The 123,012-nt window shown below is 43.2% G+C and overlaps 1 protein-coding gene and 1 long non-coding RNA gene across 21 annotated transcripts; one reads left to right on the top strand and one right to left on the bottom strand.

Moving 5' to 3' along the window:
* Positions 1–18,400: 18,400 nt before the first annotated feature.
* Positions 18,401–79,816, bottom strand: LOC308476841. The gene is made up of 4 exons (XR_013986126.1): positions 79,682–79,816; positions 78,997–79,095; positions 53,254–53,370; positions 18,401–18,471 (listed from the first exon to the last, which is right to left on the bottom strand). It is a non-coding gene; the product is annotated as an uncharacterized lncRNA (long non-coding RNA).
* LOC308476837 (uncharacterized protein) lies at positions 79,362–115,384 on the top strand (the record flags this gene model as incomplete). 20 transcript variants are annotated; one of them, XR_013986116.1, is made up of 7 exons in its annotated part: positions 79,916–80,052; positions 81,369–81,422; positions 81,711–82,072; positions 94,629–94,729; positions 99,805–100,009; positions 101,864–103,392; positions 105,551–105,595. XR_013986116.1 is itself a non-coding variant. In XM_081004801.1 (7 exons), 4 exons carry the CDS (start codon positions 79,962–79,964, stop codon positions 94,695–94,697), a joined length of 312 nt encoding a protein of 103 aa, XP_080860927.1. In that variant the 3' UTR covers positions 94,698–94,729; positions 99,805–100,009; positions 101,864–103,392; positions 105,551–105,595. The 20 variants fall into 20 exon arrangements, 7 of the variants coding, with proteins under 7 accessions (XP_080860926.1, XP_080860927.1, XP_080860929.1 ...); XM_081004801.1 differs by lacking the exon at positions 81,711–82,072 and adding an exon at positions 89,204–89,268 and having other exon boundaries at positions 79,962–80,085; XR_013986118.1 differs by having other exon boundaries at positions 79,982–80,085.
* Between the last annotated feature and the right edge of the window lie 7,628 nt (positions 115,385–123,012).

A 123,012-nucleotide genomic window follows, 5' to 3' on the forward strand; every position in this document is an offset into this window, starting at 1 on the left:
TGATGAGAATGTTGGTTGAGTTTCAATCTAGGCACGTTCAGATAAAACTGCCAGGCCCTTCATTAGGAGCAGAAGAACACACAACACAACCTCTACTTCAAGTGAAACTGGAGCAACCTTGGCAAGATTCAGGTATGTTTAATGTGTGGTGTGGGCACTCCAAGCAGATGCCCATGCAGCAATCACTTCTTAATGTTACAGATCAGGCGGGGCTCACTTATCACAGGGAGAGTGTTTTCAGATGACAGCACCAAAGAACTCAAGGGAAAATTGCAGTTTGCTTATAATCCCTGTTCAATTGACTGAATCTCTGGTAAATTGTGGTGACTGGAGTGACTATAACCTCAGTCCCAGCCTGAAATCTCTGTGATCATCTAAGCTTCTGAAAAAATGGAAGATAAACAGTAGATCCCACATACAACACATAAGCACATAGAGCTTATACATTAGTTCTGTACAGACTGGATTAACATGTTAGAAGCAGGATCCTTTTGTCTAAGCCTGCCACACCCTCAGAACATAGTATTTGTTCACAGCTTTGGTGAAATGAACAAGGTTCCAGTCAACTTATCTAAGAGACAAAGGATGAAATCACTGAACAAATTGTTCTTTACAAAATAGTTGCTCAACCCCTTGAATCAGCACCCACGTTCTATGCATTCTATACAGAATCATAGAGTCATGGGATTTTAGATTTGGAAGATACCCCAAGCGTCATCTAGTCCAGTCAGCAGTTACCTGTGAGAATTCTTTGCATGTGATAATATGCTGAAAACAGATGACTCATTGGCATTTCTAAAGCAAACAAGCCCCAGTCTTGAATACTGTCTGCCAGAGACTCATAGCATAGGAACAACCCATGGATCACTGTGTTTACATAAACAGCAGGAGAGCAGAACTTTTGCAAAAGCAGCAGTCCTCAATTCCAAAGAATTAAACAAACTCCAAGGGGTTAGCTGTAAGAAAAATACAGTGGAAAATTTATCTTGAGACAGTTACCAGATGTGCCACACTCCAAAGGCGTTCTAGACCATTTATTAATTAGTTCTTCTGCTGCAAAGTTATTTTAGGAGTAGTTTATTTGGTGGGGAGACTGCATCAAAAGGAGACACTGGCCATGCTGAATCTACACATTAAAGAAGGGTTTCAGTTTAAAGCTTTGTAAATTTAAACAGGGAAAACAGGTAGAGAAAAACGGGACTTTCACATCACCATCTGGGACTCATGATTCCATTTCTGTTGCATGTTCATGACCCCGTTCTTACTGAGGTGCAAAACCTATGTCCAGGGGCATTAGCACCCCTGACTGCATGTGGAATTAATTAACTCAGGGCTCTTGCAGACTGTTGGGTTTTAGGGGCAGGATTTGTGTGTGTGTTCTGCAACTTGTCATTGACACATTAATAGTGCATTAACGTTGGACTTATACTGGACTATCCACATATAGTTCTGCCTTATTAGTTGTTCCGCAATGCTTCTCTAATGCTACCGCATTTTTGACACCTGGAGGGGCATTCCTGTATTATAGTGCAACAAAAGGGAAATAAAAAATAAAGCAGAACATTTTTGGTATAGAAGTTACAGGATTTCATAAGGATGTTGCAGGACATGCACTGATTTGAAGCACAGCAATACGATCACTGCAAAACTGTTACAGGTCAAACAGTATTGAAAGCATATCATACATGTATCATAACTACTATCATATTAGTGAGGGGGTTAAATTCCCTTCAAATCAGATTATTCTCTCTGAGTGCATGGGGGAAAGTTTTTAAAATTACTTACATTTTGCTACACTGAAACAAAAATATGAGCATTTCCATCTTTTAAACACAGTGACCGCTCCCCACATTAAATGGGGTGCGCCCTTTGTGTGGTCGCACGCAGCCCCCTGGACCCTATGCGGCACCATTAGCACAGGCTTGGCTTCACCTTCCCCAGGTGGGATACCTGGAGGTCTCTGCCTACCTCAGCCAGTTGCCCAATCCCGCCTGGGGAGGCACTGCCCAGGTGATCAGGCCAGGTAGGGGGAGGGACCACCCTGCCCACACAATAGGGGGAGGATCTTACCTGGGAATCATCAGATGGCTCCAGAGCTTCTCCCACCCTACCCTCCCTCAGTTAAGACTTCTTTTGCAGGTTAGCCTTTTCTCCACAGGTATACGGGTGCTGCTACATCAAGGTCGCTGTTGAAGGGCCGGAAAGGAATTCTTCTGCATTGGCAGGTTTGCCTTTTCCATAGCAAAAGGTCACAATTTTGGCGGTATCAGGCCTTGGGCGGAATCCTTTAGTCTATCTTCCCTAAATGGGGGTGGGCGTGTAGTGGTGACCTACGCCCCCCTTCTCTTTGTGGCGGCGATCCCAGGGTTCACCATTAAAGGGGTTGTTTTGAGGGAAGGCTTTGGCCATACACCTAGAGGTTGTCATTGCTCTCCCCTGCGATGGTGGCGTAATGGGGGCAGGCTCGCTCTTCTTGAACATATGTTCTCCAGAGCCAGCCCATCCCCCCCCCACACTCTGGATAACCCTGATGTTCCCCAGATCCCCGATGGGGGACCGGGAGGGATAAATGCCCAGTGCCTGAGCCAAGGTCTACCCACATCTGAAACATAATAAAGTTGTGGCCAATTTTTAATCCCATAGCACATTGTGTCGAGTCGTTATTCCACACGGTTTTGGGGCACTCCGCCTGTCCATGCAATACGCTCTTATAACTGCATGATTTTTTGGGGGGGGGGAACACATATTTTATTAGTGACAATAGTGTGAAATTGATGTTAATAGTGGTGTACACACAATAAATTTGTTTTGGAAATAATTCTGATACTAATGTAATTTTCTGATGGTTTGCTTACTCTCTGGCCTTTATTTTTCCGCTGGGCTCCACAAGCTACATAACATCATATAGCATCCCTGACAGTAAGTGTGGCAACCATCCTTATGGTTGTAAGCCTATGGGCAAATCCTGTTTTATTTTTAATTTGTTGTACATTGCCTTTTTCATAATCAGGATACCTGATAAATTAATTAATTAAATCCCCATTGCTAGGAAAGGCTTAATGATGTCAAATAATCATAATGGAGGGTCAAGTGGCATACCATCTAACATTTCTCCAATGAAAATAGGAGCATCCTAAGAAAAAGTGGGACATTCTAGGATCAAATCAGAAACCAGGACGGCTTCTGTAAATCTGGGGCTGTCCCTGGAAAATAGGGACACTTGAAGCGTCTGAAGTAGTAGTCAATTGCCAGGGCAGAAATCTTGTGATCAATAGGTATAGTCCTGCAGAATCTGGCCTAAAGGGTCATGGGGATAGGCAGCAAACATCTCAGTTGAGGTTCACTCTTTTTCAGACCTGCTTTGAGGTTCACTCTTTTTCAGACCTTGATAACCAGCCAATACAATACTGGACCAGTCAGACCAGTGCAATAGCAGAAAGCTGGCAACCCTAACCTCAGCTTCCTGAAAGCCAAATATGCAATACATGTGTCTTGACAAAGACTAGGTTGCACAGGGCTGTGCACAGGTGCTGACTCCCTGGGACCCTGGGTGCCCGAGCACCCACAAAAGTCTTCATGAAGGGGCCAGGCACCCACAAATTTCAGCACCAGGGCCATGCATGCTGCATAGCACCCATGGCCCCAGGCATCCAGAGTCTCAAGGCCAAGCTGGCACTCCTAGGGCTATGGTGATAACGTGCATTGTGTGTACTATTCCTAGAAAGCGATGTGGAATATACATTATTGGAAAGAAGAATGGCGGCTGCACTTTCACAAAAAAACACCCAGCATGGTTTGCTTGTCACTTTGCTTGTCACTAACTACAACCTCTCTTTTCTCTCCATTTCCTTCTGTATTTGACCAGGGAGTTTTTATTCATGACAAACAGGCATGGCTGTGGCGGCTGCAGGGGACAGGGTATCTTGTTACAAACCCTGCCTAGCTCTTTTGGTGGCTCAGAGCCAGGCAAACTGACAAATCACACTTCCTCTCAACACAGTCTCTGCCCTGAAATAGTCAGACCACTCCAGTTCAGAGCCCCCCACCTCCAAGAATCCCAAGCATCCCTCTACAATGCATCCCTATGGAGCACAAGCCAAAGCCAAGAGCTAAGCTGGTGTCCAGGCCTTTAATCTTAACAGGCAGGTTAGGAGCCCCAGTGTCTGTCATGTTGTGCCTTATGTCAGAGCCAACTGAGGCCTCTTAAGAGAACATGAAAGGAAATTAATCATCATCATCATCATCATCACCATGCAAACAAAGGTGGGTGCAGGCAATCTTGTTTCCCAACAGGGAATAATTTTTGCAGGCGGTCGTTTTCAAAATTATGCTTACTTGAACAATAATTAAAACATGATCTAAGGAAGGAATCCTGGCTGTATGGATTATACACCAATGTGGGTCCTCGGAATTATATTTAGCACAGCTGAGATGTTTACTGAATACAAAAGCACAAAAATGCACTGCTAGATCAGGCCATGTTCATCTCTTCCTTCATTTCATTTCATTCTGTTATGTAAAGCCTCTAAGGGTGTTTCTGCTCTGCTGCTGCTATAATGATGCTTTATAGCCCCCCCCCCCTTTTCAGGCAGACATCTGATTACATAAAATTATTAAAAACAGTAAGCACCAGTACACATTATACAGTAAGACAGAAAAGCAACTGTCTGCCTTAAAGAAACTCTTTCTGCTGCTCCTCATCTCAGAGCAAGGTTTTATCACAGAAAGGCAAAGTATAATATTGCGAGTAGCAGCAATTAACCAAATCTAAGCTTGAGCGATATTTAGAGTTGTATAATTCTGTATATTTTCTGTATACAGATGTCCCATTCAGTTAGTGGGCTTTTTAGCTGTCAGTTCTCATGAATTTGCACAATCTATTTGAAAGTTATCTAAGCCAGTGGTCATCACTACATCCTGTAATAGTGTGCTTTTCTATATTTGTACTAATTCAATTTTAACCAAGTAAACAACAGAAGAAAATGTTGGTGATGATGACAACAGAAAAACCCACCCTCTTGAATTCCATAAAGTCCATTGCTCTGTGTAAGAAGTGCTTCCTTTTGTCAGTCCTGAACACATCCAGTCGGTTTCGCTGGCTGATACCAAGATCTAATATTGTGAAGGGGCAATGTCGCTAAATCCACTTTGTCCACCCTGTTCATAAATTTATAGACCTCCATTATATCCCCCCTTACTCATTTTTTTTCCTTAAGTAAAAAGGCATTAAAAATAGGACTAAAATAGTATTAGCCTTTTCTCACACATAAGTTGCTGATACACCGATGTTCAGCCTAATTTGGGTGCTATGCAATTAACAAATTTGTTCCTTGTTTTAGGCTGGTGAAAAGCAGTGGATACATTCATGAGCACAGTTAAGAATAGCATTTGTGGCTCTGCATTTTCAGACCATACAAATCATAGTTACTGAAGGATGACATGCGAAGGCTGCTTACCAAACAAGGTTCTGCTTCATTAGAATGAACATGGAAGAACAGCCACAGTACTTATTGTTGTGTTCATTCCACACACACACACACACACACACACACACACACACACACATATATTCTGTATACGGTACAGATGGGTGGAGGTTGTGATGCTTGCCTAACATGCCCCAGTTGTCCCAATTTGTCAGGTACTTTTCCTGTTTTCTGGTCCCTGTCCTTAATGAGTTACTGTTGGAATGGTCTTGGGTTCATACATCTAAACCACAGAATAAGGGCTAACAAATAACCACAATCTGCAGAGCAACTTGATGGTTTACAGCAGTCTCAAAACCTTTCTTTGCTCTAACAGACCCACATGCTCTTAGGGCAATGGTAGCCAACATGGCTTCCTCCACTGTTGGACTACAATTCCTATCATCCCTGTCCTTTGGCTATGCTAGCTGGGGTTGATGGGAGCTGGAATCCAACAATATCTGCATTCCTTATCCCTGTTGGCTATGCATCTTAGATCATGTCCAAAAACCGTTCTCTAAGGAAGCGTTTAGTATCCCGAATAAGGAAATATCTCTTAAGTCAGTGTTTCCCAAACTTGGGTCTCCAACTGTTTTTGGACTACAACTCCCATCATCCCTAGCTAGCAAGACCAGTGGTCAGGGATGATGGGAACTGTAATTCAAAAACAGCTGTAGACCCAAGTCTAGGAAACACTGTTCTAAGTTATAAACTCTCACTCTTTTGCCTCTGTGGTGGTGGTGGTTGTTTTTAACCTGTTGGTTGTTAGCTTTGCCATTTTTTTAGGCTGAGGTACAGTTCGAACTAGCAGCTTCCTGACCACTATAGTACACCACCAACGTCTGTAGTGTTTATGTACTAATGCAATCCTCCTGGAAGAGTAGCCTGATTATATGTGAGGAAGGAGTTGAACTTCATTCATTTTTGGCAACCCTAATGTAGAGAAAACAATACTCCTGGCTTCTGTGTGGAATTTTCGAAGGGCTTAGCCCCTTCTCTTCCCTCAGCTATGGAGAAACATTCTGGGAAATATAAAGGGCAATGCAAAGACAAGTGCTGACCTCTGAGGTATTCCACTCTACCTCAGATCAATATGTTATAAACATTAGCAAAGGCTAGGCCAAGATACCTCTTTACTTTTTTTTTAAAAGAGAGAGTTTATTTTGGGGGCTTTCCCCCCATTTCCGGATATCCAAAAGTCCGTAGAGTTGACTAGAGTGTAAAAGCCACTCATATCTTGGCTTCCCAGGATGCTATGCAGTAGCACTGTATAATAAATTTCAACATACAAAGATTTAAACAGAACACTGAGAACAAAATAATGATTTTTGCTTATGCAACGAAGGAGTAAATAAAATTCCTTTACATTCCTGCCAGGTGGGGCAAGTCCAGTGCTTTTTTTCTGGGGGTATGCAGAGGTACGCATACCCCTAAACATTTTTGGGCCTCATAGAGTATTACAATATGAGTTGGGAAATGAGAGTACCGCTAAACATTTTTTTTTTAAAAAAGGAAAAAAGCGCTGGGCAAATCTATACCATAACTGAACTGGTTTCATAGTAATTCTTTCTCTGCTGGGTACACTGAAACCTGTAGCTCTGTATCACTCCAAAAGTCAGCTCCCAGGATTATCTGGGAGAAACCATGACAGTTAAACTGATATAAAATCAATATAAGATTATAGTATGGGTCCCAGAGAGTGCAAGAATGAGAGTAAGAGAAGGCCCTAGCCTCTTCTTTTTAAAAACTACACTTACTAAGAGCTTGTAAACTGATTACTTCACCTGCCATGAACATACTTATTGAGCAATCCCAGTGCTCCTCCTAGTAGAGAAGATATATGAGGTGCATTAGGGGGAGCAATAATCTCACAACAGGGACTTTAGCAGAACTTGAGCTTGCGAACATCATTCAGCATAGCTGCTCCAACTGCCAGGCATTGGCATGCAATGTTGTTCATGGTTATATTGGACCCATTCAAAGACTTGCTTCTATGGTGATGTGTCCCATGAACTGTTTGCTCAAAATTAGAAAATAAACCAAGCTTAAACGAGGGTGTCTTCCAACACTGCATTTTGTAACCAAGTGCAGTAACCCAATCACAGAATAGGTATGCACTTTTGAAGGGTGGTAAAAATAGCTAATTTATTTTTTTAAGTACGTGGAATGGGAGGCCAAGTCCTTTCATGGACACCTCTTCCATTATTTTTAAAGGGAATGAGAAGGGAGGGAATGAGGGAATGAGGGAATGAGAAGATACGTGTTCCTTTTATCATGCAGCACACTAGGCATCTATTTTGTACCCAGGATTTAACTACATGTATAAAATGTAGTCTGAGCAGCCACTCTATGAAACAGGGCCATAAGGGGGAAAGAGGGGGAAATATGAGACTCTTGACTGTTTCATTCCACACAGAGGTACATACACTGCAATATTATATGTGGAAGATTATGCTGTACATCTGACAGGGACACCCTATGCATTCATAGGAAGGAGTCGGCCTTATACAAAGTCACACTATTGGTCCATTTAGCTCAGTATTGTCTACACTGACTGGCAGGGGCTCTCTAGAGTTTCCGCCAGGATTTGCTTCCAACTCTACCTGGAGATGGAACCTGGAAGCTTTGTATGCAAAGAAAGTGCTCTAACCACTGAGCTATAGTCTCTCTTAAATAACAAGGTCAGAGATAGCTCAGTTAAGACCGGACTACAGGCAGCGACCATTTTGCACCAGGGTTCTGTTCCCAGCCCCTGTATGCATTGGCAGAGCATCTCATTACACCCCGCCCCCATTCTGCTTTCTTCCGGGTCCAAAAGGACCTGCACATCAACAATCACACATCAGCTGGACACACCTAAAACCGTCACTGCCAACAGAGAGCCTCTGGAGAAAAGTAGCATATTTAATATCATATCTTACCCTCATCTCCCTCCAGATGGCATTCGTATTCTCATATTGTAAATAGGAATTTGAGTCAGAAAGGGTGAACTCTCCTAGTGAGTTCATGGCAAGGCATAATTTGAACCAGGAACTCCCTAGTTCACACACAGTTCATCATTGCACCACACCTGTTCCATTTTCTGCTTACCAACAAATATAATTGGTTGCAATAAGCCCTTAAAGTATGCAATATTCATGCTGCCCTGCTCCACAGCAAGTAGCTGAACTCTCCATAAGCTGCCAAGTTTGAAGGCTGCCACCCTACTTTTAAAATCCACATAACCCCACCACGATGCCAGACCTTCAAAGGACCTGCTGAAATGTGCCTATTTTCATCTGTCAGTGTTCAGAGGGCACAAGTGTCTTCACAAAGCAAGATCTGGATGTTATAGCCCTATTTTCTTTCTATATATTCTGAGGCAATGAAAAAAAAAATGTTTGGAGGAAATAAGGAAGTCATTAGCGCAATCGATTTCCAAGAACGCCTCTAAAATGGGCCTGAAGATGTTCCCCAGCAGAACCCTTTTTCAGCTGACAGATGGTAGAATCATTTCATCAGGCCGTTCCAACACTCAGCTCATATGACAGGCAGCAGGGTGCGGTCAGGTTGCTGCACTTTGAATGGTGATTATGCAATGCTGCTTTGCATCTTACCATGAGAAGACACGTGAGCCATCTATGAGCAGTTACCCCCATGCTACAAGTGTAGAGCTTCCACAGCTATCCAGTGTTGCTGCCTGAATCCTCTCACATAACTAACCACACCATGTCCACGCCACACCTGGTTACAGTTTGATAACTGCTGTTTATTGCAACAATAATCCACAGCCTCAGCCTTTTTCACTTGTTCCCTTCCCACATCTATGTTTTATAAAATGTTGGCCAGTTGTCCCCCTTCAGATGTTAAGATTATGTGTGTTCCAGGGGTCAGAACTTTCCTTTAGTTACATGTATATCTTGGGTCTAGCACCCAAGAGTCTTGAACCTGACAGCAATGCAGCTTTTAGGTGCTACTATAATCCACAGAAACAATAAAGTGCTACTTGGAAAGATGGAAAACTCATTTTGCTTTCGCCTTGAACCCACTTGGGGGTTCAAATGTTCGACTGAAGCTCTGACAGAGACGGAAAGGAGTGATGAAGAGACAAAGAAAAAATAACTAGTAGAAAAGTGGGCTGTAAATGGAGGCTGACTGCAGGCAGAATGAAAAGAAGAAAGCCAACACAAAGGAACAGTGGAAACGAGAGGTGTCAAAATCCCAAATCCTATAGTAAACAGTGAGAGGCTGGCAGCGCAAGCCTTCTTCTGGCAAAATAATCAAAATTATTTCAGTGGTTTCTTAGTTACAATGTGATATAGCGGATACACACAGATACACTTAGCCTTTCCAGTGCAGGATTCATGGCCCAGCCATGAAGCTCAATGAATGGGTGAGAGCAAGTCACTTTTTAAAATTAGTATCCTTGGACAGAAAAGTAGAGCCTGTGAAAAAGGTTGTCTGTTTGCAATGCCCACATATGCAATGCCTCTCTTTATTGTCAAATGCCAAATCAAAATACACATGGACAAAACAGTTGTCTGTGAAATATGTATTTTTCCACACACCTAGCTTCAGATAGTTCCTGCTAGATCCTGAAGGATGGCTGTTAGTAGAGATTTCATTTCAACTATTTCCTGCCCCCTCAGAATAGCCTATCTCTTTATTTTTATTTTTGACATAGAACCCATTATGGATAGTTTGAAAACTCTTTCTTTCTAGCTTATCCACCCCACTTTAGTTTGAATACCAACTAGCTGAATACTTTTAAGTGTTCCAGGTGGGTTTCCCCCCATGGCTTTGGGAAGCTGTTTAGGACAGTTTATCTATCTGGCATCAGATTTCACTGGAACCATAGAGCCAAGTTACATGTTATATCAACCCATTGTTTGGAGTTGTGTGGTTTATTTATTTTTAGAAAAGCATTAAACAGCAATCATGGGAAGGGTGGGGAGCTGATGAGGATGTGGACGGTGGTGAGGGATGGAAGTACTGATGAAAATTCCCCCCTAAAGTTGATTTTTATGTCAGGAGAGAAGCTTCTATTGGTATCCCTCCTTATGCAAACAGCAACTTTGGTAGGGGAAATTGTTTTTGTTGCAACTGCAGAACTGACACACCCCAGTCCCAACCTGAGGAGTGCCCTCCATAACTTCCTATTTGAAGTTTAAAAAATAAATACACACCAAACTACAGATTAAATTTATAGCTTTTCCTGTAGCCATATCCTCCAACATGCCACAGAGGGCGATCAGGATATGTGTCTTTTGGGATCCTGCTCCCACAGGTGTCACCTGGCTCCTGGGAGAGTACGGCCCCTCAAAACGGGTACCTTTGGGGGCTGCATTCCTGTGGGAGCCAAAACAGGACATCTCGGGATCCAGTCAGAAGCTGGAATGACTTCTGTAATTCTGGGGTGTCCCGCTCAAAGCGGGACAGTAGACAATTATGCCTACAGCTGGAAAACAGGTTTCTTCTAGATATGGAGTGGAACAATACCTCCATGGCCAACTTTGTGCTGGCTGTTTCTTAATCCCTTACACTTCATTCTAAAACTTCTAAGGATTCTTCCTTCAAAGGTGACTTATGAGACCCAAGCCTATAACAACATATGTTGATATTCTAATGCTTAATTAATGGGATGCTTTTGCAGATGTGTGTTCAGTTCCTTCTTTCTTTAAAATGTTTTTCAGGGGTTAAAAGTTGGGGGATTTTTTCTCAAATGAAAATGCAATCATGAATTTTAGACAACTGCATAAGCAATTGAAATCCAAAAATAGTTCAGCTCCTTAGCCGATAAAGTGGGTTCTAGGCTGCCCATGAAAGCTTATGCTCCCATAATGTGTTAGCCTTTAAGGAGTCATGGAATTATCTCATTTAACCAGAAACTTATTGTATTAAGAGTACCTTGAAAATATTATTTTGGGAATGGGGTCAGTATGTCACACAACATGCAGCAACTCTTGCTCTAAAAACTGGGTGAAGTACAGGCTTTGACAAAGTTCACAATAACATTTATCAGATCCAAAGATGCTAGGCAGCAACAGCCAAGACCACAGCAGCTAACAATCACGGACACAGCTCGGAGACTTCCTGTACAGTCTTAGGGTGATCTTTAAACCTTTGGTGACCCTAGAGAAAAACTCAACTCAAAGCGGGTGCCACACCTATCCCAAAGCATGACAGATTAGTAGCGTCGGTTTCCTGAGTCTAAGGAAACATAGATTTCCTTATCGTGTCTATAAATAACATTAAAACACTGTGTTTTTACTTCTGTCTATATTGTTCTTATCTTTAGTGCTAAGATAACCAACACACACACACACTTATGTATCCTCTTTACAGCTTTGCTTTACTCAGTCGTCTGTTAAACTAAAAGTACAAATTTTACAGTTTGGACCATTTACAATTTCCCTGCTGCTTTCAAAAAGTCTGCAGATGAACTTGTGTTCTCTTTTCCTTTCTGCACACTAGGCAGAACTCGGAAATCGGGGAAGAATCTGTGGGAAATATGGTGCAATGTCACTTATGGTAAACATTTATTTTCAAGAAGGAACATGAGGTCTCCTTGTTTATAGGCACCATAAGGGGCTGGCTTTAGAAGAGAACCTTGAAAACATCATGCTGACTCTCCTAAAGTTTGAGAAAGCTTCACGTCTGCCCACAAGGACCACAATGTCTAGGATCAAGAATCCATCTAGGCCATAAGCATATCAGGCATTGGGGGGCGGGATGTCAAGAGTGTAGTGGTTTCCAAGGTCTTTTCCTGGTTTAATATTCACAGTGAGAAAGCACACTTGCATTGTTCAAAGTCTTTTTTTTTTTTAAAATAATATTTATTAAGATTTTCAAAAAAAATACAGAAAGCAAGAATTAAAATACGTTCATAGCCTTATTTTCATATATCCACTTTCTGGGACTCCCCCCTTCCCCCACCCCTACCATATTCCTTTTTCATATTGTTGGCTCCACAAGCTCTCAGTTCTGATTAAAAACTTAATTTGTTTAAACCATTATTCGAATTTAAAATTTCTACACTCCACATCAATACCCTTAATAAAACACAAAAAATTTCTTTCCCAGGGCCCACCCCATTTTCATTCCACAATTTCCCTTTTTTTTTAATAATAAAGACACCCCACATAATAGAAGTATCAGAAATAAGAAATAAAGAGTATAATAGATGAGACAAAGCCAGTTCAAAAAAAAAGAAGTTAACAAGCCTTTGGATTTTAGTTCTCCCCCCCTGTCCCCGGTTTAATTTCCCCCTGACCACCAAACCATGTTATCCGCCTGGAATTCTTACAATCCATAAATCACCTATTTCCCCCAACTCCTTGCTGGTTTTTTTTTTTTTTTTCCTTTCATAATTATTTTTAGAACACTTAACTTCAGATCTTTAATAAAGCTCCCCCCATTGTTCTTTCCAAATTGTAGTCCAGTTTCCTCTTGTTCCGCTGCTGAAACGTTCTAATTCAGAAGCTTAGTAAGTCTGCAGGGATTATTGTTATTCAGGAACAAAAACTTGCGTTCAGTCCCTTCCTTTCTTCAATAGAAAATTCTATTGTCTCCTTTAGCTGAACACCCTGTAGACAAAATATTATTTCCGTTTTGCAGCTTTCCCAGAAGATAACCAGTCCTGTAAAATTCCAATGGTGTTTTTCCACTTACGACCATCTTTGTAATGTCCCGAAACTCCTCTAGGGGGATTGTTGTAACTTTGTCTTCTCTAGTCCAAAAGTCCGATTGTTATCCATGTTTTCGCCATTTTGTATCCAAGTTTTAACAAGTTGTAGCAAATTGTAACAAATTTAGCCAGCAAAGTTCTCATAATAAAATCCTCTCTGCTTTCCGACTTTGACAGCTACTTTGACAGCTGTCAAAATCTCCGACTCTTTTCACCAGGCTCTCTCTTCAATCACCCCGGTTCCCAGGGGGGGGGGATTACGTTTCTTCTCCCTCAATTCGTCCTCCAGCACAGTTCTTATGATTCCCCATCGTGGAATTCTTAGTTTTTATCAGCAATACAAATCTTTTTGGACCTTGGTTTCCCCGTCCTTGTCTTGAAAGGTTTACAATAGGGGGGGGGACTGACTTCCTTTTTGGATCCCCCCCCGCTCGTATCCAATTCAAAAAGAAATTCTTTTTTTCCTCCTTTTAAACCCAGTTTCCAAATTACTCACGGGTTGTTGTCTAAAAGTCCGAATTTTCAATGGAAGAAGTCAGCGCTCTCCGCCGGATGGCATGCGGCTGCGCTCGGCAGGGATAGCAGAGGACTCAAAGCACCACGCTTCTCCCCGGCACCCGATCCGTAGCCTTTAAAAAGGCTCCTTCACGAGTCGGGAGGGCGCTAGCGGTGCCAGCCGAGTCTCCATGTCCACGACCCTCGTGGCCGTGGTTTTTAAGGGTCCCCGCATCGCCGGTGCGGTAGGACCCAGCCCCTGCCGAGCAGGCTCCCTCCGGAGCTCGGAGGGAGTCCGCCATTCGGCGATGGCGCCAACCCGGAAGTCCTGCATTGTTCAAAGTCAACCGGAGCCCCGCCTGCCAGACCACTACTCCAATTCCGCATTCCCCCCATTGAATTCAGTAGAGTGACTGAAATGGATGAGAGTGGGAATTTTGCAGATGGCATCCATATCCTTGGAATCTTTGGTAATGATACAACAGGTGCCTAGAGGCAAAAAAGGAAGTCACAGATTCATGTATGCATGTTACCCAATTATTCCTTGGTTATGTAGTCACTCATCCATTCATTCGAAACAAGGCTACCTCTCCAGAGGAGAGTAGGAACAACACAGAATGATTGCTCAAATATTGGGAGGGGGGCATGTCACAGAGAGCAAAGTTTTCTTGAAACGCCCCCCCCCCCCCATCTTCGCTCAACACTAAGTGGAAGCATATGATTCAGCTACCCAGTAAAATAAAGACCTATTTCTCATTGAGAAATGTGGCATAAATAGCTACTCTTAAGTTGAGAGGTGTCCCAAGTGTATTTCAGCAGCTGACTAGATCCCTTCTTTTGATAATGGCCAGTGCAAAAGAAGACAATGACAGACATTGAGGGATATAATTTTACAAGATGCTTCAGTTTGCTTGTGGACCTCGAGGCATTATGAAAGTCATGCTTTCTCTGACCTGCTGGTATGCAGACAGACAGCACTACATCACTCTTGCTGTCTGCTCTTGCTCACACTGTTTATGTTTTAAAGCGTTTGTTTCATACACATCTTCCAGAGCAATTACGCAATCAGACATCTCAACCTCCGTGTGTGGTGTTTGCAGTTTTAAAGTCCACACACCACATGTGTGTTCTCTCAGGTGTATCAATTGTATTGGTGAGATATTGCAGCACTTTAAGAAAATTGTCAAGAATGTAGAATGGGGTGGGGGGGACTCTTAGGGCATATGGAGGTGCCAGTGCAGCTGCAACAGGAGTGCTATTTGGTTAGGGAAAGGAAGAGTTGCAGGAATCTCAACGAGGTTCCATTATTTTGTTACTTTTAAGCAGGCACTAAGTATTTATTTGTTCTGTCCAGCCTTTCTTGATGTTTGTTTTACACTACTGGTGTTTGCCTGGTTTTTAGTTTTGAATATATATTTTAAAAATTTTACTGTATTGCTTTTATCTCTTTTTGGAAGCCGCTGCGAGGGGACATTGTTCTAAAAGGCAGGTTTTAAAGGAATATTTGGGGAAATAAACTAATTTGCCTCAACATAATATTGTACAAGATTAAGTTAGGACTGTCACTATACTGATGGACCAATCCGGATCTGAATGTAAGTAAATAAATACATAAATAAATGCTTATATGCATCCATATAAAGCATAAGTGGATAACTTTTTTTGGCTCAATTTCCATTTTTGCTGTGGTTCTGGATTGTGTGGAGGGGTTTAAATTGCCCAGCTCAGTGTTGCAATGTTACCTGTCTGCCCCAACCCAGTCCACCACTGGTGCTGCTGAACAAGGCACCCTTCCTGTCCAATGTCATGTTTCAATCAAAAGCAGATCAAAGTATTCTGGGAACAAGAAACAGCACTCCTAACTGCTCTGTTTCCCAAAGGTGCACTCAGGAAACATCAGAGCAGAGGAGAGTGCTGTTCCCTGTTTTTGGAGTGCTCTGATCTATTTTCAATGGCAGCAGCTAAAGGACGGAAGAGACACTTCATTCAGTGGTTTTGCCACTATATGATACTAGTAGGATTTTTGTCCACAGAACAGACAAGCTGGATTGGAACTATGAGTCATCAATTCCCCACCCCTGCTATACTCAGTCTTGTACATGTACTTGTACACACACACACACACACACACACACACACACACTTATTTGCTGACTCATTGTTACATAGGCATGTGTAAAATTAACTTAACAAATGTTGCTCGTATCATTGAAACTCTTCTGGCTTCCCTTCAAATTCCTCAGATGTTTCACTTGAGAAAGCACCGTCAAAACTGCTTTGAATTTTGCTTTAGGCAAAATTTTGATGACAACTGTACTCTGACAACTGCAGAAATTCACTAGTATAATTCCACTACTTTCCACATTTACCACATGTGTGAGATTATCAACAGTTCTGCATGGCCATTCATAATTCCCACCAGCCCAGTGAATTCCATGGTGCTTACTTCTGAGTAAACATGTGTAGGATTGCACTATTAGAAATTAGAAAAATGCATGATGTTACATTTTGAATAGGACTGCAGTGTTCATAGCTTTTCTACAGCTGTGTCCAGTGGTATAAATTAGAAAAAACACATTAATACCAAATATGTTGGCTTTAACAGCCACATTTTATATTGCTGGCATAGATCACCTTGCAGCCCTGACATCATCATCATTATTATCAAAAGCAGGAGTAGCTAAAGGATGTCATTCTAAATCATTGCCTTAACATACTGAATCCTTCTAAAATTGTGCTTACATTCCAAAGGTATACATTACTTTGATTCAAGGCAGTCTCAATGTCCTGAGCTAGCAGTCTCACTCATTAAAATATGTTTTATTAAAACATTTCATGAGCAAGTCTCTACAGAGGAGACTTGCTCTCCCCCGCCTGATTTCCTTGAAAAATGAAGATTTTCAAATGTTCATTCCCATCAAAGGGCTTTTGGGATGTCAATATGAACATTCAAAACCACTGCTACAGCCAATCCCCTTCACTGCTACTTCTCCTCCTTTCCCAAGGAAAAGCCTTGGCTTAGAGAAGATGGATGGATAGTTGACAGCAGAGGGACTGACATGTGGAACACTTTTTCCAGTTGGAGATCATAGGGGTTGATTTTAAGCGTAACAATTTCTGGGAGAAAATGAACCCACACACATCATTTGTAGCTAATAAGAGGCAATATACAGTCAAACTCCATGATGCCCAGTAGGAAAAGACATCCCATGTGTCATTTGCTGATGAGGAGAGACTCTCCTGTGTAGATGCAACCATTCCACAACCTGCTACTCTCCTCCCTTTCCCCAAAGGAATGTTGTTGTTTTTCATTGGAAAAGGGAGAATGGCAGGGAGTGCTAGAGGTGGTGTATGGGTCCAATGCAAACCCCGATCAAGATGGCCAATCTAAAATGCCATTCAAGCACAGGTTGGTTTGCCTTTTCAAGCACTTCTATATTTGACATATGTCTAGATATTTCTACCAGTGTGTTTTGTTTTTATTATTTAAGTAATTATTTTAAAAAATAATACCTGGAACCACTCCAGCATTTTGAACAAACATGGTTTGTAGGAAATGTTTATATAAAATAGGGATGAACGGAACTACCTAGATGAACACTCAGTTTTGCATACATTCAATCAATCTTAAATTCATTCCGTCCCATTTTCCGTGAAGTTTTTTTTTAACCATATGAAAACTTTACAACAAAATTGCGCACATTTTTGTATGTGCTTTCCTCATAAATATGCATTTTGTGCAATTTTTATGGATTCCCCTCAAAAATGCGCATGTTTGAACTGAAAGTGCGTCACAAAATCCAGAGAAATACACAACTCAATTGCTAACTAAGGTCCAATCCCTATAGAAATCCAGAACTGTGAATTAAGCCAGTTTGCTTTAAAATGTGGACCAAATAAATTTCCCCTCTATCCCTTAAATAATATAATTAAACACATGTTGCTTGTTGACCTTAGAATTCAAAGTTTGTAAGTCCTCAGACCCTCTAAACATTCAGATGCCTTGGCCTACTACCCAGTTTTTCTTTGTCATCAGAGTAGCTAAATCAATGCAATTAGAATGGCTGTGACATATTTGCCTTCCCAAGAGATTATGACATTATGGTACATCAGTGTGTGGCATTAACAGAGGTAGGTTTTGAAGAGAGGAGAACACTGTCGGGGGCATAGGAAGAGAGGTGTGGGAGGTGCAGTCTGCCCCGGTGTCATCCTTGAGGGGGGTGACAAAATGGCACACCGCCGGGGGGGGGGGGCACTTACTGCAGGGCCTGGCCTGCAGTGAGCCTGAGCCACGCATCTCTCCTGGGACTAATGTGGTGGCTCGGGGCCCCACACTGCCCAAAACGGCAGCATGGGACTTGCGTCCACCAGGCAGACTCTGTGGGCAGCTCACTGCGGCACCTCCGTGTGCGGATCGCGGCGCTCCCATGCGGCCCTGAGTGCCAGAGCAGCTAGCTATGCCCCTGAACACTGCAAGCAAGAACACTACCAGAATGTTGGTTTTAATTGTTAGTTGAGGAACAGGGGATAAATATTTGAAAAAAAATAAAGTAATCAAAGATCAAAGGAGACAAATAAAAAATAATCAGAGAACAAACAAATATTCCAAAACAATGCTGGTTTTCACACAACCTTCAATGAATTCAAGGGCTTGCGTTTTGCATTTGATCAAAGTTGCCCTCTCCTTGCATACCCATAAAGACTCAAATGATACTCCATATCTACTGCATATAAAAGCCGTCATAACCACCACCACCACAATATGGAGTTCCTACCTGCTGGACAGTTGCATCGCTGGTGGATGTCTCTAGCTTCCCGATGTCTTGGCATGTTGAATTGTAATCTCTATAAAATGAAGGCAGGAGGGGAAAGCTACATTAATAATAATGAAACCCAAGAATTGTGCATGTTAGAAAACAGCTTTTGAAAGGAATTCAGCCCAGAAGTGTAGCGAGGAAAAGACATCTGGTCTCGGATCAAAGACAGACAATTGCCTTCAAATTTAATCTCAACATCCGCTTGACTGAAAGCAGGCAGAGCAAATTTGACAGAATTTCTAAATGTGATTCCTTGCTGAGGGGCTGGATTGCTGCAGAAAGGGGCAATTACCCACGCAGGGAAAATTCCATGTGGCAGACACAACAATTTAGGTTTGGGAGCACTCTTCTAAATACAGTAGCCACCATGGGAATGTCAGGCAAAAACGTTCTCCATGTAATAAGACAACCCAATCCTATGTGATCACTAATGTTTACACGTATTCAACTACCACATCACTTCCCTTAAGCCCTACCCCTGTCTTACCCTCAGTCACCATAAATGCAGATTGCAGTTGAGGTGGGGTGAGTACCTACCTGCAAATATTATAGTCTTTAATAGAGAAGACTAATTTCTGACAGCTGCATCTACTACACATACACCAACCCTCAGTAATAAATCTGCTCCATCAAGTGTTGCTAGTTCTCCTCTACATTATTTATTTATTTTGACAATTTATATACCGCTTAATTACAACAATCTCTTAGCAGATAAAGTTATACAGTGCCAACCAGTATAGACAATACGGAGCTAGACAGACCATGGATCCGACTCAGTATAAGGCAGCTTCCTAGAACATTTAGAAAACTGCATCAGATTCATGTGCCACGGCCAATGCAATGGCACACTATTGCAACTAAGTAAGCTTTGCTTCAAATCCACCATGTATCATGTTCACCTTTTCTTAGCCATGTACCTGATAAGAGGAACCAACACTGTCAGAAATAGGAACCTATCTTTAGCCTCCTTGATCTGTTTTTAAGACTCAGTATATGGTGACCTGAATTTCCTAAGTACTGTACTGAGATGCTCAGCAACACACACAAACTTAACCACTTCAGACTCAGAAGGAACGGCTGTGTTATCAGATCATTTATTAATCTGGCTACAGTCCAATGCAGAGTTACTCGGGAGAAAGTCTCGTTGAATTCAATAGGGCTTACTTCCAAGTATGTTTAGGATCAGGCCATAAACCTGCAATCCCTAGCATATTTCTGCTAGAAATTAGGTCTCACTGAATTCAGTGGGACTTACTTCTAAGGGAAAATGTTTAGGGCTTCAAATAGATTTGAAGCCAAAATTCAGAAAGTTTACATACAATTTTTTTTATATAAAAAAACCCAGCTTTGTTTTATTTATTTATTTTATTAAATTTCAATTTATAATATAGATATGCCATTCCTTCTCCCTCAACCTTCACAAGTCTGTATTTTCAGATAGTTGTACCTTACATATTATCAGGGTCACATTAGGGCTATAAGAAACAATATTCAAATTTAGGCTTGAAGGGTGAGTTGTCCAACCCAGGGGCTTGAACTCAATTAATTTAATGGGTCTGATCTGCAGGCTGGTACTGCTTTATTAACTTGGCATGGGAAAACAACTAGGCTACTAGTATTTATACTGGGCTGGTCAATCCAGAGATGTTATACTTCCAACCAGAGGGTCTGAAGCTGCACACACCTAGTCCCTTCAGTGCCTTAAGACTCTGATGGCTGAGCATAAACAATAACTTGCTAGGCTAGGTCTCAGCCTGTGAGGTTTTCTAGTTGAAACCATGGAGTTCCCAATAAATACTATGTAACTGTGTGTCTTCCCTTTAACAAAAACTTTGGATGCATATGAACCTCTGTTCTGGAAATGTTCCACTCTTCATCCTTGATGTTTACCTCAAAACCAGTGAGAGATTCTAATTCTGTATCTTGGATCTTCTCAACTGAGCGTATTAAGTTTCAGCTAGGGCCATAAATAGGACATCCATATCCTTTAGTTTGATATGTAACCTGGTCTTTGAAGACCTAATTGCCTCCTTTTATACATCCAAGTGTTAATTTAAGGATCTTACCACAGGCGTTTGCCATCTCAGTAAGATTGCTCCATTAGGAACTTGTAGGGTACCATATGTCATTCCTTCTGGCAAGTTCAGGGATGAGGCCATGTGACATGATTTGCATGGTCAGAAGGTCTCTGTGACAACTCGTCCTCTAACAAGTGAAAGCTAATGCTTCAGGCTTAGAACACAGCTCTTTGATGTACTGTTTATAGCACCAGAATATGGCAAATGCAAAGAGAATGGCAGTCAAAATGGGGAGGGCAGTCGGGATACGAAAAAAGTGGCATTGTTTTCCCTTTTTGGCTGTGGCCAAGTATTGTTGCAACTCAAAGGTGGCAGAAGAAATGAGAAGGTTATTTCGGCTCTCAAGAAAGAAATGCAGCATTTTCTGGTTCTTTTTGTTATCAGAAAAGACTGTTACTTCCCATACTATTCCAATAACTTGGGAAATATGCACCTTCTGACCTAGGGCACTACCAGATGGTTGTCATTTTGGGGTAGGATACAATCACATACTGGTAAATTCAGCTTGTGCAATTAAAGTTGATTTGGTGCTCTTGCACAACAAACCAGCTTCTACTCAAAACCAGACTTTTTGCAATAAGGCGAGTGACAGGAAAAGGCACTGGGAAGTGTAGGATAATGACTGCTTGATACAACATTGTGTAATCTCCCTGCAGCTACTGTACATCAGAATGAATGCTCAATAAATAACTGACCTTGCCTCTCTGCCCCACAAATTTTGTGCAAATAAGTAGAGACAAATGTTCAATATACTAGCTGTTCAGAAGTGACCCTAGACTGCTAAAGACAATTGAAGAATGGTGGTCATAGGGCTAGAACTGTCTTAGGAAGCTTAATATATTGGAATGTAAATTGGAAGACAAGGAAAGACCATTTCTGTACTCGCACGGAGAAAAGCTACAAACCCCTATCTTCAAAAAAATTGTGGGTTTCCACCAAGGAAAATGATGTGATAATCAAAACAACTTATTTAGTATGTAAGTTTTCAGATTGCCCTTCAAGCAAAATGGAAATGACAAAAGCTATCCTTTGAAAGCTAGTTTTAGGTAGCCTGTGTGTAGCACTTTATAGAATATAAAAGGCAGGTGCACATCATGGAGAGCTTACAATCAAAGTTTGACACAGGGGAAACAGCAGAGGGCTGGGAGGGAAGTGGAGGCAGGAGCGATATGTGAATGTTTCACATACCTTTGTTATAGGCTTAGTTGCAGTAGGGCATGAGAATTGGGGGCCTGACCCCCCAAAGACCTCACAGAAAAGGTAGGTCTTAAGGAGGAATTTAAAGGAAGTAAGGTGGTATCACACAGGTATTCTGGTAAGCAGCTCTAAGTATATAGTGCAGAAAGGGATAAAGAGTGGTGTCTTTTGAGGGAGCAGAGGGAAGGGCATGGTTGGGAATGTACAGGGATATCAGAGCAGAGATGAGACCATTACAGACTACTGGATCACCAAAGAACTAAAATAATCTCTTGAGACCACTATCTTCTGTATTCTTCAAGATGATCGATTTTAAATCCAAAGCACAAATGTACTGGTATATTGTGGGTTTCTTTCAGCATAAAGTTAGGTCTCTATTCATAACTGAAGACAATGTTCTATTGCCCCTCCCACTATGCAGCTCCTAAAACTTCTCCAACAACTCTAAAAACAACAAATGGATTATTGGATGACTTATACATGCCCAGGTTGCCTTTGTCCAACAAGCACAGATGCAAAGTGATAATAAAGTCAACTTTTAGAAGTCAGAGCCACTAGTGTGACCTGCTATGGGAGAAAGTTGCTTTTTCTCTTTGAAAGCTTTGCCTATGCCTAAAATGCCACTGTTTTGTTTTTTGTCCCATAAATGCTGAAGAATTTCGCCTTGCAGCCAGGGTACTCTCTGTACCATCTACATCATTCTCAGTCTACAAACACATTTGTCAGGGAAACACAGTTGGCAGAAAACCTCATGCCATTGCTTGCTGCTCACTGTCACTGGTAGTACTTAAGGAACAGAACCTGCGGGAGAGGGAGCATTTAAGGGCACTTGCCCTGGGCCTCCACATATAGAGAGAGGAAGACACATCAATGCTGACAAACAGCAACCGAGAAGGGTGGTTGCCTCAAATTAACATTCAGCTGCTGAATGCTAAGCTTCTGGGTGTTCAAAAGTTCTTGCTAGTGCAATCTTTCTGAACAAATCAGGATCTGATCATTTTTGCCAGGGTATCTGTCAATAGTGCGTCAACAGGCAGGAAAAAACTATAGCATGTCCCAACTGATAATTGCATCTGGATATACCCATGCTCAAAGTATGCATCCCATTCACAAGTCCTTCATCCCCCCCCCCCTCTTCTGAGTGTTAGACAATATGCATGGATCATATTTTAATTGGCTTTCAGTGTCTTAGGTTCATACGTGGCTGGAGGTCCTTCCGCAGCTAAGAATATTAAAATCAAATTTACACAGTGATCCAAGTAATGCTTTACAAAGAAACCAGTCCGTCAAAACCTCTATACATTGATCATATTTTGAGAAAAGCATACTATTATGTGATGCTTTGAAATGCATCACCCTTTCTTCAGAGTATCTAGGGGCATATGCAGGGCTCCATTGGGGTACTTGTCAGGCCCAGCTGTTTAGTATCAGACACAGAAAGAACCTCTTTATACATCTTGACTTCAGGCCATCTTTAGCCTTTAGTTAAGTGTTATTGAGTTGTCTTGAATTTAGTCAAATATGCAGCCTGATCCTATCTGTGTTTTACACATGCGGAAGTTCCACTGAGTACAGTGAGGTTTGTTACCAATAAAGGAAATGGAATTGCAGCATTAGGCCACACTCTGGAGTGTACTTACCAGGAAACAACTCCCATGAAACCCAATTGATCTTACGTCCAACAAACCAGCTCCCAGTGATGGCCCTTCCTCCCCAAAATGTCATCACCTACAGAATCATCTAACCTTGCTGGGAGTAGAGAAGAAGCAGTTACCACATCCTCTAAACAAACGGTTGTCTTTGTCATGTTCTTATAACCTCTCCCTGTGCCCCCAATGCTTATTGTTGTCATAATCATATGCAAACCACTTTGTGAGGTCCACCTGAAAATAAATACCACGATCTAAGACATGTGGAACAGCCAGATGCAAAAGAAGACAGGGTTCCTGCACCTTTGATGGTTGTATAGAAGACAGAGTTACAAGCTACACCTGTTCAAATCCTCTCTTTTCCTAACTTCTTAAAGGTGGAGCAACCCTGTTGTTCTTCTGCACCTGACCTCCTTGGCTGTGATCAATGTAATTAGGATCGGTCATTAAAAAACAAGAAAAGGGATAGAAGAACCTTCCTGGATCAGAGCAAATTTCCATTTAGTACTGCATTCTTTTCCCACAGTGGTTAACCCAGAGGTTTTCAGGATGCCCATAGCAGGATATGAAGGAAACAAACAATATTGTTTTTGTTTGTTATTGAAGTACAGTGGTACCTCGGGTTACATACGCTTCAGGTTACATATGCTTCAGGTTACAGACTCCACTAACCCAGAAATAGTGCTTCAGGTTAAGAACTTTGCTTCAGGATGAGAACAGAAATCGTGCCCCGGCGGTGCGGTGGCAGCAGGAGGCCCCATTAGCTAAAGTGGTGCTTCAGGTTAAGAGCAGTTTCAGGTTAAGAACAGACCTCCGGAATGAATTAAGTACGTAACCAGAGGTACCACTGTATGCAGTTTTGTGTTTTTATATTGTAAACCACCTTGTGTTCTTCGAATGAATGGCAGTATAGAAATTTTAATAATAAATTTTTATTTAAACCCCGCCCTCCCCAGTTCAGAAAACCGGGCTCACGGCAGCTAACAACAAATTTAAAACACTTAATTGATGCTACAAAAAACAGCATAAAATACGGTATAAAACGTGAATAACAATAAAATCAAAAATCAATTTAGGGGGGAAATCCATCCAATAAACATTAGATGATCATCAGGGCTAGCTGGCTAAATTAGTCCTATTTGGGCCAGCGAGGAGACCAGGGAAGAATTAGCTGTGGGATCCCAGAGTGGGTAATCTTCATAAAAAGGGGAGAAGGAGGGAAGGAAGGGGAATAAAAGATCAGGCTAAGTTCAAATTGAAAGCTAGGTGGAATAGTTCTGTCTTACAGGCCCTGCGGAAGGAAGTTAAATCCTGCAGGGCCCTGGTCTCATTGGACAGAGCATTCCACCAGGTCGGAGCCATCACTGAGAAGGCCCTGGCCCTGGTGGAGGAGAATCTAACTTCCTTAGGGCCCGGGACCTCTAAACTATGATTATTCATGGACCTTAAGGTCCTCTGCGGGGCATACCAGGAGAGGCGGTTCCAGAAATACGAGGGCCCTAAGCCACATAATAATATCCCTTCCCAGCTTATGCCCCCACCAGTGGTGTACTGCCTCTGAATAATGATGTTTCACTTAGTTTTTCTGGCTAATAGCCACAGAAAGGCCTCTCCTCCATTAATTTGTCTATTCTCATTTTGAAAGCAGTTAAGTTGATGGCCATTGCCACATAATGTGCAGTGCCAACAGGAAATGCCATTAGTTAATTAGGCTTCATGTGAAAAAATACTTTCTATTGTCTGTCTTGACTCTATTGGGTGACCCTAGTTCTAGAGTTACAGGAGCCCATTCTCTCCACCTACTTTTACTATGGCATTCATCATTGAATAAGGATGCATCAAAGTCCCATATAGACACAATGTATGAAGCACAGAAATCCATTCACATTGCTTGAAAAGGACAACGTCCTTTGCATTTACTGCTATGGGGCAGAACTCAGCCGAAGATAAGGATGGATCAGCCGCCAGATTTAATGACTGTTAAGCAAATGCTTTACTTTTCTGCTGAGATCAAGGAAGCCCAAGTGTGCTTAACTTTCTAAAATGCCCCGTGCTTGCAAAATAAGGAGGAAAGAAACCAAGTTAAAGCTGAGCTGCTTCATTAATTCAGCGCATTTGCTTCCCTCCGCCTCCCTTAAAAACCACACTGTGCTTTATTCTGTGTTGTTGTTGAATGATGTGAACCTTGCAGCTGTAAAACTCATTAGGAGCCACTGTAACTTGTTCATGAGAATGTGACGGTAGAAGTACTGACAACGTGAAAAAGAGTAGGGACTTAATGCTCTGCTTGGGGGGTGAGTCATTCTATACTGTTTTCTTTCCTGGTTCCATTCTGCTATCCATCTCTCTTGACATCCTATATGATAGTCTCCTATCCTTGCTTTCTCCATTCCTTTCCCTGTCGCTTACCAGAATTGCCTGTATTTCTTTTCCACTTTATCTTGCCTCAGCAACTCCCTCATGCCTCTCTCCTCCATACTTGCTTGTCAATCTTTCCTTTGGCACTCACAGAGAACAAAGTAGAAAGAGCCCATTACCGTGTATCATTCTCTTCTCACCTGCTCTGGTTAACTCCAGCAAAGCAAGTGCAACTGCATCTTGATCAATCTAATAGAATACACTTTTTCAATGAATCTAGTGTTTCTCAAACTTGGGTCCCCAGCTGTTGTTGGTCTACAACTCCCATCATCCCTAACTAGCAAGACCAGTCAGTTGCCAGGGATGGTGGGAGTTGTAGTCCAACAAAAGGTTTTCCCAGTCATGTGCCATGGAACCATGTTGTTCCTTGTGAGATTATCATGGGTCTTTCACTAATGGTAGACAAAGGAAGCTTAACCACCATTTTCCTCTGCAATTCACAACAAAAATTGTTGTTTCTTCAGCTTGTAAACCACCTTGTATATTGTAATATAGAAATTTTATGCTTTCTTTCTTAGTCTATGCTGTGCTTGTCTTGTATTTCTGTTTTAATAGCTTTTAGAATATCTGCTGATGTGTTTTAATGTGCTGTACGTCGTCCTGTGACCTTATGGTGAAATATGGTATGTAAATTCCTAAAGAAATGGACAGATAAACCAATAGAAATTTTAAAAACAAAACAAAATGCTGGTCTAGGGAAGATAATTTCTATGATTCGGTCAGGAGGAAGTGTGTGTCTATGGTTGTTGAGCATAGTAATATATTTGCAGTACTGCCTAGAATGTCACTTTTTTTACCACACGCACCACGAGCCCCACCATTTATATAACAAACTTTGTGTTTGGGTTTCAAACATTAGTTATTCAGTGTATGTTAGCGAAATGAAATGCCAATCATTGTGATGGATGAAGAGCCGGGGAAAGTTGGAAAGGGGGACATTCCAAGCCCTAGCTGGAGATGCCAAGGTTTGAACCTGGGAACTGCTCTACCTGCCACTTAGCTGCAGCCCTTACCAATGGCACAGCTTTGTCAAAACAATTGCGCAAACCAGCAATTAATGGTTGTAAAAGCAAGAAGTCCCCATATTTTTAGATCAAAAACTCTCATTGTGCTGTTTTTCCCAGTCCCTCCTATCAGAAGACTTGATTGTTCTGCACATGCAGCAGAAAAAGTGGTAGCAGAATCTTCCAGAGGCACTGTACTACTTCAGATAACAAAACAAACAAACAAACAAACAAACAAAATAGGACAACAGTTCTAGCTCAGCTCAACCCTTGTGGCACCAATTTCCTACTTACAGAGATTTTAAAATACATATACAAGCGTTTTCAAAAGTGGTGTCCTTCCCACATATAGTATGAAACACAGCTCTGCCTAAGATTGGTCTCCACATTGTTTGTGGGCAGAAAAACGGAGGGAACCATTTCATCAATTTTCTCCAAGAGCAGGAAAAAATCTCCAACGTTTTCTCAGCGATGGGCCTTACCTTTAAAGGGACCTCTGACCATTCAGTCCAGTCACAGAAAACTCTGGGGTTGTGGTGCTCATCTGGCTTTATTGGCCAAGGGAGCCGGCGTACAGCTTCCAGGTCATATGGCCAGCATGACTAAGCCGCTTCTGGCGAACCAGAGCAGTGCATGGAAACGCCGTTTACTTCCCACTGGAGCAGTACCTATATATCTACTTGCACTTTGACATGCTTTTGAACTGCTAGGTTGGCAGGAGCAGGGACCGAGCAATGGGAGCTCACCCCGGCACGGGGATTCGAACCGCTGACTTTCTGATCGGCAAGCCCTAGGCTCTGTGGTTTAACCCACAGCGCCGCCCACATCCTTTAGCAGCTTCTTTTCTTCTCCCCCTCAGCCTCCCACAAAGGGTTTGTTTGCTCATCTTTTTTTTTTATTATTTTATTTGATATCCCGCCTTTCACTCCCTTTAAGGAGACTCAAAGCGGCTAACATTCTCCTTTCCCTTCCTCCCCCACAATAAACACTCTGTGAGGTGAGTGGGGCTGAGAGACTTCAAACAAGTGTGACTGGCCCAAGGTCACCCAGCAGCTGCATGTGGAGGAGCGGAGACGCGAACCCGGTTCCCCAGATTACGAGACTACCGCTCTTAACCACTACACCACACTGGCTCTCTGCTGCAAAGGACAGCAACAGCAACTATGTAGGCATCATTTTGCATCCTCTTTGATGCGCTGAACATTGTGCCATTCCAGGGCATACAGCGGAAGGGGGGGATAGAAGGACGGCAGAATATTTAAATAAAATGCTGCAAAGTGGCCTTCATTTTATAGCTAGGTGGAGAAAGAAAAATCTCAAGGGTCCCCACCCCCCTGGCAAAAAAAAAAGTATTCTGAGAAATTTTGGCTCAGCCCTTAATCCAAAGTGGTACAGTCCATCCCATCCCCGCAGAACTCTACAACCTTATCCTGCTGCACATGTAGGCCAGGTTTCAGGCACAATCTGATAGCGAATTATCTCCTTATGCTGGAGTGCAGCCAGTCTTCCACAGACAGGACTCCTGCCTCTGTGTGTCTCTATGCTTCTCTCATGTATCCCCCTTCAAAATCTACCATCTGTTTGTTCTTCCTAAGGACATGAAATTAATTAAGGAAGAACATAGCTGTTTTTAGAGAACAGGAAATAACAATAATTAGTTGAGAGGCAATATTTCATTGTTTAAGTTACTCTCATCCCACAAGCAAGCATCAACATATTATTTGGGGCTTGCATGTAATTGTTGTTGTTTAGGCGTTTAGTCGTGTCCGACGCTTCGTGACCCCATGGACCAGAGCACGCCAGGCACTCCTGTCTTCCACTGCCTCCCACAGTTTGGTCAAACTCATGCTGGTAGCTGCGAGAACACTATCCAACCATCTCATCCTCTGTCGTCCCCTTCTCCTTGTGCCCTCCATCTTTCCTAACATCAGGGTCTTTTCCAGGGAGTCTTCTCTTCTCATGAGGTGGCCAAAGTATTGGAGCCTCAGCTTCAGGATCTGTCCTTCCAGTGAGCACTCAGGGCTGATTTCCTTAAGAATGGATAGGTTTGATCTTCTTGCAGTCCATGGGACTCTCAAGAGTCTCCTCCAGCACCATAATTCAAAAGCATCAATTTGCATGTAATAGATTGTACAAAACATGGCAACAGTGCTATTTTTCTAGAAAAGAGGTGCTGGAACTCACTGTGAATGCCTCCCCTGTTCTCTTATAATGGCAATGGCGCTCACCTGAGAACTTAGTTCCGGCTTGGCGGGGGGGGGGGGGGAGCTCTGCATGGCAAGGATAAAGAAGCTAGTTTCCAGTCAAGGCATTGGATTGAGATTCTGGAGAGTTGTCTTCCATCCCTGGCTACTCTGAAACTTGGAATATGCTCTGTGACTCATCTGCACCACCTGTGAACTGGGAGAAATGCTTATGGAATGGCTGTGAGTCTAAAATGCATCCGTATCCATGAGGTGTTTAATATTAAACATGGAAAGCATAGGGGAACAGCTGCAGATCAGTGGCAGAGTGCATTCAGGAGGCCCTAGATTCAAAGCCTGGCATCTTCAGTTAACATGATCTCAGGCAGCAGGACTTGGAAAGAACTCGGGATAAGGTCCAAAGGAGCCACTGCTGGTTGGGAGTGTAGAATGCTGCTTCAAACACACATGTAATTAATGATGTAAAAGAGATGCAACATGGCCATTGGCCACACCTGGCAGAAAGAGTGAAGGGGCCACAGAGATTGGCACACTGGAGCAGAGCAGTGGGAATTCTCATGTGACCGGACTGGAGTAGTCTGCATCCGAGCTTCAAGATCTTATTTCTCTCTGTGTGTGGTCTTGCCAACTCCTCGTAACAGCACTTGTTTATGCAGTTGCCCCCCACCCCGCCAAGAGTCAGTAAACAGATCCTCTCTAATTTCATTGTTATTCTCCTCCCCCTCCACCTATGAGATTCTTAGCAGAGTTAGTTTTACTTCTTAGCACTGCCTTGCCAGTATATTGCTTTTTGCCATCGTGTTCCCACCCCACCCCCGCTGCAAAGCAACATCTGTAAAAAAGAAGAAGAAAGCAACCTGGGTTGAAATGGAGAGCAGCTTATTCTGAAAGCCTTCCAACAAGCAATGAGGAATCAAGATGCCCCTTAACCTTTCCCTGATCCTCTTTCCCTTCTACCTGATTATAGACTCTGCATGTTTAGCTACTTTAGTGAGCTTCAATGCTTGCTCCCCCATGTGCAGCTTCCGATTGGTTTCAGCTTTGCCGTATCAGTCCACAAGCTTCCAGTTACCAGATGTAAGTCTGCAATCCCATGTATACTTATATGGAAGAAAGCTTTATTGAATCCAGGGGTGCATACTTTGAAGTAAAGATGCATAGGATCTGGCTGTCACTTCGGGACTGCATTCCTGTGCACACTTCCTCGGGCAAAAGTCCCAGTGAACTCACGCTCCCACCTATAGACTCAAGCTGCATAGATTAAACAGGTGATGTTAATTCTATGCTAGTTATTTATCTGGTCTGCTTGTCAACCTACCTACTCATCTATTTCTGCTGGGGAGAAGAATAAGAGGGAGGAAAGCTGACATAATTTAAAGCTGCCAAGGAAGGCTCGGAGAACTCGTGGGCTGTCAAACAGAAGTGAAATCCCAAGCCCCAGAGAAAGGATCAGAGACATTTCACAGTGCTTGGCAACAGCAGAGACTCTGGTGTATCATTTGCCAAAACAACTCCACAAGAAGCTTGGATTTTGCAGGAAGAAGACTAGGACAGAGGGTTTTAAACATATTTGTGAAAATGAAAGAGCACCGACCTCAGCAAGCAGTTGGTCAACTCTTCCCAAAATAGCTGTCTCCATTTGGTCTGCGGAGAGGCAGGCAGGCAGCGGAGCGGATCTGTCTGCCTCCAAATCTGAAACCCTGGATTGCAGGTCCGACGTCCTGAAGTACAGCAGGAGGCTGAGCACCAAAGAAAGTAAAGATACTCCAGGCAGCCCAGAGCTCAGCAGAAGAGGTATCTTACAGCATCTTTCCCCATCTCCTGTCCTGGGATGTGTGAGGCAGCCGCTCTCCAAGGCACCAGGAGCAGCCCCCTTCCAGCCCTTCTCCTCCACCACCATTCCTTCCCTGGCCTGAGAGGCAATAAATAAATAAATATAGTATAAATAAAGCTGCAATCTTCCTCTCAGAAGTACAATCCAGAACGCATGAAAAGAGCACCGTCCAAGGGAATCCCAAATGCCACTGAAGGAAGAAAAAAAAAGGACAGCTAACAAAACCAAACAAAAATGTATAGGGATCAAAAGGAGGTGAAGGGAAAAGAATTTTCCCTTTCCGAGGGAAAAAATCAAACTCCAGAAAAGTTTTGGAGTTTTTTGGGGAGGGGAGGGGAAAGAATCTGATCAGGGCTGTTGTTGTTGTTGTTTGTCTTTCAGCCTCGTTTGTTGTCTCTGTTTTTCCTCCCTCCCTCTTTGTTTGATAAGTTTTCAGTTCCTTAGCAGAGCAGGCAACAGATTGTGCATGGAGGTCCCCATTAGAGAGAGGTAATTCTCAAATGATTGGGAGTTGTACTGTGGCTGTTCCTGACTTCTCTGTAATATGACACACATACACACACTCACTCTCTTCTCTCCTCTCCTCTCTGTCTCAGATATGCTGGCTGCACGGCTTCCCAAAGCAACCTCCTCTGCTCTCCCTTTCTCTGCCGATGATTTATTTATTTATGCAAAACTGCTGGGTGGGATTGGATTTGAGGCTCCCACCTCCTCCAAAGCCCCACAGGTCCCTCAAGTGCCTTTCATCAGCTTCTCTTTGAAGTGGCACTCACTGCAGTCATTTATAGCTGCAGGAAAGTGACTATAAAGCAGAGGGGCAGGACTTGTGTTACCCACCCACCCATCTCACATGAGGGCGATTATGTCTGTGGGTTTGTTTTGATTTTCATTGCATCTGTGGAAGTCAAGCAGCATCCTCCTGGTCTGCTCTTTCCAGACAGGTCTGCTGTTTTCGGACCAATTTCGGATCTAAAGAACTTTGGATAGTTCAGTCACCCAAGTGCTTTCAGTCAGTTGATTTGTCCTGAATCTTTTTTTGCGGCTGCTTTCTTTGTGTTGTGGCTTCATTGCTGATATGTCTGGATCCCTTTGGCTCAGATATTTCACACGTGTGAAGCATGTTCCTCATGTCAGCAAGGAAACCAAACTGCAATTCTGGAGAACAATGTGTGTGTGGGATGTAACTTCAGTCTAATGGTTCAAACCTTCTCAGTTAGGTTTGCCAGAGTACAGATATGTAAACCCTCATTTAAAAATAGTAAGTTCATAGGACGGATTAACAGTTATGCAAAGTAGGCTATGGACCTTATACTATGATGAAACTACAGGGGAATTTCATAGTGAGCTGAAGATGCTAAAAAGTGATAACGTCAGAAAGGGACAGTAGTTACAGTATGTAGGTTTGACTAAAATTTCAGACACCTTTCCAGAATGAAGAATAGAATGGCCATGATTTCTGTTCAGTTGCAGGTCTTAGGTGCAGCTTCTGTGGATGAGCATTGGCTCTCTTGGCTACTAGCTATGATGGCTATGTTCTACCTCTCTTGCCAGAGGCAGGGCATTTCTGTATAGCAGCTGCTGGGAATCACAACTGGGAGAGTTCTGATGCACTAGGATTCTGCTTGCAGGCTTCCCATAAGCTCCTGGTTGGTCACTGTGAGAACAGGGTGCTAGACTGGACTGTTCTTATGTTCTGAAATGCTGGTAGAGATGAATTAGGTTTGGTCTCTGGCACAGGGATAGTATAGGGCTCCTGCATCCTTTAATCTAGCCTGTTAAAGCCCAGGACCTAGAGTTTAGATTAAATGAAGGAAATAGTACGGATCCAATGGCTTCATTTGCCTCCGAAAAATAAATAATAGGAGGAGGAGGAGGAGGAGGAGGAGGAGGAAGAAGAAGAAGAAGAAGAATGGGCGTTGTTGTAATCTCTGTATGCCCCCAGGACACAATAATTGGTGTAAGCTTTGTATGAGCCAATGAATTGTAGATTCTGTAACACTGAGATTCAGAAATCTTAGTTCAACAGTAAGAACCCCTTAAATTTCTCTCTGACAGTAGCTGGTAAGGGAATGGAAACAGACTTCTTTGGTTGGATACAATTGCCTTAGAACTTACTTTGCAGGTCCTGAAATTGCACACCTCCTCCCAGCCATTCTCCAGAACTTCAATGCTACAGGAATTAATTTGGCAGTTCATGAGTCTACCCAGAAGCAGTTCCAACATAATGGTCAAACTCCATGAGAACGCTCTGTAATTATTCCTATGAAGCAGTAATATTTGGAAAATGCTGAATTGAAATTGAAAATCCATGTGGCTCTGCCAGGAGTTTGGCCAACAGGCAGGAACTCAGTGAGCTCTGGTCTACAGGCAAGTAGCCAGGTTGAGTCAATAGAGTATTATAACTTTAGTCAGCTACAACCTAAGGCAAGTTATGGAGCCATAAAGACAAAATCATAGGTTTTTATCTGGGAGGCAGTTCCATAAGGTGAAGTAAGGTGAGCTGGGTGGGAAAGAAAAACCGTGTATGTTGAAGGAGGAAGGTCTTGGCTTGCTGGTTGCAGGTTACCATGGAAACATTGAGAAATGGAAATAATCTACTCCAGAAGAACTGCTAGCTCATCCAAAGGCATAGCCAGGAGCCAATAGTAGATTGGAACAACCCAAAAGAAAGGACGGATTGGTGAATGCTAACTCTTCCTAAGTTTCCTAGCATTGTTACGGTGTGATTAGAGAAGACAGGGCCTTCTTAGTGATGGCACCAAGACTTTAGGACTCTTTCCCTGAAGAAATATGGCTGTTCCCCTCACTGTAGACATTTAGAGGCCTGCTAAAGACTGCTAAAGACTCCTGTATTCACCTGGTCCTTCAGGAATTAAAAGTCCCAATTTTTGCCTGGAATTTTTTGTAATGGTATTTTAATTATGTTGTACACTGCCCTGGGCTATTGATTGGGAGAAAGGGTTGTATAGAGATCAGATAAATAAACCAAGCATAGTTTAGTGCGACATACAAACATGGCCGCTTAACAAAAGGTAACAGTGTGGTAAAGCTAGCTCCAGGTTTGAGGAGGCCCTTGGCAAAGTACCCTCTGAGTAGCACCCTCCAACAGCAACAGGCTTGCCAAGTGAGCTACCAGGTAGTGAGGGCAAATGACAGCAGTACTCTGATTAGGGCCAGGTACCTGGATCTCTTGCAGTCCATGGGACTCTTGAGAGTCCCATGGACTGCAAGAAGATCAAACCTATCCATTCTTAAGGAAATCAGCCCTGAGTGCTCACTGGAAGGACAGATCCTGAAGCTGAGGCTCCAATACTTTGGCCACCTCATGAGAAGAGAAGACTCCCTGGAAAAGACCCTGATGTTGGGAAAGATGGAGGGCACAAGGAGAAGGGGACGACAGAGGACGAGATGGTTGGACAGTGTTCTCAAAGCTACCAGCATGAGTTTGACCAAACTGCGGGAGGCAGTGGAAGACAGGAGTGCCTGGCGTGCTCTGGTCCATGGGGTCACGAAGAGTCGGACACGACTAAACGACTAAACAACAGCACCTGGATCTAGGAACCAGACACCATTTTAATTCCCAAAATGCCCACTACGCTTGGGGCATTGGGTAAAATTAAAATGGCAGCAGGCTCTTAGCTGCTCTGAGTCCATCTTCGGCTAGGGAGGGCGGGATATAAATAAAATTTTATTATTATTTATTATTATTATTATTACCATGTCATGATTTATGAGAATAAATTTGCGTAAATAGAGTCCAGGGCAATAGGGCAGGTGTTAGCAGTGGACCCTGTGGAGTGTCCAGGATACTGGATTGGCAGAACAATGCAATGGTTTTATCCCAGTTAACTGACAGATCAGGCCAGACAAGCGTCCCAAATGAACTGATTGTGCACCCTAGAGCATGGTGCAAGATGTGTTGCCGACATGCAAGGATTTATTTGCTGATGATGTGAAAAAGGTTCCCTAAAGGTAGACAGTTTGAAATAACCATTTGAAGTCAATAACCCATATTCTGAAAGACGACGACTCCACAGATCCTTAATGGATGTGTGTCGCCTTTGTGAATGTCCCAGTAGGCACCACGGTTTGGGGTCAGTCTACCTCATATAGACACACTGAAAGAAAGCAGCCCGAGGCTACTGTGAAGCGTGCTTACTAAAACACATGCTGAAAATTGGCCTCTCAAATGGAGCTCCCTTCTGACTCTTTGCCTGTCATTTACACAGTTTAAATGAACATTTTGCGTGCAGTCTGTGCTGGAAATTGCTGGCAAAGGAAACTCATATTTGTCTCCAGCCTGAGCTCAGTTTCAGAGTGTTTTGAAGAAATGGACCTTTTGGGACCCAGTTGAAGAGAGCGAGAGAGATCTGTTACCCTTCCGTCAAATAAACCTTTGAAGGACCCAAGAGCACACAGTGTTTATTCTTTGAACAGCCATATCCCTTTCGCAAGCCACTTGTTTTCTAAAATGAGATTTTAGTGTCTGCTTGACAGGAAATCCTTTCTTAATTTCTTCTAATGGGTTCCTTGTCATTTAACAGCTCAAATGAATGTTGTGCCTTTGGTATGCTTTGCAAACATGCTCCTATTAACAGATATCTTCTTTCAACAGCTTTTCATATATATATCTGAGTCTTTCTAACACATGATGAGGTGCAAGGAATAAGTGCATTAATTTTTGAAGAACGTTGTGTAGATTTCTTCTGATCTTTGCGGTGCTTTGATTTTTTTTTTAAGGTTCTATGGATCCAGCTCAGTTAACATTGTTATGCAGTATATTAATCTTCGTTTGTTTATTCAATTACACCCCATTTTTTAATCCTGATCAGCTCCTGATGTAGCTTTAGAAAAATATACAAATGCAATCCATGAAAAGGCACACTAGATTGGGGTGCCTGGCAGTGTTCTATGGCAATCTATTCTGGTCCCTAACAATTTGTTTTCTTGTCCAGGTTCCATACTGAGGTTCTTCCTCCAAGATGGAAAACGAAGAAGGAAGTGCAGATGGACAAAAGGGCTAGCTAATTATAAAGATATCAGCTCACAGAAAGCTCCTGTCTGATGACATCAATATGTCCTCCGAATAGTAAATTAGTATTGCTCTCTCTTAAAAAGGATAGCAATTGCAGTAGAGATGGCAATTGCAATAAGGAACTGTGGATGGGCACAATCCTGTAATTCCCAAAGTGTATCATGAGAAAAACTGCTACAGTGTTGCAAGAAATAAATGAAATAAGAAATTAAAGGTTCTTGTGAGTTCATAGTATTCATCTATAGAGGGGGCTGTCCTCTGCATGAGTTGCAGCTTTGAACTTGCTTAGAACAATGATTCAAGCAATAACATGGGGTGGACACAGGATGACGGTTAAGAGTAGTTACTTTTCCACTTTGAAATCCTATCACATTGGGTATAACAAAAGTTTGGAAACACTGGTGAACAATGGGATTAGAACAGCAAAGAGGCAAGCTGGTAGGTCAAGTGGATGGGTTGAGCAACCTAGATCCAAACGTAGTACACTCTAGATGGTTTAGACTAAAACTCCCATCATCCCTGACTGTGGGCCAAGATGTCTGAGGCTGATGGGAGTTGGAGAGCACCAGATTGGGTTATATGGTTAAAGTTCAAACAAGGTCTGCCAGAATCTCTGCTGAGTGGCTCAGACCATGAACTAAGCAGGACAAGAAGTTACACAGATGAATTCTGAATTTATTTGCTGTACAGTGGTACCTCGTTTTGAGTCCGTCCCATTTCATTTCGTCCAACATCCGCGGCAAACCCAGACATACCAGAACAGGTTACTTCTGGGTTTGTCGCTCGCGCACACACAAAAGTGCTAAATCATGCTTCGCGCATGCACAGAGCAGCGCTTTGTTGAGCGTCCCTTTCATTGAGCGTCCGGGGCTCCACAACGGATCCCGGGCGCAAAAGGAGGTACGACTGTATATGGTACAACTTCTGTTGGTGCAAATCATGGGGATCAGTAACTGAAATTCCCTAAGATGGGTTGAGAAGAATCTCTGTGTACTTCACTTGCATAGAAGCCAACTCCTAGGGGCCGAGGTCCCTTGTCCCCACCCCAATAAAATATTTCATGGGGCTGCCCCACCCAAGTGATGGGCATTGCCATTCAAAAGGGGTGTGTGTCTTGTGATCAATTATGCAGGGTGGAGTTTACCTGCCCATCCCCAATATTTTATTCAGGTTGGTACCCCTGTTCACTTGTAATTTCCTCTAGACCACATGAGGAATTTCCTCTAGACCACATGGACTGCCTCTTGTGGATGTGAGGGAGAATAAATGTACCCTGCTGTGATCTCCTTAGGGTGTTAGCGTGTTTTTTCCTCACAGGGAGGGAAGTGCTCCAAGCTCCTGATCATTCTAACATCTATTCTTCTTTCAACAATTTTTTTCCAGTACCTATGGACTTATGTGAAGGCATTATGATAGTGACCGTTTTGCTTTCAGTCTCCCTCCCAATTCCAAATGCTGTATTTAATTTTGGGTTGCTATTTTTGTATTACTGCTGCTCTTTTCTTTGATAGAATCCACCCTGGTTTTCTTTCCTGATTTGCCAGCCAACTTAGATCCTATCTGTGTATAAATGGAGTTATGGTTTCCCTCTCCGGTGTGTATTACTTTTAGACTGACCTACATAGAATCTCACCTGCCATTTTGTTATTCATTCACCAAGTCTGGACTCTAGAGATATCCTTTTGGATTTTTATACACACAGTCTGCTTGGGTTTTCGCTAATCTGAATAATTTGTTATCATCTGGACACTCACCCCTGACTCTAGATAATTTATAAATAAGAAAGACAGGATCACTCCCAATACATGTCCTTGAGAGACCCCACTGGTTATTTCCCTTCATTGTGAAAACTTCCTATTTTATTCCCACAGCATCCTGTTTTTGATCCAGCTATCAATCTATAAGATGCCTCGCTCTCTGATTGCTAGGTTTATTTCGGAGTCTTTGGTGGCTCCCCAGTGGTGATTTACCAATAGTCTGTTGCCACACTCAAAGAATTCCAAAAAGCTTAACAAGACAGGACTCCCCTTCGTAGAAACCATTCAGAAGCCCCAGAAAGGCTTATTCCTCTATATGCTTGAATTTTAGCGTTAAAAACACTTTCCATCAATTTATCTGTTATGCATATTAAGCTACTGGGCTTGTAATTTCCAGACACTCCTTGAATTCCTTTTAAAAACAGGTGTTACCTTGACCACTCCTTCCAATCCTCCACTTATGAGGTCAATTTTAGGGATAGCATGCATATTTTTGTTAGATGATCATCAGCTGCATGTGTGTCTTGGTGTGCTGCATCAGCTTGGCAGGAGGAAGGGAGGTCAAGTGAGGCGCAGGCCCACCATGCTGGCTGTATGCCATGTGAACCCAAATACACGTTTATATTTAATTTGGATATTAGCTCTAGAACTTCATCTCTTTATACCTCAGTCTGTGTTCCTCAGGTACCATCCCCAGAAAAGGCTATTCTGATGTGAGTTACCTTTACAGAATCCTCTGTAGTGACAGTTCAAATAATTAATCTCACTTCTTTGCGAACTCCCAATCCTTCTTCACTAATGACGATAGGTCTATGAGATGTCTAATTCCTGTCACTAGAGGGAACAGATGCTGGTTTTTGAACTGATCAGATTGTTGTACATTAAGACTTCAATCCTAACCATGCCTCCTCAGAGGTAAGTCCTGATGAATTCAGTGGGGCATACTCCTAGGTAAATGGTGTTAGGATTGTAAACTCAAGGATACCCTAAAATATGGAACTGGGGATTTGAAAGTGAATGTCTGAAGTACCGTATTGGCCCAAATATAAGCCACACCCGAATATAAGCCGCACCTTTAAAATTGGAGGGGTGGGGGAGAAAAACCACCCAAATATAAGCCGCTCCCTTCCTCACTGCTCCTGGCTACATACTGGGGGGGGGGCGTGCTGCGTTGCCGGCGGCTTTCCCCTTTTCTCGCTCTCTCCCTTCCCGGTGGGCACCGCTTTGCTGCACTGCTGGTGCTGGTGCTGTTTGCCTCAAGCTCCTGGCTATATACCATAAGGTCACGAATAGAAGCAGCACTTTAACTTTTCACGGTCAAAATTTGGGGGGAAAGTAAGGCTTATATTCAGGCCAATATGGTAATACAGTGTTCAAGGTCTGCCCTTCTTGTCTACAACAATTCATTCTATAGTTGTGTTCAAACAATACCTTTAAAGCACATTCAAAGCACATTCTAAACACATTATTTCATTCAATAATTCTGGGCACCGTAGTTTACCCCTCACAGATTTAAATTCCCAGCAACCTTTAACAAACTACAGTACCCAGAATTCTTTGAGGGAAATAATAAGTGTTAAAAGTATAGTGTGTACACAGCATAAATTATTCAATTTCAGATTCTCCTGACAAGTCTGTAGTGTATACACATAACCATTACTGCATGCCAAAACTGTCACAGTAAGTTTTATTTTGGTAACTGATTCTATACTTATAGGGTGTTCAGCATGTACTAAGGATTATACCATGCATTTGTTTCAGCTTACAGCCTGCCCTGTCTTGGAAGGCTAACCACACACAGACATCTATTTTCAGTACTATATAGACAATTACCAATTGTGCCAAAATATGCTAATCGTTTCCTAAACCAGACCACTACTTAAGTATATATGAAAACATTTATGCCACCCTTCAACCTCTTTGGGATTTCTGTGCAGTATGCAACAAAAATTTATATCATAATGCAAAGTAACGTTTACAAAACAGCAGCTAAGACCCTTTAAAGGAGACTGAGATTTGCAACATATTAAAATGTCTGGGTAAATAAAAGTATTTTAAATATTCCATCATAGCCATGGCCATGGCTTAAGTAAGCCAGTTGCTGGCATTCTTCCTCCCCACCCACTACCCCAATCTACCAGTGTGAGGGCTACATCTGAACCAAACTTTATCCTTAATGTTTACAAGGGAAAACGGCTACCATATGTGTAACCTTCATACCTCAGAACTAACCAGAGAGAGATCTCCATAATTCACTATTGATTTGTGATACAGGTATTGCAGCCAAGATGCCTGAATGAGTTTATAACTGCTTTTTCCTGCCTTCCAGCTACCTCCATCCTCTCTTCCCTCAGTTCATTTGCTGGCCATGTCATGCTGTTTCTCTAGGCGCAGGTTGCTGCATGTCAGTGTAGTTTAGGTCAAATGAGAAGCTTTGGCTGCAGATGTGCAGGGCGGGTAATTTCTTTATCCACAAGGCATTAAGGAGTCTTATAATCCTGTGCCAATATAAACGGACTAATTTAGCTGCAGACCTCTTCCAACTGGTATACTTTGAATTATCAGGGCTGCCCTGTTTAATAAAGTGCCTCCAGGGACATTCTCCACCCCCCAGGGAACCTTGGAATCACTTTCTGAGTCTTTGATATACGCGGAAAGATCCATGGTGTGGACCTTCCTAAAAATGTGAAGTACAACGCAGGAGTGTTTGTTCCTGACCCTGAAATGGGACTAGGAATGGCTGTGTCTGAAAGCTGGGAAAAGATAAATAGATGGCTACAACGCTAGCATATGGTTTTCACTAGTCCAAAATTTCTAATTTCTAATAGAGAAATTCATCAGTATGGAGGGCTGATCATTATGCTCTAAATCATTTATACCCCGCCCATCCAGCTGGGTTTCCCAGGTGGCCTTCCAAAGGTTGATGTATTCCAACTCCCACCAACCCCAGGTTAACCAGTTGTGCTCTAAATATTGGTTTTCCAAAATGAGAAAGGTGTCAATGCATAAAATATTTGCCGCGCTCCTGGTTTATCTGGAGCTATAAAATATCATAGGTTCTAAACTACCAATGGTTTGGCAAATGGTAATCACATATGGTTTCCATCTGCCGATAATAAGACCAAGACTATTTGCAGCATGGGGCAAAGTGGGTAAGGAGGGTAGTGACACACAACAGATATGTAAATGTTAATGCATGTATTTATGGAGAAATAGCCTATTAATAATCTAAATTTTAAAAATCACTTCTGGGTAAGATGGATTGGTCCATTCTAGTCTGTCAATTTTTAAGTTGAGAACAACATTCAGATAAGTGTAAAATCCAAAGAGTTGTTTTCTTCTAGTCCACACATTAGTCTGTGGAGATCCCAATCAGTCAACAGAATCCACAAGCATCCCTTTTCTAGGTAACATGCCAACATGCCTTTCTCTCTATATATAGCAAGGAGAAAGAAGGGAAGAAAGATACCACTGGGTCTTTATCATCTGACTGGTCTATGGTCCAGGCTATAAATCTCCAAGAATAAACAATGGTTTGCAATCACCCATCACAACAAGGAAGGGGAGGAGAGTGTGCCTACAAACAGCTCATTCCAAATCTTACATGAGAACAAGATATCTGTGCGCAGCCAAAGAGCAATGAACAGATTGCTCTTGTAGCCCTTGTAGCCAGTATGAATCTTTAATAGCTAGTAGGTGTAGTTAGCAGTGCTGGACTGGCTATGATTTCCAGTCAGTCCTGAAGTAAATCAGGTGATAGCATTAGGTAATTTTTTTACAATCTCTCAGGGCTGTCGAAAGGATGAAAATATATAAACCCATTCATGTTTACAGCTCTAAGCATCTTGAGCAAGGGAATGATACAAATGGGATAAATAATCTCTTCTGCCTGTTCCCTAGATCCCCAGCATTTCAATTTCTATCCCAACAAACTTCACCACCATGCTTTCTTATGGGCCTCTCTGGTAGCAGCTGTAGTGCTGCTGAGTGAATGTGTACATGGCCTTTAGATGACTAATCTATGTTTCTCTTAACAAACATCACTGTACTGCCAACAACAATCTGCTTTGCTAACCATATGGAGCCATGGTTTTGTCACAAAATACCATGTTTAAGTGCAAATAATATCCCTTTTTTTCCTTGTAGTTTGTAGGGAAATGAGAGGTCTTGGCTCGTTTAGGTGATCCATTGCTGTCAATAACTAGCAGGCCAACATCTCAAGCTATTGTAAATATATTAATGCAAGACTTTCTTTGTATTCACTAGACTCAAGAAAGAACATCTGGAAACAGATGTTCTGTGAAGCAGCATAAAAGGCAGCGGAAGAACAGTAATAGCTCACAGTGCAGTGGTAAGGCAAGGAGCAACAATAATGGAGTTTGTCAGTGATTAGTCACTGCTGATCACAAGGGACAAGCACAACAGGAAGTAGTCATAAACCACTGTTTGCAAAGTTAATGTTCAATAGAGGAAAGACCTGAAGCTGCTGATAGTAGTATATCATCAGCAGTAAGAGTCTCAGGTCATGCAAATCAATCTGGGAGTGAGCAACTATTAGGCTGAGAACCCAGGCCAGAGACAACAACTCTATAGGACCAGCCTCCCTGGGGAGAGCATTCCACAAACATGGAGCCACCACAGAAATTGTACTTTATCATGTTGCCACCCTCTGGGCCTCTAATGAATGAGGCACATGAAGAAGAGCCTCAGATGATAACCACAGGGTCTGGGCCAGTTCATATGGGGAGAGGCAGTCCTTGAGGTTTTTCAGTCCTGAGCCATTTGAGACTTCATAGGTCAAAACCCTCAGGGACGCGGGTGGCGCTGTGGTTTAAACCACTGCACCCCTTGAACTTGCTGACAGGAAGGTCGGCGGTTTGAGGTGCCGCGATGGGGTGAGCTCCTGTTGTTCAGTCCCAGCTCCTGCCAACCTAGCAGTTTGAAAGCATGCAGTGCAAGTAGATAAATAGGTATCGCTCCGGCGGGAAGGTAAATGATGTTTCCGTGTGCTTCTCTGGCTTCGCCAGAAGCGGCTTAGTCATGCTGGCCACATGACCCAGAAAAACTGTCTGCAGAAGCAGACAAACGCCGGCTTCCTCAGCCTGCAAAGCGAGATGAGAACCGTAACCCCAGAACTGTTAGCGACTGGACTTAACTGTCAGGGGTACCTTTACCTTTTTAAGGTCAAAACCAGCACTTTGAATTGGGCCCAGAAACTTATTGGCAGCCAGCGCAGTCGAGCCAGGATCAATGTAATATGCTCAAACCACATTCCCCCAGTGAGCAACCTGGCCACCGAATTCTGTACCACTTGGAGTTTCCAAACCGTCTTCACAGTCATCCCCATGTATAATACATCACAGTAATCTAACCTAGAGGTTACCAGAATATAGACAGAAGTTAGGCTATTCCTGTGCAGATAGTGGTGCAGCTGGGCCACCAGCCAAAGCTGGTGGAAGGCACTTCACACCACCAAGGCCACCTGAGTCTCAAGCAACAGCCAAGGTTCCAGGAGTCACCCCAAGCTACATACCCCCACTCTGCAGGCATAAGCAGAACTCCTTTTGATGGTGACTATTTGTCTACTGCCATTCCCCCTCGCCACTTAAATGCCCCTCCAAGTGATGCTACATCATGCTGTGCCATTGCTCATAAGGGCACTATGGGGAGAAAATGGCAGTTCTCACTGGTGGCTACCATTCTTCCACAAAAGCCACCTCTCACAAACATAAGTTTCATTTTCTCACTTTTCAGTCAAAGATGAGGATGCCAACCTTAGATTGTAAAAATATTGTTCTTCACAAGTGGCTGGTCAGCTACAGAACCAGGGTTTATCCTGAATGGTAATGAGCAGAGCTGTGCGTAAGGTAGAGTTCATTTGCTTTTCATTCATTACAGGTTACCTGCCAGAACACAGAAAAAACTAAATGGATAAAAATAAATGGATGGTTGAGAACTCTAGTCAAAGTGGGACCATTGCTCCAAACAAAGCCAAATTCTGGTTCATTATAGACAAGATGATTCCAAACCCATTTTCTTCACTGTTCTGCATCAAAGGAAAAGTGCAATGTTTCACAGGAACCGAACTTGCATTTTCCCCCCCTGGTGGTGTCTGGGTTTGATTTCATCCAGAACGTACCCCTCTGCAATCAGAGGTCACAGAGATGGTCATCTTCTCCAGCTGGAGCGGCACAATGATCTCACTTCCTGATCATCCTGGGTGGTGAGACTTTTTAACAGGCAAAATTGCAAAAATGAAAAAAAATATTTCTCCAGTGAGAAAATGCCGAAGAACATCAAAGTACTGACAAGCTGTTCAGAAAATGTATCAAAACACACTTCTAAACACCAGTACTGTATACAGGATATTAGTATGTGTTTTTGTGTGTATCAATTCATTTTTCATGATGGAAAGTAGAAGCCATGTTAAACAACATTTAAATATTAGATAACTTATAATAAAGACTTTAATTTATCAGAAATAGGGAGGGGCCATTACTTCTTTATCCCAAAATCTCAGGTGCATAACCTAGATGGAGGTTATCTGCAAACTCCATCTTGGAATCATCTACAAGCTGACTTCATGCCTAATTTCTGCACTTTGCCCCACTTCTCAACTCCCTCACTCCCTGCTTATTGTAGCATCTTGCCTGATGAAGACTTCTGGAGAGCTCAAAAGCTTGCCATGCTTTTGTGACTTTTTATTTTTAATAAATATTTATTAGGGTTTACAATACAAATAGATATAATAAACAAAATAACATATGTTGTAACATAATTTCACATCTTCTTTGGACTCCCTCACATCTCCCGCTCCCACTTTCATCGTAATAAATTTTTGTCAGCAATTTATCCTCTTGTTTGCATTTATATCCCATCTATTTTATTTATAGTCTAATAATTCTCGAAAAAGTTTATGTTTTCTCATTCTCACTTATCATCCTAAATCATCTAATTTAGTGGTGCTCAATTATTTATGATCTAGCATCCTGCTTAACATTCAGTCAAATTACAATATTTTTGTAGATAAATCTTGAATTTCTTCCAATCCTCCTCCATCCTCTCTTCTCCCAGGTCTCGGATTCTGCCGGTCATCTCAGCCAATTCCATATAGTCCATCAGTTGCATCTGCCATTCTTCCAGTGTGGGTAGATCTTGAGTTTTCCAGTGCTTTGCAAGAAGTATCCTTGCTGCTGTTGTTGCATACATAAAAAATGTCCGGTCCTTCTTTACCACCCCTTGGCCGACAATGCCCAAAAGAAAGGCCTCTGGTTTCTTAGTGAAGGTATACTTAAATACCTTTTTCAGTTCATTATAGATCATTTCCCAGAACGCCTTCACTTTAGGGCAGGTCCACCAGAGGTGGAAGAATGTTCCTTCACTCTCTTTACATTTCCAGCACTTATTATCAGACAGGTGGTATATTTTTGCAAGTTTGACTGGGGTCATATACCATCTATATATCATTTTCATTACATTTTCTTTCAAAGCATTGCATGCAGTAAAGTTCAACCCAGTACTCCACAACCTTTCCCAGTCCTCAAACATGATATAATACCCAATGTCCTGCGCCCACCTTATCATAGCCGATTTAACCATTTCATCTTGTGTATTCCATTTTAACAGCAAGTTATACATTCTTGAAAGTACCTTAATCTTTGGTTCTAACAGTTCTGTTTCTAGTTTCGATTTCTCCACCTGGAACCCTAGTTTCTTGTCATTTTTAAAAACTTCTTTAATCTGAGCATAGTGTAACCAGTCTCGCACTTTATCCTTCATTTTCTCCAAACTCTGCAATTTCCAGTTGTCTCCATCTTTTTCTAGTATTTCCCAGTATTTTGGCCATTTGGCCTCCATATTGGGTCTTTTTCGGGCCTTAGCTTCCAAAGGTGAAAGCCACCTTGGAGTTTTATTTTCCAGCAAGTCTTTATATTTTATCCAGACATTAAACAGTGATTTTCTGACAATATGGTTCTTAAAGGCCTTATTGATTTTAACCTTGTCGTACCATAGGTATGCATGCCATCCAAAAGTATTGTTAAACCCTTCCAAGTCCAACACGTCAGTGTCTTCGAGAAGTAGCCAGTCTTTTAGCCAGCAGAAAGCTGCGGCCTCATAATACAACTTTAAGTCTGGCAGGGCAAAGCCCCCTCTTTCTTTTGCATCAGTTAATATCTTAAACTTAATTCTGGGCTTTTTGCCCTGCCAGACAAACTTAGAGATATCTCTCTGCCACTTCTGAAAACACTCCGTCTTATCCACAACCTGAAGTGTTTGAAACAAAAACAACATCTTTGGCAATACATTCATCTTGATAGCAGCAATTCGGCCTAACAAAGAAAGTTTCAATTTTGTCCAGCTGTCTAAGTCTCTCTTAATTTCTGACCAACATTTTTCATAGTTATCCTTAAAAAGACTCAGATTTTTTGCTGTTATGTTAACCCCTAGGTACTTTACTTTTTTAACCACATTTAGTTCTGTCTCTCTCTGAAACCGTTCTGACTCTGTATCTGTCAAGTTTTTCCCCAAAACCTTAGTTTTCTGTTTATTTAATTTAAATCCCGCCACCCGACCAAAGTCATGAATCAGTTGTAATACTCTTTTCGTACTAGACTCTGGCTCCTGCAGGGTCAAAACCAAGTCATCTGCAAAAGCTTTAAGCTTATATTGTTTCTCTCCGACCTGAATTCCTTCCACCAACCGGTCCCCTCTGATCATATTCAAGAGCACTTCCAGAACCGAAATAAATAACAAAGGGGAAATAGGGCAGCCCTGTCGTGTTCCTTTTTCAATTTTAAACTCTTCTGTAACCACATTATTAACTATCAGTTTAGCTTTCTGCTCTGAATATATCGCCTCAATCCCATTCTCAAAACCCCGTCCCACTCCCATTTCTTTTAAATTTCCCTTCATAAATTTCCAGGAAATGTTGTCAAAGGCCTTCTCCGCATCTATAAAAATTAAGACTGCTTTTGTGTTTATATCTGTTTGCAAAAGTTCCAAAATGTCAATAATATTCCTTGTATTAGCAAACAAATGTCTGCCTGGGAGAAAGCCTGCCTGGTCCTTGTGGATTACTTCATTTAAAACTTTTTTAAATCTACTTGCCAAAATGTCTGCAAATATTTTGTAATCCACATTTAGAAGAGAGATGGGACGGTAGTTCTTGAGTTGTGTCTTTTCAGCTTCCGACTTTGGTATCAATGTGATAAACGCTTCCTTCCACGACTCCGGCGCCCTCTTCCCTTCCAAAATTTCATTGCTGACCTCCATCAAAGGTTGTATCAAATAATCTTTTAATGTCTTATAGTACTTGGAGGTCAGCCCATCTTGTCGTGTTATTTTACAATTCAGGATTGTCCTATTTTCTTGTGACAATTTTGGTAGTCCATTTTTTCCCAAAAATTGTTTAATCTCAGCCTCGTCTTGTGGCCCTTGAGTGTATAATTTTTTAAAATATCTCTGGAAACACTTTCTAATGTCCACAGGATTCTGAATATTTCTTCCTTCAATCTCTAAATTTGTAACTGTATTTAATCTTTGTCTTCTCTTCAACTGCCATGCTAGCAGTTTTCCACATTTATTCGCCGACTCAAACGTTTTTTGTTTCATTAATTTAACCTTCCACTCTATTTCCTGGTTTATCAATTTAGAATATTGTGCTTGGTAGAGTTTAATTTCTCTCAGAGTTGGCTGTGACTTCGGATTTAATCTTAATTTCTTCTCTAATTCTTTTATTTTGTCCAAAATCTTGTCTTTTCTCTCCTTTTGTGTCCTTTTCTTTACTGCATTCTGTTGTATCAAGAATCCCCTCATAACGGCTTTGCTTGCGTCCCAGACAATTCTTTTTTCCACCGTGGTGTTCATATTTATCTCAAAATAGTCCTTCAGGGCTTTTTGGGCCTTCTTGGTAATCTCCTGATCTCTAAACAAGTTGTCATTCATCTTCCATCTGAAAGAGCCGGTTGGTAACAGTGTCATATCCATCTTTACTGCATTGTGGTCGGAGCAGGTCTTTGGGCAGATTTCCACTTTTCTAGCCTTAGGTGCCAGACCTCTAGATATCCATATTTGGTCGATTCTTGTCCAGGTCAGTTGGGCTTCAGAGAAGAATGTTCCCTCTCTTCCCAAGGGGTTCTTTGTCCTCCAGATGTCAATCAAATCCATATTGTCTGTCATTTCAAAAAAAGTTTTGGGTAGTCTGCCGTCTTTTGTAACATTTTGACTTTGTGACTTGTCCATGTTAGTTGATACGACCCCGTTCATGTCTCCCATCATAATGATGTTGTTATAGTCCAGATAGTCCAGCATAGTCTCATGCAACTTCCTGTAGAATTCCGATTTCCCTTCGTTTGGTGCGTAGATTCCTAATATCAAAAGCTTCTCTCCTTGATGTTGTATCTCAATTGCCAAAATTCTTCCATGTTCATCTTTGAATAGGAATTTAGGTGACAGGCTCTCTTTCGCATATATCACCACACCTCTCTTCTTAACTCTATCCGAAGATATAAATTCCTGGCCAAGTCTTTTGTTTATTAACACTTTTCTGTGGAGCCTAGTCACATGTGTTTCCTGTAAACAAATAATGTCCAATTGTTCTTTTTTTAGTATATGAAATATTTTCTTCCTTTTTTCCGGAATGTTACAGCCATTTATATTCCAACTCAAGAGTTGCAGAGACATCCTGAATAAATCTGGTTATTTTTCTAGGGGTGGTATCTTATTCACAGGATCTTCAGGTTCCACGGGTGCCGGTACTGCCGATGCTCCAGGCCCAAAGGGTAATTCAATTCCTTTTTGAAGGTCCTCTCCGTATGTAGACAGAAATTTGTCTCTATCTTCCAATGTTCTGATTTTAGCCTTCTTCCCTCTAAAGGTAAAAGATATTCCTTGGGGAAATTCCCACCTGAAAGCAATTGAGTTGCTCCTCAGTAATTTGACAAGTTCGGAGTAGGCGGATCTGAGGTCCAAGAGTTGTCTAGGAATATCTTTGTAAATTTCAATTCTTCTGTCCAGAATGTCCAGTGACTTTTCGTAATGTAGGCCTAAAATCTTATCCCTTTCCTCCTTTGATCTCAATGTTATCAAACAATCTCTGGGCCTCTCCTTCTTTGCAAATCTTCCAAGCCTGAAAGCTGACACAATTTTAAAGTCCTTTTCCTCTAAATTCCAAAACTTGGAGAATTCTTTAGTCAAGAACTCAGCTAGGTTGCCTCCTTCCACTTCTTGTATCGACCTAATCCTTAAATTATTCTCCCGGTTTCGCAGTTCTATCATAGAAAGATAAATCTGATGTTCACCTACTTGTTTGCAGAGTGGTCTTACCTCTTGTTCTAAATTTTCAAGTTTTTTACTAGTGTCCTCAGCCAGTTTCCGATTTTCTGCTGTAGCCTCCGTCAACTGTCCAATTACCTGTACGTTCTGTGCGACTTGTCCAGTTAATCTAGTTAGACATTCTGTATTTTGATCAATCTTGGCTGTTTGCTCATCTGCTTTCTTGTCCAAAGATTCCACTCTCTTATCCAAAGATTCCAATTTTTCATAGATTTTCTCTAGAATAGAAGCAGATGATCCTGAGGCCATATCTTCCAATTGTAACTGCTCCGTTTCTCCCTCCCTTGCCTGCGGCAGAACGGCTTCTTCTACCTCTGAAGGCAGAGTAGGTACAGATGATCTACGTATCTGCGAGGCTGAGGTTAGAGTTGTCAAAGTTGTTTGTCTAGTTCTTCCCCTTCTTCTTGTGCCACTCATTCCAAAGTTATCTAAAAGTCAAGGTCAAGCTGAGTTATTCCCATGGGAAAGCAGAAGCCCAGAGAAAACAGGAGGCCGGGAAAGGGAAAGTAAATGTACAGTCACTGTTGTAAGTCTCAAATCCTCTAGAGGGAGCTTAAGATATCTTTAGGGAAGAATTCTAATATAATTAAAGTCCAATTTAGTGTCCAGAAACCTTCAAAAACAAGTATTTAGCAGAGTTAATGTTAACAGTCACTTTGTTTCTACCAGTGCTTACTGGTGTTTCAAACGGTGATTCAAAGTAGCAAGTCCAAATGCCCACAAATTGTTGCAAATTCTGATACACAATAGCCAAATCTGCAAAACTGACAGCTCAGTCTCTCAGGCAGCTCAGGCAGCTCCAGACCCTGGGCTTCTCATTCCAATTGTAATTCCAATAGAAGGAAGGTAAAACGATGCAAATAAAAGGTAGAAATTCATAAGCTTAAAGTCCTTACTTTGTTTAAAAGAAGATTCAATGGGTGCTCAGATCAGTAGGATTAAAAGTTCTTTTAACGCCTCCACTCCTCCAGCTCCTTGCTTTGAAGTTCAGTGACAGCGGAAGACGGACTTCCTGTTTCCACGTCTCCCCGCTTTCAGCTAATTTTACTATTTTAGTCTCAGATTTAAAATGTTCAGTCTTTACTCACGGGTTGTTGCTTTCTTCCGAATCAGAAATTTACAGGAAAAAGGATCAGCGCTCATCGGCAGCAGCCGCGCGGCTTCGCTCCACAGATCGCGAAACGGCTCACAGCGCCGCTACCCCCCTCCACGTTCCGGAGCCCCTTACGGGGTTCCTTCTGCGTTTTGGGGGTCGCTTCTGGCGCCCACCGAGCCTCAAGACCACAGGCTCTTGCTGCCTGTGGGTTTCCAAGGTGGGTCTCCGCTTCGCCGTAGCGGACGACCCAGTTTCTGCGGAGCCTCCTCCTCACTAATGGAAGAGGACCGCCATTGCCGTTCGCGCCGCCCCCGGAAGTTCTTTTGTGACATTTTAGTAGGTTCCCCAAAAAGGCATAGTCCAACTATAGATTTTGGAGGGTGGTGTGTATGGATCAACACAGCTACTTTTGCTCTTTATGTGCATAGATGAATACAAAACTAGCCATTCAGGCAGAATCCTACAACCAGAGGAAGATGATTTTCCATCATGTGGACTTTTCATTTTGAGAATTACATCCCCTCCAACCACTAGATAATACTGTTTGACTTCAATTGACTCTTTTTACCTAGGACACCATCCAAAATTAATCCCTGGCCTTGCTAAATTAAAGACTGCCAGGTTTCACTTTACTCCCACTGTCTGCCAAACCCAGGGACCTGTGTGTTACAAGCCAGACTTTAATTTCTCAGAGTTGGGGAGCAGCTATTGCTTCTTTATCCCAGATTCCCAGGTGTGCAACCTGATATCTATAGCACCTGGGAGGGACTTCAGACTGCAATCTCCATCTTGGAACTATCTGTAAGTTGACTTCATGACAACATCAGCCTAATTTTTGTACTCCCCACCCCCACCCCACTTCTCGCCCCCCCTCGCTGCTATCTTGCCTGATAAAGAGTGCTGGATAACTCAAAAGCTTGTCACACTTCTGTGACATTTTGGTTGGTCCCAACAAAGTTATTTTGGTTGTTAAACAATGTTGCAGTTAAAGGGTAATGATAGTTATACAGTATATACAAAAACTTACACAATTAGACGAATCAAGTGCTCAGAATGAAGGAAAAGCACAAGATGGAAGTAATACAAGATGGACAGGTGGGAGTGGGTTGAGAATGACAACATCAAGATTAAAACAGAACTAAAGGTGAAACAGAAGAATGAAGCACCGATAAAAAAAGGCAGTAGAAAGGAAAAGGAACTAGTAATAAATAAAAATGCACATGTAAAATCTGTGTACTGTTCTTCAGATTCTTTGGGGTAAAACATTTTGCTGAGAAAAAAAGAGTTGTAGAAAACAAATAAACTATCTCACAAGCACTATGAAGCCCCCGTCACTTAGTACAACATAGCCAGGGGACAAGTGGACTACACTTTCATCATCCATGACAATCAACCAAACTGGCTGGGCCTGATGCAAGGCCACAGGCTCCTCATCCCTTTAGTATAACATATTCTACACTGGAAGAATTGGCTTCCTATGGTGGGTGAGTTTTAAGCATTCCACCACAGCCAAGATGCTGTTCTGCAGACAGAAGATGATGAAAATTTCAGCAGCTGGGATTACTGAGATCACCCATCAACATGGTGCAGATTAATCCTTACCTTAAACACAACCTTTAACTTTCTCCTGTACAGATGAATGGTAGTCAACCATCCAGTGGGGACCACTAAAGTGTTATAAAAAAGGTAAAGGTAAAGGGACCCCTGACCATTAGGTCCAGTCGCGGACAACTCTGGGGTTGTGGCGCTCATCTCGCTTTACTGGCTGAGGGAACCGGTGTACAGCTTCCAGGTCATGTGGCCAGCATGACTGAGCCATTTCTGGCGAACCAGAGCAGCACACGGAAACACCGTTTACCTTCCCACCGGAGCCGTACCTATTTATCTACTTGCACTTTGATGTGCTTTCAAACTGCTAGGTTGGCAGGAGCAGGGACCAAGCAATGGGAGCTCACCCTCTCACGGGGATTTGAACCACCGACCTTCTGATCGGCAAGCCCTAGGCTCTGTGGTTTAACCCACAGTGCAACCCACGCTATACAAGTGTTATACAGTGGTACCTCAGGTTACATATGCTTCAGGTTACATACGCTTCAGGTTTAGACTCCGCTAACCCAGAAATATTACCTTGGGTTAAGAACTTTGCTTCAGGATGAGAAAAGAAATTGTGCAGCAGTGGCGGCAGGAGGCCCCATTAGCTAAAGTGGTGCTTCAGGTTAAGAACAGACCTCCAGAACGAATTAAGTTCTTAACCCGAAGTACCACTGTACTTGAAAATAATACAGTGGAAGGTGAAATCTGCTTTGACATTGGCTTCCCAGGTCCCACTTTCAGGGATCCCACACGGCAATCCAAATTCACCCCCAGGTCTCCTTGCAAAATACAAATCTTCCTCTGACACATAATACCCTAATCTGTCTAATTTACAGGCATTTTGCTAGTCCTATAAACATAAGGCTGAATCAAAACATCAGACCTAACTTTCCACCCTCATTAGCAAGCTATGAAGGTGGGCTCTCACTTTCATTGATTCTTCGATGGGAGGAGGGATAAAGAACAGGGACCAAGTTTGCGATTGTGCCAGCAACAGAGGGAAAGAAAAAAGTGCAGTAGGAAATATGCCCCCACTTCTCAGTGATTTGCAGTTTTCTTCTACAGAAGTGAATGCCAAACTTTTGCTCCTCTGGGAAAAGTACTGCATTTGGGGACACTGTTGCAGCGGGATCAGACTCCTGGCCCCTCCAAACCATAGGTCATAGGTCTTCTACTGAGAGGGAACCTGCCTGGGGGCACAGTCTATCTCTCTGTGAACACAAAACAAGGGAAAAGAAGAGTATATTTCATTAAAGACAGACTGCCTAGGAACCCAAGAATGAAATGGGAATGGATAGCTAGCTCAGGAAATTGAAAACAACTTTTAGTAAAAACTTCCTATCCCTCAAAACACTTAGTCTTTTATCAAAGATCCTTCTTTTTCTGACAGCAAAGTGTAAGGTTTTGGCAGAGCACAGCTGCACTCCAGGATAATGCAAAAGACAGGCGTGGTGGCTACGAGGTTCACAGCTAATGGACCAGAGTCGTTTTCAATTACTCTCAGCATTGTTTGCAAAGAAAAGCCAGGGACAAGGAACGCTGCTAATGTCATCTGGGAGCCACATCGTTTCCAGCATTCCTGGACGCAGTCTTAAAATCCATTCACTGTACCTTCAAAGATCATCCTGGGTGTTATAAGCCATGAGGGAGCGCTTGTTCATCTCTGTCTTCAGTTCTGATCCTGGACTTGCTTCTGTGCACAATAACACCTGGACCCTCCCTGCAGTGCTAAAGTAAAAGAGAGGCCTAAGCATTTTAACATTGCACACTTTATTTACATTTTCAGTGGTGACATTATTTTTATGATTACAAAACCAGTGTGGTTATAGCCGGATGAAAATTGGTTTACAACGTTGTGCCTCCATCCTCCCACGCTGTCACTATCACATATGACAGCTCTGAATTTTCAGAGAAAGGCAGCCTAGAGAGCTGAACAAGCACATTATATGCAGCAAGGAGTGGGAAACCATATATTAGAGCAGGAAGGTACTGCAGGTGGGCAAAGCGTTGTTGGTAGAAGTCATATCAGGTTGGAAAGAAAGATGAAGCATCTAGTAGGCATGAAAGATCACACGAGATCAGAATTAAGGACATAGCAAAGGAAGCAAATGGAAGCGTGGGCAGTCAGGAGTGGTCATACTATATGGGATGTTATTAGCATGGCATATAAGGTTTCACGAGGTTTTGACAGGTATTTGAGTTTATGTAATCCACCCTGGGACCTTAGGGTAAAGGGTAGGTAATATCCTTGGAAAAAGATCCATACAACCCAACATTTCTGAGGTCATTTCTGAGAATACAATAGCCGTCTGCAGCACCTTTGGACAGATATACGTCTTCCTTATTTTTGTCCACCCATAACCAGGTTCCGCACCAGCTCCATCCCTGCATTCTGATCTGGTAGATTCTAACCTTGCTCTTATTCAGTCAGCGGGATACTTCCAGACTCTGCTTCTGCTCTGTCTGCCCTGGCTCTGCCTTCCAGCCCTGTCTCGAGGGCTATTGTTTTTCAAAACAAAAGTCTGCAGTCCCAGATAAGTGAACATATCTAATAATTGCTCATAACATTCTGGTGATGCCCGTCTCCTTCCTCAGAACAGGTCTCAAGCCAAATCGTTCTGAAGTTGAAATTTAAGACACAACCTGGCCTAATGGCTGGATTTCCAAAAGATAAAAACACAATTCTGACAACCCTTTGAATAAGCAGCGTTGCCATTTGGGCCAGGACATGGGAATCTGCTATCTGTGGACAATGCTGAGTGGCACCGGGGTGAAGCTCTGCAATTAATCTTGTGCTTGGATGCTTCTCAGGGCAGTCTAAGATGAATACTACTCTTCCATTTTTCAGTTCCATGCTAACAGGTGATTATCTCCTGTGGTCATCTTCTTGAAGGAAAAGAGTTTGAATTACTTGGATTCCTCTTCTCTTGAGTTTGGAGCTGAAGAAGGCAGTGATTGATACTGACGAGTGGACTGATGTGGCTGCATTTTTTGACCCAAGGACCAAACCTTCACACAACAGGCTGGTCATTGTTTCGTATTAGAAACATGCTAACATGCTAACAATCAAAAAGATACCAACAAATCTATAGGATATATATCACATTCAAAATGCAAGTTTACACTTCACTTTCAAATGTCAAATTGAAGAAATCACTGGCAACAAAACTAGAAAATTCAGTGAGTTTCGAACATTTGTGGATACTTGTTTCAGCTGCAGTTTCAGCCAAAGTATTAAACCCTATCCTTTCTTCATCCCTCTAGGCTCTGGCCACATATCTTCCCTGTAAGTGGTTGGGTCAGTTGCTTCTAGAAATGTCAGGCTGGAGATGGGCAGCAGAGCCTTCCAGTAAGAGATTTCTTGCCGTCTGCATGGAGACGTCCACTGAAGTCGTTCCAGCTTACAGCTGCTAGCAGGGGATAAGGTAGCAGCTGCTTCTGCTGCTTAGATGTCTCATATTGAGCACACAGCTCTTATTGTATCAGCCTTCTCTGCATCTTTGTGTCGGCAATGTGATGTAAATCTTTCAGTGGCAGGGGTTAACCTATTTTATCAGAGTGAACTAGAAAGAAAGAAAAAGGAGACCCACCATATGCGAGATGTCCTCCAATTTTTAATTTTTTACAGTTGCTGTGATGAATTAGAATTTCAGAGAAAGATCAAGGCAATATGTGGATCCTTTTATTTGACTCTAGGGTAGTTCCTGCCCTAGTATGTTATTTTGGAACTTTTACTACTATTTACTACCATTACTGGTTATAATTACCACCACATTTATAGCCTGCCTTTCCTCCAAGCAACTCAAGATAGGGAACATCAGGGTTATTCAATGTTCTCACAACAACTTTGTAAAGTAGGCTAGCCTTCAAAACAATGACTTACCAAGGCTCAATGGGGATTACCCAGTTGCCAGTCACTGAGATATATGCTAGTGGCATTTTGTATGTACCAAACTGTTTCCAAAATCACTCACCAATTAAACATGATCAAGATTTGAATATTGGTAAAGCAGACTAATCATGAATAGTACATAGAGAAAAGAAGCAGAAACAAGGAAGGAAGGAAACAATAAGGAGAAAAAAATTAAGAACTAACAAGAAGCATGGAAAAGTAGAAGAACAAAAAAGTCAACCAAGCTTGATCAGAAGTGCAAGGGGTTACCAGCAGTGCAAACTGTCCAACCAGAAAATGAAAGAATGAGTTAATGAATGTTGAAGTGCTTTTAAAAAAAGAGTTTTAAAACATTCAGCAGTTTTTTTGTGTTGAAGGGGGAAATGTTAGCATACCTTTAAAAAGAAGTTGGAAAAATGAAGGCACTAAGAAGGCAAATGTACGGAGGAATACAAGAATGGCTCTACTTCAAGTTAAGGGGTCTAATCCAACTCTAGTCATGCACAAGGAACTTTGTACTACAACTAGTGGCCCTGAACTGGGATGTGCCTTTCCATCTGCACCGTAATACATATCCAGCAAAAGCAGCATGAGAGGCATCCCACAAAACATGCACACAGTAAAACCAAAGGTGCATCTCTGAATCTGCATTACTTGTGCACACAGAAGCTTGCATCTGTATATGCTGGATTTAAAAAAACTGGTTTTCATGTAATTTTGTTTTTCAGGCTCCCCTAGAACTGCTGGGAGAATTTCAGTGTCCATTCACCCTAAAGAATAGCAGGGAGAACACCTCTCCCACCCCCACAGCCTCATGAAGAAATTCATGTGCAACTGTGGGTCCAGTTATTACAAGTAATGGACTTGGCCACAGCTCCTTCCAGTCTTCCTGTCTCAGCTCATTGCTTCCTTCAACCACCAGTATGAACTAATAGTATAGTTTAATTCTGTATCAACTGAGTGAAAATTCTACATGAGAATATTTGGGAACACTCTCTTCCTTCACTCCACCCTCCATTTTGTCACTCATAAATAAGTAGTGAAATTGTAATGTAGCCAAATCTGATTCACTTCATGGTGTTATGATACTAGCCCATTCACAATGTGATCCTAAATTGTTTGAGATCATGCAGTGAAGATACGCCACAACACTCTGTAACAGGATAAGGGTTTGGATTGTAGAAAATGAATATGTATTTAGATGTCTGTTCTCATTTTTTGTTACACTGATCCCTCACTGCCATCAGCTACCTCATTTTCATCCTTCTTGAATATGTTCCAATCCAGGTCAACCTTTGTTTCACCCCTGCCCAATATGCTGAAGGAGATCAGGCCTGATCTCCTTCAGCATATTGGGCAGGGGTGAAACAGTTGTACACCTATAGGCATTGATTTCACCAGCAAATGCCTATAGGTGTACAACATGTCCTGCATTTGCCAGGAGGACAGTGTGATCTGTGATTGCTGACTAAGCTATTGCTTCTTAAAATTGATCTTCTACAACATATAAGAGAGAAACCCTTGTTTGTTTTACAGCATAATCCAGAACTTGTCTTCTCAAAAGTAAGTCCTACTAAATTTAGTAGGGTTTACTCCCAGTTAAATGGGGTTAGGATTGCAGCACTAGATAGTCTTTTCACTTCCATAGATATGACTAAGTATGGGCTATGTGATTATTGTGTTCTTGTTGGGGAAAGACAATAAAGTTATTGTTTACCTTCCTGACCAATGTGTCCTCTAAACCTACCAAAACATAATGTAAAAAATAATTTAAACCGTTTTCTAGGACAAGGAAAATGTGTGGTTCTCCCCATTCCAACTACAATAGAAACTCTCATATAAAAATCCATCACTAGTTTGGATGTTGGAAACCCAGGATGTGAACTTCTCTACAGAGCCTCAGCTTAAATGAATTTACAGGGCTACTGTGAAATTAAGTCAAAACAACCTCTGTAATTGAATGAAAGATGGAGTTCAAATATGGCATATATGGAAAAATGGCACCCAGTGCTGTGATAAGTTAGTGACACTGTCAAACAATTTTTTACCATAATTCCACTTGGTCCATTATAATACTGTGATTTAAATGTGCCAAGGGATTGGGAACCTCTTTCTATGCTAAGGATTGCCTGCACACATAGATTCCTTCCTTCCTTTTGCTTTTATCTAAGCATAATTGTGAGTCTGTATGTTAGCACAAGTGTCTTGAAATATTTGGAGTGCATGGGCTGGAGTGGAATGAAATATCATGCCTTTCAGCAGGGCCATATGGAGAGAAAATAGCAAAGGATCTGATAGCAGGTTCCTTTCAAGATGTACAGGAATAGCAGCACACATCTCCATGGGATCATATGGATGAAATTCCTTGGGCCTTGAAACCTGTTGAGAGTCTTCAAATTCTTCTGTATACAGGAAGGATCTTTTTGATATAAAAAAAATTACTAGATCTCTATATTGTTGGATACATTTTGGTGTGCTTTTTCCTGAGTAAATCTTCTGGTAAATCTGTAATGTGCAGCCCATGCACTTTTGGTTACAGAACATTTTTAGTTTTCCAAGGGTTAGGAGAGAGGGGGGTGCAATATGCAGCAGCCAATCGGCATAAAGCAGGGAGGGCACTGAGGCTCAGTGGTTAACTTCCCAAGAGTCTCTTCTCCACCTTATGCTTTTGTGATTGTGCTTTGGATTAAACCTTCCCCCACAATTCTGAAATATCCCTGGCCCTGAATAGATGCCCCCAAAAAAGTTCTCGGTCACTACTACCACAAGGCCTTTGGGTGCCACTCAGAATGGAAACTTTTAAAATCATGTAGATAATAAATGGAACCATGATTTTGGTGAAATGTTGGAGCCAGATAATGTGGGAACCAATATATCAATATACCTTTTAAAAAATGTAATGTACTTGCACAATCAGTACCACCCAAACTAATTGTTAATCTACATTTTACGGTGGGACTATGCATTTCCTAAGACTACTGCCAAGAAGTAAATGCATTTGGGGTTTTTTAGATTATAAATTACCGAATTCCTGTGAAACCCAAAAGAGAATTGCTAGTTATGATATCAGTTAAGGCTCAATTAAGATTAATAACAGTATAGATTATGAGAAGATACGCCAAGACTCGGTATGGTAAAGGGACTGATGACTGATGGGGGAGGGGAAAAAAACTTTCCTTTCTTTCCTTATGTGATTAAACAAGAATCCCCCTCCCCTCACAAGTCAGAAATGTCGTTTTAAGGACTTAAGCTGTGGATTTAAGGCTGTGTGGAGATAAACTTTCGAACCAAAGCATGTTTTAAGAACAGCGTGGAATGTATAAGGGCTTTGGAATGACGCAGTTAAAAATGCCATCGCCATATTGGGAAGTTCTGTCGGAGGACTTAAGTCTGGGAGGAGAAATAGAGAAACAGAGCTGTTTTTATATTGTGAGTGAAACTCCTCAGAGGGACTTAAGAACGACAGTTCTGTAATTAATGATGGAAAGAGCGATGTTATCTATGAAGGCGATGATATATGGAAACCATCTCGATTTGAGGATTGGAAGAACGGAAAAATTCACACAGGATTATTATTGGTGTTTATCGGCTTAAGGAGACTATCAGAAGAGATCATAAAGAAAAAAGAGAAAATATATGAACAAGATGTGATGTGGAAACAGCAAGATAAGACTGGATAGAATTATGAACTCTGTTTGGACTGATTTGGACATTAAAGCAGTAGCAAGAAGATGATCAGAATCCCCCTTCGGATCTTGAAATATGGGTCCCCTCAACAACAAAATTTAAAATTCGGCTTTGTAATTCGGAATTTATGTGATGTGATTTAATTTGATTTGATTGGCCGGTTAATAAAAAAATTAAAAAAAAAAAAAACAATTAAGATTAATAACAGTTTCATTACTCTATAGATATAATCTGGCTAAAGTTAAATACTTTTGAGTCTTACCAATTTTGTTGGCAAGGAGAGGTCTGCATGCTCATCCACACTACAGTGTAAGTCAATTAATGCAAACATCAGTGTAGTAGTAACCTATTTTCTCAGCACGCAAAGGAGGAATCTAGGCTATTGCAAAATCATTGTTTAAAAATGCTGGATCTGACTAGAGGACCATCTGCTACAGAAAAGCTACCTGGGGAGTGTTAATGGTATCCTGGCCTTCAGCTTTACCAATAGGTAAAGGTAAAGGTACCCCTGCCCGTACGGGCCAGTCTTGACAGACTCTAGGGTTGTGCGCTCATCTCACTCTAGAGGCCGGGAGCCAGCGCTGTCCGCAGACACTTTACCAATACTACTGCCTTATTAGTTTTAGCTAAATATACAAATTTAAGGTTTGGTTGTTTTAAGCCCTATAAACAATTTTGGACTAAGATTACCTACCATCTTGCGTCTTCTGCTGATGTTTAAAACCTTTCAAGGAAACCCTGCTGGTTGTTCCATGACCAGCAGATAATAATGGGGAAGCAGGCTTTCTCAGTGACAGTACTGACCCTCTGGAGGGACCATCCTCCCTTAAGAAGACACTAATGACCTTTAGATTCCTGTCAAAAACTTGACTCAAGCCTGACTCTTTAATGTTTAATTTTGTACATTGCTGAGTTTTATTCTGTGGTACACTGATATGTTTGGTTTTTATCTTATTTTTATCTAGTTTCATTATGGAGCGTTGTTGAATTTCAGTTGCATTTTATGTAAACTGCCTAAATATTTTTTATTATATTAAGCAGTACACTTTTTTTTAACAAATAAGTAGGTAAATAATACAGTGGTACCTCGGGTTAAGTACTTAATTCGTTCCGGAGGTCCGTTTTTAACCTGAAACTGTTCTTAACCTGAAGCACCACTTTAGCTAATGGGGCCTCCTCCTGCTTCTGCGCCACCGGAGCACGATTTTTGTTCTCACCCTGAAGCAAAGTTCTTAACCTGAGGTAATATTTCTGGGTTAGCGGAGTCTGTAACCTGAAGCGTATGTAACCTGAAGCGTATGTAACCCGAGGTACCACTGTATGCTGCTATGAGAAAGAGCAGCACTTGAGTTGTGACTGAGCCCTTTTTCTGCTAGTGGCTCCTGCATTGCAGGAGGAATATTTTAAAAGACCCAACTACTAGGGCAGGATAGATCCCAACAACAGAAACAACCCTCCACTGGGAGGAGTGGTGCTAGTTCTGTGGGGCAAACCCACATGTTTAGCCTCCCCCCCCCCCATATGGATAGTTTAAACCTTACTCCACACTTATAAGAACTACTCAGGGGGAGGAACCTCAGGCCCAGGGCCCAAATATGTCCCTCCGGGACTTTCTGTTTGGAACTCAACATTCTCCCCAGCACCACTTCTCTCCCCACGGACCACATCCTGGCCTCCTTTAATGCTTTTACATGAATTTTGCATTCATAATTTTATTTGCCTGTTACTGAACAACTGAGGCTGGGAGTCCATAAGTCACAACAAGGTATATTGTTTTATTCCTAGCCATGAACCGGGACAGCATACATATATGAAGTGTCCAAATGAATCCTAGGTGTTTGACAATCATTCTTGCAGAATGTGTCAATATTGCTGGTGTTTCAATTTTTTAAAATTAATTTATTGTTGTTAGAACTGTTATTAAATAAATGGCTGTATTTTGGGTGAATGTATCAATACTGCTGTTTGTTTTTAAAAGAATATCTTATTGCCGTTGTGATTGTTATTAAAGAAATGGCTGACTAAAAGAGATGTGCCCAGGGTGAATGACATAAATTTTACATTTTCACTTTTTGATCTTGCGTAGGTAAAACATGAGAGAGCCAAAACCTGAACCTGCTGGAGTAGGAATCCAAAAGTAACCATCAAATACAGATTCTTACCAGACTCTTGCAGATGGATTTATGCTCTTTGATATATTTACGGAGCTGGTCAATGAACAAAGGCAACCTTTTTTAAGCAACCCCAGACTTTGCAGAGCTGATTTTGGGATTGCTTGGGAACAAAACTCCTGTCTGGCCTATAGAATCTATCTTGCACAGGCAGATGGAATGCCTACAGCTTCTTTTAGCTGTTATTAATGTTCAAGGAAACGTGGTTGGAAGAGTTCCATTATCTGAACCAAAAGAAAGGCTTGGAAAACCTCATGAGAAGCAGCAGACAAGCCTTGGGTCTATAGCTTCCTCATCACAGCTGTGGTTCAGAACACGTTTGAGATTCTCAAACTTTTCAGCCACTGCCTGCCAAACATAAAGACCTCAAATCATTCCCAGTTGCATGCATAAAAATAAATAGTGTTTTTCATTCAGGCAGTGCCAATGCAATATGAGTTACTGAATGAGAGCCATCATGCGCAAATACTGCATTCAATCTGGTTGTTGAATGTTGTTCATGCTATGTTGTCTGTGAAACTCACACTGTAACATTCACCGTCACACTGCTTTATGGCTAGTTGTTTTGTGGAGTGCCGTGGTTTACAGAATTACAATTAACTACACATGGCTAAAGCTAAAAGTGTTTTAGGAAACTGTTTTGTGGAAGCCCAGTAGAGATGTCGAGAAACACAATCTCAGCATTTCTACTTCTTCACCTGTAATTTTGAGCAAATTGAGTTTCTAGGCCTATGAGGTTGACAGCCTCTTGGGAATGACATTCCAGACGTTGATGCGAAATGTTCCCTCATGGTTAACATTACAGCTCAACATCCTATATCAAACACTTTCAATGCCATTTTACATGTGTTTCCACATATTTCAGGATAAGTGAGCTTGTGTGTTTTTTTGTTTAATAACATATGCTGGAGCAAAATTAGCTGTGGGAAGAAATGTTTAGTAAAACCTCAGTTTGGATCCATGCCACCGGTGTGTGCCGTGAAACCAGGCCTTAAGCAATACAGTAGGAAACGTCTGTAGGTTTGGAGAGCATTGTCAGAGATGTCTCTCTATACTTTATGAACATCTTAGAAACAAACTTCCTGGCTGATGGAACTCTCTTCCTCCATTTAGGAGGCACGCAATCCCATCTCCTATCTGTTTCCAGTGGAACAGAATACAGTAGATAATAATCCCTTTTGGTTTAAAGACATTTGTGTAACCTAGAAAGAAAGGAGCTTATAGTTCCAGTTGGGGAACACAATGTAAAAGAGAGGAACCCTGTTGTAACTGAAGCGTCTTAAAAGCCCCTTTGAGCTAACTGGGTGGTGCCTAAACTCTGAAGGGTCATTGTGCTGGCAAGACTAGAAAAGAAAAAGTAAAAAGGAAACAGGAACTGTGTGGGTGAGTACATTATGGGCTCGTCCACACTTCTCCTTATCCTGTGCCCAGAAACAGTTTCCCAATTGTCCCTTGCTTTCCCCAGGAAAAACCTCTCTTTAACAGAATTAGAACAAACATCAATTCATGGAAAGCCTGTGTAATGGGTTTAGGGGTTGCTCGTGCGTAGGTTGCCGCCACTCCTGGCTAGGTTACCTGGTTAACCCTTTCTGACTGAACAGCCTCCAGCATCGTGACTGTCTCAGTCGCTGGCAGAATCCATCAGTGGGCGTTTCTTAAACCTTTTCCAGCATAAAAGTTGTTTGACGCCAAGTCTCCTCCTACTCTCCCTGCGCGGAAGTCTTCTGCGCAGGGAGGGTGTGGGCAGCGGAGTACCCATACTCTCTCCGCTGGTCTCCAGTGAAGAGTCTTGGAGCCTCCTCCCCGATTCCCCCACCTGCCCCCCTTCTCCACTGGTGTTACGCTGATTTCCTTCCCCAGCAGATGGGCTGCCTCTCTCCCTACTGGGACCCTCTCCTGCATCCCTTTGGAGCCTTCCCTCCGCCTCTAGCTCCGATGGCAGTTCCCTGACATCCACCTCCCCCACAGGACCCCCTCCGCCCCCGGCCCGGCCTTCAGATCCAACCTCGTCCCTTTCCTCGGCCGACGATGCGAGGAAGCCCCTGAAGGAGCTGTCGCTCTCCTCTGAGGATTCAAAACCCACTTCCCACCCGTTCCGATATCTTGCCGCGGGATGGGCCTCCCAGTCTGATTCTTCTCCCTCTGACATTTCCCCTCCTTCCTCTTCGGAGGCAGGAAAACCCACAAATTCCTCCTCGTCGTCTGTGGTTCCAAATTCTTCCTCCCAGAATCTCGCTAGTGGCTTTGGTTTGTCTGGGAACAGGCTGTGGAATTCTTCCACTAGATACCCATCATTGACTGCCTCAGCGGGGACCCAAGTGTTTTCTGACTCGGGTTCTCCTTCCCAAGCCACTAAGTACTCCACCTGGCGGCCTCGCCACCTAGAATCGAGTATTTCCGTGGCTTGATGGTGGAGTTCCCTCTCCTCTACCTGCGGGTGGGCAGTGACTCCTCCCTCCCGCCCCGGGAATTTCCGCCCCTCCCTGTACGGTGAGAGTAGGGACCTATGGAACACCGGATGTATCTTCATGCTGTCAGGCAACTTGAGCTTGAATGCCACAGGGTTCACCTGCTGTGTTACCTCAAAGGGTCCCAGCCGCCTTGGCTGCAACTTCTTGCACCCTCCCTTTAGGGGCAACCCTTGGGTTGACAACCACACTCGGTCTCCCACCCGTATGGCATCCCCCTCCCGACGGTGCTTGTCTGCCTGCCTCTTATAAACTTCCTTGGCCCGCTCCAAGTTCATCTTGAGTTGCTGGTGCAATGCCTCCATTTCTTCCACAAACTGCTCGGCCGCAGGTACACTCCACCCTTCCTCCCCCCTCCCCGGGAAGGCCCTGGGGTGACACCCATAATTGGCCATGAACGGGCTCATGCCCGTGGACACATGTTCAGCGTTATTGTACGCAAATTCAGCCAGCGCTAGTTTCTCTACCCAATCGTTCTGTCTCTCGCTGACGTAGCAGCGTAGGTATTGCTGGAGTATACTGTTCGCTCTTTCTGCTTGCCCGTTGGTTTCCGGGTGTCGCGCCGTCGAGAAACCCACCTCTACCTGCAGCAAGCTCATGAGCTTCCTCCAGAATCGTGAAGTAAATTGTTTTCCGCGATCTGAGATGACCCTCGAGGGCGCCCCATGCAACCTGAAGATGTGATCCACAAACAACTTGGCTGTCTCCTCTGCCGCCACGGCATGTGAGCAAGCTATGAAATGGCACATTTTCGTCAGTAGATCGACTACTACCATGACTGCTGTCTTTCCCCTGGACTTGGGCAAATCTGTCATAAAATCAATGGACACCACTTCCCAGGGTCTTCCCGGCGTGGGTAAGGGTTCCAGTAGCCCTGCGGGGGCAGCCCTCTCCCCCTTTGCCCTTTGGCAGCGGTCGCACCCCCGTACATATTCCCGTACATCCTCCCTCACCCTTGGCCACCAGAACTGCCTGGTGACGAGCAGCATGGTTTTGTGCTGTCCAAAGTGCCCAGCTGTGGGGTTGTCGTGGAGTTGTTTGAGTACCTTCCCCCTCAGGGTCTCCCCCGGTACATACAGCGCCCCCTTATAGTACAGCACCCCTTCTTTTTCCTCAAAACCCCCATGGTTTTCTCTTCCGTCTCGGAGTTCCCTGATTTTACTTTGGGCGAACATGTCGTTTCTAGTAAGCCCGACCAGTTCTCGTTTCCCAACCAAGGCTCCCCCACACACCCATTGGTCCTCGGGGATCACGTGTCGTATCTCCGGCGGTCCCTCCCCTTCCATGTACTCTGGCTTCCTGGAGAGAGCATCTGCTCTTACGTTTTCCTCTCCCGGCACATATCGGATCTTGAAGGAAAACTTGGAGAACTCCTGTGCCCATCTAATCTGTCTCTGGTTGAGTACTCGTGCGGTCCTCCAGTATTCCAAGTTCTTGTGATCAGTACAAACCTGGATCTTGTGCTGCGCCCCTATTAACAGATGTCTCCATCGGCGAAACGCCACATAGATCGCCAACAGTTTGCGGTCATACACCGTATAGTTTTGCTCCGACTTGCTCAGCTTCCTCGAGAAAAAGGCACACGGCTTCCATTCCTGCTTGCTCCTCCCTGGCTGCAAAAGTACCGCCCCAATGGCTCTGTCGGACGCGTCGGTCTCTAGCCTCATGGGTTTCTCCAGATCCACGTGTAGGAGCTGCTCTTCCGAAGCGAATGCCTTCTTCAGTCTTTCAAAGGATTGCTGGGCACTTTCTGTCCAGGCGAACTTCCTTTTGCTACTGAGACAATCTGTGATGGGTGCCGTTAAGTGGGCGAAGTTCTTGATGAACTTCCTGTAGAAGTTGCTGAACCCTAGGAACCTCTGCACATCCTTCCGGGTTTTGGGGGCTTTCCATTCCAGCACTGCCTGCACCTTGCTTGGGTCCATAGCCAGTCCCTTGTCTGACAACTTGTACCCCAGAAACTCGACCTCTCTGAAGTGAAATTGGCATTTTTCCAGCTTGACCCACAACTGGTGCTTCTGCAGCCTCTCTAGCACTTCCCTGACGTCTCTGACATGTTGCTTCTCATTGTTTGAATAGATTAAGACATCGTCCAAGAAGGCTACGCAGTTCTTGTACAGCAGGGGACCCAACACGTGGTGCATGAATGCTTGAAAGCAGGCGGAGCCCGATTGTAATCCAAATGGCATGACTAAGTACTCAAAAGCCCCCAGGGGGGGTGAACATGGTGGTTTTCCATTCGTCCCCCTCCCTTACCCTGATCAAATTGTACGCTCCCCTGAGGTCCAGCTTGGTAAAATATTTCCCCTGCCACACCCGTGTTAAAATGCCGTCAATCCTGGGCATTGGGAAGGTCATGGGTTCTGATACCAAATTTAACGCCCTATAATCTACGACTAATCTGGGCTGGTTAGTCCCCTTTTTGTCCACAAAGAACACCGGACTGCCTCCCACCGCCTTTGATTCCCTTATGAACCCCCTCTTCAGGTTCTTGTCAATAAACTGCCATAACTCCTGCATCTCCCGGTCCGACATGGCATACAGCTTACCCACCGGCAGCTGAGCCCCTGGGATTAAGTTGATTTGGCAGTCAAAGGGCCTATGGGGGGTAGTCTGTCCGCCTCCTTCTTGCTGAAGACTTCCTTTAGGTCAGCGTATGGTGGTGGCACCTCTCCCTTTGTTTCCACCGCCAGCCCAGCCACCCTAGCCACTGTCATTCTGGGGGTTTCCTCCCCCAGACAGTGTTCCAAACAGTAAGCTGACCCAAAGGTGACTGACCGCTGATGCCATGACACTACTGGATCATGCAGTGCCAGCCAGCTCATTCCCAGTATTATTGGGGGTCCTGCCAGTTTGGCCACGTGAAAGGCAATGGTCTCCGTGTGCCTGGAAACCCTCATTCACATTGGCGGGGTCTGGTGTGTCACTTCCCCTCCCAGAAGTTCCCTGCCATCGATGGTGGTCACTTGCAAGGGAAAATCCAGGGGTAGCAAGTGTATTTGGTGCTCCAAAGCGAAGTCCCTGCTAAAGAAATTGCAGGAGCTGCCCGAATCCAGCAGCCCCTCAACCTTGACTGGGTGCCCATTCGGGAGTTCTAGCACCACTGCTATGGCTATCGCTGCCCTGGGGGGTTCAGGCTGGGGCACTTCTATTGGTTGCTGGCCTGGCTGCTGGCCCCTTTGGTTGGCAGCCAGGCACTGTCGTTTCCCTGCGCCTGCCCTTCGTCCCCCTTCTCCTCACAGCCAGCAGCCCCCACCATCCCTTGCCAGGCCTTTCTTTGAGGGCAGACCCTTGCAAAATGTCCTGGCCGTTGGCAGAGGGAACACTTCTTGGTGGTTTTCCACTCCTTCCCCTCCCTCTTGCGACCTTCACTGGAGTTTGAAACCTCTCTCTCGCGCGCGCCACCTATTTAGAATCATAGAATCATAGAGTTGGAAGAGACCACAAGGGCCATCGAGTCCAACCCCCTGCCAAGCAGGAAACACCATCAGAGCACTCCTGACATATGGTTGTCAAGCCTCTGCTTAAAGACCTCCAAAGAAGGAGACTCCACCACACTCCTTGGCAGCAAATTCCACTGTCGAACAGCTCTTACTGTCAGGAAGTTCTTCCTAATGTTTAGGTGGAATCTTCTTTCTTGTAGTTTGGATCCATTGCTCCGTGTCCGCTTCTCTGGAGCAGCAGAAAACAACCTTTCTCCCTCCTCTATGTGACATCCTTTTATATATTTGAACATGGCTATCATATCACCCCTTAACCTCCTCTTCTCCAGGCTAAACATGCCCAGCTCCCTTAGCCGTTCCTCATAAGGCATCGTTTCCAGGCCTTTGACCATTTTGGTTGTCCTCCTCTGGACACGTTCCAGTTTGTCAGTGTCCTTCTTGAACTGTGGTGCCCAGAACTGGACACAATACTCCAGGTGAGGTCTGACCAGAGCAGAATACAGTGGCACTATTACTTCCCTTGATCTAGACGCTATACTCCTATTGATGCAGCCCAGAATTGCATTGGCTTTTTTAGCTGCCGCGTCACACTGTTGGCTCATGTCAAGTTTGTGGTCAACCAAGACTCCTAGATCCTTTTCACATGTACTGCTCTCAAGCCAGGTGTCACCCATCTTGTATTTGTGCCTCTCATTTTTTTTGCCCAAGTGCAATACTTTACATTTCTCCCTGTTAAAATTCATCTTGTTTGTTTTGGCCCAGTTCTCTAATCTGTCAAGGTCGTTTTGAAGTGTGATCCTGTCCTCTGGGGTGTTAGCCACCCCTCCCAGTTTGGTGTCATCTGCAAATTTGATCAGGATGCCCTTGAGTCCATCATCCAAGTCGTTGATAAAGATGTTGAATAAGACCGGGCCCAAGACAAAACCCTGTGGCACCCCACTAGTCACTCTTCTCCAGGATGAAGAGGAACCATTGATGAGCACCCTTTGGGTTCGGTCAGTCAGCCAGTTACAAATCCACTGAATGGTAGCATAATCAAGACCGCATTTTACCAGCTTCTTTACAAGAATATCATGGGGCACCTTGTCAAATGCCTTGCTGAAATCAAGGTAGGCTACATCCACTGCGTTCCCTTCATCTACCAGGCTTGTAATTCTGTCAAAAAACGAGATCAGGTTAGTCTGACATGACATTTTTCAGAAATCCATGCTGACTATTGGTGATCACAGCATTCCTTTCTAGGTGCTCACAGACTGTTTGCTTAATGATCTGCTCCAGAATCTTCCCTGGTATTGATGTCAGACTGACTGGGCGATAATTATTTGGGTCCTCTCTTTTCCCCTTTTTGAAAATAGGGACAACATTTGCCCTCCTCCAGTCTGCCGGGACTTCGCCTGTTCTCCAGGAATTCTCAAAGATGACTGCCAGTGGTTCTGAGATCACATCTGCCAGTTCTTTTAATACTCTTGGATGCAGTTCATCTGGCCCTGGAGACTTGAATACATCTAAACTAGCCAAGTATTCTTGTACTATCTCCTTAGTTATTCTGGGCTGTGTTTCCTCTGCTGAATCATTTGCTCCAAATTCTTCAGGTCGGGCATTGTTTTCTTTATCGGAGAAGACTGAGGCAAAGAAGGCATTGAGGAGTTCAGCCCTTTCTGTGTCCCCTGTTTGCATTTCACCATCTTCTCCTCCCCCCCCCGACCCCACTGTTTCTTTGTTCTTCCTTTTGCTACAAACATACCCATAAAAGCCTTTTTTGTTGCTTTTAACCTCTCTAGCAAGCCTGAGTTCATTCTGTGCTTTAGCTTTTCTGACTTTGTGTCTACACGTGCTGGCTATTTGTCTGAATTCCTCTTTGGTGGTTTCCCCCCTTTTCCATTTTTTGTACACATCCTTTTTTAATCTTAACTCAGTTAAAAGTTCTTTAGATAGCCACCCTGGCTTCTTTAGGCACCTTCCATGTTTCCGTCTCATTGGTATTGCCTGACGTTGTGCTTTTACTATCTCCCTCTTAACAAACTCCCAGCCATCATGAACTCCCTTTCCTTTTAGTATTACTGTCCATGGGATCTCACCCAGCACTTCCCTAAGTTTTATGAAGTCGACTTTCTTAAAGTCAAGAAATTGAGTCCTAGTATGCTTGGCTGCTCCTTTCCGCTGTATAGTAAACTTCAGAAGAGCATGATCACTCGCGCCTAATGATCCTTCTACTTCTACCCCACTAACCAGGTCATCAACATTGGTTAGGACCAGATCTAAAATGGCTGTTCCTCTTGTTGCTTCTCCCACTTTCTGGACAATGAAGTTGTCTGCAAGGCCAGTGAGGAATCTGTTTGACCTTATGCTCTTGGCTGAGTTTGACATCCAACAAATATCCGGGTAATTGAAGTCCCCCATTACTACTATCTCCCTTCCTTTTGCATGCTTGGCCATCTGTTCCAGGAAGGCATCATCTATGTCCTCCGTTTGGCTTGGGGATCTATAGTAAACTCCCACAATGAGGTCACTGTTATTCTTCTCTCCCTTAATTTTGACCCAAATGCTTTCAATTTGGCTTTGAGGTTCTAAATCTTGGATCTCTTCACAGGTATACACATCCCTGACATATAACGCCACTCCTCCTCCTTTCTTGTCTGGTCTGTTTCTCTGAAATAGATTGTATCCCCCCATTATTACACTCCAATCATGGGACTTATCCCACCAGGTTTCAGTGATGCCTATTATGTCATATTTAGTTTGCTGTACCAAGAGCTCAAGCTCATCTTGTTTATTTCCCATGCTTTGCGCATTAGCGTACAGACATTGAAGTCCATTAATCATTCCCCCATGTCTCTTATTTAAGGATTTTTTCCTCCCACCACTAGGTCTGCGTGCTGTTTGCTCCATTTGGTCTATGACATTTGGATGATCATCTTCATCAATTGATAGACTCCTACCTTCAGGAGCACTGTCTCCCTCCCCCACATCAGTCAGTTTAAAGCCCTCCTGATGAGGTTTCTGAGATTTTTGGCAAAAACATTTCTCCCAACCGTTGTGAGGTGCAGCCCATCGCTTGCCAGAAGTCCATCTTCAAGAAACTGCAGTCTGTGATCTAAGAATCCAAACTGTTCCTGTTTACACCATTTGCGAAGCCATCTGTTCACTTCCACTATTTTTCCCTCTCTCCCTGGGCCACGTCGTTCAACTGGGAGGACAGATGAGATGACAATTTGTGCATTTAATTGCTTCAATTTCCTGCCCAGAGCCTCGTAGTCTCTTTTGATCTTCTGGAGGCTATTGCTTGCAGTGTCATTGGTTCCCACATGAACCAAGAGGAAGGGGTATTTGTCAGTGGGTTTTATGATTCCTTGCAGTCGTTCAGTTACATCTTGGATCTTAGCCCCGGGGAGACAGCACACTTCCCGAGACATCTTGTCAAGCCCACAGATCACTGCTTCTGTTCCCCTCAGTAAGGAATCCCCTATCACCACTACACGCCTCCTCTTAGGTTTGGTCGGGGTTCTTCCGTGAGCTGTCCGTTCCAAGGTCGCCTGCACATTCCCTGAGGACTGACTTTGTTGCTCGTCTTCATATACCTGATCGACTGTAATGAGGGAGAGATCCTCAAATGGAGTCTGCACTTCGTCTTCCATGCTAGGGGAGAGGACCTCAAAGCGATTGTGTATTTCTAAACAATCAGAGCGAACCCTGGGCCTCCTACTTCTTTGAGTCACGTTTCTCCATATATCTGGCTCCTGTGTTGGTGAACTAGCCTCCTTCTCAGGGGAGTCCCCTGTCTCCTCCTTGGTGGAGACGGTGTGCTCTGTTGCTTCCAAGAAGAGCTCCAGCTCTCTAATTCTTTGGAGCGTAGCTACACGTTCCTCCAGTTGCTGGACTTTGTCTTTTAAGAGGGCAATCAACATGCAGTTGCTGCAGGTAAAGCTGCCCAACCTTTGGCAAGATGGCAAACATTGCGCAGGAATTTCCATTGGCTCAGCCTCCTGGGAAAGCTGTCTTGGTATTTCAGGAATGCGGTAGTCATGGCAACGTTCCCCTCTCACTTCGCGTTTCTCCTGAGCCCGCGCTTCCTGCCTCACTCCAATCGCAAGCACAGCCTTGGTCAGCTGATCCATCGACTGCGGGCGGGGCGCACGGGACAGCTCGTCCTTCACCGTTGGGGACAACCCCTCCTCAAACAACATTTGAATAGGTTCAGAGTCCAGATCCCACCCGAGACGGTGGACCAACATTGCAAAGCGCGACCAGTAGTCTCTAACTGACTGGCTCCCCTGCTTGCACCCCATCAGTTCTCGCCGAGTCACACTTTGCTGGGCGTCACTGGAATACATCGCATCCATCGCCTGAAAGAATTTCTTAAGGTCCTTCAAGGCATGATTTTGCGTTGCCATAAGGGGCCTAATCCATTCCCTTGCCCCATCCTCCAGATGCCCCACAACATAGGCCACCCGTTGCTCCTCGTTAGCAAAGTCATCATGCTGCAGTTCCAAAGCGTACTCTATTTCCGTTTGGAACGCATTGTAGTCCTGGGGTTTCCCCCCAAACTTGTGTACCAGCCCCGGTACCTTCCTTGCGATGGGGGTGGGTCTGACCTGAGCATCCTGAGCTCGTCCAGCCGCGCCGTCAGGAGAGCTACATGCTGTTCCAAATCTCGGTTTCTCTCTACCAGACCTTGCACTGCAGCTGCTTGCTCCGTCTCTCCGGCTCCTCCGGTCTGGCTCATGGTGCTGCCTCTCTGGAGCTACGCACAAGCAACGTCAAGGTCTGACGGATTGCTGTAATGGGTTTAGGGGTTGCTCGTGCGTAGGTTGCCGCCACTCCTGGCTAGGTTACCTGGTTAACCCTTTCTGACTGAACAGCCTCCAGCATCGTGACTGTCTCAGTCGCTGGCAGAATCCGTCAGTGGGCGTTTCTTAAACCTTTTCCAGCATAAAAGTTGTTTGACACCAAGTCTCCTCCTACTCTCCCTGCGCGGAAGTCTTCTGCGCAGGGAGGGTGTGGGCAGCGGAGTACCCGTACTCTCTCCGCTGGTCTCCAGCGAAGAGTCTTGGAGCCTCCTCCCCGATTCCCCCACCTGCCCCCCTTCTCCACTGGTGTTACGCTGATTTCCTTCCCCAGCAGATGGGCTGCCTCTCTCCCTACTGGGACCCTCTCCTGCATCCCTTTGGAGCCTTCCCTCCGCCTCTAGCTCCGATGGCAGTTCCCTGACAGCCTGGGACTGACGTTTGCTCCAATTCAGTGGTAAAGATCAGATTTTCCTGGGGGGAAGCGGCAAGACGAATGGAAATCTGGATGAGCCCTATATGGAGCAGTGCATGGAACCAGTTCTTCCAGCCATTGGAGTGGCCTAGAAAACTAAAGACAGAGACAAGGTCTTTCAAAAAGCATGTGCTTGTCTACCATCCTGCCAAAAACCAAGCATGGTGTGGGGAATGTATATTAACATCTGAGAAAGGTCACTGAAATTAAAGAGAAGTCATGTAAATGGCTGTAACATATTTTTTATTTTGTGTGTGGTGTTTGTGGTCATTCTTAGCCTGTTTGTTTGTTTGTTTGTTTGTTTGTTTGCTTGTTTGTTTGCTTGTTTGCTTGAACATGTTCACTCACCACAATAATAATAAATTTTATTTATATCCCGCCCTCCCCAGCCGAAGCCGGGCTCAGGGCGGCTAACAACAATCAAGTAATCAAACAATCAAATAATCCAACATTCTAAAAACATTTCATTATAAAAATTAATTAAAATCAAATTAATGGCAACCGTTAAGCAAAATTCTGTGCAGGTTGCCAGAGGAGGGAGTCAGGCTGCGCCCTGACCAAAGGCCTGGTGGAACAACTCTGTCTTGCAGGCCCTGCAGAAAAATGTCAGGTCCCGCAGGGCCCTAGTTTCTTGTGACAGAGCGTTCCACCAGATTGGAGCCGCAGCCGAGAAAGCCCTGGCTCTAGTTGAGGCCAGCCTAACCTCTCTGAGGCCTGGGACCTTCAGGATGTTTTTATTTGCAGACTGTAGGTTCCTCTGTGGGGCATACCAGGAGAGGCGGTCCCGTAGGTACGAGGGTCCTAGGCCGTATAGGGCTTTAAAGGTTAAAACCAGCACCTTAAACCTGATCCTGTACTCCACCGGGAGCCAGTGCAGCTGGTATAGTACCGGATGAATGTGATCTCGCAGCGAAGACCCCATAAGGAGTCTCGCCGCGGCATTCTGCACCCGCTGGAGTTTCTGGGTCAGTCTCAAGGGCAGCCCCACGTAGAGTGAGTTACAATAATCCAGTCTGGAGGTGACCGTCGCGTGGATCACAGTGGCTAGGTCAGGGCGAGAGAGATAAGGGGCCAACTGCTTAGCTTGGTGGAGATGAAAAAAATGCCGCCTTTGTTATAGCTGTAATCTGCGCCTCCATAGAGAGGGAGGTATCGAAGATTACACCCAAACTCTTAACGGACGGTGCTGGCACTAATTGCACCCCCCCAAGAGATGTGAGTTGCCCCCTCAATCCCATATCGTTCCGTCCCAGCCAGAGGACCTCTGTCTTCGAAGGATTTAACTTCAACTGGCTCCCACGTAACCATCCAGCCACAGCTTCCAAACATCTGGTCAGTGTGTCTGGGGCCGAGTCAGGATGGCCACCCATCAACAGATAGAGTTGGGTGTCATCGGCATACTGGTGGCAACCCAGCCCAAAACTCCGGACAAGCTGGGCGAGGGGGTGCATAAAGATGTTAAAAAGCATCGGGGAGAGTATCGCACCCTGAGGCACTCCACACACCAAGGAGTGGCGCGATGACAATTCCCCCCCAAGCGCCACCCTCTGTCCCCGACCAGAGGGGACAGGGAAGTCCATAATTGTATTATGAAAAAGGCTTTCCAATGCTGGAATGCCTTTGTTATCAATGTGTGTGTGTGTGTGTGTGTGTGTGAGAGAGAGAGAGAGAGAGAGAGAGAGAGAGAGAATTGTCATTGTTAATAAAGTAAATATCAGTGACTGTACTTTTCTGCATTTCAGTCCCTTCTGACCTCTGTATACAGTCCTCCCCAAACCATCCCATGACCATGTACATATGTACCTGCAATTCAAAATAACATTTCATGCATCTGTTGAAGTGCACTGTAACCCATAAAAGCTTATGCCATACTAAATGTGTTAGTATTTAAAGTGCCCCCAAACTCTTTGTTGTTTTTGCTGCAAGAGATTAACATGGCTACCCCTCTGGATACTTTTTTTGTCTTTCTTTTTAAACCAAACCAGTTTTAACGTAAGGTTAAAAACTTTTTCCCTGCCCACCCAATTGCGCCAATCTTTTCCCAAACCAAAACCTTGTGCTACAGTAAATAGCAGCTGTCTGCAAGGTTGCACAGTAGCTATCTTCTGCACCTGACACCTGAATATACACAGAAGCTAATGTGCACAAGTCTGTGGGCTGACCAGGCGCAAAGGCCAGCCACAGTTTTGTGAAACAAATGTGCAATGGAAAAGACTCTTCTAAAGATTCTGAACTCCTGAGGATACTCTCTGATTTATTATCTCCAGAAAGTTCATAGATGAGAGAAAAGGTTGTGATGGAGAAATCCATACCTTTTTGTACAAATCCTTCCCCTATATTCCTCAGACACACAGCATATTCTCTCTATACTGCTATGAGTTTGAAGGGGAAGAAGTAGGCTATATGTGAGACCCTTCTAACTCCTAGATCCAGCAAGTGTTAAAATATAAGCCTGGCTAGGTTCCTGTGTTGAAGTGATTGCCTGGGTGATTTACTTTTGTAGGGTGCTGGTGGTAGCACACCAAGCTCAGAACAGAAGTTCCTGACAAATGTTCCCTGATGAGGGGGAGCCCAATCAATGTAACACTAAATGCCAATGTCTTCTGTTTGTGTATCCTGATTATTATTATTATTATTATTATTATTATTATCATAATTTATTAAATGTGCAAACTGGAAGGCTTGCTCTATAGACCAAAGTTTAGATCAGTGGGTTAATCACAGTGTTATGCTTCTCTCCACCATCATCATCCACCAAGCCAGGATCATGAGTTTGAAGCCTTTTTTCTGTCGTCTTCAAGGGCCTTTATCTGCAGAGTTTTAAAAAAATATTCCCTCTGCCACACTGAGCTGCAACTTTTAAGAACATAAGACAAGTTTGGGTAGACCAGTAAATTGCCTCAAAGCCACCTATTCTGGCTTATTATTACATCATAACAGGAGAGTATGCAGCCATAACTACTAGGTGGCTGGCTGCATGTGGTATATTCCAGGTGTACATATGAATGCATGTGCCTGCATGAGCACACACTCGCACATGCATGTGTGACTGTTCTTCATGCAGGAGTCACCCCAACAGTCTCCAGATTTCCAGAGCTGACAGTAATTAACTAGCAAATGTGCCCCCACCCCACTCCAGCAGCATATGTTTTCACTTCAGAAATATTTCTTGACATCTGTATCCAATTGAAGAAGTGAGCAATACAGAATTGAATAAAGGGAAGTGGACATGGGGCATATATCCCTGACTTTCCTCTGCCTATCCACTCTCAGTCTACTCAATGACCCCTTGCACAAAAATGGTGGGGGAAAAGTCAGGGCTTCATTTCAGTCATTCCAAGCTGCATGCCAGGAGAAAAGTGCCAGTTGTTGGCATTTGTCTGACTCAAAAGACAATGGAGTGTGTCTCCAGGGACAAAGTCAAACTGCTGTGTTATCAGCACCAAAGTTCCCCCCTCAGGACACAAGCCAAGGCAGTGTGTATGGAGGTCCCAGGTTCCCCAGTCAAAAATACTTTCCTCTCGGCCTCACTGAGGTGCTCCAAAGGAAAGCAGACAAATACATTTGGCACCAGTTGGCTGCAGCAACTGCTGAAAGGCAGAGTACAAGGCACCATCTAACCATTGGAAGGACTCCACTCTGGATTTGTGTAGGGCTTACTCTCTAGCCTTTTCTTCTCCGGAAGATACCATGCAAGACAGCAGAGGTTTAGGGTCAGTGTTTTCCTTGTCCTAGATGGGCTACTTTCTCAGGCTGATGATGAGCCTTATCTGCCCCTCACTTCCCTCTACATCACATGAAACAAACTAATTAAAGGCTTCTTTGAGCCCCACTGGGGTCATCGACAGAGGTCTTACCACTGCATCATTGTATGATTTGCTGCTTCGGCCTTGCCATCAGTTAACCTCTGCTGGGGGTTAGACGTTTTCCTGCATCTGTGCTATGTGATTGGATCGTTCAGTCATTCATGTTGCAGCAGAATCACCTGCCCTCTAAGGAAACATGCCAGTCCAATGACTCATGCAGAAGCTCAAGGGGCCAGGCTCCCCTGAGGTTGGGCGCTCTAATTTTTAGACACTCTAAAAGTAATTCTTTTTAGTTATGAGCATGGTGTGCCACAAGCAGAGGTGGTGGAGAAATTTGACTTAATTCACATTTTAAAATGAGCCTATCTAATTCACACAATGAACAAACTGAAACACAGCCACACTTTGAAATCTGCGCTTCTCCAAATTTTGCAATGTAATTCTACAGGCAAGTAAATGTGTACCCAAAAGTATATACTAGGGGAAAGTGTGTAAATAAATGAAAACATTCGCAAAAATAATTGTGTATCTTATTATGGTATATAATAAGATTTGTATTTGGGAAAATGGTTTGCAAACATGCATGTCTTATCCAAAATTCCACAGAAAACTGTATATATTTGAAATAATTTGCACTGAAATGCTGATTAATTTTCATGAGGACTTTAAAAAAAATCTCAAACTGATGTGGAAATGTGGAGAACAGAATTTAAGACTGGGGAACTGAGAAACTGAGAGAAACCAAGATCCCCCGCCCCACCCTTGCTAGCCACATGCTATTCCTTGTGCCTCATAATTGCAGGGTAAATCTGGCACAGATTTATTTAAGGAAACTATAATACTTTGACTACTTTTTATAATTTTAGATTATACTTACATTACATTTGCTTTTCTTTATGGCAGCAACTTTGCCCACAGATCATTGATTCTAAGATCTCCTTTTAGCTAAGAGCAAGTTCACACATTCATATTTATCATTCAGTGAGTGCCACCACATATCACACACTACAGGCAAAGCTATCTTAACAGTGAAGACTACCTTAAACATGGAGCTTTCTAATGGAGGTAGCTTCTACATTCAGCTGAAATCATCAAAGGAATAGTCATGGAGGCTGTAGTCCTCTAGACACTTTCCCTGAAGTAAGCCCCACGCATCTTAATGGGCTTACAAATTCTGAGCAAATGTGCATAGGAATAAACTGTAGACATCCATAAGACTGAGTTGTAAGATACGCATGCATTTGTAAATTAGTCCAAATGAGGGAATCCTAGCAATAAAAGGCAGGAAACAACTAAGAATTTAGCTGGGGAAAGACTGAGAATATTAAGCATGAGAAACATGCACAATGAAGCAATGGAAAGTGCTAAAAATGAAAAATCACACTCTAGCAAGGTTCCTCCTACCTTGCTTAGGTTTCACAGAGTATCGGGTGCCAGAAACGACTTCATGCAGAACATGAAAGTATACAGGTGTTGTCAGAAAAGTAAAGGTCAAACTAAACAAGACATTTAAGTACACAACACACAAAAATACTTAAAATGACCTCATCTCCTTGTTTACAGAAATTAGTAATATGGTCCTCCAATCCAGCTCAGGGCTGCAAAATTTCAGGAAACCTAACTTTTACGTTAGGTCAGAGCTCCCATACTGTTTAGGCTGTCGCTGCAAACAGAACTGTGTGCATGTGCAGAATTGCATCAACATTCTGAGCCAGAAAATGATTCCAAATGGAAGTCAATTTGTAACACTGCTGAGCATGACAAGCTGAACAAATTTCCATACTCAACTGAGGAAACTTCAGCAACTTCATTTGGCACAATCAGTATTAGTGATTTAAAGATCTGATCATTACTTGCTGGTGTCCCTTATATTAATAAAGATGGTGTATTTTAAGGCAACGTGCCTCAAAAGGGGTGGGGGATTAAAACAAGTTATAAGAAGAGCCATAGCTCAAGCAGTATAGCATCTGCCTTGCAAGCAGAAGTCCCAGGTTCCTGGGTTCAATCCCTGGCATCTCCCTCCAGTATAAAATCCCGGAAAGCGACTGCCAGTCAGTGTGGACAATACTGACCTGGATAGACCAGAAGGTCTGACTCAGTGGAAGGCAGCTCCCTGTGTTCTTGCCAAAAATATTATGCTTTATTAGGAAGTATAATTGCTTGTGAGGTCAGCTTTAGCGCCAAAACACCACACAGATACAGGATTGAATTTTTGTGGAGTTCCCTCTTTTGCAGCAGGCTGAAAAAACTGAGAAACAACAGGCACCCACTGCCTGCACTTCCTGGAAAAATTTGAATTAGTTTTCATTCCCACTGAACGCATAGGTCTCTGCCCCGAGTGTCTGGTTTGTATGTATGCTGTTTTTACTTTTATTATATTTTGTACATCTCCTTGAGACATATACGAAGGAGGAGGAGGAGAAAGCAGCTTAAGCTTAATGATCTGCCTTGTCCCTGGCATTAACTGGCCATAGGCATCACCTCAAACATTTCTGCTCCTACAGCTACTTGTTTCTCCAAATGAGAAAAGTCGCTGGTAGCCAGCCATCTTAAATGTATACAATACCTAAGGAATACCCCCTGCACAGGCAGGGATATGGCACAAAAGAACCGCAGTCTGTGACTCACCCTCTGCCATGCAGAGCAAACCTTGTCAGATGGAGTCTCTTGGAACGAGTGAATTCTGGGCCTTGTTGAAGTCATTTTGGGGCACGGACTTCTGCACACCTAGGATTTTAAGCAAAACATACATCTCGTAAGAATGTCAAGCCCATTTTTAATGTGACATTTCCCACAATTCTTCTATTTATAAACCCCTGTTCCCTGTCATACATTTCCTCATTACAAGGCCTTTGATGTTTCAAAATCGAAGAGCAAGTTTTTATTGTTTCGTTACAGTTTCCTGTCTCTGTCTTCTGGTATATTTGGATTTTGTTGACCTGGCACTTCAGTTTATTTCACATTTCTATGGTGGAGGGAGAAAAAAATATCACCTTGACTTTCTTCACCTCCAGATGCCTTTAACACGCCTAAGAAGGAAACCTCTCCGGAATTAACAGACAAAACATCAACTGAATACCAAACAAACATCCAAACTGGGAGCAATTTCCATGTAATTGGCTCCATAAGTGACCTCAGCAAGATATCTACACAAAGCCTGCTGTCAAAATCACATGTAATGGAAAATGAGATTTTAAAACCCACAAGAGTGCAAGACAAAGTGAAGGATAAAAGAAACAGTGTCCGATAGAAGTTAGAAGGGAGACGCTTGTTTTTGTGCTACAGTGGTCTTGTACGATAAAAGGTTTGCTACCTCACGATTCCTTCACATTTGGACTTTCCATTACGTTGTGAATCCATCAGGATAAAGAGATTTAATAAGCAGCTTCAGACCTGACAGGGTGTAACCTAGAGTTGTACTGCTATTGTACTGCTATTTCAACCACAGGTGGCGCTGCGTTCAATTGAGGTGGGCCAAAATGGCTGCTTAACTGAGGGACTGCCTTATTGTAAAAGAACAGTCTAGAACAACAGCACCAATTGAACACAGTGCAGCAGCCAAAGAGAAGGAGCCACTAAAAAAAGAAAGGCCCATGGGAGAAAGAGAGGAAACTGCAGGAACAGCAAGAACAAGAGCAGCAGCAACAGAAAGCTGCTTCAGAGCAAACAACTTGACTCCTGAGGGTACATACCTGTTGCAGTATGAAGCTCCCTGGTGTAAATACAGGGAACCTTACTTTCTAACCTTGCTAGGTCATCAGTGCAGAATCTCCTGTTACACTTGCTGGCATAGAAACAGTGATTTGGCCAGAAATGTTCACATGTGGACTTTGAATTAAATGTCATAAATGTAGGAGTGTTTTGTTGTTGTTGTTGTTTTAAAAAAAGCACCCTCTCCAAAATATGTTGGGCTGGTTTTGCCTGCCTTTCAGAACCACAAATAAACTATGAAAGAAAAACTGTTGCCCCTGGCCAGAGATACTGTGGTCAGAAGTGAAGCATCATGATGCCACACTACGCAAGGATGGAATTGCCACCACATACGGAATGTACTCCTCTTCCGTCTGCTATATTTGTTTTAAATTTCCACTGAGGTTCTTGGCCACTGCAGGAGAAGCTAGTGGCATTTCACAAGTCATCTGTTCCTTATACTACCAGTACACAATTATCACATAACTTCTCACCTCATTGTTCACTGCAGGGAAATCTGGGCAGGTTTTTGAAGGCTTGGGGCACGGGGCAAAATGCCTTCAGGGATCCCCTTGATATAGCAGGTTGTGTGAGAGAACTGAGGTGAGGCCTGCATCTACCTCTCCCATGGCACCAACTTAGAGGAGGCTGTTGCTCCTCCTTGCAAGTGTCTTTTACATTTTGCACTGTATCACAATTCTGTAAAAAATACCATAATAAATAGCTAACAGTTTGTGGGCTTTTTGTGTCAATGAAAATCTTTTGCCTGAGGCAGCTGCCTCACTTTGCCTATTGGTAGGGCCAATCTTGCACCCTGCAAATACCAACAGCACCCTCCCCTCCCAGGCTCTCATCTGTTCAGAAAGAGCTGTGACCTGCTGGCCTGGTCACCCAGGATCACCTAACCTCCCTCAAGTAATTGGCTTTCTTTTTAGAAGGGAGATGGGTGGTGGGTGAGCAAGCAGGTGGTGAAGAAAGATGGAGGGAGTCGCAGAAAGAAGTTCCATTTCTGTTAGTAGTGGTCCCCCTATTAAAGTACAGGGGAATCTAGAAGATCTCTGACCATTGTAGTGATTGAAGCAGGGTCTGGGTTTTGAACCCCCTGTCCCTTAACCTTGACTTAAAGAAACCAATTTTTCATAAAAGCTAAAGTTGAGGGGCCATGTGTCATTGTCACTTCTGCTCTCAATTTTCCTGGCATATGACACAAATCCTTTACAGAGAATTGTTGTGTTGACAACCTGTTGAAGGAGTAGATCTCTGAGATTTTGAAGAGGTGAAGCCTTACACAGATGTTTTTATTGTTGCAGTTCCTTCCTTTGGACAAGGCTACAATCAAGGCTTGTACAGTACGTGTAAAAACTGTGAGTCCTCAGCATTTGTGAATTACCTAAAATGGTGAACTTAAAAAAAATATGTACTCCTCTGGGGGAAGAAGGTTATATGAAAAGGGCACAACAAGGACACAACATATACCGACAGCTTTCTTGTAAAGAGATTCCACTTTAGTGTGTACATGTGGAAGATAGATAAGGTTGATGAGAAGAACAATGCTGACAAACAGGGGTCTGGAGGATATGCCCCGGAAAACTGCTTTGCTGTATTTAAAATATACATCCCAGCTACAATATGAAAAAGTGGATCTGTTTCAGGGGTTACTGGATTGAAGAGAAAACCTGATGGGCTGCAAAAAGCACAAAAGCATGTTGAAGAATTAAGAGGGAAGTATAGTGTGTTTATATTTGATTTCCAAAAATGTTATAACTGGAGCTGCACTGAATATTTGCCAGTATCGATTTTAAAGGCAAGAATAGCTGTTCCAGTGGAGTGTAAATATCACCTGATAAATTTATTAATTTTTAAAGTTTTGAAACAGCAATACTATGGTTTCATTTTCTTTCTCGATTTTGAAGTAGTCACATGAGAATAACTGTCAGGAATCGCAGCATGACATCACAACACTATGCAGCCAATCATGTCTGGCTATGTGATTTTATCACTGAGGGCAAGTGAGGTAAATTTAAATGGATAAGGGAACATTTTAGCAGATAATATATATATATATTATGGCTGGAAAAGAATCCATTTTTTGTTATGCAAAATGGTCCTGGTTAATTTGGGGCAACCCAACCTGGGGCAGTACAGGGCTCTCTTGACCCAAATTGGTCAAAGCTGAGATCGGCTTGAATTGGCCAAATTTGGTTTGGAATTGGGATTTTGGCCAAATCTGATGCATAGTCTTATTATATTCCTGCCAAATGATGGTTAAAATCAGTGCTGTTATGAAGGGTTCAGCCTGCCATATTGATTCAAAATGGCATCTGATGGTATTCGAACGTAGGCTCAAACTTACTTTATGATCTCAGGAACCATCATGCCACATTGGGGAACGATATCATCTTCAAAGGTGTTCAAATCATTGCAGGTGGCTCACTTCACCATCTTGAGTCAAAATGTAGTCTGATAGTGTCCCAGCCTAGACCAAAATCTACTACTTGGGAACTGCCATGCCAATTTGAGCAATGATATCTTAAGTGGTGCTGTTTGGAATAATTTGGCCCACCACCTTTATTCAAAATGGTGTCTGATGGTGGACTTACAGAGGAGGAACATGGCAGACTGAACATCTTCTGTTGGCAGCTCGCCGATGGCGATAATTGCATGATGCTTAATGATAGCCAAGCCATAAATCTTGGCTATTAAATTCACTCTGGTAAAATAGAGTGCACAAGGGATTAACCCACTCCTCCACCTCAGGAACCATCATGCCAAGCTGGGTGACAGTATCTTCAGAGTTGTCTAAATCAGTTTAGAACATTTCAGTCGGACATCTTGAATCAAAATGGCACCTAGCGTCCAAACATAGATGAAAACTGGCCCCTTGTCAGGTTATTTCAGAGCCAAAATGGTTGCTTAACAGGCCAGTTTGGTCTGCTTAAGTCAGGCCAAAATGGTTGCTTAACAGAGGAACAGCTTTATTCTTGTTGCTTCTGTAAAGTAACCTAGCAAGGGGCCAGTTTTCATCTATCACCCAGTGATGCCATCTGATTGATGGATGATGCTTTAGGGAAAATGGCTTTGCAGGCCAAATTAGACCCCTTATTGGGTGAAGATTGGCCACGGCCAAACCCCTGATTTAAATGAACAGAGCTCCACTCATGCAGAAGCTCCAAGGATGTAAAGAGGCATGCATGTGGCTCTGGATTAAGTTATTTTATTTCATATAATTAAATTATTAAGACACAAATATTAAATAATCCAAAAGATTTGGAGCTTTATATTACTATCTCCAAGGCTATTTATATGTTACCAAATGAGGCAAGTAAAAACCAAGTTGATGAAAAACTTGTAGTTGAAAGACTTTAAAGATTCTATCATTTTTTCAGTGCTATTTTTGAATAAGAGGTGAGAATAAGATAACTAGTTTCTGAAAATACAAGAAATCTTCATTTTATCAAAGCATCCATCTACTCAATAAGACTCTTCTCAGAAGATGGGACAATCTGTTTAAGTAATACACATCTGTAGTTTGCTATAAAAAAGACTGCTAGAGAATGAATAAATTCACCAGGGATATATATGATGGAGAACACAAAATATATATTTTACAACCAACTAAATTCTACTTGGGTCTCAGTTTACCCAGGAGAATTGAACAGCCGTATGATTATAGAATTTTAAAAGAGGCAAGCATAAAAAGTTCAAACCTATCTCCCGTACATCCTATAAAAGTTAGGAAATTCATGGCCCCTTTAGTAGCTACAGAGCCAAAACCACCGTAATCCTCAGTTTGAGTCTGAATTGTTTTCAATTTGTAATCTGAATGAAAGAAGAGGTTCTTAATTCCAGATGCCACATTTTTGGCTATACATAAGCTGAGGTTTCTTAGAGCAAGGGTTATATCATGATAAGTATTTTTGATTTTTTGCAGGATTCCCTGGGAACTTACTGAAGTGCTGGATATAAATCCATGAAATAAATCCATGAATATGTACATACATGCATACAGGGACAGAGCTTTGTTCTTTCATTTTCCCAGCAGTCATCTGCCCCTTTTCTAACATTATTTATTTCATTTGTGTCCCAAGTCCAATTCAGAGTAAACCCATAAATTCACAAGCAGATTCTAGTTATTTCCAGAATTTGGTAGATCTCGTGTAAGAACTTTCAAGAACAACACCAACTTGGAAACTGTTAACTAGAAGCAGGAGAGGCTATATGCAGCGAGGCAGGGGACAGCCCATCAGATATTTGAAGATGGTCTCCTCTTCTCCAGGCTAAACATACCCAATGCCCTCAACCATTCCTCATAAGGCTTAGTTTCCAGACCCCTGGTCATCTTAGCCACCCTGCTGTACACATGTTCCAACTTGTCATAACTCTCCTTAAATTGTGGCACCCAGTACTCTAGGTGTGGTCTGACCAAGGCAGAACAGAGCACTACTATTACCTCCCCTGATCGGGATACTATACTTACGTTGATGCAGCCTAGAATAGCATTAGCCTTTTTTGCTTCCTGTGTACCCTGAGTGATGCAGATTCTCTTAATGGGCAGCCTCAAATAACCTTATCCTTCCTCTTCACCCATGGTCTTAATGCACATTTCATGTGCTCATGGCCAGCACCAGCAAGCACCATTCTTGGGCATATGCTGAGGTCCCCACAAGCTCCACTCCCACTGCTAACACTAGCCTAGTTTGGGCATACTTTTCCTTCCTGGTGCTGACAGGAGCATAATTACAGCATTGCATTGTGGGGGATTTAATGGCAGTGCCAGCAGGTTTAGCCACATAAGCCCAGTGCTCCGGTGCTACAGCTGGCCTCTTGCTGCAACTTACCACCTGACAAGTCTGCTGTGGGGTGGGGAGTGACCTACTGAGGGCACTTTGCCTCAGATCTGGAATATTCTTTGCTCTTGTTCTGCACATATGTTTCAAGTACTGAACAAAGTGGTATCTGCAGTGCATGCCAGGATGTACGTCTTTAACCTCGGGAAACTAAGTATTCATTAAACCAGTGAAGCAATATATGAACAGATATCTCTAGCTATGTTTCCTACTGAGTTAATACTTCTGTGCTATTGACCATGCCCCAAGAAAAGACTAGAAAAGAACAGTTCAAGAAACCGAGCTTTCTAAATGGCCTGCAGTTGGCTCCTTCTCCCAAATATTTGGGAGAAAAGACTATAAACTCCTGCTATTTGCACTGCATCCTAAAACTGAGTATCAGCCAACAAAAACTGGCACAAGTTCATGGATGTCACACAGGAGGCACTGGGAACATGAACTGGTGTGAAAGCCTGAAGGAGCAAAAGGGAATGCAAATGTAGTAGCCAGAGAGACAGATTTACAAGAGGGATACAAGAGATCTTGGTAAATGTGCTCAAGAGTCTAAGTTAGGCTGGTGTTTGACATGACTTAGACAGAAGGGAGGGAACTAAGTGAGAGGAGAAGGAAAGTTTGAGAAAAGAACCAAACGGGGACAGAAACAGTGTGTTGAATGCATATACAGCTCCATAGATTATTGGATGAAACGGATAATCTAGCCCCATTTCAATCTGGCTTCAAACCTGGGCAGCTGGGTGGCAGGGAAGGGTAGAGAGAGGAGCAGAGGAAGCATGCTACTGCTGCTGATTTTCAGTTATTACTTCTTCTTTTTAAGAAAGGATATTCACTTCAATAACATACAAGAATAAAGGAAGAAATAAAGACAATACAACTGATTTAAAATTAAACATACACATAAACGCAAAATGCAAATTAGGGTTGTTTCGACAATCCTTTAAAAGAATTATTGTTGTTGTTATTGGGAGTGAAGGTAGTAATATTCCTCCCTAAATTTTAATTATGTTATTTTATTGCATATAACAATACAAATGTTTGAGATACAGAAGACAAACAATTATTGATTCTAGTTTCTTACCCGCCCTTCCCCTTAAAGCCCCAGGGTGGGTTATAACAATTGAAGCAAACCTGAATGTTAAAATGCAATAACGTGCAATGTTAAAAACCCGTTTAAAGCATCTCTGCACAGCCTACACTGTCACCTCTGAATGAACTCAGAAACTCTTTGCTGTTGTCTGGGGCCCAAGTCCAGACCATAGAAGAGAAAGGCAAACAGAAGTGTATGAGGTCGGATGCGAAGGAACTAAGTGGAAACTTGGACAAATACTGGAAATGGTTGTAGTGACTGAGGTAAAATAAAGTGAGGACATGGGAAGGAAGAAAGCCAGCAGGAAACCAGGTCTAGGTGCGGTGAGGTACAATAAACAGAAAACACCAGTCCATAGAGTACTCTATGGGGGACTGTTTCAGGCATACAGCTTGCAACTTTCATAAAATATTGCTTTTCTTACTGTAACACCTCAACCTTCTTCTTTCCCCCCCAGCTATAGTGAAGAGAATGGTTGCAGGGGAGAAAGCCTCCTTCATCTGTCACTGCTTCTTGGGGACCCCATGAAGTTAGTTCAATTTACACCTTTTACCACTGCAGCAGAGTGTTTCATTGACTTGCAGAAGCTCTGTCCCAGAGGCAATAAAAACCTAAATTGCTGCAGAAACCAGGCTGTGAAATAGCCCTGCTGGAACTCCAAGGAGCTTCATTAGTGTGATGGCTGCTATGGGAAGTCTGTGCATGCTGACAAGCAAAGCATCCCAAAGGCCTGATATTTAGCTATTGCCTTTGGCTAGGGAACAACACCATTTATGGTGGTGATCTGTGATTTCCCCAGGATAGATGGCAAAAATCGCAAGGCTTCCTAACTGTCAAAATATATTCCTGAGATTTAGGAGTAGGCTTGTCCAAAATTTCTCCAAGGAAAATAGGGATGTCCTATTCCATAATGAGGGACGTGGGTGGCGCTGTGGGTTAAACCACAGAGCCTAGGACTTGCTGATCAGAGGGTCGGCGGTTCGAATCCCCCACGACGGGGTGAGCTCCCGTTGCTTGGTCCCTGCTCCTGCCAACCTAGCAGTTCGAAAGCACGTCAAAGTGCAAGTAGATAAATAGGTACCGCTCTGGCAGGAAGGTAAACGGCGTTTCTGTGCGCTGCTCTGGTTTGCCAGAAGCAGCTTCGTCATGCTGGCCACATGACCCGGAAGCTGTACGCCGGCTCCCTCGGCCAGTAAAGCGAGATGAGCGCCGCAACCCCAGAGTCGGTTACGACCGGACCTAATGGTCAGGGGTCACTTTACCTTTTTATTCCATAATGGTGATGGTGATAATTTTACTATTTATACCCCGCCCATCTGACTGAGTTGCCCCAGCCACTTTGGGCTGCTTCCAACATATATAAAAACATTAGAAAACATTAAACATTAAAAAAATCCCCATACAGCGCTACTTTCAGATGGCTTGGGGGTTGGATAACTCCATACCCTCTAACATTTCTCCGATGAAAATAGAAACATCCTAAGGAGACATTCTGGGATCAAGTCAGAAACCAGGTTGGCTTCTGTAAATCCAAGACTGTCCCTGGAAAATAGCGACACTTGTTGAGTCTGGATTAAGCATGAAAGTGTATCTATATCAAGCCAGACACAAACTCATAATAATATCTGCAACAGAAATAGTTATCCTCGTCTAGGTAAGAATATGGAGAAATCTAAATCTGAATGCGATATATTCCGAAAGAACTGGGGAAGGGAAGGGAAATGGATTGCTTTTCAACATAATAATCCCAGAGCTAGGCATTAAATGCACACAAATATCCTCTTTGGTTTCATCCCAAATCCCTTCGACCTCCTGCACTGAACCTGAAGCCCAGACCCAGAAGAAGAACAGTGTACTTGGGTCAAGTAGTACAAAAAGCCCAAAGCTTTTGGAGCCTCTTGGCGCAAGTAGTCATTCTGGCAGCTCAGGGTTTCTTGGCACAAAATGCACTTCTTTCTTTATTTTCCCTGTCTCTTTCTTGGCCTAGTGCTTCTGTCCAGCTTTCCTAATTTTCTGACATCTTGAAAATGTCAGTCAGTTGCTTTCAGTTTATAACATATTTCAAAGCCTAGTTACTCAGCCGTGCAACAACAGAGATGCTTAGCTTTCAAAGCTGAAGATAGGGATTTGTACATGTGCTGAATGGTCTTTATTTCCTAGAGATGTCTGCACTTTCTCTTGCCTCAGACTTGCCTCTTGCTTAAAACTCCATTACTTTGCCTTTCTTTGCCTGCCAGAGGGGACTTTCGCTAGGTAATTCCTAGCAAAGTGTGCTACTAATCAATGGACAGATTCCAAAGACACATTCAAGCACAACCCTGTACATGCATGAGACACAGTTCTCCCTTTCTCCAAGCATATTCAGTGAACATACATATTAATGAGTACTATGTGCATATTTAAAAGCCATCTCCAATTTCCCATCACCCTCTGTGATGGACAACACTGCACATGTACACAACCACACACCCTTCAGTTTACATGTCACCAAAGTTCTTTGTTACTTTCAGAAAACAGGGATGCAAATTGAATTGCCTTCCAGCTTAGAATGTAAAGCAAGACACTGAGTGTTGGTTATTTGTTCAGCTGACAAGTTACTGAAAGATTTGAGGTTGGATTATTATATTCACCATTATTTTATTTATATAACACATTTTCTACAAATTTGTGCTCAGAGTAGTTTACAGCAGAATAACAGGCCAAAGAAATACTATAATAACCATGCTACATGATTAAAATCATAAAACTATTTGCAATGCTAAATTAACAATCTACTAATTAATCATTATTGTTGATCAATCATTAACAAGTCATATAAAATGCATCTAGAATATTAAACATAAAGCACACAAACAGGTCAAGTAATACAGTGGTACCTTGGTTTACGAACTTAATCTGTTCCAGAAGTCCGTTCTTAAACCAAAGCGTTCTTTAAACCAAGGTGTGCTTTCCCATAGCAGTGGGGGACTCAATTTACAAATTGAACACACCCAACAGAAACCGGAACATGTTCTGCTTCCAAGGCAAAGTTCATAAACCAAAACACCTACTTCCGGGTTTGCAGCGTTCTTAATCCAAGTTGTTCATAAACTAAGCTGTTCTTAAACCAAGGTACCACTGTATCCCCAAACAGCCAAAAAGCTAATGACAGTAATCACTGCAACTAGCAGCTGTATGTGTGTAAGCTTTTAAATATTAATTTCTTTACTCCCAGTGATAGTCATAGGGATGTCCCGGGTGTTCAGATACCCTGCTAGAATACTTGTGAGCAAGATTCAGGTAAGCAAAGCCCTAGCCTCCTAAATCTTATGAACAACAGCCCCAAGGTGCTGAAATTTACTTTGACCAATAGGAAGGAGGAGGCAGCTGCAGGTGCTCTGCAGGGCTGGTTTTTTGTTTTTTGTTGTTTTTTAAAACTGAGGATACGAATGGGATTACCAGACCCAGACTCAATAATAGAAAACCGGCACTCCTCCGTGCATCCCAGGAGAAGATCATTTAGCTTTTTAATCTTGAGGATTGGCTTCACAATCTGAGCATGTCTAGCATTGCTAACTGTGTGTATTTAACTAAAATCTAAACTCTAGATCAAGGAAGGGGAGCCTGTAGCATTCCAAATGTGGAACTACAACTTCCATCATTTCTGACCATTGACCATGCTGGCTGGGGATGATGGGAACTGTAGTCCAAAAATATTGAGGGCACCAATCTTGGTGAAGGCTGCTTTATTCTTTTTCCAGAATTTTCAAACAAATGCTCCCCATGTTGCAACTTAGGAAGTTTCCAAGTGTCTTCCACCCCATCTCTGACACCCAGACCAACTCACTTTCAAATTATGCCTTCTGGCAAAGCTGGGCTGAATTTCATGGAAGGCTGGGCTGAGTTTCAAATGAAGCTGAGCCAATTTATAATTTATATTTCAGTTTATTGTTTGGAGGGTTGAAATCATGAGCAGCTTCAAGCCTTCGCTCAGTACAGCAAAACCCAGACATTTTGGCTGAGTTTCCTGATCAGGATTTGTTTGAAATTCAAAAAGCATTGAAACTTTGGTATGGGGTGGGGGGAGTCCTTCAGAACTGAAAGCTATAAAAGGTTTTGCAAGGCTTTCTCAGTTAATCCATACCTCTGTATTTCATGTTGCTAGTTATATTATAGATTATATATCCTCATATAAAACTGTGGTTCAGATTCATATGAGAAGTAGTTGGGGCAAGAAATTCATTTGTTTGCATTATCAAGCATAAATCCAGGTATCCTTGATCCCCTTTCTTACAAGTGGAATAGCCACAAATGAGGATGGGATTTCAGCGAAGGAGAACATCATTGCTCAGTTTCATAATTGTATTAGGAGGGTGGAAAATTGTTTCCTACAGGTCTAATTGGTTGGAAATTCTTTCTCCTGCAGGAAATGAAAAAGTTCATTGTTCTTGAGATTGGTGTATATATCCTATTAGACTTGCTCTTTTTACCTCAGCTACCTCTGGCATTGAGGAAACTGAAACCTATACCATAAGAACATAAGAAGAATCTGCTGGATCAGGCCAATAACCCATATTATCTAGCAACCTTCTTCTCACAGTGACCAACCAGATGCCTGTTGGACCCAAGCACAATAGCTACTGTGGCTTCCAGCAACTTATATTCAGAAGCATTACCTCCTCCAACTGTGGAGGGAGAGCCCCGCCATCATGGCTAGTAGTCATTGATAGCCCAATTCTCCACGAAATTGTGGGAGTGAGTGCCATAGCTTAACAATCCGCTATCTGCTTGTGCCACATTATGATTTGATTGACCACAGGTAGCATTCTTTTGTTATAAGCAGAAATATATGTTTAGGTGTGCAAGGTCATGTCTCAATGCATGGAAATAAGCAAATTCTCTTTCCGATAGTATTACTTAATTCAATATTCTTTAATGCTATAAAACCTATACTGCATGTTTTGCCCCCTAATCGGTCATGTCAAATGGGGAAAGTCTACTAGATGGCAATAGCCATGTTAAAACCAGTTTAATAATATTATACTGTACTAGCCTTCAGAACAGCAAAGCCACCTTACTAATGATTTCATGTTCCTTTTGCCAGCGTGGTGTAGTGGTTAAGAGCAGTGGACTCGTAATCTGGCGAACCAGGTTTGCATCTCCGCTCCTCCACATGCAGCTGCTGGGTGACCTTGGGCTAGTCACACTTCTCTGAAGTCTCTCAGCCTCACTCACCTCACGGAGTGTTTGTTGTGGGGGAGGAAGGGAAAGGAGATTGTTAGCCGCTTTGAGACTCCTTAAGGGGAGTGAAAGGTGGGATATCAAGTCCAAACTCTTCTTCTTGCCAATAGGTAAATATCAGCTGGTTATGTATAAATAGTAGTAATCCAGATAAGAAGTCCTCTTAAGGATGAGTAACTGATAAAAATCAGGAAACAGAAGGTGGGGATAACTAGACAGTTTTCTTAATGGAAGGAAGGAAGTGAGTGAACCAATAGCCGTGTTATTTACTTTGCAGAAATCTCAAGCAGACTGTAAAGAGCTGCAAATAGATCTCTACAAACCGGGCGTAAGAGTAGATGTAATGCAGTAAAAGAGTAATGCATTTGGGATTAAAATAAAAAATAAAAATACACACACACTAATTGAGTCTAAACTTCCTTTGTCTACCCAAGAAAAATATATTGGGTTCTGGACAATAACTCATTGAAAACAACATCTCACCACTCAGTGGTCATCACCTCCATGTCCCAACTGTGAGTGTATGAAAGCATATGGTTTGGCAGTGTTGGAATGAAAACAGAATGCTGAGTTAGGTGGATCCTAGTGAGATTCAGCAAGACAACAATTATGGTCTTATGTGTCCTTAGAGGTGAAGGAAAATATATTTAATATTTAACCTTGTCTGCAGGTGGTAATGGGTAAATTCTGAGAGAGGTGCATGGGTAAAATACAGATTAATATGAATAGTCTTCCCAAGCTATTACTCATGCAGCTGTGTGACATGAATTCTGATGTGAAATAAGACCTACATGCTCTTTAGACTCTACACTGCAATTTCCTCTGTCCAGTCACCATGCATCTGCTCCTGTTTTTAGGGTTCTTTTTTGCAGTCTGGCTCTGACCTCAATATTGCTAATTTTCAGGAGAATATTAGAACTTGGAGGTGGTGGGACCACTTTAAGGTTCCTTATGATATAACAGGAAAGTTTCTGAATCCTGGTTCTGAGGTAATTATACTGCATATATATCATAAACATGGCTGACTAGAGGTTTCTGCAGTCTTGGAAAAGCAGCTACTCACCCACCTTCCTCTTCACAAGCCTGTTGTTGACCTTGCCCCCTTTCCTACAATCAAGCTGGAATTCACAAGTTCACACCTTGTAGTTGCTCAGTCCAGAGACTTTTAATAATGGCTAGGTGTTGCCAGATTTGGGGCCCATTTGGAAATATTATTAATGTGAATGATCCTGGTGTCAGCACAGTTGTAGTACTCAAGACCTTTACAATGAGTTGGATCTGCTGCTCCAGAGGTGAATGGCCAGTATAGATTTTCATATAGAAGCTAAGCTGACTGACACCTTTTCAGCCATTGCCTGAAATGCTTTTAAAACAGAGAGCAGCACAGGAGGGGTTCAGGTGAGAGAACTCCGTGTCTTAACCATTTGCCACTTTGTCAACTATATAAGCAGCCTAGAGAGATGGAACAAGAAGAGGCCATTTCCCCCCTTGGATTTGGCTGCACAAAAGGTTAGTCCAATAGCAATTCTCCTCTGGAGGTCTATATACAGAACCTGTTTAATTTGTAAATGAAGGGTTTTGGCCGACTTTCAACACTTAGACCTTGTGCCTCCTTTAATTAATTGCATCATCAGTATACAAAATGTCAGAATAGGGATGTGCATGTAACGCCCCCTGAGAAATTTCTGCAGTTTTATCTAAACTTCTTTTGTTTTGCAAAAGATAGATAAACCATTGGATGTTTCTCCTTAGCAGGAACTGCAAAATTTATCTCAAATTTTCACTTTAGGTGAAACGCTGTGCCAAATGTTATGATACCCCATGAGAAATGTCATTCGTCATTCCTGAAAACTTTTTGCTTTCCTGTAAATTCCTTAGACATTTAGTTTGAGGAGGAACCTCCATATTTGCCCCAACATTTAATTTTTAGTGACATTTTGTGGCAATTTTTATTCAGAGTGAGCAGGATTAATGTGTAGAGCTGTGAACTATCATTATGAATCTCTCAATTTCCGATCTGTGTTGTTTTCACATTTTTTACTCATAATTCTCTTCCATTTCTGTGACGATAATTCCTCTTCAAAATATGAATTTAGAGGATATTTTAATCTGTATTTTAATACATAATCAGGCAGTGCAATCCAATACATATCGACTCAGAAGTAAGTCCCTCTCCGTTCACTGGGACTTACTCCCAGGTAATTTGTTAGGACCTAGTTTAGAGAGACAATTTCCCTGAGTGTGGCTTCTCTGGAGAGCCAGTGTGGTGTAGTGGTTAAGAGTGGTAGATTTGTAATCTGGGGAACCGGGTTCGCGTCTCCACTCCTCCACATGCAGCTGCTGGGTGACCTTGGGCTAGTCACACTTCTTTGAAGTCTCTCAGCCCCACTCATCTCACAGGGTGTTTGTTGTGGGGGAGGAAGGGAAAGGAGACTGTTAGCCGCTTTGAGACTCCTTCGGGTAGTGATAAAGCGGGATATCAAATCAGCTTCTTTTTTTTTCTTTTTTTTAAATATTTATTGGGGTTTACAATAAAATTGAACATAATAAACAGTATAACAAATATCTTAACATAATTTCACATTTTCTTTAGACTTCCTCACATCTCCCGCTCCCACTTTCATCATTATAACTTTTTACCAGCAATTTATTATCTTATTTGCATTCTTATATCTCATTTATGTATTTATAATCTTATAATTCTCAAAAGAGTTTATATTTTCTCAGTCTCACTTATTATCTTAAATCATCTAGGTTAGTGGTGCTCAATTATTTATGATCTAGCATCCTGCTTAACATTCACTCAAATTACAATGCTTTTGTAAATAATTCTTAAATTTCTTCCAATCCTCCTCCATCTTCTCTTCTCCCAGGTCACGAATTCTGCCAGTCATCTCGGCCAGTTCCATATAGTCTATCAGTTGCATCTGCCATTCTTCCAGTGTGGGTAGATCTTGAGTTTTCCAGTGCTTTGCGAGAAGTATCCTTGCTGCTGTTGTTGCAGGGATATCAAATCAGCTTCATCTAGCATGGCCAGTGTTTAGGAATGATGGGAGTCCAACAACCTCTGGAGGGTAGCAGTTGGCTACTCCTGCTATAAATAAATAAATATGGAAATGGGAGGGTTGACATAATGAAACTGAGCCCAGTGAGGATATATCCAACAGCCAAGGCACACCCACTAAGCTCAAAACCTATGAGGAGCGTAGACAAATAGACCTAAGTGCAGATTATCCTACAGATAAGAGTTGGGATGAAGGGTTATTGTGGGGCGCCATCCCATGTTAGATATTATTTTTTTGAACTTGTAAGTTCATGCCATTATGTTTTACAAAAAGGTGGGAGATCTTATCTACATAAATTTTTTCCATTTCCTTTTCTTGGCTTAAATGCTCATTCTTTCCTTCACCTCTTTCCAGGTTGCTGTGGTTGGAGGTTGCTTTACAGCTACGGTACAAGTTGCACCAGAGAAGGGGCATGGGAATTGAAATCTGCTGTTTCTCCATCACGGAGTCCAGAGGTAAGCCCTGTGAAATGAACCCCCAGACATTATTTCTCAATAAGGTAATGTATTCCTCTGAGGGGCTCAGACAAAGAGCTCAATTTATGAACGCTCTGGAATTCCTAAAAATAAATATCCTGAAACCTTTGAAGGGAGGATTGCTTCTTATTTAGATTATATATGTTCATGAAAAGTCTGAAACAGAGATTTTTGCCTGCTATATATCCTCATTTTTAACACTTTAATGGACACGGCAGCCTTCTGGAGATATTTTGGTCTGCTGGGGCAGGACGTCATGGACATTTTTGTGTGTGAATTTGCATGTTGTAAAGCAGGGAATGCACATATTCTTAAGTGGCCTTCACTTCAGCCACCTTTCTGAGCCCAGGGGCACACTTCTGGTCCCCTACATAAACGTAAAACCCTGAGTGAAAATGCTGAACTACTGTCTCGGAATAACACAAAGCATATACTGGAATGTTGTATATTGACAGAAGTGACTTGCATCACACTGCCTTGGACTTTTGCCAGACTAGACCAGCCCAGAAGGAGAAACTGCACTCTCCCTGCTGTCCATCACAGACAACCCTGGTAAGGCCAGCTTCTGCATACCGAGACGCCAACTGCACATGGCATCAGTAGACATCCATGATTGATCTGCTGGCGTTTCCTTCATTGTACATTGCCGCTTTGGAGAGTTGCAAATGTGATTGCAGTAGTGGTGCTGTGGCAAGGGATCATTAACCCTTTCCTCAAGGCTTCCCACTTCCCGCGCATCGTTCGCACCTCAGCAGAACACTAGTAACAGAAGCAGACAATTGGCAGCACACATCCTTGCAGGAGTTTGAAATGCTGACCTCCTTATCCTGTTACAGTCCTTTGAGCTATGAACTATGACTGTGGCTAAGGAACAAATTTGTATATTGCCTTTCATCCGCAGATTTCAGGGCAGCTCACAACAAACCAATAATCCCCCCCACTTCCTCCAACATATTTAAAAGTCAATCAGCCAAAGTCCTGATTAAAGAGGAACATTTTTGCCTCTCTTTCTCTCTATCTGTCTGTATCCCTGGACCCGGAGATTAAAAAGAAAACATTAGGCTGAGTCTTTTTTCTGAATGGTTGGCAACCCTCAATGCATGCAGAGGCCTGGAGCCCTTCTGAATTAGTGTGGGTGAAGGAGAATAAGGGCAGCAAAGTCTTAGCTTTGCTGCTTGTCCAAATGTCAGCCTTCATCCTCCATTTTTTAAAAAATCAGCCCGCAGCTGCTTTGAAGCCCACAAAATCAAGACTTCAACAAGCAAGTCTTTTATAAGTTTATCTGTCTCCTACACAAATTCAGGTCTGACCTGCATTACTTAATCTAGCAAAATATTCCACAGTCCCCTGCTTTCCTGTATGCGACTATGCGGTAATGCAAAACATCTGTGGAAAGGGAGGAAAAGCAGAGATGCCTACAAGGCACATGAAGCGGGGGAAGAAGAAGAAGAAGAAAAAGTGGGGGAAGGAGCAGCTTTTTGCTACTTGGAGCAATTTGGCAGGAAGTCCAGTTGGGATTTTGGTAACTGATTCTTCAGGACTGCAGGAAGGACATAGCCAGAGAAAGCATTTCAGGGACCTGCTTGTAAAATAAGAGAAATGAATAAAAACACAGCAGAAGTAATAAAGCAGGAGAAGTGACAAGATGGAAATCAGACAAAACAAAGCTGGGGGTCATAAGTTTTGGCTTGGGATTGAAAAGCACACAGCAGCCACTGCTGAGATCTTCCCCCCAAGCATGAGAAGCATAGGGTGAAGCAAAAGCCGCCTTTCTTCTCACTAAGAATTGCCTTCTTATAGGAAGTGGAAACACCAGGTAAAAAAGATGGAGTGAATGATCTTAAGTGGAGCCCTCTTTCTGAAGATTGGTGGGCAGATCCTATCGCGTATGCTCTGCTGAAGAAAACAGGAGGGCACCTCTCAGTGCGTTTGTGAAATAGTGGCCAAGCCAGCTTGCACATTGCATCTGATCTGGCTGCTTATTTTTCTCTTGTCTTCAGCGCACATGCGGAGTATCCTTATGAGAACTATGTGACATGTGGACTGGAATTCGCTGTCAGGCCCTCCTCATGTTCAACAAGCTTCAGTTGAATCATGTATACAAAATAATAACAACAAGCCACACAACACTTTCTTTGTCTTGCTGCACTAGCATTACTGAGTAATGGCACCCAGGGTAGCAGCAATGCCGTCTCAGATCTTAATGGCTATCAGCTCTGAACTCTATGGGATGAAGTAAGATGGTTGCATTTAGGGATGCGTTCTGAGGTACAGAAAATCTGCCCCCATCCTAGACAGGACACCCAAGCTAGGCTGCTGGAACTGTCTTGCAATATTCAGTCTTCTTTTATTGGTAATAACCTTCTGCCACCTGAAATGTTGGCAGGACTAACTCCACTCTAGAGTAAACATACCAAATGTTTCTTCTACTAGAGATGCTAACTTCTCTCTTTTGCTTTCTTATAAAGCACATTTTAAATGTTATTTATTTAAGAACTTTTATAGACTGCTATGAAACGTCTCTAACATAACACCATGCAAAATCTTTTCTTGAAAAATACAGACCCCAATCAATCAAAAGTTTATTGGCCAAAGGCCATAACAATTTCACCATTATAATTTGCCACACTGCAAATCATAACCTACAGCATACGGCAATTACATAAAACAAGGGATCAGTGATTTGAAGAAAGGGCGTCAGCCTTCATAAATATTATCTGCTAGTTCTAACCTAGCTTAACTTCTGTTAGATCAGGCATAGGCAAACTCGGCCCTCCAGATGTTTTGGGACTACAATTCCCATCATCCCTGACCACCGGTCCTGTTAGCTAGGGATGATGTAGTCCCAAAACATCTGGAGGGCCAAGTTTGCCTATGCCTGCGTTAGACCTCTGGATCTCTTGTGCAACTTATTGCAATACTGTCTCTCTCTCTCTCTTTCTAATCTTACTTGAAGCCATAAATAAATAATAATAATAATAATAATAATAATAATTTATTATTTATACCCCGCCCATCTGGCTGGGCCTTCCCAGCCACTCTGGGCGGCTTCCAAAAGAATATTAAAATACTGTGATACATCAAACATTAAAAGCTTCCCTAAACAGGGCTGCCTTCAGATGTCTTCTAAAAGTCTGGTAGTTGTTGTTCTCTTTGACATCTGGAGGGAGGGCGTTCCACAGGGCGGGTCCCACTACCAAGAAGGCCCTCTGCCTGGTTCCCTGTAACTTGGCTTCTCGCAGTGAGGGAACCGCCAGAAGGCCCTTGGTGCTGGACCTCAGTGTCCGGGTAGAACAATGGGGGTGGAGACGTTCCTTCAGGTATACTGGACCGAGGCCGTTTAGGGCTTTAAAGGTCAGCACCAACACTTTGAATTGTGCTCAGAAACGTACTGGGAGCCAATGTAGGTCTTTCAAGACTGGTGTTATATGGTCTCGGCGGCCGCTCCCAGTCACCAGTCTGGCTGCCGCATTCTGGATTAGTTGTAGTTTCCGGGTCACCTTCAAAGGTAGCCCCACGTAGAGCGCATTGCAGTAGTCCAAGCGGGAGATAACCAGAGCATGCACCACTCTGGCGAGGCAGTCCGCAGGCAGATAGGGTCTCAGCCTGCGTACCAGATGGAGCTGGTACACAGCTGCCCTGGACACGGATTTAACCTGTGCCTCCATGGACAGCTGTGAGTCCAAAATGACTCCCAGGCTGCGCACCTGGTCCTTCAGGGGCACAGTTACCCCATTCAGGACCAGGGAATCCTCCACACCTGCCCGCCTCCTGTCCCCAAGAAAGAGAAGAGAAGAAGAAGAGTTTTGGATTTGATATCCCGCCTTTCACTCCCTTTAAGGAGTCTCAAAGCGGCTAACAATCTCCTTTCCCTTCCTCCCCCACAACAAACACTCTGTGAGGTGAGTTGGGCTGAGAGACTTCAAAGAAGTATGACTGGCCCAAGGTCACCCAGCAGCTGCAGGTGGAGGAGCGGAGACGCGAACCCGGTTTCCCAGATTACGAGACTACCGCTCTTAACCACTACACCACACTGGCTCTCAGTACAAGAAACAGTACTTCTGTCTTGTCAGGATTCAATCTCAATCTGTTAGCCGCCATCCATCCTCCAACCGCCTCCAGACACTCACACAGGACCGTCACCGCCTTCACTGGTTCTGATTTGAAAGAGAGGTAGAGCTGGGTATCATCCGCATACTGATGAACACCCAGCCCAAACCCCCTGATGATCTCTCCCAGTGGCTGCATGTAGATGTTGAAAAGCATGGGGGAGAGGACAGAACCCTGAGGCACCCCACAAGTGAGAGCCCAGGGGTCTGAACACTCATCCCCCACCACCACTTTCTGAACACGGCCCAGGAGGAAGGAGCGGAACCACTGTATGACATTGCCCCCAGCTCCCAGCCCCTCAAGACGGTCCAGAAGGATGTTATGGTCGATGGTATCAAACGCCGCTGAGAGATCCAGCAGAACTAGGAAACAGCTCTCACCTTTGTCCCTAGCCCGCCGGAGATCATCAACCAGTGCGACCAAGGCAGTTTCAGTCCCGTGATGAGGCCTGAATCCCGACTGGAAGGGATCCAAATGGTCCGCTTCTTCCAGGCGTGCCTGGAGTTGTTCAGCAACCACTCGCTCAATCACCTTGCCCAAGAATGGAAGATTTGAGACTGGGCGATAGTTGACCATCGTGGCAGCATCTAAAGATGGTTTTTTAAGAAACGGTTTAATAACCGCCTCTTTCAGCGGGTCTAGGAAGGTTCCCTCATGGAGGGAAGCATTCACCACCCCACGAAGCCCATCGCCCAGCCCTTCCCGGCTAGCTTTTATAAGCCAGGATGTGCAAGGATCAAGGAGACAGGTGGTTGGTTTCACTCGTCCAAGCAGCCTGTCCACATCCTCGGAGGTAACAGATTGGAATTGATCCCACGCAATTTGACTAGACAGGACTCTAGCACTCTCCCGCCCTGGCCCTGCATAATTACCGTATTTGCCACTTTCCGCTAATGGTCTGAAATGAGCACACCTCCTATCGATTTGTCATTTTCTTTCCCCAGACTTTCACACAGAGCTTGAAGCTCAGTGGACATAAAGAAACAAGCTGGAAGAGAAAGGAAGGAACTTCAAAATGAAATTCTATAATAAAGCGAAACAGTAACAGAGCCCATTGTGTTCAAGGGATGTCATTCATTTATATGGCGTCTCCATCTCCCCGCCCAACCCCCAACTCCGGAAATGATGATAATATCAAGACAGATCCAAGTAAAGATGTTTCTGCTGTTATAAGAATTCTGAGGTCTCAAATATAGAATAAATATTCATAAATGCACACACATCTAAATATATAAACCATGTGTTTGAAATAGTACAGGAAAGCAATCCTGAAGCCATTTTGACTCTTTCAATGACTTCAAATATTCCACTGCAGTAAGGGAGGCAAATGGCAAAAGCCTTCTTTTCGCTTACAAATCCTGACTTCAGGGCACATTTGTGTATGAATAGGGTGAGCCTGTGACCTGGATTCAGGAACTAAAGTATTAACCATCACAAAAGAATAGCCAGGCTACCCAGGTAATGCAATCAGGATCTTAGCGGATCAAGAGTCCCATGGGGAGTTGAGCAGCAAAAGCCAAACCCAAAAGACCAAAAGTAGCTCCATGTTCAGAAGTGAGCCATAGCTCCACTTTCCCTAATCCAAAAACCTAATAAAAGGTGACTTTGCCACCATTACTCCTGGTTAACAAAAATATTAGTAGAGTCCTTAGGCGCCGTTGGTACCAGTGGAATCCCAGCAGCTTTACAGACTTTTAGACGGCAGACGACAAGCATTAGCTGAAGTCCTTGATCTTTCATGTTTCCATCCAGCAAAGGATATTTCCAGAAGTAACGTATATTAGCATACAGTTTCCTAACAATGTCCCTTTTAAGATCTGCCTTGTTTTATAAATAATTTAAAACTCACTTGCCACTCAGAATTGCATCACAGGTTTTAATTAGGGGGAAGAACGCCTTGTTTTACATAGAGAACTTCCCATCCAGGGACTAAAAAGAGGGCAGGGGAATCCAAATGCCAAAGACAACCTGATGACAAGCAATTCAAAGGCACATCAGTGTATATTAAGTGCCTGGAAATGAAGGTAAACACCATGTACTGAGATTCTGCATCTCTTGGGAGTTGCCTCCCATATCTTTCTGGCGCCTAACCATCTTAGCTATGCAGGACCAATAACCAGCTAAGGAGCCCCGGTGCTTTTGTTTAAACCTCATAAATGTGGTGCTGGTGAAAGATGTTTGATTAAATGCAGCCACATGCGAGAGATGGAAGTCTTCACTGCTCAGTGCTCAAGGAGCAAGATTTCACTCTTCTGTACATTGCCTGCAAGAGTGTCATGGCATCAATCTACCGGGGATTGTCCATACAGGGTAGGCCAAGTACCGTATCCTGTTAGTCAGTCAGTTTCATGACTTCTCTCTTTGAAATTGCTAACCAGTTGTGGTTTGGGAGATGTGGTCACCTGTTTGCTCTCAGGATGTGGGATAATGCAACCAATGAGTTTGACATTAGATCATCAAACAACTGTTAGAGACTAACTCTTGCCACCTGTTGGGCTTTGGGTCATGTGCTGTCTTTAATGCTCCCTAGATTAAACTAGCTGGTTCTGAGTCTGCAAGAGTTAATGCTTATATTGTATAATACACCCTTTTGAGGCTAGGAAAGCAACTATGGCTGGGGCGGGGGGAACCAGTTTTCCCCAGTTTGAAACTTGCAAATTTTGTAATTCCTTTTCGAAGTATGACATCAGATTCTGAATGCAGTGTTCAATTTTCTGTCAATTTCTGCGGCATTCATAGAAAAGGAGAGACATCAGTAGTATACATCTGTGTACAGCATTACCTCTATGACTAGCAGGCTTTATAAGAGAATCAAAATATTTAGGTCAAGTCATACACTTCTAGCATTAGGAAACAAAGATCAGATGCACATTCTACCACATGTGATGGATGTGCAAGATAACAAAAGCATTCTGAGAAATGATTTATAATGAGTTGGGGGGGGGAATGTTTAAAATAACATTTGTAAAAAAAAACCAGAGGCTTTTTTATTTGGAATTTTAGGTGCAAAGATACCAAAGGAGCAGAAACAATTATTTATGTATGCAATGACAGTAGCGCGGATGCTACTGGCCCAGAGATGAAAAGAAGACAAAGTCCCGACCAGAGATGAATGGTTGATGAAGATGATGGACTATGCCGAAATGGCGAAACTGACTAGGAAAATCAGAAACCAGGAAGAGGAGAACTTCAAGAAGGAATGGGAAAAATTTATAATGTAAACAGCTAAAAACTTTGGCAGGATTTGAGTAATGCTTGTAATAAGGAAAAAAATAAGAGAAGCAATTGAAAAAAGATGACAATTGTAACCATGGAAGGACAGAGGGGAGTTGAAGGATTCAGGGAATACTAAGTGATGATGTTGATGTTTAACGTTGGAATTTTAATTTGCAATGTAAAACTTAAGAAAAAAGATTGGGGAAGGGGAGGAAACAGAGATCAGATTTTAATGTCTGAAAGGGAACTCTCTCCCAAATAATGAGTGTTGAGTGTCAAAGGCTCAGGGATATATCACATAGGATAAGAATGGTCATGGAAGCAAAGTTTCCCACTTCCTCCTTTCCCCACCCCCGACATCTATCCATGCACCCCCCAAGCCTGAATGGTAGGGATGGGGGCCCTCTTGAATAATGTGGGGTGTCTGAGGATTGCCGAGGAGAGAATGGATTATGGAACTTTCTTTCTGTGGTCTTCCTTAAGGCTGCAATCCTATCATCCCTGGGATGATTCAGAGACTGAGACCCAACTTTGTGAACTCCCTCCCTGTTGCTGTGGAAACCTCTGCAGCCCTTACCTTACTGATCTCAGTGCTCCAATGTTAGTAAAGGCAAAAAGGAGCATACCAGTGGCAGATCCTGGGGAAAAATGGATCCTTTATACTCATTGTTCTCCCAGGCCCACAACATGCTACCAAAGCCAGCCTTATGACTAGCACATGTCCCCCCCCCACACACACACATTGGAAACAAAGGGAATAAATCTCATGCTTTGGGTGCAGGGGGAGGAGGAGGCCTGAAGCTTCTTTTCTGTGAGCTTCCTTAAGTTACATTAAGATCCAAACCATAATCTCGAGGTATATGGTAGCCCCTTGAAATGACTACATACATACATCATATAATCACAAAATCATGCACAGAAGCAGACTTTGATGACCAAGTGCCTGTTCTGTGCAGCTGCTCACCACGCATGTTTTGCCCTCTTAGTGTAAAAGATGGGGGAAAGATGTGTCTGTTTGCTCATACATTCTAGTTGGAGTCATTTTGCTGCTCCGTAATGATGTGAGGAGTCAAAACTATTCTGGAAGGTTGCCTTGCTGCCGTTTGTTAGTTAGCTCAGCGAGAAAATACTCTCTGCAGCATGCAATGGTCTCTAGTAAAGAGATAGGGGTTCACATGGGCAGATCTGGTAACAGCAGACCTTACAAAACCAGAAGCAGCTTATCTGGTGGGGTGGAGCTGCAATGTTAGCATCCTGGCAGCTGTGTTGCTGCCACTTACTAGGACGGAGAGGGGAAAGCCCAAAGTGGCAGAGAGGTCGACTTCCGGGGTGGCGCCATCGGCAATGGCGGACTCCCTCTGAACAGGAGGGACTTAGCTCCGCGTGAAACGGGTCTTCTCCGCTACGGCGAAGCGGGGACCCTTTTAAAAATCACAGGCGGATGAAGCCTGTGACCATGGGACTCGGCGGGCACCTTTAGCGCCCCCCCAACTTGCAAAGGAACCCATTAATGGGCTCCGAAGTGAAGAGGGGGAAGTGGCGCGGTGCTGTGAGTCAACTGCTATTTCCGTGGAGCGAAGCCGCATAGCCGTTGCCGGAGAGCGCTGCCTTTTTCCTGGGACAATTTGGACTCTAAAATAAGCACCCGTGAGTACTTAAACTTTGAACAACTGGACCTTAAATAAGGACTTGCGAGCAGAAAGGAATTGGATTTAAAAATTTATTTTCAATTTGGTACTGAACGGGAAGGTCTAAACAGGAAGTCAGCCTTCCGTTCTTTTGTAGACAGAATAAAGCAAAGACAACGTAAACTAGAGCTTAGAAAATCGCCTTTAAAGGATTGGATTTCATCATTTAAAATTGTGGAACCCCCCTTCGACAGCAGGAGAAGAAGGGGGATCTTTTTTGGACTGTTTAAAGTGAGTTTAAAGTAAAGTAACTTTCCACCGTCCTGACCCTGGAGTGGGGTGTCAGGACTGACGTTTGAAGCTCATTGACCAGAGACAAACGTTTTTGACAGATAGCTAAAGAAGAGAAACATAGTGATTCCACTGTTTCCTTTCGCATTTTAAAGGAACAAATATTGACAAAATATCTCAAAAAGGAAAACTTTGTTGCAAGAACAAATAGAAGTTTTCCCCCTAGAGGGAGACTGTGAAACTGTAACTAATTCCAGGGAGCCGGCAGCTGTTATAGATTACAATCGTGGGAATAGACATTTGACCTTGCAGGACAATGTATTCAGAAGCTCTGTTGTGTGCTTTATATAAAACAAATGCCCTACTGGAACAGTTACATGAGAAGATGAATTTGATGGCGACTTCGACTAGAAATTTTGAACAGGCAGTGGGAAATTTTGAACAGACAGTGGGAAAATATGTGGAGCCCACCCAGGAATTAAATCAGGAGTGCGTCCTGACAGAACAGGCCCAACAGGAATATGAGCTTTCGGATTTGACAAATGAACTTGGAAAAAGCCAGATTTGGAAAGAAAAAGTTTGGTTTGGCTTGGAAATGGGGGGCTGGATTGACCCCCCTATGCTGGGATGTTTGGACTTTTCAAATCTGGCAATGGGCCGTGAGATGTTTGGGATTGTGGGGGCTCTTAATTTTGGAGGGTTTTTGAAACATGTTTTTAAACATCACATGGAATTTAGTGTTGAATATGGAAAAGGGGCTGATCTGTCGAGAAGGGTCAAAAATATTGCCAAGCTGGAGTTACCACGAGCAGGAGACAAGGGAAAATACAGTTACAAATATGAAGAAGAGCTGCGGAAGGGACATGGAAGAGACTTGAGGGCCTCGGATATAAGGTTGCCAGATTAATGCGCTAGATTGATGGGATAATAAGGACTGACAAAACCCGGGACCAGGAGGAAGGGACGCTGGATGAAGATTGGATCTGTTTGTATTTCTTTTCTTTTTTTTTTACTATTAGGACTGTTTTATAAAATTGATGAATGTTAAAAAAATGTTGGAATGAAACTACTCGGCTTTAGTAAAGATGCTTAAAGAATTATGAAAGAATATTATGGTTATGAGAAGTTGGTAAGGATAAGACTTAAGCTTTAAGTTTCAAGGTTTTTTTATAAAAAGATAAGATTAAAACAGTTTAAGGTAATGTAACGACAGAATATTATGAAATATGGAAAGGATTTGCTGGGATAATTAATAACTAGGATACAAAGAAAGGGAGGAGGTCAAAGAAAGAAGGTAATGACAGTTGAGGATCTGAGAATAATGAATTTGTTTTTAAATGTTTTTAAATGTTTGTCGTGTATTTTTGTTTTTTTCGGGGGGGTTTTTCTTATTTTGAATTTGTATTCGTATTGTTGGAAGTGGTTTGTTTCTCTCTTTGTTTACTTTGTTAACCATTTTTATTTTGTATTTTATTCTTTCTTTATTTTTATTTTGTAACGTTTTGAAAATCTCAATAAATATCTTATAAAAAAACAACAACAAAGTGGCAGAGAGGTCAAGACTGTGTAGTTGCACCGCCAGAGCCAATCCTGCTAGGAAAAAGCGTCTTGGTGGCACAAAATAGTGCATAATAAACCAGTAAGCAATAACTCTCTGGACTCTAGGCAAATTAAATAGCATTCAAAATGCATCTGACCCTATAGTATAGGGTTAGAAATCTGGCCACAAGAAATTTATTCTTGTAAGGGAATTCTTGTAAGGGAATATTTAAAGTAAATGGAGCAACTTCCTGCTGCCCATGCAACTAATTTGGTGGTTTGGCAATTTCACTGGATCCTCAGGTATTTGGTTTATTTATCAAGAAGTACTGAGCATTTGTCTATTGGTACTTTTCAGTAATGAAATTAATGTTGGACACATTTTCGTGTTTCCTACTTCCTGGTGGTTAAATCAGTTTTGCAGCTGGGAAAGACTAGCTTACAATCCCTTGTTTTGGAGCCCTCTCTCTTTGATAACCATCAACGTGGCATCAGCTTCCAATGGGCTGCCACTTTTCACGGTAAGCAGTTAGTGTGATGCTTCCCCACCTTAGTAGAGAGCCCTATATATATCAGGAGCTCAAATGCAATTCATGCTAATCTCTCAGGGACCATTCCATTTTTCCCTTTTGTCAATTTAATTAGCAAACTTAAGTGCAAGGCTGTCACTCATTTGTTGCAGAGGATCACACTACCAGGGACGGACTTTGGTAATATGGTGCCCTGAGCAAGGGCAAAATTTGGCACACAAACCCCTAAATATTTCCTATTTTCACAATGATTCCTTTTGGTACAGCTGTTGTTTTTAATGGATTTTCTCAGTTGGTACCTGTATAAATATAAGTTTTATTAGTGTTCTTTGTCTAGAAAAAGAGGTGTCAGAACTCACCATGAACACCTCCTTTATTCTCTTAAAATGGAAATAGCACCCACCTGAGAGGTGGCAGAACTGAGTTCTGGCAAGTTCTGGCTGGGGGAAAAACACCCTGGGTTTTATTAGTAGCAGTATTTGTATTTTGCGGCCCCTCAGCTTGGTGTCTTACACAGGAGGAACTGCTCACACTGCCCTAAATCCAGCGCTGGTTATTACATTTCCCCAGAACCTAAATGGCAATATTCTGTAACAAAAATGTCTTTTATGACCCCCCTGCAGTTAGTGCATCAATTGCAAATGTGATTGCTGCATCTTTTGTAGTTGCCCAAGCAGCACAGACCCTGCTTGAGAGTGCCCTATGATCAACGAATCAATATAAACACTTAGCTCTTTACGATTACTTATGTAGTGTGTTCGTATTCATATCACTTCACATACATTATCAATGTAAGTAACTGTAAGTAGTCCTTACAGTATTATTATCACCCTTTTCTAGATGTGAGGGTGTACTATAGGGCAGGGATGGGGAAACCTTTTCAGCCTAAGGGTCACATTTCCTTCTGGACAACCTCAGGGTGGCTGCATCAAATGCTGTAATCGAAAGCTGTTATACATAGAATCATAGAACTGTATGGGTCATCTAGTCCAACCCCTGCAATGCAGGAATATGAAGTGCAGGAATATGCCGCTGTCCCATATGGGGATCAAACCTGCAACCTTGGCATAATCAGCACCACACTCTAACCAACTGACCTATCCAGGCTAGTTCATTTAATGTAATGTGTAGTTTCGCCCTCCTTGTACCAGAATTCTTCCTGCTTGGGCTCATCACTGAGAAGCTGGATGCATTGAGAATTCATGACAGGATAGTTGTCCGTTACTTCCTATGCAGTAAACCTAAAGCCTTGTCTGTTGCCTCTACTGAAAGGACTAGGTGATGAGGCGTTGGCCAGGGAACAGCTGATGGATCTCATTGCAGACTGTGCACACTACCATAATGGATTGTGTAAGCAATGTCAGGGTATTATTTATATCCCTTTATTATGCCTTAAACTCCCATGGTGCCACTGGAGAGGAACAGGTGCAACGCTGACTGTGATCCAGTGGCCAAGAATGTTCCCTCTGCTCTGGGAGCCCAGGCGAGAGCTGATCAGAGAGGTACAAACCCAGCTATCTGAAATTAATCTGTAATGCTGGTGGGCTACAACAATAAACGCAAAAGTTTCACAGAGCTGTGGGGGCGGAATAACTCGACTGCGGCTCTCGGCAGCCTATGTGGCTAGGAAATCAGAGATACTCAACAGCAGGAATTCCAGAGCAAGTGCATAATCTGAGTTCGTTAATACAAGGCTCCACTCGTTATAGAACCAGAGGAGGACAACTGGAGTGGAACCCTTTAAATCAACCTTTAATGCCTAGCTCAAAGGCAGGAGAACAGGAGGGGAGGGGGGTTCTCCTGGGGCTTTGCTCTGTGCAGGCACCTGTGCTGAATAGGCAGGAACACATGGTAGAATCAATCCACCTGACACAGCTGCCCTATTGCTCTCTCCCTCAAGCATTAGAAGGATAATGCTGTGCTTAAAATGCCCAAACTACCTAACCCAGTATATATATTTTGAAACCGCATTGGCAATATGCAAATATATTAAAAAGGAGATTTATCTGTTCCATTCCTTGTGCTAATAATAACCAAGAATAGAGCTGCTTGGGGATTTTGATTGGTCCATATTTTTTAACCAAACTGAATTGATCTGCACTTCCTAGACTAATACACAAATCATAATGCAATTATCCTTTCATTTTCATGTTTCTCTGAATATCGCAATAGTTCAGGGCCCCAAAAAATGCACCAAGTGCTTACAAAACACTTTAGGTAAAAATGGATACGAAAAGGAGTATCTTATAATAAATGCATAGAAAAATGCCTCTATCGGGGTAAAATGCATTAAAAGTGTACATTTTGTGTGCGTGTTTTAAAAATTGATTTGTAGAGTGATGTGGAACTGCAGTAGAACAGTCTTAGAATTGTAGCGCTGGAAGGGAGCACTCATGTGTAGGTTTAATAATTTGCCTGGATCTCATATTAAATACAGCTTGCAGCTGTATCTCCGTGTGAATTTGACCCCAGATTTTGAATATCCAAACCACTGTCTGAGGTAAATCTATAATTTCTTCTACCTCTTTTTGCAGTTCCCAGGAGAAACCCTTCTTCTAAGCAAGAAGGTAACAAGACAACAGATGCCCTAGGAAGGCACCACACTTACATAAGGTTGAGCACTTGCATTTTACCTCTAAGTAACTGGGTATATATCTGTATCTGCTTAAATTCAGCAAAAGAAAAAAGGGGGGAAAGTTTGTAGTGATGTGGCACTGTAAAGCACAAGCAAAAGTTACTACATATCCAGCAAGGATATGAAATGATACTCCATTTATGGGCAATGAACTTCAAAACACAGGGTTTTCAGAAAGAAAATTCAGAGTCGCTCCTTTTCCTTACTCAGAAATCCTTGGAGCAGAAGCAATTAACATTTGCCAACAACCCCTGGAGTGGAACACCTCATAAATCTTCCCTTTGCAAAGCCAAGGCAGCACACGCCTCTGCTTTCACAAAGTTCACTGGGAAAGAAAGTGGGCATTGTTCAGTGGCCAGACTCAGGTGTGATTGGAGCATCCCATCTGGAGCATCTGTTCTTGAGTCTGAGCATGTCTATCTTCAGAGAGGCTTTAGGAGGAAAGAATTACCATAAGGAAAAGAAGGAAATTTTCCTCTTCCTCAGACCAGCACTTCTGGGTGCTATGTTCCTACAACATATTGTTTCCTAGAAATCTGTAAAAAAAAAAAGCAATGCCAAGGCTACAATTTTATGCACATTTACCTGGGACTAAGAGCCCAACTAGACAGGGTGTGAAAGACACATGACCAGATTTCATAACTAAACATAGGAGAATCAACCTAATTCACCGCATTTTTGCCTTAATCGGCATTAAAAAAAAATTCACATGAACATTCACATTTAAATTTAGGTAAGAAGGCATTTAAAATACACTTTCTCTCAAAATACGCATTTTAAAATGCATTTTTTGGTGTGTGCTGAGAAATGCACCAGAACGTTTGGAGATGTGCAAAATCCGATGGGAACATAGAGTCCAATCTGCACATGAGTCTCTAGGAGGTGTGGATCTGGTCAATTCATATCAAGATTCCAACACCTCACACATCCACACCCACAATTTACTTAAAGCCAGCCACCTATGACATATAATATGCACCAGCAAAAGAAGACATGGAAAGTAGTCAACTAGGACATTGCTCTGGACTCCCCCCACCTCTGGACTCCCCCTTGCCCCACACCATCCCCATCACAATCAGTGCAGTGCACTGCCAGGACATTACTGCATCCCCCACTCAAGAGCCCTGCCCCCTCCCGTCTACTCCTCTGTTTGCTAATTTAGATTTCTCTTGTACACGTTTCCTATAGTATTGTGAAATCTGATTCCAGTTGTGGGCACCCAAAGAGCACAGGCCTTCGCAGTTGCCACTACTGAGCGTGCCCCTTAGCACTTGAGCATGCTCAGTAGAATTCCATGGACAAAACCGGCAGGTATATGAGAAATGGTTTGCTGTGAAGCCAAGAAGAAATGTAGGGGATTCCAGAATGACTTCATTGAATCTGATCATGCACATGGGAGTCTATTCAGTTCTTAAAGTGTCTGTGAGGGTGACCAGTAGGGATGCCATCTCCCCCTCCCTCCCCAAAAGATATTGAATATCCTCAGCTTAACAGATTCTTGCAAGTACTGGCAGGCTTCGGGGAAATGATGAACTCTCATGCTGTAATTGGCCATTTGGCAGGGTGAGAAGTGTGGGAAGCAAGCAGTTCCTAGACAGCTAAGACTGAGCATAGTTTGCTTAGTAACGGTAGTGAGATCACCAGCACCAATGGCGAGCTCCACCCACCCACTTTTGGGGTGTAGGATTTAGACTGCTGATCTTGTGAAGGGCTGAAGGAATACAGGTTTGCTACAAAACCAGGGCACAATGGAAGTCTTGCATGCTAATCTTGTACGCTGCATACTTACTCAGAAGTCCAGCTGGCTGAGTCTGTCGACCCACTTCCAAGTAAATATGCCTATGGCTGTACCCTTCCTGTGTTTTCAGACCAGCATGCCTTGAGTCGGGAGAGAAATTCGGTTCAGCTGACATCTAAAAGCTAACCTACCAAATATGTGTTTTCCAAAATAAAATTGAAATTGAAACACACCCATCCTTCAAAATCCACACTTCTCCAACTTTTGCAGCACAGTTCTCCAGCCAAATCAGGTGTACATATTTGCAGGATGGCTTCTGTGCCTCTGGGACGCCCACTCAAATTGGGATGGTTGAAGGGTACGGAAATGTGCAAATTCATTCTTCATTATATGAGTGGGTGATGCAGGGCAAAATATCAAAGCAAGATACATTGCAGAGGTCTGCCATCTTTTCTATGGTCCTCAGTTGACCTGTTATAGTTTGAAACAGGGGCCCTTCACTGTAACCCAAGAGGCCTCTTTATTTTAAAGGACAACAAATGCTGTAGAAAATCCCAAGCCTTTATGTTGTTACCATCTGCTATGTCTGCTTCAGCCATTGTTTTGCAGTCCGATCTACAGTACAACAGTGCAAATTCAGAACTGCGCATACATCAAATCTGTCTTTTACAAACTCAAGGACAGCTTCCTGGATCTTGTATTGTTTTTCTTGCACACTGTTTCTGTGTTGCGCCTTCCAGTCCAGAAGTTGTATTTACAGTTTGTTGAGATACTAGGACAAACTAGTATTCACCTGAAACATTGTGTTGGCTTATCTCAGACACACACCAGGGTGCTGAGGGAAAATCCAGTGTCCATGTTTGTTCAGCGGTTAAAGCAGGTATTACCCTAAAGATGCAAGAGCTCTGCAAGTAGCAAGTGGGCATTTGGCTCCCTCTTCGTCCTCTCTACCATCAAACATAAGTTATTACATGACACAATGAACAGAGGATTCTGTGTCTTCCTGCCCCTACTTCATATAACAAGGCAAAGGAGAGAAGGGAATGCTCTCCATTCCAGCTGATCTTCAGAAGAACTGTACCTTTAAGAACTGGCTCCTAAGTTTGCTTTTTTCCTTCTTCCTCCTTATCCCCTTTTCCTTGTGTGTCATGTCTTTTAGACAGTAAGGCTTAGGGTAAATACAGCCTTACTACTTTCTTTTTAAAAATAAAACTGCTTCGGGAGCCTTTTTTAGATAAAGAACAGGGTAAGATGGTTTAAATGAACAGAAGTAAATAAATAGCTACAGCTGGCAGACGATGGGGAACTGAGGTTTGTTGTGATGTATCACGACATGTTCTGCTAAACATTACATGGGTGGAGGGGAACAGAAGCTAAACGTGTTGCCCCTATTTTTAGAAGCAGCCCTGCATTTATGGTAAAGCCAAGTAGTTTTATCCCATAACTGCTTATGAACACACAGGAGAGATTATCTGTTTTCCACTCAGTTGCCAATTTCCCTTTCGGATGTCCGTTTACTAAACAGCGAGGGGGAAAGAGATTCCTCAGAACACTTCGCTGAAGCCAGTCCTCAGAAGTGGAACCAAAAGTCATTTACTTTATGAATAAGTGAGCATTCATTCACTCCACCCTAAATATACCCCTCCTTGCCTTTCTCGTCCTCTCAGCAACACAGTTCCTTCTCTCCTTCTCTCAGCTCCTGTCCCTTCACTATTATTCCATTGTGCCACTGCTGCCATCACCCCCTCCCCTCCACCGTCACCTTCTCTCTCCAACCACTGCCAGGCATGCCTTTCTCCTTGAGATTCAACTGGGGGGAAGGTGGCGCTCTCTAAACCATGCCCTCGTGGACCACCTGGGAGAAGGAAAATAAGGTGGACCAGGAGACAGGTTGTGGTAGGAGGAGAGGAGGAGCATGGGGAAAGAAGGTTCTCCCTCCTTCCAAGGGCCTAACGTGCAGGGCCAGCCCAAGATGTTTTGGCACCTGAGGAGAACCACAAAATGGTGTCCACCCTGCTAGTGCCAAGAAGCTACTGTAGAGGCAGCATGGGGCAGTGGCTGAGAAGGCGACAGATCCGGTCTCAAAGGAACATGCTGCAGCCATCGCAGTGGTGGACAATGCATTCCTTGGAGGCCAGATCTGCTGCTCCTGTTGCCTGAGGTGGTTGCCTCTCCTTGCCTCATGGGTGGACCGGCCCTAATAACATGTCTATATGCAGAGCCTGGAGAGATGAATGCTGCCTACTCGTTCCCACAAAAGTCCTAGCAATTGACAGCCTCTTTCTATTGCCCCAATGTCCTGGTTCTGAGGTACTTGTGTGTCTTTGAGTCCTCAAGATGATGTGTGCACAGCACTTTTTTACTTCCTCCCATTCACTTCAGTAGGAGGTGAAGTGGTCAGGAGAGGGAAAAGTTAATTACAGCGCTGGAGTTGGGTGGGGCCTCTGCTTCCCTGGCAACCCATTTACTTTTGCTCCCCTAGGAGAATGGAGTTACGTTTTGTCACGCTGACAGACATTAGCTACTAATATTCCATATCACCATTAAGTCATTATTAAAATGAGGCCTGTACCCGCTGGAAAAGCTTTAGGAGACACTGGAATATATTTAGGAGAAGGCCTTGCCTAGAGGGATTATAGTCTTCTCCCTGGCAAGAAAGCCTTACAAATATGAGGTCAGTTTTGGCTTTAAAAACCAAAAATCTTTTTCCATTCCGTTTTCAGCACTCATTTGATGAAGTAAAGGACTGCAGCAATTAAACACGGAGGGACCGTTGGAGAGGTCTTAACCTCAGGTGGCAGCTGTTCTTATCACTTCTCAGCAGCCTGAACTTATTTCTCCGAGATGTTCTGCAGGCTTTCCCCACTGAATTGAGAATTACATTGCTTGGGTGTTAAGAGAAATAACGTGCTTTCAGTCACAAGCATGCCGAAGGTCTACTAAAGTGGAGAGAGGTTGAAATTGAAGAGCACCTGTAACCAGGAAATAGACTAATAGGGATGTTCCTTCTCTGGAGAGAGAGAGAGAGAGAGAGAGAGAGAGAGAGAGAGAGAGAGAGAGAGGCTACAGTTATCTGGGCATCAGGTTGGTTGGCTGACAGTGGGTGATAGTGACACCTGCTGGAAATATGGCCTCATTAGACAGTGGTAGCATCTTTCTTTGCTATTCAGAAAGAGTTCCACAGAAATGTTTAGCTGGATTCCTATATGAAGTTCTCACCATGTTAGTCTTTCATCCTGGTTTGTTTGCACAGAGCTATTTATCAAGCACTGTGATCTGTTTGTGGGGAGGTAATAAGGCATTTCGTCAAGCAAGTATCACCCCACACTTTCCGGCACATCTTCCTGTTCCTTTCCTTATCATAAAAAGTCCATTTGGGAGAGAGATGTGGGTTTGTCACACAAGAGCTCCAAATTCCGCTTTAATTGTGCACCCTGAATTGTATGGGATAACACTGAACCCCCACCTCAAAATGGCGGCAGTCTGTAGTGGCACACTATGTCTCCAGACTCTTCTGTTAGAGTGCCAAGGGGGGAATCTTTTAGATAACTTTTTTTAAAGAATGCTTGACCTATGCAAATGGCAGGGATTATGTATGTCAGAGATAACAGGGGATGATAGAGAAAGAGAGAGAGAGAGAGAGACAGGCAGACAGACAGACAGACAGACAGACAGACAGACAGAGGGATCGGCTGAATCTGTACATCAAGAGCAAGAAGGGATGCATTCTAGGCAAAGTGTGGTGTAGTGCTTAAGAGCGGTAGTCTCGTAATCTGGGGAACCGGGTTCGCGTCCCCGTTCCTCCACATGCAGCTGCTGGGTGACCTTGGGCTAGTCACACTTCTCTGAAGTCTCTCGGCCCCACTCACCTCACAGAGTGTTTGTTGTGGGGGAGGAAGGGAAAGGAGAATGTCAGCCGCTTTGAGACTCCTTAAAGGGAGTGAAAGGCGGGATATCAAATCCAAACTCTTCTTCTCTTCTTCAAATCTTCTCTAAGTGCAGAAGCGAAGGCCATGCCCCCTCCGCTTCCACAAAGTATGCACCAAAATGCACGCCAGTGAGAGGGGGGCATTCTGGTGGCTGCAGAAGAGGTGGGGCATGCTGAGCCCCATCGCTTGCACTTCCACCTCCTGAGTTGGGCACTTCATCCTGCCCCACAGGGTGCTGGTCTGCCACCTAAAATGCTTCCACCATCCGAATAATCTTCTCCTGCCCTGCCCTGAAGGTCTTGCACCCAGACTCATAATCCTATCTCCTTGTGAAACTTGAAACCTTCAAATTCAGTGCCCTGAGTCACCACCCAAGGCTTTTTCTTTCCAAACCTCGAAACCTTGCTTTGCCCCCAACTTATCAGCAAAACTCAAACTAGAATATCACCTTCTCCGGTGGAAGGATTCAGGCAACTTTTACAGCTGAGAGCCTGGCCCAGCACTATGTATATAACATCTGCTTTGAGGAGGGGAGACCTCCGTCCTGTGTGTCACCACAGCAGGGAAAATGCTTCTTTCCCCACTCTATGGCTCTCTGGGGGCCAGGAGGTCAGAAGGCTGGATCGAGATTTATGAGCTTCTCCCAGTAAAAGACTTCCCCAGATGAACTTTTTGCACTATTCTCTCCCCCTTATCCCTTCAGGTGAATGGGAAGATTTGAAGCAAAGGTAGGCGGGTCTGGCCGATACTGAAGAGCCCGTTTTTGACCTCTTGTTAACATGTTAAATTGACGCATGGGCAGGTGGCTCCTTGGCAAGTGAATAGCTCATTGTCTAGTCTTGGCCAGTTGCACAGTAAGAGCTTTTCCCCTTCTTCATTTGTTTGAGCCAGAGGAAATCTTTCTGTGTAGGAAGCCAGTAGCCACATTTATTTAAACTTGTCTCTGGCCTTACAGTAGTGCTGCACACTTCTTATTATTATTTTTTAGATACCTGGACATGCTGCAAGAAGAGAGCCGAGACCAAATTTACCTTGGATACTATGGGCAGAGCAATGTGTATGGAAAATTCTGCACCAAGGTAATACAAATCCTGTACTAGCAAAAGATGCATCCTGCATTTAGTATTATTGTTTGTTTTGCGTTTCCGTACTATTTTGCAAATTTTTAGCCTATTTCTGCTAGTGCAAGGGGGTGTACAATGAGTTCTGCAGGTACTGGATTTTATTCCACAACTGCAATGTTTCACCAGACAGTGCCCTACCTAGCCTACCATGATTTTCATGATATCAATATTCTGAGGAGCTAGATGGTCCACTGGCCTGATGCTATAGGTTTATCTTCCTAATGCTATATGTCAGGGAGGAAGATTCTAGCCTACCCTTCTCCCTGACATGCTGGTTTTCTTTTTTTTTAAAAAAAATAATTTTTATTAAGGTTTCAATCAATAATTGAACAACAAAGAAAGAAAAGAAAAACATAAAAAAGATACACAAATACACAATACAAATCTCAGAAAGAAAATAAAAAAAACACAAATAACAAGAATCAACAATTAAAAAAACCACATAACAATTAAAAACAATATCTCTTTTCCATTTCCATTTTTAAATTTACTTATTTTCTGGACTTCCTCATACCTCCCTCTTTTGTATTCCAATCCAAATTGTTTGTCCAGCAATTTCTTTTCCACTTTTTTAATCCCAATCTTTAATTTTAATATAATATTGCAATATATAACTTCAACTTCTTTAACCCTAATCTTTAATCTTAATATAATATAACATTAAAATTTTTCCTCTTAATTGTCAAATTTCCATTTCTTTAAACATCTTTAATCCTAATCTTTAGTCTTAGTCTATCATTAACCTTAACCTGTACAGCTGGAAACTGCTTATTTTAAGTCCAACATCACTCTAACATTCTTTAATTTTGCAATGTTTCTGAAGATAGTCTTTGAATTTCTTCCAATCTTCCTCCACCGACTCTTCTCCCTGGTCATGGATTCTACCAGTCATTTCCGCCAGTTCCATATAGTCCATAAGTTTCATCTGCCATTCCTCCAGCGTGGGAAGTTCTTGTGTCTTCCAATACTTTGCGATGAGTATTCTTGCTGCTGTTGTTGCATACATAAAGAAAGTTCTATCCTTTTTTAACACCATTTGGCCGACTATGCCCAGGAGAAAGGCCTCTGGTTTCTTAGGGAAGGTATACTTAAATACCTTTTTTAATTCATTATATATCATTTCCCAGAAAGCCTTAATCTTTGGGCACGTCCACCAAAGGTGAAAAAATGTACCTTCAGTTTCTTTACATTTCCAACATTTGTTATCGGGCAAGTGATAAATTTTTGCAAGCTTGACTGGGGTTATGTACCACCTGTATATCATTTTCATAATATTCTCTCTTAAGGCATTACATGCCGTAAATTTCATACCTGTGGTCCACAACTGTTCCCAGTCAGCAAACATAATGTTATGTCCAACGTCTTGTGCCCATTTAATCATAGCCGATTTTACCGTTTCATCCTGAGTATTCCATTTCAGCAGCAAGTTATACATTCTTGACAAATTCTTAGTTTTGGGTTCTAACAGTTCTGTTTCTAATTTTGATCTTTCCACCTGGAAGCCAATTTTCTTGTCCAATTTAAATGCCTCCATTATCTGATAATAATGAAGCCAGTCTCGCACTTTGTTTTTTAATTTTTCAAAACTCTGCAATTTCAGTCTATCTCCGTCTTGTTCCAAAATTTCCCAATATTTCGGCCATTTGACCTCCATATTGACCTTTTTCAAGGCTTTCGCTTCCATTGGTGACACTGACATGCTGGTTTTCTATGTGCAGTGATTTATTTCTTTTTCTGTATAGAGGAGCATTCAGTTCTGAGCACCTCCCTTGCACTCTGAAATGACACAGTGTAGAAACATGTCTGGTTTACCAGAGAGAGATCAATTAAATGAGAGAGTCTGTACCTGTGCCATGTGCTGCTACCTGATGCACCAAATAAGCGTCCACCCGGTTGGGATCTTGTATACATGCACACAGTGTATCATCTGGCAGGAAGTGGAAATCCCATACATTTCTTGCCCATTTGCACCTGAGCCAAGTCTAAATGCCAGTCCTAAAAATACAGCCTGGAAGCTGCAGCATGCTAACAACCTTCCTCGCTCCTGCCTCCCATCCATACACACTGCCTGCACCACCGGATTATTTTTGAATGAGGACACTTTCTTGAAAGTAACTTGAGGCTACACAGAAGCCATTCCCTTTTCTTTCATGTTCTTTGGTTGCTGTTGCTGTTGTTGCTTCATTCAAGCTGCAGCCCGACATTAAGAATGCGGAAGGAGGAGAAGGGAGAAGCAGTCTCTGTCTAGGATTACACTGCTGTGTTGCTTCTTCTTCCTTTTGCATTGCCCAGTTTGGTTTTGTATATAAGCCACATTTGTCCTTGGTTAAGTTCTGCTTCCTGCAGGCTCATCACTGAAACATGGAATTACTAATGTGTGAGGAGAAAAGGGCTTGGCAGTCCTCTGAATTATTAACTCTGGTGAAGAGCAGAAAGAATATAGGAAGGCTCAGAGAGCCAAACCCAGAAGCTACTAGTCCTATTTGAGTTCTATCTGCTCTGCCTTACATGGTTGGATGCAGTAATTCTTCTGAATACCAGTTGCTAGAAACCTCTGGAGGGCTCTTGGGCTCAGGCCCTGCCTGCTGGCTTCCCACACGCCTCTGGTTGGCCACTGTGAGAACAAGGTGCTTGGCTAGATGGGCCATTGGCCTGATCTACCAAGCTCTTCCTATGAACAGTGCTGTTTCTGTGTGCAGAACAGAAGGCAGACATATACAGTGCAATTAGCTGATCTGGAAGTGCCTTGTGCTCAGACCACAAGTAATTTGTTCCCTCCACAATTCTGAAAAAGTAAAATAGGCGCATAAATGTCTCCTTATACCCACAGCTTGTTGTTCTATGTCACGGGTGTCAAACACAAGGCCCGCGGGCCGAATCCGGCCCACCAGACCTCGTCATGTGGCCCGTGTAGCCGCCGCCGGCCTTCACCTTTTATTCTCGCTTTTTTTCTTTTCGACACAAGACAGTTTACATGGTGCGGCTCCCTACTCGCCTCCCCCCGTCGCTCTTAAGGACGTGGCTGCTGCTTCAAATGTCCCCGCGTCTCTCAACTTGCGCCTTCGTCGTCGGGGGCCGAAGTGAGGAGGTCAGCTGTGTTCTCTCTCCCGCTCACTGCTCAAAAAGAGCAAGCGGAAGGTCAGGTCTCTCCGTGCCGCGGAGGGGGAGTCTTTCTCCTCGGAGAAACTTTTTTATTCCAGCCTTGGATCTTCTCCGGGGATGCTGGATCCTCCCCGCCCGCCCCCCAAACTCCCCTTTTCTTCCAATCCTCAGCCACCTTGGAATCCCTCTTGGTGGGAGAGAAGCGTTTTTGGCTTCTGCAGAAGGTTTCCCTTGCTGCCGCCGCCACCAGCAGCAGCAGCGGCAGCCCCGTCTGTCTGAAACGGCCGCTGTTTGGTTTAATAACATGATTTTGTTATGTCTGTTCAGCTCCAGCCAAGTGGCTCCTTCTCTGCGAGCGGATCCATGTGCGTCCACGTTACATCGGGGGTTCCCACGGCCGCGCTACTCGTGTCTCCCCCTCCGCCCTCCACCGAGGCGCGTCCCCTTGCAACACCTGAAATTATTTTCTCAGAAACGCCAACTTTGGGGCTCTTCTTTTCTTCTCTCCCTCTCTGCCCCCCCCTCCGCTGCTCTCACACTCTCCCCCCTTGCCGATCCCAGGATCTGATTAGATTTCCAATCACAACCCAGTGCGCAATCGGATTTCTGATTTCAGCCAGGAGCAAGCCAGCAATCCGGTGTCTTCTCCTCACCAAACTCTCCGTGTTATTATATCCGTTCGCCTTGCCTCCAACTCCTCTGCATTCCCCCCTCCCAGAATCGCACATCAAATGCAAAGAGATGCTGATGGTGGCGGCGGCGGCAAGCTTGGTGGCGGGAGGAGGAGAAAGCAGGAAGAGAGAGAAAATAAATTCCCACCAGATGTTAAGAATCCATCATCATTATTATTTTTTTTAAAGGAGAGTCCGCTCCCAGGGTGGGTGGCTTTGAAAGCCCCTCTCTCCTCGCACGTCCTGCTATTGCTTCCCGATCCTTCCCAGCGTGCAAACTCGCCCTGCGGGAGGCGTCCTCTTCTCCTCCGCGCTGGATTTCACCAGCCCGGGGCTTCCCTTCCTCTTCATTTCGCCTCCCTCTCCATCTTTGCACAGCCAGCCTTTCCAGGACCAACGATGGCCATGATCAAGTTGTTCTTTGGGAATATGGGGTGGCTGGTGGGGGGGGGTGAGTGGGAGAGAGAAAGAGGCGTGCGCGCACACTCCAAACACCCTTAAAATAAATGTAAAGTGGACCGTCTACATTATTACAAAAAACAGTAATAATTGAATGCAGTGACAATAATTTATGATAATAAAGAGTGGACACATAGTCCTACAGATACAACCGGCCCTTTGAGGGTGACCAAACTGCTGATGCGGCCCCCGATGAATTTGAGTTTGACACCCCTGTTCTATGTAGTGCAAGAATCTTTCCAGGCCTTAAAAACCTAAGATCCTTTAACTGGAAATACCAAGCATTGAACCTGGTATTCCATGCATGTGAAGCAGGTGCTTTATATAACCAGAGAGGTAGGCCCCAACTTGACAGTAGCAGCCAACCGCATACAGCACTGACTGACTGGCTCCCCGTGATGTCACCAAGAAATCGCCCCTCCCCACCCTGCCCCCTCCATGGTCCATAATCTTTGGGGCAATTTTGCCTTGTTAAGGAAAAAGGGAAAAGCCAAAATTGCAGCAAACACAGTATTTTATATTGATGTCCTAGCTTTCCTAAAGCAGTATTAAAATGAATATATTATGAAGCAAAATACCACCCCACCCCTGCCCATTCAGGAGCCAATTTATTATATTTTAAATGTACCCTGTATTATTCTTGGTGAAGAATATAAGAAAAGCCCTGCTAGACTGCAACAAAGGACTGTATCCAGGCCCCTGCTTCGCTCAGTGACTGGAAGCTTCTACAAAGACCACCATCCAGAGAGGAAGACAAAAAGCCCCCACCTGCCATTCCTCACCAGCAACTTGTACGCAGTGGCATTCTGCCCCGGGACTTAGAGGTTTCATTTGAAACTAGCCGTCATGGGTAACATAGCTGTCAACTTTCAGATTTGAAAATAAGGAATCAGCAGCCTCGAAAATAAGGGATCAGCAGCCTCATCTGTCCCGGGGACAGTCTACGGGATATCTAACAATCCGGGATAGCAGCAGGAAGCAGCGGGAAACGGTGCTGGAATAAGGGAATTTCCCACAAAAAGGAAGGTTGACAGCTATGATGTCAGACCTATCGGCCCCTACAAATTTTGCCTAATCCCCTTCTAAAGCCATTGCAATGAGAGGTCATTACCACAGCTTGTGTCAGCAAATTCCATTAAAATTTTTTTGCCAGGTTTGTTTTAAGGGCTGGTTTATGTTTGTTTAAACTCCATACATTCTAGTAATGGGAGTTCAGAAGGGCCGTTTTTACTCCATTTGCACTGAGAAGCCATCACGAACACCACCAGTTACAGGGAATTGGACTAGATGAGCCTTGAGGTCCCAACTCTACAATTCTATATTTTACTCCTTCCCCTCACTGCCAAAAGAACCAATCCAATGGAATCTTAGCCTTATACTACCATCGCTGCTTTTAAATCCCTCTCATAGCTGAACTAGATGTCGCCGCTAGAGGGCACCCAGTATCACCTAGCATAGGCATCTAGCCAGAAATCACAAGATTTTGGATTATATAGTGAAGGTGGAAAACCTCTTGGTATACTCAGAAGACAAGTTGAAAGGAAAGGCCCCAGAGGAACAAATGTGGCGCTTGATGCATACAAACCCTCATGCCCTTACATATTTAAAAGGCATGTGGAAACCTGCCCCAAATCCGATTACATCTGAGGATTAAGGGGATGAGGCATGTGAGCCAGTAAACTCCTACTTCCAATCTCCCTTTCAGCTGCGGCCTTACTGGGTCCCTCTCACCCACTGTCTCCTTCCTCCAGTCTGTAATATGGGGATAATATATTATTGGCCTTCCTTCTAGGGTTTTTACAACTGTGGAAAACTGGGCTCTTAAGGAAAGCGCCACATAAGTAGCTTCGCTGGTTTCGATGGGATTTAAGGAAATATGCTCATGGTCTTCCTCTCAGACACAATAGCAGCAGGTGGATCTGAGTCTAGGCAGCTGCCCTTCACAGCAGCTGAGCGAGATTCCTGAGGATGGGAGAGTTAGGGAGCTCACCGTGGCTTCCAGGCCTCTTGACTCCATTCATCTGGGACAGCTTCACACCCGGACAGCTCAGATAACTTCCTTGGGGATTTGCCTTAAGGATCTTTCTAATCCTGCACTGCCTTGTCCTATACAAACTTCTCAAATTCCCAGCAAATGGAGGGTGAGCTTTATGTTGTCATTGGCTGGCAAGTGGCTTGGAGCAGAAAGCCACTTGTCCATTTTTTCTGGGATGGGGCCGATTTCACATGAGTCTATTCTCAGCAAGTAGACATCCCAGACTCCCTTAAGAATAAATGGGCTCTTTAATCAGGACTGTCCTATTTGATCATATTAAGGAAATGCCCCCCATCACTGCCTTGCATAGAAGCCTCTTGCTTAGCATTCCCCACCCCTGACTAAACCTCCAGCAATGGGGCCATTGGCATCTTTGATTCTTTACAACAGAGTCCTCAGTGCTGAAACTTTGGTGGTATGTTTCGAAAGAGGAGACAGAAAAATCTCTTTCTGGATTTCCAAATATCTGCACTTGCCTAAGTGGTACAGAGCATATGGGTTGGCTTGCTTAATATAGGTGACTCTCAGCTTAAGCTGGGGCTACGTTCCGGGGATAGCACCTAAAGCCAAAATTGGGTAGAGTCAAGACACGTTGGGTTCAATGGCAGGTGGAACTGCTAAAATCTATTTTCCTGTACGCCCACCCCCTTTTTTTATTTTTTTGCCAAGCACCTAAAGCTGAATGCACACTAGTTAAATGTGTGTAAGTTGAGAGTTACCTGTAATTCAGTTCAAGGCACAACTTTATATCTTCCTTCACTTCTTTTCTGTGCTGTTTGGAGACCCATTCAAGTGTGAACATCTTCTATAAGTGGTATAGGTTGTTCTCCTCCTCTGCTCCTTCGCTCCATCTTCTTCCAGCTGTATTTTTTTCTGATTTTTTTAAGCACTTCCAGTCATGTTAGTCAGTTGCAGAGAGGCAGGGAAGAAGTCTTGTGCCACCTTGAAGATCAGCAGATATATTGTGGCATAATATTTCGTTGACTCAGTGGTGCACTGACACAATTTTAGATTATGGATTTAACGGTCTTATAGAGCAGCCTGTGGCTCTTTCAGTGGCCATGTGTATTCCTTCGCTTACATCCAAATGTGGTAAACCAGTCCTGTTGCCTTTGAGGTTTCTTGTGCTCATTCTGTGGAGTGGGGTCTTGATGTCTGCCTCATTTCCCTGCTCTGGAAGCACAGCTGTGTGGACTAAATGCATGGGACATTGTCCTCATTTCACAAATGCACATGCTCACATTCATTCAGCATA

Source organism: Podarcis pityusensis (assembly GCF_964106645.2).
Source record: "Podarcis pityusensis genome assembly, chromosome: 5".
NCBI lineage: Eukaryota > Metazoa > Chordata > Lepidosauria > Squamata > Lacertidae > Podarcis > Podarcis pityusensis.